Genomic DNA, 123,111 nt, shown 5'->3' with positions numbered 1-123,111 from the left:
GGAATGGCGAACTCGCGCTCCGCCGGGCTGTGCTCCGCCTCTGCCCACCAGCCCTGCTTCTAGGGAGGGGCAGCCTGCGGCCCACTTGCCCCGCGGTGGGTACGCCCTTGTGGGGGGGGGGCAGCTGGCTTCTAGAGTAGGGCAGCTGCCCTAACTTGCCCCGTGGTGGGTACGCCCTTGCTCCTGGTTCCAGGGTTTAAGGGCCAGAAGTATAAAGCAGCATCCTATGTTTCTGAGGAGAGGGAGAGGGAGGGGAGGGGATGAAGGAAGGAAGGAAGGAAGAAAGAAAGAAAGAAAAGAGGGAGTGGGAGGGAGAGAGGAAGGAAGGAAGGAAAGAGGGGAGAGAAAGAAGAGTAGTAAATAAGGAAGAGAATAAAGAAGGAAAGAAAAAGAAAGAGGGAGAGAAGACGGAAAGGGAGAAAGAAGGAAGGAAGTAGAGGGAAAGAAAGAATAAGAACGAGAGAGAGGAAGAAAGAAAGGGAAGGGGGGGCCGCCTTGATTCAGCGCCAGAAAAGAGCGCAAAGGGACCCAGGGGCAAAAAGCATTTCCCCGGCCCCAGCTGTTTGTCGGCGCTTTGTTGGCGCGGCGCTTCAGCAGCAAAGTCCCACTGCTGGGTCCCACTGGCTGGGGCGCTCGGCGGGCCATATGACGAGGTCTGGCGGGCCGGATTTGGCCCCCGGGCCTTGTGTTTGACACCCGTGGTCTAAGGTAAAAGGACTCCTGACCATTAGGTCCAGTCGTGACCAACTCTGGGGTTGCGGCGCTCATCTCATGTTATTGGCCGAGGGAGTCAGCATATAGCTTCCAGGTCATGTGGCCAGCATGACAAAGCCACTTCTGGCGAACCAGAGCAGCACACGAAAACGCCGTTTACCTTCCCGCTGTAGCTGTATCTATCTACTTTCACTTTGACGTGCTTTCGAACTGCTAGGTTGGCAGGAACTGGGACCGAGCAACGGGAGCTCACCCCATCACGGGGATTCAAACCGCTGACCTTCTGATCGGCAAACCCTAGGCTCTGTGGTTTAACCCACAGCGCCACCCACGTCCCTTGAGGATTATCTAGTCCAAACCAAATATGCAGCTGTCCCTTACTGGGTTTGAACTTGCAACCTTGGCGGTATGAGCACCACACTCTAACCAGCTGACCTATCCAGGCTGAGGTGTGTTTAGCCTGAAGAAGAGAAGACTGAGAGGTGATATGATAGCCATCTTCAAATATCTGAGGGGCTGTCACATGGAAGATGGAGCAAGCCTTTTTTCTGCTGCTCCAGAGTGTGGGAAGTGAACCAATGGATTCAAATGAAAAGAAAGGAGATTTTTAGCTACAATTAGGAGGAACTTTCTGACCATAAGAGCTATTTGACAGCGAAATGGACTCCCTCAGGACTCTCCTTCATAGGATGTTTTTAAACAGAGGTTGGGTGGCCATTTGATAGGGATGCTCTAGGTGTAATTCCTGCATTGCAGAGGGTTGGACTAGATGACCCTTGGGGTCCTTTCCACAGTACTATGATTCTATGGAAACATCTATAAGGCCACAGGCTTCCTGCTTCTGCCCTATGTCCAGAGTTGGCAGCCTGTGACATCCTGGCCATGGGCAGAAGGGGCTGCCACTCATCTCTTTCGCCAAAACCTCTCTTCTAAGCAATTAGGATCTCTGGGCAGAAATAGGGGTGGGGGAAAAACAGCAGCAGCCATAGATTCTGTTTGTAGAGAAGGCAGCCGAGATGCAGATGAAAGCTATTGATTTCACCAGGAGGAAGCAAAAAATGCTGAAGCTTCAGGGATCAACCTTCAGCAAACTGCATAAGCGTGCAGGATGTCACCGCCTCTAAATGAAGCTGAAAAACCTTGATTAATTAGTGGAGTCCTTGAAGAAAATTAACGAAGGCTGCCCAGTCTGCCGGTTAAGCAAAGGCATTTTTCAGCACTGCAGTACCCAAGGAAAGGGGCAAAAAATCAGACGAAGGGTTGAGTTGTGGTTGGGAGAGGTATATAATTCACCATTTTATGCAGGGACTCTTTTTGCTTCACATCTCAATAAACTTTGCACAAGCCCAGTATGGCAGGCTCATATCCTTACTACCAATAAAATGCCCATTGTTAATGGGCGGAACTCGTGTGAGGAAAGGGCTGGCTTGTTACAAGGTTCCAGGAGGTGCCATGAATCTCCCTGCCGAGGCCTACTGCACCCTTGCAAGGAAGGATTCCTACTGTTCATGTGTGCATTCCATTTTCACCCTGGCCTTCAACAGGCGAAAAGGTTTCCCCCCCCCTTTTGTGATCTAACTTATAATTCAGGGATGGGGGACGTTTCTGTCCCCCAGCCCTGCAGGCCAACTTTGACAAGTGGGCGGGACAACCCACCTGCCAAACACCCAGCATCATTATGACATCAGATGACTGACTGACAATTGGTCAACCTACCAAAGTCCCTTGTGCAACAGTTCCCAAGTGCCGAACATCCAGCTGGCTTGTCAGGCACTAGGGAACTGCAGCACAAGGGGCTTGGCCAAACCTGTGCTCCAGCGTAAGCCTGGCAAATCTGTCAACAAAGCTTTGGCTGCATGACCAAGTTCCCCGCACAAAACACAGTCACGCAGCCAATCCTTGCAGAAAGCAGTCTTGAACTCACTGCCTGCCAGCTGACCAGCCCTGCCTTTTGCAGGGAATGGCTGTGCAATGGAGTTCTCCATGCAGAACCTGGTCACACAGCTGGTCCGGCCTTGTCTATCCCTGCCCCACACCTGACATCATATACAGTGGGACCTTGACTTATGAATTTAATCCGTTCCGAATGCACACTCGTAGGTCGAAAACTTCGTAAGTCGAGTTTCCCATAGGAAAAGAAGTTTCCCATAGGAATGCATTGGAAACGAAAAAATTTGTAAGTCAAGGAAAATGCATCTAAAAACTCGTAAGTCGAGGAAACCGCATCTAGCCGCAAATGGGTTTTCTGTTTGGATGTCAGAAAAATTGTAAGCACACGGCTACTTTTTCCGCTCGTAAGTTGAAAACGTCGGGTGTCAAGGAGCTCGTAAGTTGAGGTCCCACTGTATGGCACTAGGTGGGCGTGGTCAGCAGACAGCAGCCTAATGCGGCAAACTGGCCACAGGTTCCCCATCTGTGGTTGGAATGCTTGCCTTAAAATACAAAACAAACGGGTCTCCCACTCCGAATCACAGCATCCTATTTTCTCCCTTACGCCTTCCAGTTTCCAAGATAGAGCAGCAAAACGACATTTGACGCTGCTGCCAATTAGCAAAGGCAATAATGGTTGCAATTTGTCGTTAATAATTTTCAACAAAATGCATTTGTTGTCCTCATTGCTACCATCGTAAAAAAAGTGTCGGTGCTCTGGAAACACCACAACCCTTCTTTATTACACAAACATTATTGTGACCAAATGTAAATAAATCAAAGGGTTTCAAGGTTGCAAAGCTTGCTTTGCTCTCGTCTGTGTCTTTCTTTATCCTTGGGCCCTAATGAGACTGTTTTTGCTAACGAGTTTGCACCAGTCCTGTTGATGTTAATGGCCTGCTCATTAGCAAGTGGAGATGCCTTTGAAAGGAAATGTGTAATATGCTTCAGGAGCTGCAGTGTCTGAAGTGCAGGAGGTCATCTCGAGAGCCCCCACTGTCACACCCACAAGGAGACCCCCAAAACACAGGCAGCTGTGTCAATCCATTCCTTATTGTGGTGGATATACCAAAGAGTCATTGGACAATGCACAGTTTTTTTAGAATCATCTGACAGTCATAGAATAAGAAGGTAGCAAAAGGTGTGGTACAACAGCAAAGATCATCCAGTATGGGACTTAAGGGTTAATTCTGTGGTTTATAAGGCAACTAACCAAAGGGCTGTGACAGTGGAGGTGTTGTTTGGCAAGCAGAATGGAATGATTCTCACTGAGGTAACACACACTCTGATTAGCTGAGTAGTTCTGAGGGAGTTTTCCTCTGTACTGTATAGTTGAATATCTCCCTGCTACCTGGAGTAAGAAAGTCAAAACCCCTTCGTTCTTTTCTCCTCAAATTATACATTTGTTTTTATTCAGATTCCTCAGTAAAGCGTTACCAGGATTTTTATTCTCTCTGAACTGTGCATTATTTAAGTGACTTTGCTAACAGTACAGTAAGTTGGTTCCCTTCGTCCCTGAACATTGCCAGTGCTGGCAGGGACTGTTGGGAGTTGTAGTCCAAGAGACCACAGATTTCTCCTCTCTGCTCTAACCACTACATCATATTGGCTCTTGTAGCAAGAGAACCCACAAACTAATGATGTTTAATTTTATAATAATAAGTTAATTTTTTTTAAAAAAAATAATTAGTATAAATGCATCAAATATAATTGATAATAATGGGTGGAATCCAATGTACTACTAAGTGAAAATTCTGTCTGTGAAAGGATTTATGCTTACCCCAAAGAAGGGTGGGCTAAAAAGGCCACAATCTGCTCCATGTACATCAGCAGAGGGCAGGCTATTGCAAAGAAGAGGGTTGCCACTGGATGCAGCAGAGCTTTCAGCAATGGGGTAGGGCTGCCAGGTCAGGAGCATCCAAGATGCTGAGATTTCAGGACCCAATTGTGAAACCTAGGGGCTGCCTCTGGTGATGATAATGAAGGGCAACCCTTGGTGAAGTTACGGGGGGCAGACCCTGGTGATGCCATTAAGCATGGCACAGGAAGCATGGACCACAGAGCATGCCATTCCATTTTTTTAAAAGCCAAAGTTTAACAAACGAGCAAATAGGTCATTGTTGGAAATTAAGATAGAAACCTTAGCTAAAGTGGGTGTTCCCACCTTTCAGTTGAAGTAAGGGGACCCGTTCCTTCTCACCTGCTTAGGGTGCCTAGGTAGTCAGTATTTAATCTAGCCTACTTGCTTATGGCCAGAAGGGTTTAAATGCTCCTACCATTTTACCAAGGTTACAAGCTGCATGCCTAATATTATTATTTTTTAAGGCACTTTTCTCAGCCACTTGGAGATTCAAGCCGTTCACCTGCCACCTGGAGGAGGTCAGACAAACCTGGAGATTCCAGGTCATCTCTGGAGGTCTGGAAACCTTGCTGTTCCAGCATCCTGTTCCCAGAGGGGCAAACTGGATGCCTGGGGGAAACACACAAGCAGGATTTGAGCACAAGAGCCCTCTCCCCTCCTGTGGTTTCCAGCAACTGGCGTTCAGAAGCATTGCTGCCTCCAACCGTGGAGGACAGAGAGTATAGCCATTGCGGCTAGTAGCCATTGATAGCCTTATCCTCCTTGAAATTGTCCAGTCCTCTTATAAAGCCATTCAAGTTGGTGGTTCTCACTGCCTCCTGTGGAAGTGAGTTCCATAGTTTAACAATCCACTACAATACTTTTTAAAATCTGTCTGGGGGGGGGGGTGGATCACACGTTTAGGTTGCAATCCTTAGTGTGTGATGAAGAAGGATGTCACAGGCATGCAGGACAGCAATCTCCCTCTTTGCAGCTGTGAGATGTTGGGACTGTCACTTTTCCATCTGCACAGCGAGTGTCAGAAGCGACAGAAGGCTGAAGGCCCTTGGATGACACAGAGTTGGCTGCATGTTGAGAATTGTCTCTCTCTTACACACTGTACGTGCGCAAAGGGGCCTATCTCTGAATTGTCCTGACACAATCTCTTTTCCACGTGCTGTGCCAAAAGCGTGGCTCCCCCCTTCTCCCCCCACCCCTTGCAAGCTTCCAGTATATTTAGCTGTGGTGGAAGCTTCTACCTTTCCTTATATAGCAGAGGCCAAAAGGATTTCTCACTCTCCTTATTAATAGGCGGAGCAGAGTTTTGAGGAACCTGCCAAAAATAGCAAGCAAACATTGTATGGTGTGGGGAGTGAGGGGAGGGGGTTGGGGTTGGGGAGAGCAAAGAGACAGAGAAAGGTATGTCCCAGTCTTGCTCTGCTTAAGCGAAGTGTTTTATCCATCCCAGAACACAGCCTTGAATGGGCCTTCAGATTTGAGTTGTGTGTTTAATATTTTGGACTCTGTGGAAGAAGAACAGCCGCCTTCAGCTCCCACATCGTGCTGTCTGTGGGGGGGCCGTGTAGCAAGGATAACAAACTCGAAGGTAGGAATCAGGATTTTGTAACTTCAGAAGCTATCTCCTTTCCGAAGGTAGTTATTTCCAGCATTTCCTTGCAGGTTAGGACACTTTCAAACTGCTGCTCTCTTTGGGGTGGGATTCAATCACATACCAGCAAATTTTGCACAACCAAAGTTGTTTGGGAGGTCTTATGCAATTAACCCACTTCCTCAAAAGATCACAGTTTTTTGCGTTAAGCAAAGTGAGCAGGAAATGCACAGGAAAGTGTATGTGAGGGTAATGCTTGCTTTGACAAGTCATATAAATTTACACAAATGCTTCAGGAGGAATGCTCAATAAATAGGCCATCCAGCACTTACTACTGCATTTTACAAATTGGGCAACTGAGGCTGCTACATAACATATACAGTATTTAAAACACACACAGAAAGAGAGCTATCAAGAATGCTGGGAAATGTGGTTTTTTAAGGGTTCTGGGAATTGCTGCTCAGTGAGGGATAAACTACAGGAGTCTTGGGGAGGGGCGCGTGCTTTAAAGGTGCTTTAAATGTATGGTGTGTTCACAGCCTGAGGCTGAGATATAGACAGCTTGACTGAGGCCACCCAGGGAGGCCATTGGTCACCAGCAGAGATTTGAAACCCACCTTGCTTTCCCAAGGTGAAGGACAAGATCTCCCCCACATGCAGAGACGTCTTTCTCATAGGGCCTAGTGGCTCGTTGCGCCAGGGCGCCGGCCTCTCAAGGGCGCCCCAGCGAGTGGGGGAGCTGCGCAGCTTTGCCGGCGGCCTCCCCTTTCCCTGCACGCCCGTCAAATGGTTGGTGGGGCGCAACGAGCCACTAAGCCCTATGGCTCCTCTGCTGCCACCGCCTCCTCTCCCTCAGCCGCTGGAATCCCCTCAGCCGCCACCCGCCAAGCGCTGTCGTCTGAGGGAGCGGCAGGAGCAGTGGTGGTGGGAGTGGCTCCTGAGGGGCCTCCTCTGGGTCACCAGTGCCCACTGCCCCACCACCACTTCTCGGGCACAGGTGGCGGTGTGGCAACCGCCTCCTGCTCCTCAGGCCGCTGGGCAGCAGCGAGAGCACCGGCAGTGGGCTGTCATTGTCAGGCAGCGGAGGAGGAGGAGGCGCCCCAGAGCCTCACAAGCAAGCGCGAGGTTCCGGCGGTCTGGCCAGCCATGCCGCGGCCACCACATCGGCAGCATCCTCTGTGGGCGGCGGCTCCCAGGGCTGTAAGGTGGTCCACAAGTTGGGCCCCGAGTTCTAAATTCTGGGAAAGGGAGGGGGAACCGGAGGGATATTTGCGCCACGGCACTGGATGTGCTTAAGACGGCCTGCCCACATGCACACAGTCCATGTGTACTTCCAGCTGAATATTATTCTGGCATTTGCAGCAGGGCAGATTTCTGTACCACACCCAATGTAGGGGGTGTGGCATGGCACATATCTCCAATGCCTCTCTGCTGCCTGAGGCTGTTGCTTCCTTCTCCCTAATGGTAGAACTGGGACTGACTCCAGCCAAGCTAGATAGTTACATGGGGTAAAAAGATGATTGGGGGGGGGGAGGAGAATGAGAAGCAGATAGTGGAGGGGGAGAAGGGGTGCTTCTCAACTTGACTGTGGTCCTTTTCTCTCACTGGCTTCTGTGATATGGGCAGTTCAATATTAATTTTAATAGGAAATAAATCACAGGTCTAGCTTATACTTTGGAAAGTTAGGAGACCATGAACAAGGATACCAAAACCCTCTAACTATGTTGGTCTGTTGACAACGGAAGAGTGCACCTTCAGGGTGAAGTCTAACAGCTGGAGAGTTACAGCGCCTGCTGTGGCTGTGTAGGAATGGAGAAAGTGGGGTGCAAAGAGTGCAGATACACACACTGGGGCTGCAATGTTCTCAAGTGCATTTTCCTGGGCGCAAGACATGCATGTGAGAATGTCAGTGTGGTATAGTGGTTAGAGTATCAGATTAGGACAAGGGGAATCTAGCTTCAGATCCCTGCTCACCTATGAAGCTGTGTTGAAGTAAGATTCAATTGGGGAAGGGCCACGTAGCCCAGTGGTAGGCCAACTTTGTACGCAGCTTTGTATGTAGATTGTAGAAGGTGTCAGGTTCAGGGCTGGGGGAGACCCCTGAGTGAAATCCTGGTGAGTATAGCAGATACTGAGCTAAGCAGGTGAATGGTCTGCCTTGGTAACTGCCCTGAACCCCTGGCCTACCTGGCAGCAAGTCAGTATGCCGAGTCCAAACTTCAAAGTCCGAGGGTTGATCCACACAAGCGAAATCCAAAGACTGAAGCTCAGGAAAAGAGGTTCAGGGGTGATCCATGTAGCCAAGTCCAAAGTCCTGCAGTCAGGATACAGTCCAGAGTCAAACCCAAAACACAGTCCCATGGAGGTCCAGGAGCACCCAAGTCCAGGTCCATCAACATGGGCAGTTGAGCAACCCCAGCACCTCAGCTCTGCTGCCCTTGTATACTTGGCCTGCTGACTGCAGCATCTGGCCTTGATGAGGCATGTGAGCCTCACCTGTTCCTCGCCTACTCCAGCTGAGGAATCACACCCCTTCTTTCAGAGCTAGTTTACTGGGCTGTGGGCTCTTGCCTGCCTTAGCCTCCTGGAGTTCCCCTCCTGCTGTTCTCTATGATATTGCAACTCTTGCTGCATCAAAACCAATCTGATTTTGCAACTCTTGCTGCATCAAAACCAATCAAGCCCCTCTCATGTTCTCAACCCTCCCTCAGTCCCCCAGGCAAACAAAAAGCCCAGGCTCCACCTCCCCACTAGAAACCCACTGATAGCATTGTTGTTGTTGTTTTAAATTTGTTGGTCATTTTATCTTGCCCAAGGCAACCCAAAGCAACTTAGAAAAAAAACAAAAACCCTCCTCTACACAGATACAGTAAAACCAAGGACCATAGCTGCCAAGTTATCCCTTTTTTTCAGGGATTTTCCATTATGCTGAATAGGCTTCCTCGCGAGAAAAGGGAAAACTTGGCAGCTATGCCAAGGACAGAGCATTAAAAACATCCCATCCACTTCTAAAAGTCCACAGACTGTTAAAGGCCAAATGCCTGGTTATAGAGGAAAGTTTGTTCCTGGCCCCTTATCCTCCAACTGAAGCACTATGGTTAGATTCTGTGGACTCTGTGAATAATTCAACTTATTGCTGTTGTATTTTTACTCTCAGGGAGCTGTGTTTGTGGCCTTTTCTGTCTTAGACGCCAAAACAACGCAACCAAACTTGGATACAAACTCTTTATTTATTTATGGCATTTACATACTGCTTAGTCATTAGCATTTATAAGTGATGTGAATAAAAATGAACCATATAAGAGAACAAAACAATAAAAAGGCATCATAAAACCAAACACTGACTGCCTTCAAATGCCTGCTGGAACAAGAAGGTCTTTGTCATGTGACTGAGATTAAACCGGCACCCTCCACAAGACCTCAGTGATCAGGCAGGGGGTATAAGGGATCGAGTGGTCCTTGAGATATCCTGAGCCTGAGTTGTTGAGGGCCTTGTAAATTAATGCACCTTGACTTAGGGTAGCCTTGATGGCTTTTTATTGTTTGTTTGAGAGGGAAGGCACTGCCACCTTCAGAACTTCACTGACTGTGAACAAAATGGCTGCCGTCCTCATCACAACATCTGCGTTTTCTTCTTGACAAAGTAGTGTAGCAGCTACCTTGTGGGAAGAAACTCTGCTTTCTCACATAACGGGGCAGCATGTTTTAGGGGTGGGAGGTGTGCCGTTAGGTTTTCTTAAAAGACGCATCGTTGCTATTTTCAAATATTAAAAATTTGGGACATTTCCCTTTGCTCGATGTTATTCAGGCCACAATAGCTATTTTTCTGGATTATCTTGACACAACCAGGACAGCTGGCAATTTTCTTTGAAAGGGCTGGGCACATGTTTGGGTCACTGCAGGGTTCAAAGAAATAATAATAATTCTGGCAGCTGAATGATGACAAGCTGGAATTCAGTAAGTGAAGTTTTCCCTATCACTGCACCTCCCTGCCAGGAATGGCTGCACCGGATGCATTTCTGTTTGTGGTGCAGCTGTTAAAGACACAGTTAGTCTGCCAGAAAATGAGACAATTTGTTGGAGATCTGGCTCATCCCCTCTTCCCCGGTAACCACTGCCTGCTGGCTCCACCACTATGACATTCCTTTCCCCTCCACCCATTCGCTGCCTTTTAAAATATTGTGTACATCAAAAGCATCACTGTAAATAAACAAAGAAGATGGTGTTTTCCATTTGTGTACAGTTAGACTCATCAGCCATACCCACCCACCTGTGTATTCAATAATATTAAATAATATGTTTATGGGAGGGGGGGTTATTGGGGTTTTTCTGTTTTAGTTATGTATTTTGAGTTCTCATTTTGTATTTTCCTCTTATGGACCACCCTGTGATCTTTGGATGGGGGGTGGTATACAAATTTAATATATTATTATTATTATTCCAACAATTACTGCTTAATGACATAGTTTCTAAGCGGTGTACAATAAGGCTACAAAAAGGCTACAACAGTGATAAGATCTGTTAAGATTAACCATAAAATTTAATTAAAATGCTTGCTGAAATAAGGTCTTCACCAAGTATGAGAAATGCAACAACGATGGGGGCTGAGTTCCACAGAAGACTGAATGCATGTTTGCAGCTGAGTGTTTGGGCCATGGGCTCTGTAATGGGAAAAGCAGCCCTAGGCCAAATTCTCCCTTCTATGTAACTTTGAAAGTCATAGGGCTCCTCTCAGGGTTCAGACCTGGCACCTGACCCGCACAAGTGCTTTGTACTTATCTTTGGCACCCAGGCAGCCTGGGGAGAGCAGCAGAGGCATGTTGTGTAGTGGGTAAGATCAGTTTAGCTTTGAGCTAGGCCAAATCAAGCCTCTGATCAAAACCGCCTCCCAAAGATTTGTTATATTGGTGCCACATGCTTCCGCAGGGCAGTTCCATATAGTGGATGAGGCCCATTTGATCTTCAGGGACACCAATTTGCATTAAAAAAAAAGTCCATGTGCTAATTCATGTGCATAGATGCAAATTTAGAGAGTAATTTAAAATGCAATATGACTCACTAGAGTGGGGAAACTGTTACCTGGTGACCTGTTGGCCTGCCCAGTCAGTGGTCCAGGTGCTGCTCACTGGTGATGGGCAACTTCGAAGGCCCCTCCTGCTTTTCCTTCCAGTGGTTCTTTTTTACTTTAAACTGGACTTGGGCCAGACACAGCTTTTCAAATACTGTAGACCAGTGGTCTTCAACCCCCGGGCCACGGACCGGTAGCGGTCCGTGGATCAATTGGTACCGGGCCGCCTAAGGATCATTAAATACAATTAAATTAAAATTATTAAATCAAAACAATCTAAATAAAATATAAACAATAAACGCCGCCCCCCCCTCAGCGGGCCACAGTAAAATTATCAAACGTTGACTGGTCCGCGGTGATGAAAAGGTTGGGGAGCACTGCTGTAGACGACTGCCCTCCATAAAACAAGGACACAAGGACCATAATTACCCTCACCATAAGCTTGAGAGGAAGGGTAAATCAAGAGATAGTTAGTGGGTCCACTAAACCCCTGCATGGCCTCCATGGCTGAATTAAAAATTGAACCCAGGATGCTGGACTAGGTGGGCCGCTGACTTGATCCAGCAGTAAGGCTCTTATGTTCCTCCTGAACTACAGACCTGCCCCAAGGAAAAGAATGAGGTTGCTACAATCAGCAGCTGAGCCCCTTAACAAGGTTTGGGCCCTGGCAGTTGCCCTGTTTTGTTGCCCTCTGTGGCCCTGGCCATGCCCAAAGCCTTGCTATCTACGTGTTAATACAGTAAAAGCTGCTTTTAACATTTCACTTAATGAGGCAAAATCCTTCCTACCTGCCTTGGGGGCCAAAAGGCAAGCAAGCTCTGGAGAGCTATTCACATATTAGCATGTGCTGGTGAAATCTGGAAAGCAGAGAGCCCCTCTCCGCAGTTTGCACGCCCATGACAATATTTGCGGGTTAATAAAGACACCAAGGATTTCATTAGCATAAGTCTACTCAAAGTTCCATTGGTTGACAGCTGGAAAGTGTGTGTGTGTGTGTGTGTGTGTGTGTGTGTGTGTGTGTGTGTGTGTACTTGCACAAGCATGCGGGAAAGAGGAGGTTGGTGGCCCTAATTATTATTTTGGTTTTGCTCTTTAAGTTGTGGGGCAGAAACTGAAGAGGGGACACCCACCCCCCTGCCAAGTGTACAGAAAGAAGCTCTTTTATGGATGAGGAGCGAGGCAGAGTAGGGGAGAGCCACCTCACCTCCTTTGCACCTGGAAACCCCTGCAAAGCTCAGCTTGCCTTCTGTGCCGCTTTTAAATCCCTCCCCTTCTTTGCAAGGAAGGAACTTCTCAAGCTGAACTGCGAGAGGGTTTGCTGCTGCTGCTGCCGCTGTTGCCGCTGCCGGCTTCCAGGGAACAGAATGCAGAAGGCGAGAGAGAGAGAGAGATGTGCAGGGAGTTTTTTTTTTCTGTGGCAAAGTCAAGAGGAGCATCAGAGCACCGGTGAAAGGGGGGAAGAAGAGAGAGAAAGAGATCTTGGCAGGCTGCGGGGCACCATCCCAAAGGCCCATGATGACCCCCCCACCGGAAAGGATGGGAAATCACCTCCAGGACTGTAAGTGATGCTGAAGCGGGAGAGGAGCAGAGGGAAAGAGATTGGGGAAAATTGCTGGGCACTGCAGAAGAGTTGGGCGTGTTTAACCTTCACCAGTACAGAGCTGGTGTTGCAAAGCTTGGGCACCCAGAGAGAGGCACCTTTTGGGGGTTCTTGCAAATGGAGGATGGGATGGGATGGGATGAGCTGGGGACCCCCCTCCTTTGACATTTTGGAAGCAGCACCATTTGACAGCTTTGCAAGGGTGTGTGTGTTTTGGGCAGGGGGGAGTTCCTCTGGGGAGGCTGGGGAAATCTCTCAAAGCCCTAGGTGGAAAAGAAGCGGCATCTGCTGAGAGCTGCAATTTTCTCCTTTCTGGGTGGTCCAGAGAACAGAGACCCTCTCTAGGGGATTTGGGAAGAATTAGGGTCAGCAGAGAGAGTTTGTCAGAATGCTGAGAAAAAGGGAGAGGGTGGTTAATAAAAAATAAAAAATCATCCTAGCAAGGTTGCCCCTTCTGCCCCCCCCCTCTGCAATGAGGTGCATGATCAAGTTTTGCAGAGGGAAAGTGTCACCAAGTAAAGCACACAGATCAGGTGTCCAGTCACATTCAGGTCTGTAACTTTTGGGGACTTATTGTGTCAAATTCAATTCGGAAAGCAGAATTCATAAGACATCTTAGTGGCTTTGAGGGCAGCACCATTCTCTCTTTCCCCATGCAGATGGGCTAGAAGAATTAACGACCCTCATTAAGCAGACTAATACAGTCCTGACCCCCATCAATGCTGCCCTAGCATCAGAAGTGCAGAATCTCCCAATCTTGGTCAAGTGTGTATATTAAGTTACTTCTGCAGCCCTAGGCCTAAAACCTTGGACAATTGGTAGAGGGGGGGGGGAGCTAGTCTTTTTATACGTGTCCAGTGACAGAAACTTGTAAAATGAGTAAGATAGATAGATAGATAGATCTCAAGAGTGCACTTAATGCGCTGCTGTGTTGTTTTAATTAGGGTGTACAAAAAGATGTAGATAAAGCCTAATATTTACTGTGGGATTCTCTCTCTTAATCCAAAAACGCAAATGGAATATTAGGCCTTGTAGTAGGGAGGCATTGTGTTGAACTGGGCTCCTGAACACTTCATGCTGGTTGCTAGACTTTAAATACTGTACATATATGTTTTTTTTTCTAGTCTGGTTTGACACTCGTGGGCAAAATGTAGATTCTCTGAAGCTGGAAGGGAAATGACAGAGGTCTGTTGAGTGGTTGAATGTTGGTGTCGCATTTTTGCTACTTTGACTCCAGTTGGAAAGATTATCTCTTTTGCTGGACCAGCTGTAATTGATCCAAGTGAAATTAATTTTGGTGGGTTTAAGCGGGCAGACAGGTTAGGGTTTTTTCACTTCCTAACTGGCGGAGCTTGTTGATTTAGAGTAGGGTGTGGATTTGAAGAAGTTCCAGACTTATTTTCTTGAAACCTCTCTGCTCCTTTTTTTTTTAATGTGTTCATCTGATAAAGTGGCTAATGCAGTCACTTTATAATGGGATCGATGGAGCTGGCAGAGGAGCAGGGCTGGCGGGTGGGGGTGGGGGGGACGAGTAGAAACAGGAACTGGGCCAAGCAATGGCAATGAGTAGTGAAACTTGGAACATCTCTGTTAAGTGAGTGGCTGCAGAAACCCAGGGTTGGAGCTGGAAGGAGATGGGATTAAAAAGCGAGAGACTTCCTTTTATAGCAAATGCTGGGCAGCAAACGGAGTGTGTGTGTGTGTGTGTTTCTCTTCATCCAATCTGCCTTTGGCAGGTTCCCCAAGAAACTTCATCAGTGCCTTGGCTTGGCTGGAATCCCTATTGCTTCACACGCGACTGAACCCCAGTCCCAACATTCTTCCGCCAGTTCCTGAGCCCGGCAGAATCAACAAAATGCCCCTTCTCACAAGCATCCCAAACAGGTTCTAGGCTGTCTGGGTGACCCTCACCCCCCCCACTCCCACTCCTCATTCTGCCTCATTCAAATGTATGAACTGCAGTGTCAACGTTGGGCAACAGGCAGTTTCGAAAGGGCAGACCTTGAAATGTGGCTGCGTGGGGCCTTTTCCTACGTGCGTCTTTCGTACATCTATGTCACTCGATTTCCCTGCAGTTCATTAGTGTATCCTTGATGACTGGCAGCTGAATGCATTATTAAGAGCTCTCTTGTTCTCCCAAATGATCAGGAGCTTGGGGCTAATATCTATATCTATCTACCTTCCTATCTACCTATCATCTATCTATGCTTTCGTACGCCATTTATTGTGCACTGAGTGTTGCTCATCCCTGCAAATTTGTCGCAGCGTCCACTTGGCATCGCTCTTGTCAAAATCCCATCCCACCCACTCCGTGTTTAACCCAGATTTATCATGATTTTTTTAAAAATAAATGAATCAGATTTTTTGAAGAAATGGTGAATCCAGTGTAAATGGAAAAATAATACAGGGCAACATTTTGATGAGGATGGTGTTTGTGTGGATGATGGTGCAGGGCTTGCAGGTATGGGGAGCAATGAATCCACCATAGATCGTGGCATGGAAGTGCCCTATCTAGTGCAACATAGATGTGCCTGGTACTTTACCAGGCACATAACAGCTCCCTGCCCATAAAATCAATTCTGGGGAGACGCGGAAGAGGAAGAGGGAACAGAGGCAGGGGTAAATGCAAACTGCTCTGTTTCAGATGAACTTATTTAGGCTTGCTTACAGGAGTGCAGGGGGCATTAGCCTTTTGGGAGCCTGTGAGCACATTTGCAAGGTGGAGAAACTGTCAGGGTAACACACACACACACACACACACACACAAATACATACATGCCACAACCTATTCTATTGACTACAGCAGACAGCTGCTTTCAAGGCTAATTTCAGCAAGGGGAGGGGATCCTTCAAGTGCCAGGGAAGATTTCGGCAGGTGCGTGGATGTCCGTGGGCACCAAGCTGGCAACCCCTGCAGTAGTATATGGGAAACTAGAGGGCTGTGCCACAGAATTCATGGAATAAGTGTCCTCTGAAGAGGGATTGTAAGTAAGTAAGTGGTAACCTCATGCAGTGTTCTGCACAGCAGTTCCACACATCTGGGCAGCAAGGAAGGATGATGTCTTTTGAAAGAGCAGGAGAGTTTTAGATGGCTGCAGGTGGTAGAGCTGGAGACATGAAAGTCATGAGCAGGGGTTTATCGCAGGGGTGGGGAACCTGGGACCCTCCAGATCAGGCATCCCCAAACTTCGGCCCTCCAGATGTTTTGGACTACAATTCCCATCTTCCCCGACCACTGGTCCTGCTAGCTAGGGATCATGGGAGTTGTAGCCCAAAACATCTGGAGGGCCGCAGTTTGGGGATGCCAGAGCCTGCTGCAGATGCTGTTAAACTCACAAGTCCCATCAGCCTCAGTCAGCATGGCCTATCAGGGATTATGGGAGTTGTGGTCCAGCAACAGCAGGAGGGCACTAGGTTCCTCATCCTTTGCTTATCAAATTAGAAGAGCAGAGAGATGAGAAGGAAGCATGGCCAAGGGCAGCAAAGTGAAGAAGGCAGCTGGGCTGGATCCAACAAGAACAGACAGGAAGGCAGTGGGGGGGGGATTTTTGAAGGTACTGCACATGGGGAAAGGTAAACGGTTTGGGCAGCTGAGAGCTGGATATAGGCTAGGGAACAAGGGTCTTCCAGGTCTTCATCCTGATTTGTTTGCAGAGAGAATAGATGGCGCTGCATCAAAGCAAGTGTTATTCCCAAACTTTCCAGTTATTCCCATCACTTTCCTTATTGCAAAAAGTCTGATCTTTTGGGGAAGCAGGATTGTTGCACAAGCCCTCCAAAACAACTATAATTGTGCAGCCTAAATTTCTCATTATGTGATTCCACCCAAATATAGTGACCCTCTGGATGAGCCCAAGGTGAGACAAGAGAAAAGCAGAAAGGATATGATTGCAGTAGTCTAGCTAAGACATGATTAGGGGGTTACATGTCTTCTATTTCTCTTGAAAAAAAGGACACTGGAGGCTTCGATTGTCTTTGTCATATCTGTTTTATTTACAAACATGCAAGCAAGTGAAAACTAAGAGACTCCTGCAGCAGGCAGGAAAACTACTGCTGATCCATCCTGCATCAGATTCCCAGAGAGAGCAGCTGCTCCCTCCCCACCAGCTACTTCCAACTAAGCTTGAGCACAAAATCTCCCAGCTCTCTGCCTGTCTCCATTTGCCTCCCAGTCCCAACTGAAAAATCTCAAAAACAGCCCCTGAGCTGAGCCCGAGTTCTTACTAGCTGAAGGGTTTCACCTTCCAAAGGCAGGGAGAAAGATTCACATCAGAAAGAAAACCACTCCAGGCTTGGAAACAAATCACCTGAGAGAGAACCTTCTCAAATAGCAAACCTACCCAAACCTTAAATTCATAGGACTGTAGAATTGTTGAAACCACAAGGGTCATATAGCCTAATCCCCTGCAATGCAGGAATCTTTTGCCCACCATGGGGCTTGAACTCACAACCCTGAAATTAGTTCCCCCACCAAATGAAGTGAGACTGGTAAGCAAGAGAGAGAGAGCACATTGCTTGGTGTTTCATTCACTGAACGTACATGTATGTGAAGCAAGTTTTTACGACTGACAGCTGTGCATGTGTAAACTGATTCCACTGAAGAGCCTTTGTGGCTAAGGTGTCATGGAAGTTCTGTCTGTGGGAATTGCAGTGGCCTGTTCACTCATGCAATCCATCATGTCAGGTTGCAACAACCAATTAGGAACATAGGAAGCTGCCTTCTACCATTGATCCACCTTGCTCAGAATTGTCTACACTGACTGGTAGCAGCTCTCCAGGGTTTCAGGAAGGAGTCTCTCCCCAGGCCTCCCAGGAGATGCTGGGGATTAAGCCCAGGACCTTCAGGTGCTCGACAAGTGAGCCACAACTCCTCCCCATGCACATGTGAACCAGTCTAGTGGCAAATGAGCAATCTGAATATACTGCCCTGGTAATGTACAAAGTGCTTTGAGGATGCTTCTGAGAGGACCTTTGTCCTATACCTGAACAGTCCCAAGCCATTCTTGGTCATGCAAGCACTTGCAATCATCCACAAAAGTCAGTGAAATGCAGCCAGAAGCACATTTTGTGATTTGAGACAGCATTGCAATTATTATGGGAACCGATACTGGCTGTATCTGTGCTTCCCCGGTTATAATCACCACCACCACTTGTAGCATCTACATTTTTCTAAGCTTGGTACGAAGCCAAGGAAACTGGGGTTGTCCAAGTAGCCTCCCAAAGTGAGCCCAAAATGGAAGAGTGGGTTGAAGCGGGAATCACAAGGCCTCAAGTTCCCTGAGATTTCTGAGAAGATCTAAAGAAAATAACAAAAAGAGAGGAGGCAATGGGACAGGAGAGAGGCGATAGGAAGGGTAAACTAGCCGAGCAATCTGTCTGGGAGCATCCCTTTGAGAGGGCACCCTAGTTGTGCAGCACTAAAACTGCTAGCACGTTTGCAAAACTAAACAGGGTCCAATATGGCTTCAAATTAGATGGGGAAATACATGTTGAGATTCCTGCATTGCAGGGGATTGGCTCTCAAGGTTCCGTCCAAGTGTACAATTCTATGATTCTATGAATGAAATGGTGCATTGGGGGCAAGGACATGAAGTTCCCAATGGTGGTTGATGAGTATTAGAGCTGGTAGGTTGCAAAGCAGGGAGGCCAACAGTAGGTGGAGCCAGAGCAAATGGTAGGCAGAGACAGGCAAAGCCAGTGACAGGCAGGGCCAACTCATTCTAGTTTTGTCCCCATCTTCATCCCTGTTGAATTCTACAGGTACTGTGGAGGAGGAAGTTGACAATCAGGGCCACGCCCTGGGCCAGGTGTAACCAGGCAGGTGGGGGCTGGTTGAAGGCAGACTGTGGTTGGTGGGCTCAAATAGGCCTTCCTCCAGTGAAAGGTTCCACCTAGAAGAGCAAGGTCAATAATCTGGATGGAGAGGGGCTGGTGGTATTTCAAAAGAAAGGCTGAGCACCAAGAGCAATTGCAGATAGGATACTTTTAAAGTTTCCCACCACAGTGCATTTGAGGGAATATTTGCAGGAGGAAGGTTAGTTCCATGTGCAAAATTGAATAGGGAGCCCATATCAAGGCTGTACTTGACCGTGTGCAAAAAGGGTTCGACGTGCAAAAGCGAAGTGGTCGATCCTAACCTCCTCAAGAACTGCAAATGACTGTTGATTAGTTCACCTGGAGGGACTGTGGGCGCTTGCAGACTGTCAGATTTTCAGGTGATTCAATCACATACTGACAGATTCACACCACACAATTAGAGTTGACGGGGAGGTATTGCTGGACAAACCCACTTCCCGCAGGGACTGGACTTTTTGCAGAAAGGAAAAGCACTAGAAAGTGTGGAATAATGTTAGTTTCCATCTGACCTCTCTGCAAACATCATCAGGATGAATGGCCAATGAACTGGTCACCTAGAAGTGCCCAGTGCTTATTTGTTCTTACCAGAAGCCACTGAATGACAGAGGCAGCACATGTCTGTGTTGGCTGTGTGCAGTTGAATCAGGTGCTGCATCAGGCACTTGCATCCCTCTGGGATCCTTGCTCCTCGCAGGCAACGAGGACAAGTTTAACTCCTGCTAGAGAGGGTAGCTAGTACACACCAAGGTTAGCTTTCCTCTGCTGCGCTTTGCACAGTCACTGGTAGAGCTAAGCTGAATGAGCCAGGGAGTTAAGGGGTCTGCCCTGAAGGACAGTGAGAAGCAGCATCGCTGCAACAAGACCCACACCTTTGAGCGAAGGTTGGCAGGTGGGTGGGATGATTTAGGATGTGTAAGGATAGCGGTGGAAGGACATGAGTGCTGCATCCTTCTCTTAACGAATGTATAGAATAGACTAGAGCAACCAAAATGGCCAAGGGGCTGAAGCATCTCTGTTATGGAGAAAGATTACAGTGTTAGGGACTGTTTAGTTGAGAGGGGAAAGGCAAATAATGGGAAGGGTGGTTAGGGATGGGGAGAAATCAATTCAGTTCACAAATTTACCTGATTTGCACTTTCTGAAACAACATGCAAACCAAGACAGCTATTCTTTGAAATTTGCACTTTTGCCAATGTTGCAATGCAGTTCCCCAGCTGAGTGCGGTGCATAAAAATGCACACGCCAGAGTAAAGTGTACATAAAAATGTGCATGTTAGTGCAAATAGCATACACAAATGCATTGTAGTAGGGAACACTGCTTTGCAAAAATATGTATAATAGGAAAGATTGCACGCAAACATGTATATTAAAGAGAAAGTAATGCCTAAACGCTGGGGAAATTTCTTGAGGACTTAAAAAAAAAATCACCAATGGATGTGAAAATGGTGAGAACTGAATTTAAGACCAGGAAAGCGAGAGTCTGATAGAAACCAAAATGGACTGGTTCCCCCATCCCAAGACATGACTGAGTTGTATAACAGTATGCACGGTATGGTGCAGAGAGAAGTTTTTCTCCCCCTCTCATAATACTGGAACCTGAGGTTATCCAATGATGCTTTAAAAGGGAATTAGACAAATTCACGACAGATCAGGCTGTGAATGGCTACTTGTCACAGTACGCCTCTGAGTACCAGTTGCTGGGGAGCATGAATGAGGGCATGCTCTTGGGCTCATGCCCTACTTGTGCGCTTCCCAGAGGCATCTGGTTGGCCACTGACAAAAGAGGATGCTGAACTAGATGGGCCTCTGGCCTGATCCTGCAGGGATCTTCTTATGCTCTTTCCCTATTGCTGTACCCCCTTGCAGCCTTTCCCCCTAAGCCAGGGACGAGGAACCTCAGGATCAGGGGCAAAATGTGGCCCTCCAGACCTCTCTGCCTGGCCCTCAGGTCACTGGCCTTGCTTGGAAACCCCCCCCCCCTTCAGTGTTTTTGCCTGGTCGGAAAGGATGCTTGCTTGGCTGGAGGAGAGCAAAGGGTGTGTGAGTGTTGTGTTGAAACTGTACAAAGATAACATTCACATTTGTTACTCTATGCACTGCTGGCATTTGGCCCTCGGAAGGTTGCCCAGAAGAGAATGTGTCCCTCAAAATGGGTCTCTCTTCCCCCCCCCTGCTCTAAGCCATTTCCTTCTCACCATTTCCTCTCCCCAAGACAAGCTTATTTCTGGGGGAGAGAGTTCAGCATTGTCTCCCATCTGACACTGCTCACCCCAATCCACTGCTGCACCGTTATGCAGAAGCAACCCCTTGTTTTAATGCAGCCTAATTCCTCAAGGGGAAAACTAGTCAGTGGAAGAAGTTTTTCTTCCCTGGCCCTGCATAAAAGGATGGCTGGCGGGGCCTTCACTACCATTGGGCAGAGTGAGGTGGCTGCCTCAGGTGAGAGTGCCAGGGCGTGTTGGCAAGGACAACAGGGCTGTGTGTGCCACATGGCTGGCCCTGCCCTTCCTAAGCTGGCCTGCTTCCCCCAGATGCAGTGGAAGATGTCGAAGGATGCCAGCGTTGAAGTGCAGCTCAGCTGCCGCCTCCCCACAGAGCCACCTTGGCCAAGAATTGCCAGCCTCTGCAAGGTCATGGGGCAAACTAGTTTTCCGATCCAAGCTGGCAAGGGTTCAGCAGATTTGTCAGCCTTCAGAGCAGAAAACCTCTGTTTAAAACCCTCCAAAGAAAGAGAGTCCAGCACTTTCTAAGGTAGCCTGTTCCACTGTCAAGCAGCTCTTACTGTCAGAAAGTTCTTCTTAATGTTTAGTTGCAATCTCCTTTCATTTTAATTTCAATCCATTGGTTTTGAGTCCTGCCCTCTGGAGCAGCAGCTTGCTCCATCTTCCAAGTGAGAGCCCTTGAGACTGCATGATTCTTTGCATCACCGTGTGCCTCAGAAGAGGGTTGCAGGGGAGGGGCATTTCTGTGGCCTGGGCAGACTTTTTAAACATCACCACTAAAGCTTTCTTCTTTGTCTTCTCCTTCAAGCAAAGAATCCGTGACCAGTTTGGGGCATGCATTCAAGTTATGTGTCATGCATATGAAACTAAAGGCATTTTGAGCATCAACCCCCTCACCACCAGTTATTTAAAACTGTAAAGCTTCCCTTACTTAACAATGGGTGCTTCCAGACAGTTGCTATTTTGCAGGTGGCCACTCTGGGCAGCTTATAGCACATATAAAAAATTGTAAAACATCAGACATGAAAGGTTTTCTGATACAGGACTGCCTTCAGATGTTTTCTAAAAGTCTGTTAGTTGTTTATTTCCTTGACATCTGGTGGGAAGGTGTTCCACAGGGTGAGAAGGCCCTCTGCCTAGTTCCCTGTAACCTCACTTCTTGCAGTGAGGGAAATGCCAGAAGACCCTCAGAGCTGGACCTCAGTGTCCTGGATGAACGATGGGGATGGAAATGCTCCTTCTGATATACTGGGCCGATACTGTTTAGGGCTTTAAAGGTCAGCACCAACACTTTGAATTATACTTGGAAACATACTGGAAGCCAATGTAGGCTTTCAGGACCGGTGTTATATGGTCTCTGTTGTGTATTGAGTCAAAGGATTTTATATCTGTATTATTATTGTCTGTATTTGCATTAGGATAAAGTAACTGCCTTTTGGTTCCAGAGGGTACAGCTACTATTGGTTCATTTAAGCTGCTGTATTTGGATCCTCTGTCTTATTGGTTTCCTCCAAAAGGCAGCACTGTGATTGCTTGATATTGTTCCCTCCAAAATGTATCCCTTCCTAGCTAGTTCCCTGTCCCTATAAATGTAGCTTTCCTCTCCTCAGTCTTCAGTCTTGTTCACTTTAATAAAGAGCTGTTACTAGAGAACTGTCTCCAGCATGTTTTGTCAAGAGAGCTGAAATCACAAACCCCACGTCACAACAACTGGCGACGAGGATGGGATCCAGAATGCTGAGGAGCGGTTAAACACAACCCTGCCTCAGAGTCCGGATTGCAGCTGAGAACAAGACTCACTGGCCAGCTGAGAAGACGACCCTGCCCGCTAGGACAATGGAGAGTCCAAGGGTATTGGAGCCCTTCCAGCCATCAGAGCCCCACACCTGGGAAGACTACGTCGAACGCTTCGAGTTCTTCGCAGTGGCTCAAGGGATCACCGATGCCAGCAAAAGAAGGGCCACATTCCTGAGCTACTGTGGGCCCGAGACCTTCAAGCTAGCCAAGGCATTACTTGCTCCAGCGAAGCTGAGTGAGACATCTCTCCAAGATATTCTTGCCTGCCTAACAAGCCACTTGGCGCCTACTGAGACCAAGATGGCCCGGCGGATGGAGTTCCATAAGAGGCAGCAGCATGCTGGGGAGTCTGTATCCACATTTCTGGCTGAACTCCGGAAGCTCGCTCAGCACTGCGGCTTCCAAAATCTGGAAGAGACTCTCCTGGATCGGTTTATTGGTGGTCTGAGCAGCAAGAAAGCCAGAAGACGCATCGTGGCTAAAGAAGAGGTTACCCTTGCTTCAGCCTTGAAAGAGGCCACCGCCACGGAGAATTATGAAAGAGAGGAGCCTGATGCCAGTCGCAAGGCCACTAAGCCACAGATAGAAGTTGTGCATGCCATGGACGAGCTAGAGGCTACTCCGAGCCAGAGCCCAGTCCGTGGGGTCGAGTCGGTGCGTCAGGCCTGCACAGTGCACAGAGATCGCCGAGGCAGTTGCCCAGGTTGTGGCGGAAACCATGAAAGGAAGAGTTGTCGTTTCAGGGATGCTATCTGCCGGACGTGCGGAAAGACGGGTCACATCGCCAGGGTCTGTAGATCGGCGGCGTCGGGAGCGACAGGAGCACCTAGACTGGAGCATCGCAGACCGCCCACAGCAACTCGTTTTCTAAAGGACTGCCACTACGTAACGGAGATCAACGGGAGGGCCGTGCAGTTTCCAGCGCAAGGCAAGGCACACGTCAAGGTGAAGATTGAGGGTCAGCAGTGCGACATGGAGGTGGACTCCGGATCCGCATTCACCATCGTGTCGGACCAGACCGCGAAGACATTCTTCCCCAGGGGTAAGTTGCCCCCTCTGGAGCCCTTTCCGGCAACCTTGCAGTCGTACTCAGCAGGCCGCATCCATGTTATGGGAATGTGTGCCGTGAGAGTACAGTTCCGGGACAAACAGGCTGTACTCAAACTGGTGATTGCGAAGGGCAGTCGCCCCAGTCTCCTGGGCACTGACTGGTTCCCTGCCCTGGGACTGAGTATCTCAGGGCTTAATTCAATCCAAACCTGCCCTGAGATGAGTGAGGTATTATGCAAGGAATTTGCTGGTCTCTTTAATGGAAAACTGGGTTGTTATAAAGGGCCCCCAGTTGACTTCGAGTTGGACCCCGGGGTGGCTCCAATCCGACTCAAACCAAGGCGAGTGCCATTTGCACTGCAACCCAAGATCGAGGCAGAGCTGGATAAATTGGTCAAGCAGGGAGTTCTCTCACCCGTGGACTCTGCTAAGTGGGAGACTCCAATCGTCACACCCCTTAAAGCAAATGGGGAAGTCAGGATATGTGCAGATTACAAATGTACTATCAATAAGGCACTCAGGGGAAACTCATACCCCATTCCAGTCGTATCACAGCTGTTGGCTAAACTGGCTGGGGGCAAGGTGTTCGCCAAAATTGACCTGGCACAAGCTTACCAACAGCTGCCAGTAACCCCACAATCAGCGGAAGCACAGACTATTGTCACACATAAAGGGGCGTTCAGAGTTAACAGATTACAGTTCGGAGTTTGTGTGGCCCCAGGGATTTTTCAAGGGCTCATGGAACGCCTGTTAAGAGGTCTGCCGGGGGTCTTGCCATTTTTTGATGATGTTTTGATTGCTGGAAAAGACCCACAGGAACTGGTTGCGCGTGTCCGTGCAGTGTTGCTCAAGTTCAAGGAGGTGGGGTTGCAACTGAAAAAAGAAAAATGCAGTTTTGGGGTGCCAACTGTGGATTTCTTGGGGTTTAAAATTGATGCATCAGGCATCCACCCCACAGATGCTAAGATTAAGGCCATCATCGAGGCACCACGACCACAGAACAAGACGGAGTTGCAGTCATTCCTGGGACTTATTAACTTTTATCATTCGTTCTTACCCCAGAAAGCTTCGGTAGCTGAACCATTACATAGACTATTGCAGAAAAAGAATGTGTGGCGATGGGGGCGGGAGCAGCAGAAGGCTTTTGACTCCTTGCGAGGAATGCTGAGTAGCAGGAGCGTCCTTGCTCATTATGATGAGTCAAAGCCGCTGGTCCTGGCATGTGATGCCTCTCAATACGGTCTGGGGGCTGTGCTGAGTCATAGGGAACCGGATGGGTCGGAAAAGCCCATCTCTTTCTATTCCCGTACGTTGTCGCCCACAGAGCGCAACTATGCTCAAATTGATAAAGAGGCACTGGCTATTGTGTCCGGAATCAAAAGGTTCTATGATTATTTGTACGGTCGCCATTTCTCCATTGAAACGGACCACAAACCACTGTTAGGGTTGTTCAACCCAAACAAACAAACGCCACAAATTCTCTCCCCCAGAATGTTGCGTTGGTCAATATTCCTGAATGGGTTCCAGTACACCTTGACCCATGTGCCGGGGAAACAGTTGTGCCATGCTGATGCGCTGAGTCGCTTGCCCCTTCCTGGCGGGAGCAATGAGGATCCTGCTCCGGCGGAGCATATTATGATGCTAGAAACACTTCCGGGGGCTCCTGTAACAGCTACGGATATAGCTGAGAAAACGAGGAAAGATGCTGTTCTCTCCCGTGTGCTCACTTGGGTGGGGAGGGGGTGGCCAGGTGGTCCGCATGAAGAAAAATTCAGGCCTTATGCGACAAGGCAGCACGAATTGTCCATGCATAAGGGTTGTCTCCTATGGGGAGATAGGGTGATAATCCCAGCACCACTGAGAAACAGGGTTCTTGAGACGCTTCACATGGGACACCCGGGAATGGTCAGGATGAAGTCGCTAGCCCGATGTTATGTGTGGTGGCCTGGAATGGACCAGAACATAGAACAATGGGTACGAACATGCAAGGCATGCCAAGAGGTGCGGCCAGAAGTGGCCAGAGCACCAGTCCACTGGTGGGAGCAGTCCAGGACTCCCTGGAGCCGGCTGCACATAGATTTTGCAGGGCCATTCCAAGGGAAGGTCTTTTTGGTTATCGTTGATGCATATTCCAAATGGTTAGAAGTGGCGATGGTCCCTAGCATGGCATCAGCTGCCGTAATCAAGGTGTTGAGGCAGCTGTTTGCTACCCACGGGTTACCTGAGACCATTGTATCAGATAATGGGGCAGCTTTTGTATCCCAAGAATTCAGGGCATTCTTGGCTGATAACTTTATAAGAGGGGTCACATCCGCGCCCTTTCACCCATCCTCCAATGGGCAGGCTGAGCGCATGGTAAGAACAGCCAAAGAATCCATTGCGCGCTTAATGGAGGGTAACTGGTCGGCTCGCATTGCGCGAATGTTATTTTTGCAGCATGCGACGCCGTGTACTGCGACGGGCAAGTCGCCAGCCGAGCTGCTCTTAGGTAGAAGACTGGTAACGGTGCTGGATTATGTCCACCCAGATAAAATGCCAAACCGTAATTCAAGAGCAACCCCCCAGGCTGAGACTGACACAACAAGGTATCTCGCCCCTGAAGATCTGGTCTGGGTGAGGAACTATTCACGAGGTCCGCGGTGGGTGGCCGGTGTGATCACCCGGGCTAGTGGACCTGTGTCCTATTATGTGACCTTGGAAAATGGGCAAGTTTGGAAGAGACATATAGATCAGCTGAGGCGCCGGGCGCTCAGCAGGGAGGAGTCAGATAATTCATCCCTGGCTAATGACGCACAGCTGCAAGACCAGAGTGAAAATGGTCCAGAGGTACAGTCACCAGGGGCTTCAGCAAATGAACCAGGGTCTGCTAGTCCTCATGATGACGAGGTACAGGTCGGGGACCCTGAGATGTCTGGGACTCCATCTGTTCCTGATGAAACCCCTATAGCAGCCCCTCCACCACAGGTAACACCCAATCCAGAACCTGCAACACCTGTTGTCAGGAGATCAGGTAGAAGTTGTAGGACCCCACAGTACCTGAGGGATTACGTCTGCTGTGCTCACTAGGGGGGGAGGGGTGTTGTGTATTGAGTCAAAGGATTTTATATCTGTATTATTATTGTCTGTATTTGCATTAGGATAAAGTAACTGCCTTTTGGTTCCAGAGGGTACAGCTACTATTGGTTCATTTAAGCTGCTGTATTTGGATCCTCTGTCTTATTGGTTTCCTCCAAAAGGCAGCACTGTGATTGCTTGATATTGTTCCCTCCAAAATGTATCCCTTCCTAGCTAGTTCCCTGTCCCTATAAATGTAGCTTTCCTCTCCTCAGTCTTCAGTCTTGTTCACTTTAATAAAGAGCTGTTACTAGAGAACTGTCTCCAGCATGTTTTGTCAAGAGAGCTGAAATCACAAACCCCACGTCACAACAGTCTCGGCGGTCACTCCCAGACACCAGTCTAACTGCTGCATTCTGGATTAGTTAATTAACTTTTATTAGTCCTCACCAGGCCCCGATGGTGGAGGTGGTTCCGTTAGATTGCGAACCACCTGAAAGAGTCTCCTGCTGCTGTTTTCTGCAGATGCAATAGAGGCAGTGAAGAAGGTCCTATTTGCTGTTGCTATCACCACTTGGTATGCTCGACGTTGAGCTCTAACCCATGTCTGGTCCTATTCAGAATGAATTTTCCGCCACCGGCACTCTAGCGATTGTTTCATTGCCTTCAGCTCTGGGGGAAACCATGCGGCTATCCGGGCTCCATGTAATTGGAGAGGGTGCTTCGGAGCCAGTCGATAGCCCTGGTTAATGCTGCATTCTAGTGGGCCACCAGGGAATCTGCTAAGAGGCCATCAACATGGGATAAAACACCCCCTACCGCTCTTTGGAAACCATTTGGATCCATTAAGTGGTGGGGTGGACGAGGTGCAAGAGCCCTGTCCTCTTTTATGTCTCACCAGCCTACTTCAGAAACAAGGTCTGCAGCTGGATGGGGAGTTTAGGGAAAGTGCATCTTCCAGGCCACTGCTCCTGGAAGTATCAGGTGGGCACACCTGAAACACAACAGTGCCTGTCTCCTGTCCTTAGGTGCTTCCCAGTGCATCCCCACTACAGTCATACCTCGGTTTAAGTACACTTCGGTTTGAGTACTTTCAGTTTAAGTTCTTCGTGGACCCGTCTGGAACGGATTAATCAATGGGAAAGTTCGCTTCAGGTTAAGTATGCTTCAGATTAAGTATGGACTTCCAGAACCAATTACACTCATACTTCGGGTTAAGTATGCTTCAGGTTGAGTACTCCGCGGACCATCTGGAACGGATTAATCCACTCTCCATTACTTTCAATGGGAAAGTTCGCTTCAGGTTAAGTACGCTTCAGGTTAAGTACAGACTTCCAGAACCAATTGTGTACTTAAACCGAGGTACCACTGTACTTCCTCCTTTCTACAGCCCAGTGAGTATAAGGAAAGTCCTGCCTGGATCAGGCCAAAGACTCTTAGTTGAGAAGAAAGGTGCCTAGGGCAATATGACACTTGAAGGACCACCACCTTGGATGGACAAGCTAGTCAAGGGCCAAGCACAGGATACCCAGTTCCATAGTTCCCAGTCTCTACAGGTGAGGCCACCTGGCCCATCACAAAAGAGAGGCATTCTACAGGTGCTCAGGAACACTTACTTCCCCTTTGGAAAAGGCAAGAAGGGTAGCAGTGGCAAGTCTTCTTCCTCATTATGCTCAAACTCAGTCCCTATTACATTTGCTCCTCTATCTTCCCCCAGCATAAGTCCTTCTCACAATGCTGCAACACCCTCCCTTTCTAGGTGGACCTAATGTATTCTGGAAGCAGAAGAGCATTTCACAACAGTGGCAGCAGGAAATGGGGATACAGGAAGCCACCTTAGACACCTTAGCCACCATCTAGCTCAGTATAGGGGACTTTCCCAGTCCTGCCTGCAGATTAGGAGGGGCAAGATGGAAGAAGAGGACAGGGCTCCTGCACCTTTAATAGTTATGAAGAAGGAATTTCAGCCAGTGTGGCTTTTCACATAAGGCACACCTGCTGAGATTCCTATTCTACAATTAAAGGTACATGAACACTGGCCTCTTCATCCATCCGACTACCCTACTGAAGGTGCCCGGGATTGAACCTGGGACCTTCTGCAGGCAAAGCATGCACTCTGCCACTGAGCTACAGCTCTCACTCCTACTCTTCCCTCTTATGTGTGTTCTAGCAACCTCATAGGCAGTGTTGCTCAGGAATTCTAAGAAACCAAAAAGCCTCATATAACCAACATGCTCAAGTCTAATTAATGCATGAAGGGGTTAATGCCATAGAGCAAGCTGTCTTTCCAGGCTTAACTCACCTTGGGAGGGGCTAGATAATCAAGGCTTGTTCCCCTCCAGTTGGCTTAAGAAGCTCAGCAATGTGAGGAGGTCTGAGCTGGTTGCTGCTCCTATACCAACAATTTAATCACTGCAACTAAGTCAAGTTTTACTGCCTGTGCAACTTTTTCTGAATGCTGTATGGAAAAGCACATGAATCCGACCTTTGGAGAGTTTGAAAGTAAGCTACAGTATTTTTAACTTACCAAACATGTGGCGTTTTCTATGCTGGGGAAGAGGGAAACTGTGGAAAGAACATGGAAGGGCATTTTTCAAGGTCTATATTTCCATGCTTTACTTTGCTGTGTATTTTGTGATTTAAAATCTCTGCTGGGGTTCCCTCACCAAAGAGTACTTGCCCCAAACCTGGATTTTTGCATGCACGAATTCTTATTTTAGACCTCTTTTATTTTTCCTTGCCACCAACAAAAACCAGAGGTTAAAACCAGTGTAATGGTTCAGTCCACCATATTGATTCAAAATGGCATCTACAGTGGTACCTCGGTTTAAGTACACAATTGGTTCCGGAAGTCTGTACTTAACCTGAAGCGTACTTAACCCGAAGTATGAGTGTATGTAATTGGTTCTGGAAGTCCGTACTTAACCTGAAGCGTACTTTCCCATTGAAAGTAATGGAAAGTGGATTAATCTGTTCCAGACGGGTCTGCAGAGTACTTAAACTGAAAGTACTCAAACCGAGGCGTACTTAAACCAAGGTATGACTGTAGTTTTATCCAAACATGCAAAAACCTGTTCCTTGATCTCAGGAGCTAGCATGCAAAATTTGGCTACAATATCTTAAAGAGGGGGGCCAAATGCACAGTGAACAGGTTTCCAAAATACATAGTGGTTAAAGCCCCACAGCAGTTGAATCAAGATCCAGTTGTCAGTATGAAGGATCGGGCTCATCCCAGTTCGTGTGTCCAGATTGCCAATGGAACTGGGGATGCTTGCTAGAGCTGAGTTCTCTCTTGCCTGGAGCAGCTTATTTGATAGTCCTGTAAACCTGCTGTGGTTCAGGAGAAGCCTTCAGCACCAGCCTTCAACCACAGAGACCTTGCTATGATTGCTTTCTGGATTTGCTTTGCCATTATTGGCCTAACCTCAATGGTGTCCCGCATCACCCCCCCCCCCAAGACCCTCAGCAATTAACATTCTCAGATGCAGCACCCCAAACATGCCTCCAAGACTGTATCTAGGACAGGGCTGACCTGGTGCAGCTGCCATGGGTCTTTGGTGGGTGTCCAGAAGTAGGCAAGGAAGAAAATCTGGTGCTTTTGACAATCTCTGAAAGGACCTGGCCAAACCTCATTAAATGCTGTGTAGGGAACAGGGACTTCCAGCCTTTCCTCTATGTTCTTCGTGGTGATGGCATTATCAGCCTCAGGATAACAACCTGAAGGCCTTTGGCTGCCTACACAATATACATTTAAAGCACATTCAAAACACATTTATCTCTCCTCCAAAATTTTGGGAACCATAGTCTACTAAAGGTGCTGTGAATTGTAGCTCCATGAGGGGGAAACTACCTTTCCTAGGATTCTGGGATTGGGTGTATGTGCTGTAAATGTCTTTTTTTTTTAATTATTTTTTTATTGATTTTACATAATAAGATTTTACATAATAACAAGACCATACACATACATAACATATTTTTCACATTCTCCTACCCCCCTCCCAGAGCTCTCTCCTCCCACAAGAGAACCCCCCGAGAGGAAGGCAATCAAATGTGGTTCATTTTATAGTTGGGTCTCTATCCACCTCCGCCCTTCCCCCCTGAACCTCCCTCTGCCACCAAGAGGTCCCAGGATGGCAAGGATAGGAACAGGCGAATATCCACCCAGCTGTTGTCTAACTTTGACATTCAAAAACGATAAGAAAAAATTAAAAATAAAATAAAAATAATGACAAAAAAACAGAAGAAAAAAAAACCCACAGCATATGATAAAAAAACAAAACAAAACACATAACATCAAAAATTCAAATCTTATCTAATTTCCTAAACATTGTCTATTGAGCTTCCCCAGACCCCCCCCCTTTGTTGATTTTCATTTGCCAACTCCATCTTTACAGTTTTCACTATTTACCAACCATTCTAATCTCATTTAATTTAAAATTGTCCATTTAGCCAATTAATCAAATTATCAATAATTTTTTTTATTTGTTTACTTATATATCTCCTTCCATTCCCCTCCTTCTCCCCACACCCCAGAACTCTCCCTGCCACTGAGAGCCTCCAGGGTACGGAAGATAGGAAGAGATGGCTCTTTTTCCAGCTGGTTCTCCCCCTCCCCCCCTCCCCCCCACTCCGGGAGTCCCTCTCTGCCACCAGGGAACCCCAGAACGGAGACGACCACGGGAGGAGGGTTAGAGAACCCCGCTATCCCATTATTCATTCTTCCCAGCTATACTAATAATCTCCTTTCAAATCTAAAAAGAAAAACGCACACATCTCTATTCTACTTTCCCTCCCTTGCCTAAATTTTCCTGCAAGAACTTTCATACTTTTATAAAATCTATATATCATTTTCTTATTCCATTTTAAATCTTATCTTCTAATTTTAGCCTATTCCCCCCCTGTTCACGGCACCTCCCTTCTCGGATCAGCAAATTCCATGGTCCATAAACCAGTTTCAAACCGTTTTAGCCAGCCTTTAAACAAGAAACCTTTTTCCATTTACCCCACTCCCTTTCTGCGAAATTTTACATATCCAAATTTTCCATTCCCTCGCTGTTGCCCCTTTATTGTTTGTATCATCCACTCAATGTAGGTAAACCTCTCCCACGGTCTTTGTTCCCTATGGGTATTCTGAAGTCCAGACATAATTTCTGCTCCCCCTTCCATGGGAGCGTCATTCCCCTGATTCACGTGCTCAAAAACTTTTTCCTCTTTCTTCTCATTGCAGACTTCCTCTTGATCCAAAATCTGACATGTTTCTCGCTTTCCTTCTGTTTCTTGTTTATTCTCTTGTTCCAACGTTTTTTGTCCCTTGTCCCCTTGAAGAAGTCGATTTGTTTCCTCTAATTGAGCAATCTGTTTATATGTTCCAATAGTAAGTTCCCATAAGAGTTTCAGAGTTTTTTCTTTAAATCCAACTGTGTAATCGTATGTTGACATTTTTGTACTCCTCTCAAGGACACAGTGCAATCCCAGAGCACAGGAAGTGTTAGCATTTTTCATTCGATCGCCATTTTTCCAAACTGGTTACAATGTATTCAGAAATTAAAATCCATTACTTGTTTCTAAATTGTAATCCAAGGGAGTTTTCGTAAGCAACTTTTACAGCTCAGTTTATCAACATTGTTTCAGAACTCCCTATTACACAAATCTTGCTGAATCCGTCAGGACCGCCGATTCCAGCGGTAGTAAGAGACTCTTCTCTCTTATTAAATCTCACACTCTCCCCTCTACCTTGTCACCAAGGGGGATTTCAGCACAGTTCTTGCAGATGCATAGATATAACAAATCCACAAATGACTTGGCAATAGGTATTTTCTTAACTGTTTCCACTTTCAATCAATATGGGGGAGATCGGCTTCCGTTTTTTAAATCTCCTCCCGCTCCAAATTTAAGTCCCCCCCCAAAAAATTTTTTAGCCTTCTTACTCACGGTAATCTATTTTTTGAATCCTTTTTCTTTGGAAGTATTCAGCGCTCTCCGCCTCCGGAACGGAGCTTCTCTTTGCGAAGGCAACAATGGTGCTCAAAATGGCCCCGCGACTACAACCCTCCTCGCTCTGGAGCTCTTATTAGAGCCTACCAGAGAGTTGGGGAGTCCGAATTGGGGCTCCGCTGAGACTTTTCGTCCCTATAACGCTCGATATAGGGCTCTATGGGGTGCAGCGTCGCCCCCGCTGCTTCCCCCCCCTCGCAAAGACGGGCTGCCTCGGAGATCGAGACAGACCCCACCGGACGGCGCTGGCGCTAAACCGGAAGCCTATGTGCTATAAATGTCTGGTGTGTAAGCAGTCTACAAAGAGGGAGGGCAAGATAGAGGTGTATTAAACTGTCCTTGGTGTGGAGAAAATGCACAAAAATAAGTTCTTCCTCACGATGGTCATTAGAAACTGGGACAATTCAATGAAACCAGATAAGAGGAGACTCAGAGAAAGCAGAGGCCTTCTTTACACAATACTGTACACAGTTGGCTTGCAGAAATCACTGACACACGAGCCACTGGTGGCTACCCAATTAGGTTACTTTAAAGGGGGATTAGATAGAGGAGAAGTCATGATGGTTATATGTTGGGATGATTGAGACTTTCATTTCCATACTTTTAAGAAAAACCAGAATGATTTGCAGTTCCTGGATCAGAATAGTTATCCTTCACAGAATGATTCAGATATGGGTCATAAGAGACTTATGAATGAAAGCGTGTGAAACTGATGTGAGTCAGAAACAGGTTGATCTGTCCATCCCTAGTTACTGAGAACCTCCATGATCAGAGGTCATACGCTATTGAAAGCTGCTAGAGAGTAATTGCTGGGGAGGACAATTGCCTTCATGTCCTGCTTCTGAGCTTTCCAGAAGAAACTGGTTGGCTGCTGTAAGGCTCAGGGTGTTATACTAGATACATAGTCCTCAGTGTTTCCACACCTAGGACCCATATTGAGCCCAAGCATGTATTTTGGGAACCCACTTCATAATATACTCGCTCGCTCGCTCTCTCCTCTCTCTATATATACAGTGGTACCTCGGTTTAAGTACACAATTGGTTCCGGAAGTCTGTCCTTAACCTGAAGCGTACTTAACCTGAAGTGAACTTTCCCATTGAAAGTAATGGAAAGTGGATTAATCCGTTCCAAACAGTCCGCGGAGGACTTAAATTGAAGCGTACTTAACCTGAAGCGAACTTTCCCATTGAAAGTAATGGAAAGTGGATTAATCCGTTCCAGATGGGTCCGTGGAGTACTTAAACTGAAAGTACTCAAACCGAAGCGTACTTAAACTGAGGTATGACTGTATATATATATATTGGGACCCAGGTGGCGCTGTGGTTAAACCACTGAGCCTAGGGCTTGTTGATCAGAAGGTTGGCGGTTCGAATCCCTGTGACGGGGTGAGCTCCCGTTGCTTGGTCCCAGCTCCTGCCAACCTAGCAGTTCGAAAGCACGTCAAAATGCAAGTAGATAAATAGGAACCGCTACAGCGGGAAGGTAAACGGCGTTTCCATGTGCTGCTCTGGTTTGCCAGAAGCGGCTTTGTCATGCTGGCCACATGACCTGAAAGCTATACGCCGGCTCCCTCGGCCAATAATGCGAGATGAGCGTGCAACCCCAGAGTCGGTCACGACTGGACCTAATGGTCAGGGGTCCCTTTACCTTTACCATATATATATATATATATATGGGTGGGTTTATGTCAAGATTATATATCGCTTAATCAAAATAATATCTCTAAGTAGTTTGCGTAAAAACTTTAAAAATATTAATTAAAATAGTAAAAACAGGTTTGATAGATGTAATAAAATGATCAAAATAATGAAAAATCAACAGATTTTAAATGCAAATATACACAATAACGTTACCTGTCAAAGTAGGCTTGCCTAAACACAAAAGGGTTTCAGCAGGCACCAAAAGCGAAGGGATCTGTCTAATTTCAATAGGCAGCGAGTTCCAGAGCATAGGTTTGATTAAATGTGCTGAACAAGCATTATGTGGCACTTGTAGAAGTGCCAGTTCCTGAAACTGCAGCAGTCAAGTGAGTAGATATGAGGTGAGGTGATTGTTCCCAAGCTATTAAGAGTTTTATATATTGATACCGGTAGTAACCCATTGAATCTAGCCTGGTAACAAATCAACAGCCAGTGCAGATTTCCGAGCAGGGGTGTAATATGCTGATAGGGTCTTACTCCTGTCACTGCTCATGCTTCAGCATTGTGCACTAACTGCAATTTCTGGACTGAGAGCAAAGGAGGCCCCACATAGAGTGCAATGCAGTTATGCTCCCCTGCTGCCGCCGCCCACCTTAGGTCAGGCTAAAACCCTGTAGTGGCTCTTCACCTGCCATGGGCCTAATCCAGCATGGGTGAGAGGTGTTGTGGCTAATGAGGGGGTGTTGCCTGGAAAGCACCCCAAGGGCCAAATAGACAGGAGTGAAGGGCCGTATTTGGCCCCTATGTCTGAGATCCCACACTCTCTTTTCCGGTTTGGATTCAAGAGCTAGAGGGGACTCATTTGGGCTGTTGTAGGGCTTATGCATACTTGTCTTAATCATTTCAAATCATTTCCAATCAGCCTTAATCATTTCCAAGCCAATACACAAACTGAAAAGCAGATATCCTTTGAAATTCACGCAGCTACAAATCCTGCAATGTTCTCCAATCCCCCCTATATATATATATATCAAAATGCATGTAAGTTAGTGAAAACAATGCAGGAATGCATTCCATCAGGGGAAATTGATTGCAGAAATGTGTGCAAAATTGCATAGAATAATTCATATATTGGGAGAAATGAACAGGAAAGTGCACAGGAATTTTTGTGTGATTAAAAAAAAAAGCAAACTGATGTGGGAATGGTGTGAACTGGACTTGAAATGGGAAAACCGAGGAACTGAAAAGAACCAAAACTGACAGATTGGTCTGCCCCTAGGTTCTGCACCCAAGGAACAAATCGCAGTGCAGGGAGGGGACTTTGACCCAGTTCCTGCTATGTTTGTGGGAGGGTTCATATGATCCCAGACGCAGAGGCAGTAGAGTAGGCCAGCATCTTAGGAATGCAGCCAACAACATCTCATAAAAATAATCTGACTGGGTCAAACCCACAGCCCTCTTATCCAACAACAAAGAGTCAGGCACCTTTGGAAAGCGCCAAAGCAGGGTACAGAAGGGAGGTTGTCCCCAGCGCCTGATACTCAGGGATAGCCCCCTTCTGTCCATGGAGGTTCTGCTTAGCTGCCAAGATAAAAGGCTTTTGAGAGATCTGCCTTCTGCAGATTTGTCTAAACCCAATCCAGCTTCCATTCTGGATTCTTTGGGACTTCTGAGTAATAAGTTTATTTCTACCTGCCAGAAGCAGTTTAGTCATGCCGGCCACATCACCCAGAAAGCTGTCTGCAGACAAATGCCGGCTCCCTCGGCCTGAAGGTAGACGTGAGTGCCGCACCCCTTGGTCGAATTCGACTGGACTTAACTGTCCAGGGGTCCTTTACCTTAAATGGGCAGTCAGGATCCCAGCCATCCAAAATCACAAAGTGGAAAAGTGATGAACTCTCAGCTCAACCCCCTTGAGAGTGTGAAGCTGGCAAGAGCACCTTCTCTGCAGGCAAGTGGGAGGATGGGGGCAGCTGTCTGGAGCTGCTGCAAAGCTAGACTCCAGAGCTCCTTTTGTGTTTGCTAGGTTTGGGCAAACCTAACTGGCACTTTCCGAAACAATATGCAAACCAAAACACTTCCTTGAGTTTTCCAGTGCAGTTCTCCAGCGAAGCAACGTGTCGTAAAATGCACATACTAGAGGGAAGTGTGTATTAAAATGCATACAAAAGTGCAAATAGCATACATATGGGGAAATTGCTTTGCAAAACTGTTTATAAAAGGCAAATCTGCAAATAAAAATGTGTATATTAAGAGAAAATTGCACTCATCCACATGCTTGAGATCAACCCTGATGTGCTAGCTTTCTCTGGTACATGGGAGAACAATACAAGCATCCCTCTCCACCACCTCTGCATTCTACCACTTTATGTGGCTGTGTGTAGATCAGGCCTGTCTCTCAGCCTCACCTACCTCACAGGGTTGTTGGGATGATAAAATTGGATGTCCCAAGAAGCTCATGAGTGGGGGCACAAATGTGAGGACCATCTCCTTTTGTTTGCATGCAGCATTTGGCATTCAGAGAGGCATACTGCCTTTGACAAGGAGGTTTTTTAAAGCCATCTTTGCCGATGGATGATGGTAGAACATCCCACGGAGGCTGGTCCCTTTGGGCGGACGGGGCACTGTGTCACCACCCTAGTCTACCCTAAGCCAGCCTCCACTTGCCTGCCTTCTTACTTACAAGCAGTCCAGAGAGTGGCCTTGGCTGCCAGCCCCTTAATCTCAGTGTTGCCCTTGTAGAACTCAGCAGGGAGTTGGCTCTGCCTGTCACTGGCTCTAGCTCCCCCTGCTGTTTGTCTCCTCACTTTACACCCTACCAGTCCCAACACCAACCAGCCACCACTGATAACATCTCCTCTACCGTATGTGCTGGGCTGGCGTAAGACATTTTGCTGCCTGAAGTTGCATCCAGACTGTGTCAGTATTTTGCAGGAGGGATTCAATTCTGATTCCTGGAGATGTAGCTTCATGCAATTAAAAGTGGATTAAAGCACTCTGGTGCAACAAATCTACTTAAAAATAAACAGCAGGCCTTTTGTGGTTAGGAAAGTCACAGGGAAGTGCATTATTTAAAAGTGTGGGATAGATGGTTGATTAACAGGAAGATGTATAAATGGTGCAGAAGCAAATCAGGATGAAATCAGGATAAATGCTTGTGGTTGTACAACTCCACAAGCAAATAAGAATGAATGGGCTCCTTTAGTAGGCAGGATGTGTTAGGCCACCTTTTAGGTGTGTGCATGTGTGTGTGTGTGTGTGTGTGTGTGTGTCTGTGTCTGTGTGTTTAATTTTGTATTGGTTTTATTTATTTACAGTATTTTATATTGCAAGTCACTCTGAGCTTACATTTTGGTTTTTTAAAAATAATAATGATAAAGACAGACACCGTGAAGTCTCTGCATAACCTTTGTGTGAGCAAATCAGGATGAATGCTCAATAGGTCATCTAGAGGCAAAATACAAGGTGGGGCCAGGGCCGGTGCGTCCATTAAGATGAACTAGGCAGTTGCCTAGGGCGCCAAAATGGAGGGGGCGCTGGTGTGTCTCCCTGCTCGCAAACACTCTCTCTGCTGCCGCCACCACTTTCGCTCCTGCTGCTGCTTGCTGCTGCAGAGGCGCTTCCCTGCAATGCCACACGACGGAGCCAGAAATCGGGGGGGGGGAGCTCAAACCAATCAATCGAAGCAGGCTGGAAGGCGGGGGAACCTGAGCGGGCGCGCGTCCAGTTGTTAGGCAGACGGGTTAAAAAAAAGGAAAGGAAAAAAGAGCGCACGGCCTTCAGGGTGGGGCGGGGCGGTGGAGGACACGCTCCACACTCCAGGCTCCTCCCCTCACATGCCTCCTTAGCCAATCGCTGAGCGGGAAGGTGGGGGGCGCCAGAAGGTGATCTCTCCTAGGGCGTAAAAAACTCTAGCACCGGTCCTTGGTGGGGCCCCTACATTCCACACACAGAAACCAACCAGATTGGCCCTCCAGCACTAGCAGCAGCACAGCATCTTCCACAGCGTCTGAGAGCCATAGGCTAGCTTTGGGGGCCAGGCTTGCATTTCCCACGCTGCTCTGTCCTCCCACAGCTTGCCACAACTTTCTACCTCCATGGCGTTGGATGCTTAAGGCAGCTGCCTCACTCTGCCCAACGAAAGGGCTGGCCATGCCCATGAGTTTCTCTGACCTCCACTAACAGGTTTTTCTTACTTTTCAGGGATCTTGCTGGGTTCCTCTGTGAGGCTCAAGACAGGAGATGAAGCTGCCCGCTCCCTCCTGAGCCTACATACTTCTTCATATGCCCATATGGAGTCGGCTGGCATTATGGAATGTTAAGAAGTATGTATCATTGGGATGGGATCCCTGCCTGGAATGACCTCTCCTCTTCAGCTCTCGGCACACAATTTTCAGGAGCAGGCAAAAAACACTGAATACTCCACACAGAGCAGCTGCTAGAGAAGGGAAAGGAGTGAGTGCTTGCCTGTATGCTTTTGTGCCCCTGGCGCTGGTAAAAAGGAACCAGATCGACTGGCAAATGGATTTGGTCCCCTTCAACCAGCTGTAGTGGTACATGCAACCTCTGGAACGCCTGTCTGGTTTACCCGTGACCCCAAGAACATACTTGTGTATGCCACCATCCCATGAAAAGGCAGAAACATGGCAGAGTTTGGGCTGCAGAATCAAGGTTTCCATGATTATTCTCTCTCTCTCTCTCTCTCTCTCTCTCTCTCTCTCTCTCTCTCTCTCTCTCTCTCTCCTGCTTCCTCACTCCTTTCATTTCCAGCAACGTGTTGTAAATAATAGCTTGGAAATACAGTATGGCAACATTTGCTGAAATATCAAAAGCCAGGAAACAGTTGCAGAAGGTGTTCAGATATTTATGTGTATTTAAAGAATTTTTATCCTCAAAATTAATAAATCCCAAGTGTCAATACAAACAAGATGGTTCTTTCCCATAGACTGAAGGGCTGTCCACACTTCTGCTTGCCCTGTGCCTAGAAAGCACAGGCCTGAGCAGTTTTGCTTTTGTCCTCCTCCTTTCCCCTGGAAAACCTGTTCTTTAGTGCTAAATTGAAGCAAACGTCAATCTGGAGAAAATCCAACTGATGTTTGCACCAATACAGTGGGTTATGCCGGGAGAAAGTGATGGGGTAAGTGGAAGTGTGGATGAACCCTGACAGTCTAAAATATATGGCACAAAAGGAAAAGAAACGGGGAGGGAGGAAATCAAGTCAAGAGGCAGGGGTTTCAGTAACCTGTAGAACTCTTTGCCCCTCCTGGGACTGGCAGAAGCAGAACGAATTGTGCAAAACAGTAAAAATTCTAAATAAATGGTTCAACACGAGTCCTGCTGGACCAGGCCAAAGGTCCATCTAGTTCAGTGTTTCCAGTGGTGGCCAGTAGAGCACAGAAACAGCAAACCCACCTCCCTGGCCACATTTTCCATTTCAGCAACATAATTAACTTGTGGAACTTACTAAGACATTATATGGAGTGTCCAGTGGCAATATGGAGTAGGGATTCCTGTACCATTCACATTTGTATAGAAGAGAGAATGTTGAAGGGGTATCTTTTCTCATCCTGCAGGTCTCTGGAATGACAAATAGCACTTGCCAAAATCTTTTTTTATACAAGACCATCACTGTATAGCTCTACCCTACATAGTTGGTCTCTAGAAGGCCCCACATCAGTCCGCAGCATTGCCAGATATAAAGGGATGTTGGGCACCAGAGCTTGGAAAGGGCTTCCTTGTGGGCCTTGGGGAGCAGTAGCTTATCAGAAGTAGACAGTGCTCCCCTGAATAAGCCAGCAGTGTGACTCAGAATAAGGCACAGAGATGTCCGCAGGTGTCTTCTGCTTCTGGTCACTGAGGCAACCTGAGGGAATCAAGGTTTTAAGTGCTCCTGAGCCTGGATACCTCAGGCTCCCTACTCTCGCATTCTGCAGTTAGGGAGATGACACTGAATTCAACCAGGGCTTGCTGGTCACATGCTGACTTTAGCATTATGGTCTGAGAAGCTGCAGGGTTCACTTTGTGGAATCAGGTGCCAAAGGATCAAGCGGAAGCAGGCTAGGGGACCCCCCACACACACTCATACTTAGTTGTGAACCACAGATCACTCAGTATATATGTGGTTCCCCATCTCTGCTCCCTCACACCCTGCTTCTGTGAGTTGATGGCAGTTGGATTCCTCATTTGTTTTTTAATTAATAGATCATAGTTAACCTGAGCTGGCCATTTCAATCCTTCAGAAATTTTATCCTCAAAAGATGTGATCGGCTTATTAGTGGACATTAAATCATATCTTCCGGCTATGCAAAACATCCCTTGCGTGAACATTAAATAACATGATGGATTTGGGCTCCCACCCCCTCCCTACCAGCCCATTGCTTTTGCTAACCATGCAAAGAGGCAAAGAGCTCTGCAGGAGGACATGGAAGCCCTGCCTGCTAGATCAGGAGGCAAGTGAAACAACATCCATGAAAAGCCTTAGAAACACATTGGGGGGGGCTCACTAAGAGAGAAATTTAGTTTTAAAAAGCTTTATTGCTTAAAGGGTTTACATGGGTGCCATAGAGCAATCCATTGCTGTAGGGAAGGCAAACAATCCACATTGCTTAAGCCAAGTGTGAACATGGTAAGATTCCTTTCCAGCCCCATCAGCCAGCAATATCAGTCTATACAGAGCATCTTCCAGACCAGGGAGTCTCACATAAGTGTCCCAACTCATGACCTTTCCCTCCTACACCATCAGTTGTTGATGCTGCCATCGGTCTGACCAAAAGGCTACAGCATTGTCAGAGGTTGCAGAAGGCAATGAGGAGGCTTTGGCACTAAAGGGCACCTGAAAGTGTTCCAAGACACAGATTTATTTGTTTTTACTAGCACTACTTTAGTTTTTCACTCTTGTACTCTTCCATTCAATCCTGTTAAATATTTATATCAAAGTTCTCACCCTTTGAAACAAATAATGGAAGTGTTTGTTTGGTGTAGCCTCCTTCTCCCCCCACCCCTTCAGCCACCACTATCCTGCACTCTTCAAGGTCACATTTTAGTTCTATTTCAAAGCAGCAAAATAAAAAAGGCACCAAAATCAAGCACTGCCTCTCTACCAAGGGACAATGCCATGTCTAAAATGCACCACAGGGGGTTGGACTAGATGACCTTTGGAGTCTCTTCCAAATCTACAATTCTGTAAGGCTCATGGGTAGCCAGCGAAGCATTCCGCCACACGTTGAACCTGAGCATATCTGTGAAGCTCAGGAGCTCCCACGTGGTATTCCAAAGTTGAGGAGCTGAATGATGCAATAGATTAAATCCTGGCCCTCATCATCCTTTTGTTTGCTCTTGAAATTATTACAACTTTTTCTACATTACGTCGCCTGTTGTTACCCTTCCTGGGTCCTGTGCTGCTCTATTAATGTCTTCCTGTGGCTCCAGGGCAATGAGATGAAAATTAATGCATGCAACTGACTGCTACACAGTATGGGGTTGACCAGCAACAACAGAGGAAGCTACACTCAAACAGTAGCATTCTATAAACTGCCAAAAAATTGAGCCCAGTGGTCTACCCCAGTGGCAGCTGGTGCCCACTAGATCTAGTGTGACTGCCAGGAAGTCTCAGTGGGGTGGTGAATGAGCAGTCACGGGGGTGTGGCCAAGTTGTTCTAGTTTTCTCCCCATCCTCCTCCCTACCGTGGACACTGGAGCACCATAATTTAACTTAAGTAAACTGAAAAGCATCTTTCTTTGATTCAGAAAGGATGCCTGTTGTTGCAGTTGCTTCTCTGTTGGGTGAAAATTTGTGTAGATCCCACCAGTTCTGGTTTTCTTCCTGTCCTCTCCCTTGGCGGGGTGTGGGGAGTTGGGCCTTAAACACTGCAATTTTATTAAAATTTAGCACTTAAATATCTTCTTACCATGTTTCAGAAGAGGACCCTACTGTCACAATTTCTAGTCATGCCAAATAAAAACTGTAAGTAATCTCCACTGAATCCCATGGGGATTGCTCCCTGATAAGTATGTACAGGATTGCAACCTGAATGGATATAAACAGGGGTCGGCAAACTTTTTCAGCAGGGGGCTGGTCCACTGTCCCTCAGACCTTGTGGGGGGGCAGACTATATTTTGAAAAACAATATGAATTAATTCCTATGCCCCACAAATAACCCAGAGATACATTTTAAATAAAAGGACACATTCTACTCATGTAAAAACATGCTGATTCCTGGACCGTCCAGAGGCCAGATTTAAAAGGCGATTGGGCCACATCCGGCCCCCAGGCCTTAGTTTGGGGACCCCTGGATATAAAAGTGCTACAGTACACAGGACTGTTAACATAGGACAACAGAAGTTACCAGACCTGTAGGAGAAGATGGTTCTCCTCTCTCAGCTTATTCACTTCTACATCTTTTTCCCCCAGATTGTGGAATAAGGTAGAGGAATATTAAACAGACTAGGACCTCGGAGACCTGGGTTAAAATCAGCCAGGAAACTCGCTGTGTGACCTTGAGCCACTCACTCAGCCAAACCTACCTCAAAGGTGAGGATAGCATGGGAGAAAGGAGAACCATGAGTGCCACCTCCAGAGCCTTTGAGGAAAGGTTGAATATAAACGTAATAATAATAAAAAAGGAATATCGTAATAGAAATAAACATCTCTCTCTAGCCTGCTTGCTCCCAGTTTTGAATCGGGGGAGGGGAGGCAAGTTTGGAATCATGAAAAAAGGCTTACCTAAAAAAAAGGGTTGGACAGTGTTCTCGAAGCTACGGACATGAGTTTGACCAAACTGCGGGAGGCAGTGGAAGACAGGAGTGCCTGGCGTGCTCTGGTCCATGGGGTCACGAAGAGTCGGACACGACTAAACGACTAAACAACAACAACAAAAGGGAGGGGAATAAGAATCTCCATCCCAATTTCCCTCATACCAGGGACTCAGGTAGACAGTCCAGGTGACTTACACACAACACTGCAGTTTTATTAAAATGTAGCACTTAAATATCTTGCAGAGGGACTCACCAGCCTGACATTCCTTGTGTCACAGCACCACCCTTATAACGAACGGCCAGGGAATGTACTGCAGTTCATAAAGATAGCTGGGCCAGATTTGAGAGACGGATGGAAATTAGTTGACTGTTTAACTATTGTTTCAGGCTTTGCTGCCAAAGGCCCAATTACACACAATGCATATTTACTGGCTGCCAAAGAGGTCAAAGGAGTGACTAGGCAAGGACTCTAGGAAACACAGAGGTTCCCCACTTGTGTTTTAGAGGCCCAGGGGCAAATCTATACAGGCTAAGGAAGGGGATGGGCTGAGCAACAGCAAGTAGGGTTGCTACCCTGTTTCCCCTATTTTAAGACGTAGTCATAAAATAAACCAAAGCAGGATTTTTAAAGCAAGGAATATAAGCCATACCCCGAAAATAAGACATAGTGATAGGCGCAGCAGCAATGCCAGCCGTGGCAGGAGGAGGAGGAAAAAAATAAGACATCCCCTGAAATTAAGCCGTAGTCTGGTTTTTTTTAAAGGAAAAATTAATATAAGACGGTGGCTTATTTTCGGAGAAACACGGTATCCTATTTCTAGCCCTGCTCCTATGCCTTTAACACCAGCGCTTTAATGCATTAAGAGAGCCATGGAGCATATGCAAAATGCAGTATTTCTCCTAATATTGCTGAATTGCCCTAGTCAGCCTTTGCATAATTATTTTTAAGAATAATATTTATATTCTTCCAAGAAGAGGCAGACAAGGAGGAAAGCAAGGCAGGAGAGGAAGGGTTGAAATAATTTTAGTCTAAAGCATGGGTTCCCACTCTTTGAAATCCAGTCCTGATTCCCACCCAGCAGCTATTCATCACTGAGTAAGCCCCACTGGACTCAATAGGACTTCTGAATAGGTTAGACTTTCACTGTAAAGCACCGTCACCCTTTGTTTACCACAACTAGGAATGGCACCCATGTCCCCCCACCCTCGTTTCTTTCTTCCTTTCAATAACAACAGGCCAGATCACCCCCATGAAGAAGAAGACAGGGAGCACGTGCCATTCATCTCCCCATTCCCATGACCTAAAAAAAGGGGGGGGCACATTTTAACACTAAAAAATAATTCAGGGCCCCAACCAAGGCAGGAACAGCAGAATGAAGAAGAGAAAGCCAGCATGTGTGGCCCCCTCAGGTAAGAAGCGGCACTGCACGTGCTCACAGCCTGCGTTGTGATTGGCTATAGGCGGCCATAGCCCCGGCTCCACATGCTTCCTTCCTCTCACATGCTAGGTGAATTCTCCTGCCTGGACTGACAGGAATGGAGGCGGTGGGAGGGGGGCAGGGGAGGCAAAAGGGGCACCTCAGAGGGATGAGCCACCCCAGCCAAAGGCTCAATGGCCACCTGCCTGTGCTCCTGCCTTCCTGTGTTTCGTTTCTGCCCTGGAGACTCTTGGCTAGGAGTTCAAAAGGGCAGGTTGGCTGGTTTCAGGTGCTGAAGAGAAACAAGTCTGGGGAGAGTGCAATTTCCAGCCCCTGGAAATGGAAATGGGAAGGCAGAATGAAGTTAAGGCCCAGCAGGAGAGCGGACACAGAAAACCTTCTACGGCAGGGTCCTGGGCACCCCGATGGACCAGCCTCCTCTGGAAGATAACGCCAATAAAAGTATTACATTTGAGGAGATTGCTTTGCAGAAATGTGTACATCAGGCAAATTGCAAACAAAAACGTGCTATTAAAACAACGTTGCACTCGAGTGCTGGTGAATTTTCGCCAGGTCTTTTTAAATGATTGCACAATGGTGCAGAAACATGAAGAAGTGACGTTAAGGCTGGAGAAACTGAGAAACCAAAGTTGACATATTTGCTCATCCCTAGGTGGAGCCAAAGCCAAAGGCAGGCAGAGACAGCTGAGTCTCGGTTGTTGTTGGGGGTTTTTTTGGTCCCTGTCCTCCCCCTGCTGAGTTTTACAAAGGGGGCTCTGAGGCCGAGGTGGAGCAGGAAGCTGACAGGCAGGGCCACCCCCTGGATAGGATGCAAGTCGGAAGGCAGCTAGGTTGCGGTTGGCTGGCTGAGGGCGGACTGAGCATGGTGGGGCGGATTTGCCTGTGGTGATGAACTCCCCATGTCACTGCTGTTGCTGCTCCCCTTGCCAACCTTACAAAGTACTGTACAGCCCCCCCCCCCCCCCGTAAAAAATTGCTGGTCAGCTGAGGCTCAACAGGCCTTTTCAAGCATTAAAAGGCTGCTTATGTCAAGTGATTGTGGTTCAGGCTTTGCTTGTTGGTTCCTCATACAACCTGGAGAAGAGAAGGTTAAGGGGTGATCTGATTGTTGTTGTTGTTTAGTCGTTTAGTCGTGTCCGACTCTTCGCGACCCCATGGACCATAGCACGCCAGGCACTCCTGTCTTCCACTGTTTTATTGTTTTTAAATGAAGTTAAATGCTTTAACTTTATCTTAAACTGGATCCTTTGAGAAAAAGGGGGGGATATAAATCTAATAAATAAATTAATAAGTAAATAATAATGCAAAGATGGGAAACCGGTGACCCTTGAGACATCGCTAGCATTTAGAATCCAAAGGGCGCTTTGCATGTGCTCAAAAGTGGAATAGAATAAATAAAAGTATATTTTTCCTTATTACATGTTCCAGGGCTGGGCCTTGACAATGAAAAGATGTTTCACATTCAAACTTAGCTTCACATCTTGGCCTTAAAGAGCTGGTGTTCACCCAAGCAACGCAGCTGCTGCGACCTCAAACAGACATGTCCAAATATAGAAGAGCTGCGGCTTCTAGCTTCCTTCCTCAGCTCTACTGAGCTGGCATTGTTGTGACATCTTTTTCTTTTCTTTTTTGGGGGGAGGGATGACTCCAAAGGTAGAGTCGCATCTGACACCCAAGAAATGGAGTACTGAAGCAGAGGAAGTTACAGGTAGGTAGCCGTGTTGGTCTGAGTAGAAGCAAAATAAAAAAAAATCATTCAGTAGCACCTTAAAGACCAACTAAGTTTTTATTTTGGTATGAGCTTTCGTGTGCATGCACACTTCTGTACTGTATTTTGAAGCAGAGGAAGTCACTGTATTTTAAGGAATACTGTTATGGGTTTGCAGGGGGCAAGGATCACCTAAAAATCCTGGATCCCGGATTCCCACCCACCCAATAATTTCTAAAGTTAGTAAATGCAGGCTGAATCAGTTTCTGTTTCTTGGTCATAATCACTTTATATTTATTTATGGCTTTCCCCACAAATACATTGTGTGCAAAGTGGCTCACCGAAAATTGACAACCACAGATAGCAAATCATATAATTGTAGAGCTGGAATGCACCCCAAGGGTCATCTAGTCCAACCCCCTGCAATGCAGGAATCACAGACAAATATCCCTTGACATATGGCCCTCCAGATGTTTTGGACTACAATTCCCATCTTCCCCGACCACTGGTCCTGTTAGCTAGGGATCATGGGAGTTGTAGGCCAAAACATCTGGAGGGCCGCAGTTTGGGGACGCCTGGTTTAGAAACCTCCAATGAAGGAATTCCTGGCCAGGAACTACCTGGGGAGAAGAACCATCATGCAGTAAGAGAGAAATCAATAGGCCACTGACACAGTTACCTTGTGCCAGCAGAGAAGTGTGAGCCCCTCCCATGCAGCGATGGTAAGCAGAGACAAAGGCCAGGTTTAGGATTTCAGTGTTGGATTATGTAAAATGGGAGTGGGAATGTTGCCAGGACAACAGGGAGCATGATGTCACCACAGGAGGAGTGCCCTTTTAAACTAAGGATTTTCCCCCCCTACAAGTGCTGCTGGGAAGAAGGAGGAGGAAGTGAGCAGAACTCCATGTGGGGGACTGAAGGGTAGCAGCGCAGCTGGCTGATTTGGATAACATGCTAAGCTAGTTCATGCCCTAGTGTGAATGTGTGGCCGAATGTATAGCCACTTCGCTTCTGTTGCGCAGCCTTGATCTTAATCTGTGGGGTGTGGTTTAGCAGCTCTCTCAGATAAACCACGAGCTATAAAAAGAGATAAGGATTTAAATTCAGTTCCTGTTTAAATCCATATTTATTAAATTTGCACTTTTCGAAACAATACAAGCACCAAAAGACAGCCATGTTGCAAAATTTGCACTTAGCCAAATTTTGCAAGGGAGTTCTCTAAGCTAGTTATATTTACAAGAATGCATATTATCATCATCCGTATTAATACACAACTTTTAAATATACAATTCCTTACAAGCAAACAAATGAGTGAAATCAATATGATTAAGTGCAATACCTCTCGATACCTGTTTGTTCAATTAGCTTTCCACCCTGCTTTCTTCACTAGGCACTCAAGGTGGGTAACACCAGGACATTTCAATACAATAGAAGACAACTGTCAGAAGCCAGCAAAAGCACAATTCAAATATTAAACAGAGCAGTAAATACACCCCCATAAAAAGACGACAGTGGTCAATCAACCATCCTAGCAGGTAGAAGGCCTGTTTAAACAAGGTCTTCACTTCCCAGGGTGTGCTTCTGCAAGGAGAGAGTAAAAAACTTGGGCACAGTCATGGGAAAAGCCCACTGGCCCATTCCTGCCAAGTGCAGGATGCAGAGAATCATGGATTTTTGGCTTTTAGAGCAGTCAGGACTACTTTAAGTAATGGACCAGGTGTGCTATGTGAGAGTTCTCATTGGACTCCAATTCCCACCATCCCTGACCTCTGGACCTGAGAGGTTGGTGGAAGTTGGAATTCAATGCCATCTGAGTGGCCAAAGGTTCCCCACCCTGTGTGAAAGGGACAACAAGCCCTATCTGTCCTTGCATCTGATCACCTGCTGAGTTGCTTTGAGACAACCTATTTATTGAACGCTCATCCTGATATGTTGGCACAGAGTTTGCAGAGAGGTTAGGCGGTGTCTTCTGCTTATTCAGCATTCATTCTGATTCACCTGCAGGGAAACATCTTGCCAAGTAATTGTCTGGAAGCACTCATAGAATGGGGTTCAGGATGCAGAGCTTCATTCAGGCCAGCAGAGGGCACCTCAGACTGTGTGTTGCCTAACAAGGACCTTTTCAACAGAGAGAGAGAGAGAGATGGAACAGGCTGGGTGAAAAGACTTTGGAGAAAGAAGCAGATTCTCCAACGGGGAGTAGTAGATAGGGGTGGGGGAGAAATTCAGTGAAGTTTCCATTTTTAGCCAAATTCATAAAATTCACACTTTCTGAAACAACCAGTGTTTAAAATTGTAAATGCATATAGCAGGGGGAAATGTGCCTTAAAATGAATTATGCTAGCATTTGTCTGTCTCAGGAGATAATGGAGGATTGTGCCTTTAGGGGTGAGGTCAAGCTGTTGGATGGTTGCAGCGCCTGCTGTGGCTGTAGAGACTGATGCAGGAGAAACATGTTTTGTTGCAGCTGGGGCAGATGAAGGCATCCAGATGTGCTGCTGCAGATGCACCATGGCGTTTCTTCTCTCTGTGCTTCTCCCTGCGGTGATTCCTCCTCTGGCCACTGCCATGCATAAATGAATTGACTGCCTCCAGGCACTGTGGTCGCCTGCAGGAAGAAACACCACGGACAGAATAATTGCCACACACAGGAAGAACAAAGATATAGTTTGGGTTCCTCACTTGTAGTTTTATAAGTCATTTCATGTGTCAACCTGGATAGAAGTTATTAATATTGCAGTTGTTGTATAAGGGATTGTTATTTATTATGATCAATAAACTTGTTTTCTGGAAGCGCCCCAAATCCCTGCTTGCTTGCTTACTTCCTTATGATTCTGCCCCAAGAGTCCGTTATTACAGTGTGCATTAAAATATATGGGCACCATCTCAGAGCTTTGTTCAGGCTTTGCCTCTAGACTGTTAAGACAAGAATTGCTTCCAGAGAATGTATTTGTTGAGCATTCATAGGAACAATGGAAGCTGCCTTCGACCTGCATATCTATCTCTGTATTATCTACACCAGAGGCAGTGAACCTCAGGTCCAGAGGTCAAACGTGCCTCTTTCAGGCATCCCTTTTTGGCTCTCAGGACTCTCTGTAGACCACCCTTTGCCAGCCTAGTGCACTCCTGATGTTGTGGACTACAATTCCCATCAGTCCCAGCCAGCAAAAAGTAAGTGGGGAGAGTGGACCTGTGAGGCATGCATCAAACAGCAGCTCCCTTTCAAAATTCCCCATGGTCCAACCAGTTGGTTGCGAAGGAGGTGCATGCGAGACAAAAAGGAGGAGGTTTAACCTGCTTGCTTGTTCTCTCTAACCATATGTGCCTGCAGAGCCAGAGATGTGGTATGAGAGAAGCACACATGCAGTGCCCCATCTTGCGCAGGTGTGCAAAAATCTGCTTCCATGTTCATTGCACACATGGCTGGATTAAGGCAGCAGTCTACTAAGCTGTCCTTTTAGACTGCCTTGTGGTGATACTTATAATTATGATCTTTGTGAAGTTACTTAGTGGAAAGTGATCCAACACGGGTCATCTGTTTTCATTCTGGCAGTGCACTGTGTCCTGGGCAGCCCTATTGCCTGGTGGATAAAGGTGGCCCTTTACAATCCTCTTATGTCTGAGAGTCATCGTAGCAGCTGGGAAAGGGCCCTTGAGAGGCCATTACTGGCAAAGGACCTCCTAAGCACCACCGGTTGCCCAAGTGTCCTCAGCAAGTGAGTGTTCCCAAACAATATTGATGAAAGGACCGTAGCTCAGTGGCAGAGCATTTGCTTTGCAAGCAGAAAGTCCCCAGATCTATCCCTGATGTATCCAGGTACAGATGGGAAGAGACTTGCCTGTAACTCTGGCAAGTTGCTGCCAGCCAGTGTAGACAATGCTCAGTATAAGGCACCTTGCCAAAAATGTATTAAGAGATTATAGAATTGTAGAGTTGGAAAGGACCACAAGCATCATCTACTCCAAATCCGTGCAATGCATGAATCTCAACACGTGGTCCCCCATCCAGTTTGAAACTTCCTGTTCTGCTCTTGATAAGAGGCACTGTGTTTTGTGGTCACCCCAGTTTTGCCACTGACCCTTCCACATGGCATTTGGGAATTGGGAAGGAGCGGTGCCACCTGGGCAGGGCTTTGGGGCAAACATCCAGGACCTCTCTGAGCAGAATGAACAAGAGTTCCCCCACCCACCAAACCAAGGCAGCAGGTCTGGCTTGCTCCACGGTGAAGTAAAGCACATGACAACTGGATGTGGTGGCAGAAAAAGAGGAGAGGAGAGGATATGGGCTTCCATAACATTTGAATGTGTTGTTAACTTATATACTGTATATTCCTGCGTATAAGACTACTTTTTAACCCAGGAAAATATTCTCAAAAGTCGGGGGTCGTCTTATACGCCCAGTCGTCTTATACGTTGGAATATACGGTGTGTGTGTATATAGATATGGATGCAAGGCTGGAAAACATAAACGTTGTTTAAATCAAAATGCAGCACATCACACCATAGTGGGGAAGACACTGGCCTACAGGTGAACTGTGTGTGCATCTTCTCATTCTGCTGCCCAGGTGCCAACAAGTTATGGATCTTCAAGGGCCCTCCTGCTCTCCCTTCTTAGAATCTTTATCTTTGAACCAAACTTGGACCAGGAAGGCTTTCAAGTAGAGGACTCCTTCAAATTGAGCACTGTCCTCTGTAATGCAGAACACAGGGACACCCTGTACTGCTATCTAAACAGCAGCCACCCCCAAACTCTAAAATTTCCTAATTGCACCCCTGCAGGGGGGCATGCATGTGTAAAACTGCTACCTGCTTCTCAGTTCACATACATTTGCCACCCCACAATCCCAGATGCTGCATTTTTGGGGGGTCAGGCTGTGGTCCATGTGCTTCTCTCCCTCCGGCTCTGAGCAGGGTCCAGAGAGCAAACCAATTTTCACAGCCTGTCCGAGGAGCCTCATTCCCTTGGAAGCAGGGTTAAGCGCTGATGGGAGCAATTGAACAAGCAGCCGTGTAACCTTTGGAATGCCAGGTTGTGAAGCGTCTCAGAGATAAGGGATGACAACACAACAAAAGATCACGTGACTGGAGAGAAAGGGCAGGTTGTGTCACATCTGCACCATGCAGTTAAAGGGAATTTAAATCACATATCTTCCCCCCAAGAATCCTGGGAACTGTAGCTCCCCCTACCAAGCTACAATTCCCAGCACCCTTAACAAACTAGTTTCCTGGATTCTTTGGTCATGTGCTTTAAATGTACACTGAGTGTGCTTTAAATGCATGGTGTGGCAAAGGGAACAAGAGGGAGAAGCAGAGGGAAAATGAGCAAATGAACGAGAGAGAAAATGAGAAGGGAAAGAAGAGAGGGGGAACAAGAGAGTAAATGAGAGACGGAACAAGGAGAGAGAGAGAGAGAGAGCGTAAATGAGAGAAAGAGAAGATTGTACCCAGGTTCACGTATATTCTGTTTTGAGGCTCTTCCCATAAAGTATCTTAGGCCTGCACAGTTCCAGCTGAGTCGGATATGAATATGGTATTCTTGTTCCCTTTATTTCTGGATACATAGAGTTATGAAGCCTTCCACAGCACATTCTGCTGAGTGACACCACTAGGAGCCAAAATGACAGAGCAGATGGTGAAATCAGATGGTGTGATATAACCCTTGCTTCTGAACTCAGAGCTCAGTTTGAATCCCCCAAGTAAAAAACACAAAAATACCACCTCACTGCAGGTAGAAAACTAGCACAAGAGGAAGAGGGCTGGGCTAGAAGATTGTCTTCCTTGATGTTCTAGCTTTCTCCTTGCCTTGTTGTTTTAATGTGGGGGAATAATACCTTTGCTCCATGCTCCCTCGTCTTCAGTCAAATGTGGAAGCTGAGCTGTTTTGAGGTTGTGCTGCATTATGCAGTCATTCAGGTGGGGAGGTTCTGTGCTTCATCCTCTGAAAGGACTCTGAGGAGGGTGCAAAGCCTGATCTATATGTGCCACTTTCTCAATATCACAACCAAGTGTTGGCAAGAGAATAATCCAGGCCTCCTCCTAGCAGATAAGCCGATACTGTATGTCATCCCAGTCTTCCCCAGCCATTACTGGGAAGGCTTTGGTTCAGGGACTTATCTCCATCTATCCTGCTTTAAGATCAAAGACAGCACTGCAGGGAATAACTTGGTATTAATTGGTATTACCAAACATGCTAGTACTGTAATAAGAATAAGAATAATTTCATTATTTATACCCCATCCATCCGGCAGGGTTTCCCCAGCCAGTCTGGGCGGCTTACAGCACATAAAAAAGGGCAAAACATTAGACATTAAAGATTTCCCGATACAGGGTTGCCATCAGATGTCTTCTAAAAGTCAGGTAGTTATTTATTACCCTGACATCTGATGGGAGGGCGTTCCACAGGACGGATGCCACTACCGAGAAGGCCCTCTGCCTGGTTCCCTGTAACCTCACTTCTCGCAGTGAGGTAACTGCCAGAAGGCCCTCAGCGCTGGACCTCAGTGTCCGGGCAGAATGATGGGGGTGGAGACACTCCTTTAGGTATACTGGGCCGAGACTGTTTAGGGCTTTAAAGGTCAGCACCAACACTTTGAATTGTGCTCTGAAACATACTGGGAGCCAATGTAGACTGTCACCAGTCTAGCTGCCGCATTCTGGATTAGTTAATTAACATTTATTTCCTCACTGTGCTTTCCCAAGCAAGATTATCTCTAAGGGAAAACTTTAAATTGCTGAAGGAGTTACATCAAAGGAAAGGACATTCACAAGAACGGCTTTATTAGGCTGGGTCAACTTGTGCAACAGAATGTGGTAGGAGAGTGGAATGTGCCACTTCAGACTACCAGCGGGGGATGCGCATTACCAGTCTCTTTTTTCCCCCACCCACTAATTACTTTATTATCCATAATTACATCAATACATCGAAGACATATCATCCTTATTTCACATAAATCGATTTTGTCAAAACAAAAGTCCAACAAAAGAATATGAGTCTTCCTACAATGCTTCTGGTACATAAACTTGACTTCCCATCCTTTCTATTCCCCCCCACTCTAATAAACCTATTGCCTCAGCTTATCAATATATTAATAATAAAATAATAATATTCATGTGTGTGTATATATATCTATTTTTCCCCTTTAGCCTAGATTATTCACAGAGATTACTCAAAGGCTGCAACCGAGTTCAGGTTGCAACACTTATTCTTTAAGGGGAGCTCCCATTGCTCGGTCCCAGCTCCTGCCAACCTTGTGGCAGTGGTGGCATACAGAAAGACTTTTCTTATCTTCCTGACAATATCTGGACCTGTTATACCCAATAAAAATGTTTCTGGTTTGTTTTAGGAAGGTTATATTTAGCATTGTTTTGAGCTCTATGTATATATCATTCCAAAAGGTTTTAATCTTTTTGCATAGCCACCACATGTGGAACAGAGTTCCACCCGGCTCTCCACATCTCCAGCATGTATTTGGTACACTTTTATACATTTTGGAGTGTTTACAGGGGGTTAAATACCGTCTATACAGTATAGCATCTTTTGGAGATTCTCCCTTAACGTAGAACATGTTGTAAATTTCCAATTAACTTTCCAAAGGTGTTCCCATTGACTCATCTCTATGTTGTGGCCGAGGTCTTACGCTCATTTTATCATTGCTGATTTAACCTCCTCCTCGACGAGGAGTCACTACGTTTTAGAAAGGATTTTGGTCCAGAGTTTACTAGATTGGATTCAAAATTGGAAATCTCCGTCACAAATCCTTTTTAAAAGTTTCAAATAATTGATAAGATTGAAACCAGTCCAACACCTGATCTTTTATTTCTAAAAAGTTTTTAACTTTGAGCTGGTTTTCTTCTTCTTTTAATAATGATTTGTAAACTGGCCAGTTTCCACTTGTGTTCTTCCAAGGCACTTTTGGCTCAAGAAGGTCCTTATATTTTTCCCAGACCAGGTAGAGGGATTTTCTGGTTCAGAAAGTTCCTATGAACTCTGACCTTCCCATAACCCAGGTAAGCATGCCAGCCGTACGTGTTATTATACCCTTCCAAGTCCAACAGTTCTGGGTTTTTGAGTGTGTTCCACTCCTTTAGCCAGGTGAGACAGGCCGCCTCATAATACAGACCTAAATCTGGCAGGGAAAAGCCTCCTCTATCCTTAATATCAATTAAGATTTGGTGTTTAATTTGGGGTCTTTTCCTGTGCCAGATGAATTTTTATATACGTTGTTGCCATTCCTTGAGGGGGTCTGCCCCACCCAGAATTGGAATTGATTGGAATAAAAATAATAATTTGGGAAGCACACTCATTTTTATAATCAAGATCCTTCCTGAAAAGAATACATTTAGCCTGCTCCAAATGTCGAGGTTTTTAAAAATCTCTTCCCAGGCTGTCAGGTTATTGTCCTGAAACAGATTGATATTCTTTGGAGAAATCCAGGTGCCCAGGTATTTTGCTTTATTGCAGATTTTCAACCCAAATATTTCCTCTAAATCTTTCCTTTCTTGAATTGGTACATTTTTGGTCAATAATTTCGCCTTTGACGTGTTCAATTAAAAACCTGCCACCTTACCAAAGTTTTCTATTATCCTAATAATGCTTCAGGGGCACAACGAAGTCCTCTTGTTGCCTCCTGCGCAACACACGCAAGGAGGCTAGGGGGTGAAACCTTGCCCTGGGCACTGGCAACACACACTATGCTACTGTGTTGGTCTACATGTTGGTCTCACCAGGGAAAGGGCTACCAGTACATTAAATATTTCTTTCTGTTGCAATAGCCTTTTTCAGGCTGAGAATTTTTCTACTTGAGGAAACTTTCAAACTGATTGCTGCCTGCAGTCTAAAGCATCACAGTTCCGATGTTTACCAGCTCTTTCTGTGCAACATGTAGGCTTATTATTTTATTAATTATACAAAATTCACTCCCTCCCTCAGGGCCTTGAAAAACCTAAGCTTTTACAATTCTTTGTAAAATTGCCAGCTTCTTGGCAATGAACCTTGGCAAAACCTGAGCTGCCTGGAACATACTGTTACATGCCACCTCCAATTTTCACAGCAGTGCGAGATTTCAGGGGTTCAAGGTGTGCTTACCCAGGGACAGTGTTTCCTTTTGAAATGAGGCACAGCGGAGACTGTGGTGTCTTTATGATATATGGTTTATTTACACATATATACAACCGGAGCCTACAATGGAGGGATTCACAGCATAAACACCCCAAGAGGTTCTGGGCTTCTCCCATAGCTAAGACAGCCTTGGACTTAAGCCAACCCCAACCATTGCTCTCAAATGTTGCTCTCTGACTCTCCAGCCACTGCTTACTAATTCGGTTGCATAGCTCCTAACTCCAATCCTAAAACCTAACCTAAAACACTAGCATTGTCTTTTAAACTAATTCTCAATTAAGTGAGGCAGTCCACTCATTTCCAGGTGAGATCTGCCCTTGATATTTTATGTTGCTTTATTGGCTCATCCCCAGGCTACCACATGAAAGGAACTTAGCATGACTTAATTAGTTTTTTTTTAATTCTTATTGATTTCCCAGGATTAAAGTGGCACTGGACATACAGCTTAATACACATGGGTCTTGATTAGATTCTAACACGTGAGAGTCTGACACACAGTTTTAACACATAAGCCTTAATTACATTCTAACACTAGACTGATCTGGGATTCAGGGTGTCTTGTACCCACCAACTGATATCAATAGTTTGTACCTATTACAAATTTAGCATGAATGTTCCATTACCTTGCATTTGAGCCCACCATCACCTTTTATTAAGCCCCATCTGCACGACACGTTTAAAGCTTCACCAGACTTTAAACAGTCGTGGCTTCTTCCAACGAATCCTGGAAACTACAGTTTTTTAAGGGTGAGCTGTGGTTGCAAGAGTTCCCTGGGAAGAGGGACCCACTGTTAAACTACTCTGTACTATACTATAGCTCTGTGAGTCATGGGCGTACCCAGCATGGGGCAGGGGGGCATCTGCCCCCCCTAGAAGGCCAAACCGTGGGCGCGACTAGGGAAGCAAATACCCGGCGCAGGCGCCCCGCTTGTTGACACGGGGGGGGGGGAGGAAACGCTGCTGGTGCCACGGCTCCTCGGCGGCGGCTCCTCCTCTCAGCCTGCCCTGCCTACATTTGCACCAATCCCCACCCACTAAAGCCTTCGCGCCTCCCAATGGAAAGCCCTGCCGGGTGGCAACCTCTCCTGCCTAAGAGTTCTGCTGGGCTGGCAAGCGAAGGAGACGTGGCTCCCTGTATTGGTTGCAGCCGCTGCCGTGCTCTGCCTCCCGGTAGGCTGCACTGCAATCGTCGGCACAGCGACCTGGGAATCGCCCCCTTCCCCCCCTCCGCACCCCCACCTACCCCCCGAGTTAGGAGTTGCTACTGAGACTCCTCCTGGGCTGGGAGAGGAAGTGCACCGACAGGAGCCAGTTCAGCCTCGGCGGGCAAAAGCAGCAGAAACCCGCAAAGGAGGGGCGGGGGGCGGCGCCTGAAGGCGGCGCCCGCAGCTGCTGCAAGGAAGCTGCGGGGGGGGGGGTTTGCGCCGGATTGCCAGCGGCAGGAGTAGCCCAGCGGCAGCGACCCTTCCTCGCTGCCCCCCCACCCCAGGCAATAGGAAAGGAGCCGCCTTGGGGGGCGGCACAGCTCTCCGCTCCCCCTGCGTGCATTGCCCTCTCCGGGCATTGGCTGCTGTTTCCTTCTTTACAATGCGCCCCCCAACAGCCGCTCTCCCTCACTGCCCCTGCCAAGAGAGGGGCGTTGAGGGTGGGGGAGCTGCTGTCGCCGCCATAGGGTCGCAGCTGGGGGGGCTCGCTCGCTGGCCTGCGCTGCGCCACCCCACCTTTCCCATCTTTTGCTCCCTCGCGATGGGGAGGCGGCGGTGGCAGCTTCTTCTTCTTCGTTGAGGGTCTCAGCTTGGCGGGGGGTCCCCGGTATCTTCCCAGGCCTCCCAGACCTCTGAGCCCCTTCCCCATCCCAGATATATAGGGTGGGAACTGGCAAGGCTTCGGGGGGACCCGGAGGAGGGAAAGCGGAGCCCAAAGGGGTTTTTCAGGGGGGTGGTTAGGCCGTAAATGGATGGGAGCGGTGTCTTCAGAGCAGGGGAATTTCGTGTGAGAGAGTTTAGGGGGTTCATTTAGCGGCTGCAGCCGCCACCGCAGTGTTGTCGGACCCGCTGGCCCTGCAGCCCCACCCACATTCCCACTTTGTGGCCCCTCCCCTCCCGTGCCTTGGCCCCGCCCCTGAATGACCATGGCTCCCCCCCCCCTAGTTTTGATCCTGGGTACGCCCCTGCTGTGAGTGAAGCAGTGGTTCTTAATAACTCTCGGCACCCTTAACAAACTACAGTTCCCAGGATTCTTTGGAGAAAGTTATGACTGTGTAAAGTGGTTACAGGTAGGTAGCCGTGTGGGTCTGATGTAGTCGAAACAAAAAATAAAAAAAATCCTTCCAGTAGCACCTTAGATACCAACTAAGTTTGTCAACTAAGTTTTACATAATAGGATTAACACCCCACTTTACACTTTGTGTAAAGTGGTATTATACTACTTTACCTTCAGTGCAGATGGGGGCCTTAGTCTTTCGAAAGCTATCTCTTATGCAAGCAGGGTACTAGTTTGGCCCTTGAGTGGGGTGTGTGAGAGAGAGGGGGGGAGAGAGAGGGAGACAGAGAGACTCTGTCTCTCTTGGCTGGGGACTTAACTACACAACATGACTATCCAAGCTCTGGTTTTTGAAGGGTTTTCAATCAAGGCTCCCAGGGACACTTTGCAAACATTTGCCATGGGAGCACCCAGAGTTATAATGACCACAAGTCCTTTGCACATAGTGCTTGACAGGTTTAAAAGGTTGAGTAAACATTGGTTCTCTCAATAGGATGGAAGCCAGCTGTGCCCTAGAAGAGAGGCCAGGTGTTCCAGCACACCCTGGTCCTCTTCACCACCCTCTCCTGCCTTTTGAGAGCACCTGTCTTTCATTGGCTCCTAGGAAGTCAGAACACAATCCTGATAGATGATTGGCTGGCTCAAGTATGCAGACATTCTTGGCCACCCACGGGCCTGTGTTGGCAGCAACAAAGGAAGAACAATGTGGTTCCTTCCAACTAGCCTCTGCTATGAAGCTCAGTGTCAAGGCAGCCAGGACAGGCAAATCCTGGACAAGCTGGTGGAGAGTTGGGGGAACTGATTGCGGTCACCCCACGCCATACATTTAAAGCACTCTTGTACAACTTCAAACGTTTGTTAAGGGTGCAGAGAGTTGCTGGGAGACCCATGCAAAGAGCTACAATTTCTAGCACTCTTAACAAACAGCAGGAATCCCAGGAATCTTTGGGGGGAGCTATGGCTGTTAAAGTGATATAAGAGTGCTTTAAGTAGTGCAGCTGTAACCTTAGAGAGCCAATAGTGGTTGAAGTGTTGGACAAAGAGCACCTGGGAGACCAGGGTTCAGTGCCAGATTAAGACCTTTAGAGGCCCTAAGCACTAAAAAGATTATGGTGCCCCTCATGTGTAATTCAAACAAACAAACAAACCAGACCCTCCAAGTGTCCCTATTTTCCAGGGACGTCCCTGATTTAGAGAAGCCATCCCGGTTTCTGATTTGATCCCAGACTGTCCCGCTTTTCCTTAGGACGTCTCTATTATCATAGGAGACATGTTGGAGGGTATGAAATACTAAAATGCAAAATAACATGCTGTTTTACAAAACAGCACGAAACTTAGAGCAGGGCCAGTGAAGGGTCTGGAGTGAGTCACAAGCACCAGAGAGTGGCACCTGTCAGAGGGGGGGGTCACATTTAGCTTCTGGACTTGTGGTTCTCCACCCCCACAAATAGCTTATTATTGCATGTGAACAAGGTCAGTGACTGGCCTCAGATAGATCACTCAAAGAGCCTCCTGCTGAATTAAAGCAGGGGTCTCACCAGTCCTAGTCTAACCTATTCTAACCACTACACCTACTTAGGCTGGGTATATGTTATACTGTACCTTTAAACAGTGGTGTAGCGTGGGGAGACCACAGGGGCAGTTGCCCCAGGTGCAAAAATTCTTAGGGGCGCAACCCATAGTATACCACTGGACCACAGCAATCCAGAAGGTGCCATGAGAATGGGAGGGAGGTGGCTCATTTTCAGGGCCCAGCAATGTGAGGAACGCTTGTTCCCCAAAGCAGGCTTTCCCAGGGATAATGGCAGGACAAAAAAGCAACCACCACCAAACCTCTTGAACCTGTAACTTGAAATCATGGGACAAACCTAAGTGTGGATGCTGTTACCTTCGATGCCATTAATGCAACTGGAAGGGTACCAAAAATATGGAAGGATGCTATTATATTTCCTATATATAAAAAAGGCTCCCCAGATGATCTGGAGAATTACAGGAATATTAGCCTATTGTCAATAATTGGAAAGATATACGCACGTTTTCTGTTGAGTAGACTTACTCAATGGGCTGAAGAAAAGAAACTGATAGGCCCTGAGCAAGCAGGATTCAGACCGAACCAGTCAACAACGGACCATGTTTTAGTTTTGCACCATCTAGCCCGAACCAAGGCCAACTCTGTGCGGCTTTTATCGACCTTAAGGCTGCATTTGACAGCATCCCCAGGAGGTTACTCTGGGAAAAGTTGGTTCGATGGGGAATTGACAGAAGACTTCTGTGGCTAATAACTCAGCTGCATGAGGGGTCAGCTGCTAGGGTGAGAATAACCCCAGCCGGCGATCTCACAAACTCTGTGCCCATCAACAGAGGAGTCCGTCAAGGTTGTATCCTAGCTCCTTTTCTTTTCAATTTATTTATTAGTGACATGAGGATACCATTGGCTGAATCTCAGACAACCATTCATGCCCCCCGTCTTGCAAACTATCGATGCCCATTACTACTCTATGCTGATGATGCAGTAATTTTGTCCTTTTCAAGAATTGGCCTTAGGAGAGCACTTAAAATATTTGTTTCATACTGTAAAACCAATTCCCTTACTATAAATCAATCTAAATCAAAAGTACTAATTTTCTCAAAAAATCAAAAATCCTATAAGTGGCAATTAGATGGAAAACCTATTGAACAGGTTTATAAATTTCAATATTTGGGAGTTTTTCTCCAATACAATCTGGGTTGGAAGGCGCATATTGCATATATTTCAAATAAGGCTAAAGCCCTTTCTTTTGCGCTTTTGTGCCTTTTCTTTTCCGATGGGTCTCTTCATGTGCCATCTGCCCTGAAGGTATTTAAAGCCAAAGTGATCACGACACTGGCATATGCTGTCCCTTTATGGGGGACCGCAGTAAATTTTATGCCCTTGGAGGTAATTCAAAACCAATTCCTAAGACGGCTGTTAAAACTCCCTCAGTGCGTTAGCAATGTGGCTATTCGCTTAGAATTAAAAACTACATCTTTAGAAAATACTCTTTGGAGGCGCAGCCTTTGCTATTGGTTGTCCTTATGGCATAGGCTCCCGAATCTGTACCTGATTCAATGTCTTTGGAGGGATGATTTTCCCAGCCCATGGGCAAGAGAGATCCATTCTAAAGTAGTGACCTATGGATTGTCCCCATCAGAACTATTAAAACTGGACCTAGCCACGGCTAAAAGAACTCTCATTCAAAAACTTGAGGAGATTGACCTCCAACAAAACACCATTCTGGGTAGTGGCACTTGCTCACCACTAAATCTTGGCATAGTGCCTTCCCAGCAGATACCATCTTATTTGACTTCCTTGTCTGTAGCGGTCCACAGATACGCCTTTATTAAGGCAAGATTTAATGCCTTTCCTTCTAATGTTATGAACAATAGATTTTCCAAAGGTCAGATTTCAGCTGTGTGTGTATGTGATAATAGATCTATTGAATCCTTACAACATATACTATTTTGCTGTCCACTGTATTCAGTTTCTTGGACCAGATTTTTGTCCCCTTTATTATTGGAAACCTCGGGTGACTCCTTGGAAACACAGGTAACACATTTACTGCAAGATTCTGATCTGAGTAGGTCCCTTTTTTTTGCCAGGTTTCTGATTACAGTCTCAGCTTATAAGAGAAAAAATGGATTACTTTATGATTATTGATTTCGCTTAAATAATACTGATTTATAGTGATAATCTGATATTTTAAGTGCTGTATTGCTCTTATTTTAATGGAATTTAGAAATTTATGATTTTAGATATGTATTTTAATTTTTTAGTTTTATTTTGTCATATTTGCTTTGTTGTACAATGTATATTGGTATTGAATATGGGCCTATGGCCATAATAAACTATCTATCTATCTAAGTGTGGATGGGCCCTAAGACTCATTTGCTGAGCTCTTTTCTGACAACCTCCTTCATCAGAAGTGAGGAACCAGAAAAGGCTTCACCAGAATATTGTGCAGACGGAGGAGTTGATGCAACATGTCGTTGAATGTGATAATGTATGGTGGATTTATACTGCAGTGAGGGACCATCCTCACATCTTTAGTAGTTGTTCTGCAATACTTTCCCAATATTGCCGCATTAAGCACAATTTTTTTAAAAAAACAAAAACAACCAGAACATTTGTAATATAAAAAGTTACAGGATTTCAGCAGGAAACAGTGGGACATGTGCTGGTTGGAAACAAAGCTGAATGTCCAACCTGAAAACATTTGCCTGCACAAACAGTATGGAAAGCAGGATCACTTTTATCTGCCTCAATACCATCATGAGCACAAATCATCATGAAGGCACGATAAGAAGGGTGCCTGGAGGGACCCGGGCTATTCACTTGCCACCTCATCTGTAGTGAATTAGAATTGGCTTCAAAGGATTCTTCCGCAGGCCAGGAAACCTCTGTGAACTGCTTGACAACCAGGCCATTCCTCAGGCTTAACATGGTCATTTGTGGATAAGTAATGTTTGTGGACTTATTTGCAAGGTTTTGCTGTAATTTCCCCTGTCGCGATATTTCTCTGCAATTGCTGGACAGCCAGGTGGGAAAATACAGCAGGACCCGGGCACCTTTAATAGTTGTGTAGAAGAGGGGATTTCAGCAAGTGTGGCTTGCGTGACAAGCTTTATTAAGGGTGCAAGAGTCCTGTTCTGTTGTGGGGCAGCAGATTGCTTTTCCTTTGCCCCCAAGACAAGCCTTTGGGGCAAGGCTTCAGGTCAACATTTGCATGAGGTTTCTAGGCAGAGATGCACATGTCAGCAGTTCTCTTGTTACACATTTAGGCCGAGGTTTGAAGTAGCATTGAGGAGCCTGCCTATTCTGGATCATAGCACTATGGTTTAGTCACGATCCAACTGTGCAGATCCATTGGACGCAAATCACAGAAAGACGTGGATGCTGTATCTGCAGAGCCATAACTCACTTTTCACAGAGGTTGCCAAAAGTTCCCCGTGGCCTTTGGAATGCAGTTTGACAACATGGATGGACTTTGAAGTCCTGGTTCGATACAGCTCTCTCACACAGCAGCCCCTGTCCATTCATCTATTTTTTTTATAAAAAAAAATTAAACAAACTTTATTTAGAATTATTTAGACATTACACTCACAAACATACTAAAAAGAGAATATAAACATACAAAACAACCAAAATATAAATAATATGAAACTGAAAGAGAAAAAAAGAAGAAAAAGATTACCAAAGACAAAAAACATAAACAGAACAATATTAATAATATATCCAAATAATAATTATAACAAAACTATCAGTGGACTGATAGTTCTGTCCATTCATCTATCATCCTTGTTGTGTAATGGGTATTCAGTAATTTCAGCCCAGTGCAGATAAGAAGCTGGAGGCGAGGATCTGGTACAACATCTATTTACTTCAAAGAAGAGGTAAGAGCCAGAACACAGGAATGGGGGAAAACTGGGGCTTATATAATAACAGAGGACTAGCAGGGAAAAGATACATTTTGGCAGGAACCAATGGCACGGATTCCCTCTCGCGGAAACCAATCCGGCAGAGGATCCAAATCCTGCACCCTGAACCAGCATATAATAGACGTTCCCGCTGGATTTTGTACATTCAAACAAACTCTGTAATACAATACAATAAATTCTATATTATAATACATGCTTGGCTGTGCTATTGCTTTAATACACAACACCCCTGACCACACTTTGTTCTGCCACCACCATTCTTTACTCTCTGCTGCATAACTGAGGAGTCTGGTTTCATTTGTGAGACATCCTGGCTCCCCATCCGAGACCCCAAGGGAACCTGCATATCAGATGTCTCACAAATGAAAACAGATTCTTCTGCTTTCTTGTAACACACCTAGGCTCCCACAAAGGGCTGTTGCCCTCCCACTATTAAACTTTCTGTGAGATAGGTTAATTGAGGAAAATGTGACTGTCTTTCAGCAGGGGTGGGAAACCTTTATCAACTCAATGGCCATATTGCCTTCAATGCAACCTTCGGAGGGCCGCATAGCAGTGGTGGGAGGAGCCAGAGGCAAACCTGGGCAGAGCCATGAATGTACCAGTAAAATTTATCTTTCTACCCCTCTATCCTCCATCCAGGCAGGCAAGTGGCATTTCTACCCCTCTATCCTCCATCCAGGCAGGCAAGTGGCATTGTCAAGAACTCATTCCAACCAGGCAAAAACACTCCAGGAGGAAGATGAAGAGCAGTGCCCGTGAGGTGTGTGGCCTGGGGAGAGTTCCACGGGCCAGATAGGAAGGCCTAAGCTCCTGGGCCTAAGGTTCCCCACACCTTCCTTTCAGGCTAACCAGCAAGGTCAACTCCAGGTTTGAGGGAGACTTTGTCAAATTGCTCCCTGATGGCCCGCATCCTCAGTCAGGGGGCTCTGAGGGGACATACCTGGCTGTGATGGAAGTGCTCCAATCGGCCTTGGGAGGCCAGGTCTCAGCACCCTTTTCATTTCCTGCATTAGGAAACCTTGGTAGATGTTTTCTTTGCCCCCTTTTAAACTAACAGCTCTCATGATTTCAGAGAAAGCTCTGAAACCAGCTCTCATGATTTCAGAGAAAGCTCTGAAAATAAGTTGGCCATTCTTCTGCTAAAGGTTTAGGAAGGCAAAGATCTTTAAACTCTTTTTTTTTAATAAAAAAAAGTCTTCTCGCAGCCCGGATCCCACCCCTTGGTCTTGCAATCCTGTTCTTTGCATTCTATCCCAGTCAAATAGAGCACAATGTTAGATTCTACCCACCCACCCAAAGGAAGGGGGAAATTTGCAATCTGAAATGCAGTTAGGGTTGGGGAAAGCATTTATTTGCTTAATTCACACTTCCTGAAACAATACAAGAACTGACATGCAACCATCCTTCAAAATCTGCACCTTCTCCAAATCTTGCCATGCAGCTCTCCAACCTGAATATGCATACAAAAATGGATATAGTGTGTGAAATGTGTGGGGGGGAACCCATATATTTATGACAACAATGTACAACAATCCATTCTATTTGCTGCAATTGCTTGCAAAAAATGTGTGTACAGCATTAGGCAAAAATGAACAAGAAAATGCACATTATAATTACAGACCTTTTAAAATAAAAAAAATCACAAACTCATGCAGCAATGGTGTGTATTTAAAGCTTGTGGGGGGTGGGGGAAGAAACAGAGAAACTAAAGTGGGCGATTCATCGATCCCTAATACACTTTCAGAAAATGTAAGGATTCCACAGTGAAACTGCCAAAAAGTCCTGTGGCATCTTAAAGACTAACAATTATATTGTGAAATAAGCTCTTGTCCATGTATGCATTCTTCTCGTGGCATCAGCCATCCTATGCACAATATTTGAACGTCTGCAATATCACTACTACAGTAGTTATATTTCCATCCTGTATCACGGAATACTTCTATTTGCAGCTCCCCACACTAAAACCTGAAGCCCAGCTGGGAAGAAAGGTGGGATAGAAAAATATCAAATAAACAAATAAGCTTGCTGAGAGGAAATTGTGATGGTGGGGGGAGGGAGGGATGTCTCTCAGATAACACAGCATAACCGCACACCCCACCCTCACTTCCCATCAGCCAAAATCCACAACCTGGTGTGCGATTATTTAATCTTATCAGAGCTGACTGTTCTGACCTGACCTGGCGCAGAAAACAAACAGATTATGTCCAACCTGGCAGGATTACTAGGAATTCAGGAGGTGAACCTGGAAGCCTGAAGAGAAGGAAGCCCAGTGGGCTCTTACCTGACACCTTGGAAGCAAACATCTAACAGTTAGGAAGAGAAAGGGCCTCAGAGTCCTCCTTCTTTTGGAGAAACTCACTGCACAGTTTGAGGGAATATGTATACAAACTCCACCTTCCTCAAAGTGATGTACTGTATATAGTTCTCCCCCCCCCATTTTATCCTCAAAACAACCCTGAGAGGTAGGTCGCATTGAGAGACAACGGGTTATATCCCATGTGAGTCATACTCAGAATGGGCCCATTGGAATTAATGGACGCGACTAAGGCCCCCAGCTGCACTATATATTTAAAGCAGTATCATACTACTTTAGACAGGCATGGCTTCCCCCAAAGAATCCTGGGAAGTGTAGTTTGTTAAGGGTGCTGAGTGCTGTTAGGAGGCCTCTGTTTCCCCTCACAGAGCTACAATTCTGAGTGGTTTAACAGTCCCCCCCCTCCAATTTTATTTAAAATTTTCAGGTTTATACATTTCAATAATTTTACAGTCATTTTAACATTTCAAAACTTGACTTCCTACCCCTTCTTTCTACGATTCCTTAAATTTATTTTTAATACCTTCTGCATATCCAAATTAACTTACTTTGTTCATTTATTCATGTACTTTAAATATATACTCATATGAAACTGCAGGTTATTATTATTACTATTTTAAAATTGTATTTATTAATTTTTTCAACTTAAGATTACAGATCATCACATCATCACATCACATCATATCATCAAAAAACTGGAAAAAGAAAATTCCAGGAAAAAAAGAAGAAGAAAAAATACAATCAAAAAGGAAAGATAAAAAAAGAAAAAAAAGAAAAAAGAAAAAACACTCTCATTTTAATAACATTGTCATAACTTCGACTTCCCCATTCCTCCCTTCCCGAGTCTGATTATATCCCATCTTAGCAATTTTCATAATTAAACACTTCCAAATCTAACAATTTAAATCTTAAAATAATAACTTAATTATAATCCTTTTATCCAAATTCATGAACCATTTATTCCCTCTAATTACTCCCTTTGGCCTATTAATTTTCACTAACAATATTCTTCCTTATCCATTCTAACAATTCTAATACATCGCTTCAGCCTAATTTAATTTCTAAATCCCCCCTCCTTCTCCCGGATGACATTTCCCTGGATATCCCGACCAGCTCCTTTATACTTTCCAATTTCCAACCATTTAATCCGTCCTTTAGTTACAATACCTTAAAGTAATCAACACACTCCGTCTCTTGACCACTCCAGCTTCTCCCCCTCTCTCCAACAGCCCTTCTGCCAACCCCACTCCAGTTCTTCCTTTTTCTTGTCCCCCCATTTAGCATGTCCTTCGCCTGGTTCTTGCCTCCCTTCTCTCACTAGGGAGATTCGAATCCAGGCCACATCTTTGTTAATTGTCACAGCTTGGTTATTTTTACCAAGAGCCTGCCCTCCCTCTCTCACTGGGAGAAGCGGTTCCTGGGCTTCCCTGCAGGTTATTACTATAATCCTGTCAATGTTTTTATCTGTTTACAACTTATCTGTAAATATTTAATAAACCATTTCCATTTTTATATAAAAAGTTTGTTATCCTCTTATTTTTCCGGTACGTTTCGCCCATTTCTGCGTATTCCGTAAGTTTTTGTACCCAATCTTCCTTTGCTGGGACTACTACTTCTTTCCATTTTGGGGCAAGTAACATTCTTGGCACTGTAGTAGCATACATGAATACGTTTCTGTACAGTTTGGGTAGTTCTGTCCCTATAATTCCCCAAGAGTGGTTTAACAGTCAGTCCTTCTTCCAAGGGAACTGTGGATAACCAGTCTCAGCCCCCACCTGCCTGTCTTCTTACTTGCAACCTGTGTGGTATAGATGGTTAGTGTGTTGGACTAGGACCTGGGAGGCCGGTGTTCAAATCTTCATTCAGTCATGAAGCTCACCTTGGGCTTCAGTCACTGCCTGTCAGCCTAACCTGGTAGAGTCTTGGTAGACCACAAACTTGACATGAGTCAGCAGTGTGATGCAGCAGCTAAAAAAGCCAATGCAATTCTGGGCTGCATCAATAGGAGTATAGCATCTAGATCAAGGGAAGTAATAGTACCACTGTATTCTGCTCTGGTCAGACCTCACCTGGAGTACTGTGTCCAGTTCTGGGCACCACAGTTCAAGAAGGATACTGATGAGCTGGAACGTGTCCAGAAGAGGGCAACCAAAATGGTCAAAGGCCTGGAAACGATGCCTTATGAGGAACGGCTTAGGGAGCTGGGTATGTTTAGCCTGGAGAAGAGAAGGTTAAGGGGTGATATGATAACCATGTTCAAATATATAAAAGGATGTCATATAGAGGAGGGAGAAAGGTTGTTTTCTGCTGCTCCAGAGAAGCGGACATGGAGCAACGGATTCAAACTACAAGAAAGAAAATTCCACCTAAACATTAGGAAGAACTTCCTGACAGTAAGAGCTGTTCGGCAGTGGAATTTGCTGCCAAGGAGTGTGGTGGAGTCTCCTTCTTTGGAGGTCTTTAAGCAGAGGCTTGACAACCATCTGTCAGGAATGCTTTGATGGTGTTTCCTGCTTGGCAGGGGGTTGGACTGGATGGCCCTTGTGGTCTCTTCCAACTCTATGATTCTATGATTCTAACCTGCCTCACAGGGTTGTTGTGGGGATTAAATGAGGAGGAGGGAAACCATGTATGCCACCTCGAACTCCTTGGAAAAAAGGTGGGATAGAAATGCAATATATAGAACTAGATAAATAAATAACCAGTCTGGGGCACTGGCTATTAATTTATTCCTCTGTAGTCTCTCAGTATTGCCTCTGTTGAACTCAGAGGAGGGTGGGGGCAAAACTTTGAATTAGTTGGCTGTCCTTGGTTCTGCCTCCACCACCTCTTGGTCGCTCTGCCTTCTGCCCTACCAGTCCCAATGGCCATCAGTTACCATTGCTCAGTGTGCCCTGGAAGTGAATCCATTGGACTGCAGATTTTGAAATTGACCATTGAGCCAATCTGGGTCAATGATGGATTAGATCAGTTGAGCCTGGTTTGGAATCTGAGTAAGGTGAATTCTTCCTCCATCCCTAGTTGCATTGAATAATAACTTCATCTAGAGCCACTGAATAAATTGGAAATGATCCCAGGGAAGAGAGCAACAAACCCTCCCTATTCCAGATATTGTTCATATTAAATAGTGGGTAGACGACACAGCGATTCTTCAAGAAGCTCTTCATTCGGAAGCCAGAACAGAACAGAACTGCATTGCCGAGCTGGCCTGCTTTATAGAGGCTGGCTCAAACAATGTATCAAACATAATTCAAAGTCCCCCCCTAAAGTTCCCTCCTAAAACAACTGTCAAGGACCTGAGGGAAAACTATATACACTAATACATAACAGTTCATTTCACATCTGGTTTTGCCTGGGAGACCTGAGGCAGCCACTCACCTTTTCCCTGGGTTTTTCAGGCCGCACAACACAGGAATGCTAAGACTATCGACAATTTCCACCAAGCAAGACCCCAAGAGGCTTCTTGCCTCATCGTCAGGAAAACGCTCTGCAACCGACACTTTAAATAGGCCACGGGGAATCCTCCCAGGCCAGCACACTCCACATATCCTGTTTTCCCCACCCCGGGCCTTCTTTTCACTGTTTCCAAAATCCTTCTGCCTGCCCACATTCCCATTCACACACAGTCTTCCTTGAAGGGCTGTGGATATAGATCTCCTGCCTGCCTTCACTCACAGTGTCTCACACACAGTGCTGTCTTTTTTCTGCTTTCAGGCTAGGCCAGCGTCCTCAGCTTTCATGCAGAGGCCAAGGAAAGACCAAGTTTGCCAGATTGAAACCCCAAAGAGGAGCTGGAGAGTCAAGGCTGTTGCCCCACACTTCTGGATTTTGCATGCCCCCAGTCTGTCTCTACTGTGGCAGGAGGGATTCAAGTGCATAACGGAAATGTATTTTATTTATTTAGAAATAAATAAACTGGTTGTCCGGCAGAGTGCTTATGTCAGGGGTGGGGAACCTGCAGGCCAGAAGCCTAATTAGACCTCTCAGGTCTCCTCATTTGGCCATTTTGGCCAAACCATGCCCACCTGCCAATCACCTAACATCATATATTGCATCAGGTGTGGGCAGGTTAAAAGGCAGCTAGGCTGGGCTAAAAGGGCTTCTGAAGTGCTGCCAATCAACTGATCAGCAGTACTTCAGCAGCACTGCTTACTGGGCTTCTGAAGCACCAACCATCAGCTGATTGTCGGGGCTGTGATGAAGGAGGGGCACCCAGAATAAGCCTCTCACACCCTCTTCATTGCCCAACTGCAACACAACAGCCCTGCAGTGTTTCTAGTGGGTCTTACTCTCCAGTATTTGTTGCCCCCACCGTCACACTTATTCCTGAGGCCCCGAAGGCAGGGGAACTGGGATGCACTAAATAAATTATTATTCAAGCTTCCATTATGCGTTACACAGAGTGTAAAGGCAGCCCAACCACTTTCTGGGCCTCTCCCAGACTTCAGAAGAGCGTGCTGGTAATTTACAATTCCAGTCCTAAATCTTCAGTAGCAGGCATTTCAAGCATCTAGGCCAGGCATCCCCAAACTGCGGCCCTCCAGATGTTTTGGCCTACAACTCCCATGATCCCTAGCTAACAGGACCAGTGGTCAGGGAAGATGGGAATTGTAGTCCAAAACATCTGGAGGGCCAAAGTTTGGGGATGCCTGATCTAGGCACATGGGGATTTCTAAAACCCTGAGGTTTGGACAAATTAAGAAACTTTATTGGGAATAAAAAGTAGGAGGAAAGCAGGCAGAAGGTTGAAACAGAATACAAAATAAACCACCGTATGGTCGCTCTAAAACTGGACTAATCCTAGCCTAGAGTAGTTGTTCTTCACTGAAAGTTTGATGTTGAAAAAGAACCTGGATCCCTTTTGCGGGAAAGGGAACTTGGATCTCTGGTGGTAGAAAAGCGAACCCTGGATCCCAGGGGGAAACAGATGCAAGGGCAGCTCAACTTTTAAAAGCTTTTCTCCCCACTCATGGGAGGAGTGACCCTGGTTCTTCCTGACCAATAAGCAGTCAGAGTTAATTGCTCAGGTCCTTCATGGCCTCTTAAGTACTGTACCCTTTTTTGCATTGAAAGGGAATTGCAGGAGGTACATGACAAACTGGCTTAGAGGTAAGGCAGATCAGGGCCTTTCTTCACAGGGGCTTCACATACCCTGACATCACTGTGATGTCAGCTGATGGACAGGTGTGCGGTCCTACCCACCACATCAAATTTGGCATACAGGGGTAGGGCGTATAAGGTAGGGCTGGTTCACAAGCCCTCAAGTTATGTGAGGGTTCCCAGGAGCACGCACTTGCTTTCACAAAAGCCCGCTGCACAAAGAACCACTGCACAAAGATGTGTAACATGCTAGGAAAGTTCAAGCTAGATCTCACCAAGGCAAGCAAGTCTTCTATATGCAGGGATCTTTTTTTCCACGTGGGAGAATTCAGACCTGCTATTTACCCTTGTGTAGTTTGGAGTAAACCTGTCAGACTGTGTGTGTTTGTGGGGGGCAGGGCGGGGAGACAACTGATTGTGTAACTTGGTCCCTGTGGATGCTATCTTTGAAGGCTTAAGCATAAACTGAAGGTCCCCCATTGCCTTTGTTTTCTTCTGCTGCGCTGTATTTGCAAAACTTTGTTGGGCCTTAACATAATGCACTTTGACCCATAAACTGAATTGCAAGAGAGAAAAGCTCTTTCAAACAGGTCTTATCCTGAGTATCATTAATGCTGTTTAAGAAATATCAGTAAAGTAAAAGCACAAGAGCTTGATAAGACCCAGAAGTGTGTGTTGTGTGTGTGTGAAATTAGTAAGCCTCATCAGTGGAGCATGCCAAATCATAGAATTGTAGAGTTGGAAGGGACCCTGAGGGTCATCTAGTCCAACCAATGACAGAATGTTATGTGGTTCTGATTCATAATGTTCATGTTCAGACATTCAGACACTGGTGTGTGGCACAGGCAGGAAGTATCTGACACACAGAGAGAGACCCTTTCCACCCACGAATATTTCAGTTAGAGACACTTTTTTCTCTCTGCAACAGCAGGATACTGCACTCTGAGGAGCTTGCCAACATTTCAGAAGCAAAAATAGGGACATGATTGTAACATCTTAATTTCCACACCAAGCTCTCTCCTGCTTTCTCTCCCTCCCTCCCTCTCTCCCACACTCACACATACACTATTACACATGTAGTTTGTAAGGGTGCTGGGAGTTGTAGCTCTGTGAAGGGTGAACTAGAGTTTCCTAGATTGTCCTACAAGTGTTAATGAAAAGTTCAGAAATTTACTTCAGCAGCTGTAGTGTGTGAAATTGAATGTTTGTGTATCGGACAGTACTTTTGGGATCATTCACAGGAGATGTTGCAGCTGTTATCTGCTCCTAGACCCTGCTGAAGGGGCAGAACCCTGAAAAACTCTAGGTATTCTCCCTAAAACTATTTAACAAGGCATCCTCGTCAGGCAAAAACAGACATCGATTTTACCAGCTACTTAGCAGAAAATAGGGTAAATAAGGACAGTTGGCGTATATGGTAGAAAGACACCTCTAGTGTAACAATTTGCCAAAGGGTCGCTGTATTGCTCTTTGAAGGAAAATCAGGAAAGAGTTTTGTGACATCTTAAAGACTGACAAATTTATTATGGCAAAGAAGAAGAAGAAGAAGAAGAAGAAGAAGAAGAAGAAGAAGAAGAAGAAGAAGAAGAAGAAGAAGAAGAAGAAGAAGAAGAAGAAGAAGAAGAGAGTTTGGATTTGATATCCCGCTTTATCACTACCCAAAGGAGTCTCAAAGCGGCTAACATTCTCCTTTCCCTTCCTCCCCCACAACAAACACTCTGTGAGGTGAGTGGGGCTGAGAGACTTCAGAGAAGTGTGACTAGCCCAAGGTCACCCAGCAGATGCATGTGGAAGAGCGGAGACACGAACCCTGTTCCCCAGATTACGAGTCTACTGCTCTTAACCACTAACCCACACTGGCTCTCTGCACCCTGAGGAGCTTGCCATAGGCTTTCATAGACCACAGCCCATTAGACGTGTGAAGTGCAATCTTCAAATGAAAAGCAAATATACACGTGAAATGCAAAAAAAGTGGAAATTACCCAAAAGCAAAAAAGTTACATGAAGTTGTTGTGGTGAGGAAAGTAACTCAAGAGTGCTGGCTAGAGAGATGGTGGGGCTGTGGAGTGGGTGTGTGTGTGTCAGTGGGTGGCATCTTGAATAGGGAACAAAAGATGTGACAAGGAAGTACGGAGGGTGAGGAAGACCTGCAGCCTGCTCTGGAGGGCTGTGTAGTGGGGTGGGGTGGGGCTCTAGCCCTTTCTGGTGCCTGTTTACTAACAAGTAAAGCACCCACTGAATCACACAGCCTTCGCATACCCTCCAACATTCCTCAGGTTAATAGGTATGTCCCTATTTTCATCTGAGGAATGTTGGAGGGTATGTGTTCAAGACCTGAATGTGTGCCACCATATTTCTCACATGTGAGCCTCCACCTGTGTCTATGCCCAAGCACAAGTTTTCCCACCTCAGTGAGTACTGTGCTGCAGAGTTGAGGCAGTTATTTTTAGGCGCACAATAGTGGAGGGTGTGTAAGGTTTCGTGGGTACTGCTGACAGTAGCAAATGGGGCAATTCAAATCTTTCAAATGGAGCAAGAGGCAGCTGATCTTGTTCCACTGGTTTACATCAGATTTTGAAATGGGTGGAAACAAGCAAGGGGTGTGCAGGGGGTGTCAAGCATGCTTGTATGTATATTTCAGAACCTTTTTTAAATGTAAAAGCTGTACATTTCTTGGGGTGGGGTGGGGGAATTCTGAGCTCCCCCTCCCCTTGAGCATTTCTGCAGTGAGCCTTTTTTTGCATACACTTTCCAGCAGACTGTCTTCACTTTGGCCTCCATCATTCCCCAGAGGTTCCTCCAACGCCAGGAGAGGAGGACGTGCTGTGCTGGGGGCACCAGTGTGGGGGCACCAACTTTGTGCCCCCTCAGAAACCCACACCTGGGTCCTTGGCCCCTCTGGCACTCCCGATGCCACACCCCTGGAGGAACCCTCAAACAAAGGGAAAAACACAGCTCTCCAAGCCCTTCTGTCTAGCCCTCGAGACTCTCCCAAGGTCCCAAAACTCTCATTCACATTTTCAAATTCTTCTGATCCTCCTCAGATCCTCCTCAGTTTTGTTGTTACCAGGCCGTTCAACAGAAACGCTTACTAGATACCTTCTAGCAGATTTTAACCCAGTGCACGAAGAATGTAGCTAAATTCTGTTACTACGCGTCAAGACTAAGACACGCCGTGACATCAATAACAATGATAAAGCCGCCTATTAATTCTCAGCGGACAACAGTTAAAGGGAACTATCCCTCATTAAATTTTAACCCATTTTTAATTTAAAATAGGATTATGAAACAGTATTGTTCAAAGATCATACTCAAGAACTATCCATTTTATGTATTATTGGTTTTCTTTTTTCTTTTTTTGCTGGTCTATGACCGTAATAAAGATATTATTTATATTTATTTGTTGTTGTTGTTGCTGCTGCTGCTGCTGTTGGGTTTTATTTTATTTTTAGCAAACCTGAACAATCACCCCAGGGGGGAAACTTCAGTTGAGACAGGAAATGGTGAGTTGTGATTACAACACGTTTTGGAGTCCCCAAATGTGCCGTTCACCATGATTTCATCACAAATCTACTTACTTAAATGTGGATATATGATTCACTTATAGGGTGTATTGAGTCATTGTCCCCCCCCCCTTTAGCTCAGCAGAATTATGACATCCAAATACTATGCCGTTTCCTCCAAGTTAACACAACTGTTCTCCGTTTGATCTGTATGCTGTTAAAATTGCTCCTAATATATTTCCATGCGTTGGATGTATTGGACAGTTGTCCCAGACATTGCTGAGCTAAGCTGTCACCTTTCTGCCTAGTAAGCTGCAAGATGTCAAGGGCCAACCAACGTGAGCTGGAGTGAACTGACCATAGAGCACACCTCAGTGCCCCCTGAGGAACATGAATTCTCCTGACATCCACGAAAGGCAAAAAACAGAGAGAGCAATTTGACAAAGAGCAGAAGATAGGGACCATCCCTATTGAATATTGAATATTGAATAGGAATTTGCTCCACTGTTGGGAGAGGTCACTGGTGTGTTCCTTTTATTTCTGATGTCCAGGCTTACTTGGGGGTACATTGGCTGCTTTCATTGGAGCTATGACAGGGCTGTTGGTGGAAAAGGGCGCTGTCATCATGATGCAGGAGCCAAACTGGGCTTGGGCGCTTCCCCCAGGGTCCTGGGGGTGGCCCTTTTTGTTGGCACTTGTGGAATGGCATGAAGCATTTGTAGGAGCTCTCAAAGGCACTGGGTAGCACTTTTTAAAAAAGAAAACATTACTTGGAGATCACAATCGGGAGTGAGGGGGACGGGGAGAATGGCAGTGCAGATTTTGGCTTCCTACAGCAAAATGTATAGACCCAGCACTGGTGCCATTTGATACCTGAGTCCTACTAATCATATTTACCGTTTTCAAATGCCACTGCAATCTTTCTCAACGCTTTATGATGGACAGCCACGCTGGGTGTTTGGTTTCCACCTCTGGCCAGAAGCTTCACGTGCCAGAACCTTTGGACCTACTGCAGGTGGTCTGAGCAGAGCAGAGGTTGCATCGCTGTGGCTATTAATGTTTCCAATTCCCGCAGAAGGAAAGAAACAGCAGTGCTCTCTGATAAAAACACACACAGGTCTTTGATCTCAGGTGCTATTACAAACAAGCCCTAGTCCAACATTTCCTAAGATAAAAACGGGACCACTCACTTGTACACATCTTCACCTTTATCAAGCATCAGGACAAAGGGCAGACAACTGTTTTGATGGCAGAAAAGACAGACAGGATAAGAGACGGGACTGATTGCCCCTTTGATGGGCATCAAACTATGCACTACATCACCCTTGGTTCTCCAAACAATGTCCACCTGGGGGTGCAAATACTTATCACAGCAAGTGCATGAGGAAACCCCGACAGTAACTTCTTTCATTTTGTTTTTATCCAACCCTGCTTCCAATATACTCAGGGCCTCTTGCTTTATCCTCACTATAAGCCTGTGTGGTAGATGAGGGAGGTGTCTGTTTCTGGGTTACCCAGTTACATAGCTGTCAAGTTCTCCCTTTTTAAAAGGGAAATTCACTTATGCTGAATAGGCTTCCTTGCGAGAAAAGGGAAAACTTGACAGCTATGCCCAGTTAGCATCATTTGAACCTGGGTCTTTGGAGTCAAGATCTGGTAACGTAATCTGAGGGGAACATTGGCTCTCTGGGCCAAATTCAGCCCCCCCCCCAGGGCAGCCTGTCTGGTCCTTGGGGCACTCCCTAGGCCACACCCTCTCAGTCTCACCAGCCCACAGCCCTCCCAGGCCTTCTGACTGCCCACCTCCTTGAATTGTGTCTTGAACTGTGACAATGCCTCCTGCTCACTTGGAGGGAGGACTGGTAGGCTTCTGATTTCTACGTACATGGCTGGCAAGTCACTGCAAAGGTAAGAACATCAGACTCTCTGCTCCTTGTGCCTCTGGCTCCACCCACCCAACCCCCTGGCCTGTAGACCCTGGAAGGTAGTACCCCAACAAGGAATGCAGTCCTAAGGCTGAGAAGGATTCCCTGGCTCTGCTCCGACTGACTTTCAATTACGGCAAAGTGACTTCTGCAGAGGAGTAGAAAATCAGACCAGAGGAAGGACCATATGCAGCTTTTGCCTCTTCATGCCTCTGCTCTAAATTGCCCTCCACACACACACACACACACACAAAACCCTGTTTTTCCATAAAACAGCCATCTAGCAAGTTACATGAAACACAGAGATGGGCCTTGAATTCATGGCTTAGGCAGGGGTGAAGAACCTCAGGCCCAGGGGTCAAACACAGTCTTCCCTGTCTTGCCTGCAGGACTCTCCTGAGCCACACTCCCTGCTACCTTCCTTCAGAGTTTTTGCCTGGCTGGAATGTGTCCTTGAACTCTGATAATATTTCTTGCTTGCCTGGTTCGAGATAATTGCATAGTGAGTTTGGACATCTGATTACTGTGAGCAAGGCTATTAAGTATATCACAATCCCACAGACATTATGAACAGGAGCAACCCTAACCTGAGATAATTGCATTGTGTGTTTGGACATCTGATTACTGCGAATGAGATTATTATGTGATTGTGTACACCAGGGGTAGTTAACCCCTTGGGCCCAAGGGCCACCTTCACAGTTGAACCTTCCAGGGGTCACATGCCAGTAGTGGGTGTGGTCGCTACCCTTTCTCTCTCATGTGCACAAATACACAGCTCCCCCCCCCCAAATAATTCATGCAAATGATCAGTCTGATAAGCAGGGAGAGAGGGGGAGAATTGCATCCTCACCAAGAGCTGGGCAAGGCAGTCCATTCATCTCAATGCCATCTCTACTTTAATCTAGACTTTTAAGAGAAGGGCACTAAAAAGGAGATTGGATGGAGACAGATCACACCACACACCACACACATGGAGTCTGCCATCCCAAGTACTGGTTGTTTCACATTGCTTCATGCTAGCCCTGAAGTTTGTCAGGTGAGCTAGACCTGCGCAATCTGCCAGCGATCAGGAGGTGTTGTAGGTGTGTTGCAGAACTGTGTAATGACGTGTGATCACAAGTGATAGTAAAGGTTGTGGAGCAGGTTAAGTTTGTGTTACCTATGTAGTGTGCCGGAGGGCAGGCATGTACATTTTGGGGGAAATGACAGGATGCTGAGAGCCATTAACCCATAACAGTGTTACAGGTCAGGCAAAGTGACAGGACGATTTTTCACCACCGACACCACCTTCGTGCCTTTTGATTTCTCAGTACCTACAGGATGCATCTTCACTATCAGGGGCTAGAAGATGATGATTTCAGTGGGCACTTCTCCGAATTTAGCAATAGGGTCCTCCAGCCACGTAAAGTGTGCATAAAAGTACATATCTTAGTGAAACGAAATTGCATTGTTTTAGGCAACATTAATTTGCAAGAGTGTTTATATTATAAGAAATTTGCGCTAAAATGCTGACAAATTTCCATGTGAACTTTTTCTATTAAAACATTTGCAAACGGTGATCTCTGGGCTGGAAAAGTTTTGTTCTGCTGTCAAATGTCTGCATAAATAAGAATGTTTTCAAATTTATCCTTAAAGTTAATAATGATGGAGACAGGCACTAGGGAGGGCGTTCCACAACTGGGGAACTACCACTGAAAAGGCCCTGTCATGGGTCAGCACCAGCCAGGCAGCTGATGGGAGAGGTCTGTGACTTAAGGGTGATCAGGGCCCATGCTCTGTCTGCTGTCAAGGTGGATGTGCAACTTCAAAGCCCTTCCTTCTCTACCTTCTTGGGGTTCTTTATCTCTAAACTGAGCTTAGAGCAGACAGAGGGTTGTCCTCTTCAGGACATCTGGCTACCCTGAACACCTCCCAGCAATCTTGGGACCTGAAACAAGGTTGCGCAGCTCTTACAGAAACAAAGGCTTACTGTCCGCCAGAGGAATTTCCTCTCTACATTGTTCCTGTCAGCTGATCTTGAGAATCCAGTCATCCTTCCTTGGAAGAGTTATGGATGCTATGATTGGCCTATAAAACCTCAGCTGTTCCTCCTCTCCTTAGCATTAGCTAGCCTGATGCTAGCTTCCTCTAAAATTACTGGCAAGAGTCAACACACTTTGAGGGAGATATATCTTAGGTTAATAAGCCCTGTGATTAAAGCAGTGGTTTTGAAATGGAGAAATCGATCACTAGGGAGCTTTGCCTGACTCCAGTATTATATATAAAAAGTGTGCAAATATTTAAAAAGATGATTAGATGTTCCCCCATTTCCCCCCCCCTCTGTGGGTGGATAAATTGGTTGGGTTGAGGGATTTTTTGAGCAGATAGCAGGGAAAGAGTTAAGCAACTTACCGTTTTTCTGTCTTCTGTCTTCTTACTATAGGTACTATATCTATAGTACTATAGCACCCCTATATCTTACTAGGGTACTATATCTGCTCCTAATTTCATTCTTCCCTCCTGTCAGTTGCTTTTAGTTTTAAAGTGTTTAGTGCAGGCATCCCCAAACTTTGGCCCTCCAGATGTTTTGGACTACAATTCCAATCTCCCCTGACCACTAGTCCTGTTAGCTAGGGATCATGGGAGCTGTAGGCCAAAACATCTGGAGGGCCACAGTTTGGGGATGCCTGGTTTAGTGTATCAGATTAGGACTTGAGTTCCAATCCCCACCAGGCCATGAAGCTCACTTGGGTGACCTCAGCTCAGTCTGGACCTACCTCAAAGGGTTGTTGTGAGGATAATATGAACGGGAAAGAACCTAGAGCTTTGTGAAAGCAAGGTGCATCCTGTTTTGCCTCAGCCTGCCTCATGCGCAGGCTGGCCCTGTATAAATGTAGTAATAATGCAATAAATAAAAGCTCACAGAATTACGTAAGGCTTAAGTATAAAAATGGGGTGGTTATGTTACCTGGACATTAAGTAGTAATCTACATGGAAACCTGTGTGTGTGTCTGCGCATGTGTAGGCGTTTTCCTTTAAAATAAATATTTGCCATAAATGTACTGTTATTTCCTGCATTGACAAAACTGACCACAGCTTATGTAATTCTAAAGCATTTCCTTATCAACTCTCACCATGCATGATGTCTGAAGTCATCATCTGGTGACCAGGAAATAAGAGGAAGAGTCCACATCGCAAAGGAAGAGAATAGTGATTTAAATCTACGCACATTCCTTCTCCATCCTTCCATCGACTGCTCTAGCAATAAATCCAGGTTTCTGCACTGAAAGTCTTCTCTCAAAGAGACCGGCCTTTATAACGTCGTTTTGCCGAGACTGTGAGTGACTTTTGTGTGGAGGAACGTTTAGATCAATCTTACGGCAGATGGAATCAATCTGGTCAGCTGATGGAACATCTGCTAAATGAGGAAAAGAGGTTTGGTGCTAGGTGACAGCAATGCCCAATGGCAACTCACCCCCCTCCCCCCATAAAGGACTTGATATGACCAAATGCTAGAAATAATTTCCCCTCTAAGCCCAGACAGGTGCAAGGAGCAGATAAATGGGATCAACAGGTTCCCAAGGGCTCATGCGCAAAGATAACCTAGAGTCATTTTCTTCCCAAGATGTCCTCTGTTGAATTCCAGCACTCTGTTCCAGCTGTCAGAGATATTCGAGAACAAGGAGTTCTCATGCTCAGCTAGCTTTTGTTCAGAGTGTTACATTTTTGTAGATGAAGAAAATGCTTGGATAAGTGCACTGGTCCAAAGTACAAAGAAGATGTATATGTCACAGGAGTGGCAGCAGTAAATCAGATGTGCACCCGTAAGTCATCAACATCAGATGGATGCACATTCAGGTAGGTATCGTAATGCACATTCCTATCAGCATTTGGATGGAGATGTGGCTGAATTAATTCATTAGTTAATATTTAAATTTATTAGCCTTTTCTTTACCACTGGAACTCGAAGTATACAATATTTTTAGCAACAAACAAAGATATATAGTTACGGAAAGCAGCAAAACCCCCCCCCCCCACAAATCTATATTAAAATACCCCACCTTTTTCTTGAAGAAGGAATGTTTTTGCCAGGTGCCTAAAGATATGTAATGAAGGTACCAGGCGAGCCTCCCTGGGGCGAGCACTCCACAAGCAGGGAGCCACCACTGAAAAGGCCCGTTCTTGTGTTGCCACCCACCAGACTTCCCATGGAGGGGGCCTCAGATGACAATTGCTGGTTCATATCGAGCTCCTGAGCTTCATGAGTCTTTAAAAGCTACAGTTTGAATTGGACCTGGATTTATTTATTCGTTATACATTTCAGTCCTTCTGCTCAAATGGAATTCAAGGAAGCGAACATGTGGTTCCCAGGGGGTCTTGACTTTCTTAGTTCAGGCCTTTTTCAGGGCAGAGGGACAGTTAACCAAACATATTTGGTGTGGGAGAGAAACCCTCAAAACTGCACAGCCAATCAGACCAAATGCCAGTCTGCCTAGTTGCTAAGCAACACCTCCACTCATCTCCCTCTTGGCTACTTGATTTTAACACTAACAGAATGAACCCCTTCCAACAGGAATTAGTTAGCTCCCTATGTTCCCAGGCTATTGTGTAGTGAATGCATCATGTTTGAAGCAGCCTTGATGCTCTCAACAATAGGGAAGATGTTTAGCGTAAACACACACATTGTATACACATAACACAGTAGTAAGATGGTCAGGCCTAACCACCTGTGCCACGATGACTGGGTGGGTGGGGGAAGGGAAGCAAACTTCTGTCAAGTTTTTAGTAGATTACTGTGTTTTATTGATTACTGTGTTTTATTTTTCTGTTGGAAGCCGCCCAGAGTGGGTGGGGTATAAATAAATTATTATTATTATTATTATTATTATTATTATTATTATTATAGAACACCTTCCTTTGAAATTCTCCTTTGGAGCTGCTACAAATTTTTGTAGCCCATAAGATCTGAAAGGGACCAGGCTAAGAAGGGCTGCCATGAAAGCATCCAAAGGCCACACCCCTGACTCCTCCCAATTTTAACCATTAGGCCCTGCTGCCCTAATGGAGCCAGCACAAACAGTGGCTCCACACACAAACACACCTCACTTCACCTTATAACCCAGGGGTGCCAACTTACCCTCAAGATTGTGGGTGCCCGTCGCTGCAACGCGGACGTGTGATGTCACATACCTGCACATAGTTATATATCACATACAGGCGTGCGCGTGTGATGTTGCATGTCTGTGTTGCTGCAGCTAGCAGCAGCGGCAGCTCCTCTTCCTCCCCCTCTCCACAGCCACCAAGGCACCCTTTTCCACAGGCTCGGACTTGGAGGCAGAGAGACTCTGCCTCCACATCTGAGCCCCTCCCCCCCAAAAGGGTGCCTCTTTGACTGGCTGAGGAGGGTGGAGCTGAACTGCTTCTCTCTCAGGGGCAGCACCGCTTATAGCACCGCTGCAACTTTATAGTCAATTATATTTATTGTGGGTGCCCAAGCACCCACTGCCGCCTGGAGTTGGCTCCTATGTCATAATCAGTGCACTAGAAACAAAGTCTATTTTCAAAGGGCCTAAAGAAGATGCGGTTGATGAGTCCAGTTGATGGGGAGTTGTGGTCCAGCAATGTCTGCAGCCCTGATGTTGGGAAAGATTGAGGGCATAAGGAGAAGGGGACAACAGAGGATGAGATGGTTGGACAGTGTTCTCGAAGCTACCAACATGAGTCTGACCAAACTGCGGGAGGCGCAAGACAGGAGTGCCTGGCGCGCTATGGTCCATGGGGTCACGAAGAGTCGGACACGACTAAACGACTAAACAACAACAACAACAATGTCTGCAGCCCCACAACTGCAGCCCCATTCCAGGCCTATATAAATGAATATTTGGGGGTGGGGAGGATACGAATGAGACGTGCCTCTTTTCTTTATTTCAGGAAGCAGTTTGCACCTCCCAAATTTGGGAAGTGCTAGTGTAAGCGATCTGGTAAAGCCTGACGCTTTTAGCAGCAGTGGATACGGATGGGATTAGATCAGTTTAAGAATAATGTCTCAGGGACTTCGGAAAGCCGTGATCACAATGTAAAAACGGCAGGCAGGTGGAGGGGCTAAAATTAGGATCCGCGATTGTCTGCTTCGGCGAGGAGGAGGCAAGGCAGAAGGCTATGGGTAAATTGGGGGGTGTTTGCACCGGCGCAGCCGCTGATTGGCTCTCGCGTTATATTGGGTGGCGCCTCCAATTATGGGTACAGGAGCAAAAGCGGATCAGGGCTGGTGGGTGTGCGCTGGGCAGCTGCCAGCCCACACCCACCAGCCCTGGGGCGAGGGGAGAGGGCGGGTCTCATGTGTAAGAGGGCGGGGCCTCCGCTAGCAGCGTGCGACTGAAATTCAATCTGCTTCGAGCCGTTCATTCATTCACTCACTTTTGGGCGGCTTCGAGCGGGATCTTCGCCTTGGGAAAAGCGAAAGGAAACGCCACGCCGCTCTGTTCTTGCGAGCGCGCTTATCTGGCCATCTAATACTGTACGTCGTGCTGCTTTGTCGACGGGGTACTTTCACCTGCGAAAAGGCAAAGCGAAGAGCGACCAATCGAGCAACAAGGAGACGAAAAAAGCGAAGGAAGCAAGCAACGAAGGAAAGAAAAGACCAGTGAAGGGGATCGGGGCAGGGTTTGGGGTTGGTTTTTTTCTTTTTTTGCCAAATGGCCAAAGGAGAAGGAGCGGAGAGCGTTGCAACTGCGGGTCTTTTGCAGCAAAGTATCTTGAAGCAAGAGGAACTGATACGTCCCAAGGTACGTAAGGAAAAATGTGTGAGAGGGGGAGTCCTCTTTGGGAGGTTGGGCCGGGGGTGGGGTGGGAGTTTAGAAATCCCCAAGGGATTTGAAGCCGCGATCATCGCACGCTGGGGAGGAGGGGAGTTCCATCGGGCATTACTCTCGAGGAGGCATGGCTAGGAAGTCCGGGGCTGCCACGTCCACGTGAGTGGATCCGGATGGCCTTTGTGAGTTTCTTCTGCTTCTTCAAAGGGCCGTGCATTGTGTGTGCAAGAGAGAGGTTTTGGAGCAGAAACCGGACTCTCGATCCTGCGATTGCCCTAACGCCGGGATGAGGATCGTGGCTTCAAAGCGATGTGGCATATCCGAATCCCGTCGGGATTGGGGCGTGGGGGGGGGTGACGGGAGGACTCCTTGTAAGGTTTATCCGTCCAGATGAGAGGAGGGGAACGGCTTTGTCAAGGCTGGATTTTCTCGGGAGGCGCCTCAGCGCGCGAGCGCAGCTGGAGTGGAGGGCCGGGCCCATTACTCCGGGCTGAGCTCTGTGCGCGGGACGCAGCGCGGTCTCTCACCGCCTCTTGCGCGAGGGGTGCATTGGATCCCCCTGCGCTCCTTGCCTTTCTTCCCAGACAACCTCCGTATGGTAGTAAATGGGCTCTAAAGGCCTCCGAGCCGTTCAAGTTCATTCATTAGAGACAAGGGCAAACTTTCCTTAAAGGCGCCGCGTTCCCTTTACTCTCGATGGGTGGGGGTCGCTGTTTTAACTTCCTGGCAACTAGAAAATCAGACTGGTTCCCGCTTTGTCATATGCATATACACAGCGGAGTGGGAGGTCCAGGTGGAAGTAAAGAGGATGGGGAGCATAAAGTAATTGATTTATGGGGTGTCTGTACTAATGCAAAAACTTAATACATTTGTTTTTGTAAGCTAAACTCTATGTCTAGTTTTTAACTCTAAAGTTTAGAGTCTAAACTTTGGAGGAAATGGCTATGTTCCTTCTCCCCCACTGTCAGAGGCAATGTTCTTCTGAACACTGAGAATCACAAGTGGGGGGAGTTTTGCTGCTGGACTAAATGGGCCACTGACATGATCCAGAAGGACTATTCTTGAGTTCTAACCATGACTTCCAAGATGGGATTTTGACCTGTTGGCTTCCTCTTATGACTCTTGAAAACTCTGGAGAATCTGGGGCAGAGGTGTGATGAAGCTGGTCAAAAGAAGCTGGGCATTAAATAAAAACTGCCAGTGCTGGTAGTAGATAGTATTGATCCTTATTCCAGGACTCGAAAGGGTATCGTTGAACAGTTTGCAGTATGTTGAATGGGTGCAAAATGTATGTGGAAATTTCACCTACCCAAGAAGGTTCTTGTGTGAATGAATGAAGTAAGGAGTGTAATTTAAGGGGTTTGGAACTGCACATGAGTTAGGATTAGAGACAATGACTTTCAGTGAACCTTGGGTTAAAAGCAGAGAAACACAATATTTCTTGAATGGGACCAGCCGGCTGTATAAAGCAGGGGTGCTATTTTGCAGTGTGTGTTTCCCCCCCTATAAGGGGGAAAGGTCCACTCATTCAAGCTTGAATTGCAAAAAGTCAATATGCTACAAGAGCATGTGTGGTTGCTTCAGAGTTAGCAATGTTATCACTCAACATAGGTCAGAGTTATTAAAAAGGGTGGTGGGATTTTTGCCTTTGGCATGCACGCTTCATACCCATTTTAATTGTTTGGTGCATAGTGTAAAAGTGCTCCTGAGGAGCAATCCTACGGAGCCTGCCACACAGCTGATGGTGGGGGCAAAAGCATCCCTCACCCCATGAAATGCTTTGCAGGCTTCTTCCAGTCTTAGTTGCAACATCCCTACTGAAGAGTTTGACTCCTTGCAGCAGAAAGGAAAGGCGAGAAGCACAGAGGTGCCTTGCTCAAGGTTGCCTGTTGTTGAATTAGTATCAGGATTGGCTTCTGGTAGTGGAAAGCCCAGACCTCACTCCTTGCAAAGGCTTTGGAGACTCATTGTTACAGCAGCCCCTTGTGCTGTGCTGCATGGGGTAGCTCAGAACTTCCCGCAGGGCGCTGTTGATGGAGCCCGCCTCCTGGGGAAAGTGTACACCAGTGCCACTGAAGTACGTGTCTCTTTCAGGGCCTCTCCCTTTCCAATTGCCAATTCCGGGGCTTGGGGGGGCGGGGAGCTGCCCCAGCTGTTCTCCCTGTGAATGCAGCTGTGCCGTTAAACTTGGCAGCTGGATTGCTTTGCAGAATTAGGCTTGTGTTAGTCCACTGGCTCCATTTAAAGCAGTTGGCTTTGCTGCTTTCTAGAGAAGTTTGCTTGTTATCTGTAAGTCAATCCCCCTTTGTTAATCTTCTAGATTAAATTCAGTCCAGTGGATCCAGGGAGCTGTGCACATTGTTCTTCTTTTCTGCTTCCGAGTTTCCTGTATAGATAGATGGAGCAGTTGCATTGCCAGGCAGCCACGTGGAGCTTATGCTGAATAATCTTACTGAAAGAGTAAGGCAGGAAATGTGTGTTTGTGTCTTCCCTGCCCACCAATTCAAATCTCACTTCTGCCATAGATTCAGTAGGTAGGCTTTTGTGGGTTGCCCTCTGTATCTCAGCTGTGCCTCCACCTGAAAAATGGTGTTAGTAATACTGGCCTGCTTTATGGGGCTGCTCTGAAGCTTTTCTGGGGGAGCCAATGACTTTTCAGTGCTCTGAAGTAAGCAGAGGTAACTTGTGTTGTTGGACTCCAGTTCACATCAGCCCCGGCCAGTGATGAGGAATGGTGAGAGTTCAGCAACATCTGGAGGGCCACAGTTTCCCCATCCCAGCTGTACAGTGCAGTGTAGTGATTAAAAACAATTGCGGTGCAAACCTATACATATCTACTCAGAAGTATATGGAGATCAATGGGGCTTACTCTAATGGAAGGAAATGCATTTCAGGAGTGCAGCCTTAAAAAGAGCACCACCGCCAGGAAATGAGGACTTGGATCACAGGTGGTACTGTACTTAAGATGGAAACATTGTGGTGCTTCTCTCCAGAAAAGGCTAAATACTATATATTTGTGGTGGGAGTCCTGGTTTAGACAGCCAGCACCTGCAGAGTGTGTCGTCATGAGAGCCAGTGTGGTGTAGTGATTAAGAGCGGTAGACTCCTAAGTCCGCTCCTCCACATGCAGCTGCTGGGTGACCTTGGGCTAGTCACACTTCTCTGAAGTCTCTCAGCCCCACTCACCTCAGAGTGTTTGTTGTGGGGGAGGAGGGGAAAGGAGATGGTTAGCCGCTTTGAGACTCCTTTGGGTAGTGATTAAGCGGGATATCAAATCCAAACTACTACTCCTTCTTCTTCATCAGATGCTTCATGGAGAAGGAAACCCATTTTATGTGGGGTTTAAAAAAATATCTTTAAGCACTTCATGTAACTGGTTAGAGTACTATTGCGTTATCTGACCACAGACTGAACTGTAGCAGGTACATGATATTCAGAAGATTTAAGGCTGCACACCTATCCCAAACTCCATAGGAGTGAACCCCACTGAACTCAATGCATCTTCCTTCTGAGTAGATATTGTGTGTGTGCATGATTAACTGTAAGACCCTGATTCTTGAGAAAGGAGCAAACAAGATGGATCTCTTTGGATTGTACCTTTAAAGCTGCGTACACACTATGCATTCAAAGCTCATTCTTTTTCTCAAGGAATTCTGGGTACTGCATTTCACTAAGGGTTGCTGGGGATGATAACACTGCAAGGGGTAAACCACTGTGCCCAGGATTCTTTGAAGGAAAGAATGTGATTTGTGTGCTTTAAAGGTAATCATGTGTACAGTGGTACCTCGAGTTACAAACGCCTCAGGTTGCAAACTCCGCTAACCTGGAAGAGTTACCTCAAGTTGAGAACTTCTGTACACAGCCTTACTTGGGACTGCTGCTGCTGCTGATTGGGTGTGGGGTAGGGTTATTCAGTCTTCCCAAAGGCTCGGGGTAGCATAACTGGTCTGGTCTGCATAAAAACCCTGTGAGGTAGGCTCAGTCTGAAAGAATGTGACTGACCAAAGTTCACCAGGTAGTCTTCCAAGTCCACTGCTCTACCTTTGGGGAGGGCTGCTGCATAGAGAGAGCACCATACAAAAGGTTCCAGGTAATCCCAAGTATCGCCTGGTAGGGCTGGCAAAGACTCCCCTCTGAAGCCCTGGAGAGCCACTGGCAGTTGGGAAGTTTAGCTGTGGCTCCCCAGATGTTGCCGGGTTTCAGTCACCCCAACATTAAGAGAACAAGGTATAGGCTAGCAGGGGGGAAGCAGTGGTCATGGAATCATAGAACTGGAAGGGACCCCGAGAGTCATCTAGTCCAAAGCCCCTGCAATGCAGGAATTTCAACATGCATCCCCCCCCCATCCAATTTGAAATCATACCAGACCCTGCTTAGCTTTGCAAATGTGCTAGCATTTTAATGAATGGTGATGATGATGATATTGCTGCACCACTGGGAAATTGGTCGGTTCTGAAATTGTTACCTGTTTCAGAAGTAGGCTTGTCATGGCCATAGTTTTGTATGCCGTGATTAGCTTTTTAAAAGTACGGTAAATATTCTGCAGCCTGTAAAAGACATATAAAATAAACATTTCACCCCACCCCCTGAATAGACAGGGAACAAAAAGACAGGGAAAGTTTTACTTGGTTTGCAGGAAATTAGTGTTGTGGTGTGGAATGCATTGCCACGCACGAGCAAGCAACACACCCACTCTGGGCAACTTCTGTTGTCCGTCCTTGATGCTTCTCCATTGTTCATTTGAGGCAGAGCTGTTTGCAAACATTGAGTGAGCAATGTAAATCTTTGCTTGTACCGGTAAGAGTGGGGAGTAGTAAAGCTGTCTACTCAAATATGCCTTGAGCTAATACAACCAGATATGACAAGTTGCTTGGAAGTCATTCAAGGCTGATTAATGCAAGAAAGTGATTTAAAAAAACCAACAACCTCAACTAGTTGCAAAGTTGTTAGGTTGCCATGCTGTTCCCACAAGAAGCTGAATATGCCCAGGAATGATTTGCATGTGTTTTATGCAGGCAGCGTTTGAAAATAACCTTTTAAGTTGGACTCAACTCTCTGAATGCACTCTCAAGATTGATCTGTGTGGATTAGTTGTGTGTTTAAGCTCACTCGCCTGTTACATGGAACACAGGTACACATTGTCTCTACACATGTACAAGCGATTGTGTGAAAAACAATATGCTTGCTGATTTGTATAGCTAAATTGCTATGAATGCATAATAATAACAACTCTGGGCACACACTAAAAACTTCTCTACAGACCATATACTCATTGAACATTACAGCTGGATAACTGCGCTGGTGTGCAACTCAACTATTTGTGTACACAGTTTGTACACTTGTTGAATGTTGGCACCCTATTTGTGGCGCTACTGGGCTAGATGAATCAGTGGTGTAGCTTGCTATCCTTCACCCCCCAAAGAATTAGAATAAATGTTACAGAAATCGCTTGCCTTTTTAAATTGGTGGATTCATGAGGAAGAAAGGCAGTTTCTCTGGGTACTTGGGACACATTCTTCTGGGCATATCAGATGTTTGGTATGATGGTGGCTAATTTAGTACGTCCTGTCCTCTATTTTCCAGAGAGAAAGCAAAGGAAAGCTATCGATATGCAACAAAGTGTGTTATGCCATTGGCGGAGCGCCCTACCAGATCACTGGCTGCGCCTTGGGCTTCTTTCTGCAGATTTACCTGTTGGATGTGGCTCAGGTAAGTCTGACCTGCTTGTATGTCTGCTTTTTGAGGGGTGGCCCAAACATGATGGAATGCAGCATTCCACTGAATAACCTGCAAATTAAAACAAAAACTTGGCATTTCAGGAGAAGGGTTTTCGCTATGCCTGACAGGCCCTTGCATGAAGACTGCCTTTGGATATACTGTAGCTAACGATATAGCATAAGAGAGCGGTTGAGTTCTACTGTTGGAGGAATGCCCATAGCTCAGTGGTGGAGCATCTGCATTGTATGCAGAAAGTGGCAGGTTCAATCCCTGGCAGGTAGGGCTGGAAAATACTTCCTGTCTGAATACCCTGGGGAGCCACTGCCCGTCAGAATAGACAATATTGAGCTAGATGGATCTATGTCCTGACTCAGTATAAGGCAGCTTTCTGTATTCCTGTGTAAATTATGTTGTTCGCAGGAGTAGCATCTCATGATGGACGTTTCTCTTCCAAGGAAAATGTGCCCTGCTAGCCACCTGGGCCCTCCAGTTTTTGATGCCTGCCTTGAAGGGTTTTTCCAAGCTCCTGACAGGCTGCAATTTTGGAGCTGCTGGTCTTTGTGTTATGGTGTCATTTCTCCCTGCCTGCTGGGCTTATGTAATGTGTGGCAGGTCACAAGTTGTTCAAGCTTAGTGGGGGCAGACAAAGACCACCTGAGATGACAAAGAACAGGCATCCCCAAACTCCGGCCCTCCAGATGTTTTGGCCTACAACTCCCATGATCCCTAGCTAACAGGACCAGTGGTTGGGGAAGATGGGAATTGTAGTCCAAAACATCTGGAGGGGCAAAGTTTGGGGATGCCTGACAAAGAAAAATGGTGCACTTGGAAAGCATAACTGATGGAACCTCATCTTGTACTCGCGTGCTTCCACACCTTCAGTCTTAAACTGCTCGACCTGAATTGGCTCTCTTCCTCTCCCGCATAGCTGGACCCTTTCTATGCATCCATCATCCTTTTTGTGGGCCGCGCATGGGATGCCATTACTGATCCACTGGTGGGTTTCTTCATCAGTAAGACGACATGGAGTCGCTTGGGACGCCTGATGCCCTGGTAAGCTGGTTTTTGCCGAAATTTGGGATTTGTACAGCTAGTCAGTGCATAGTGCTTGTCCCTATGTTGAGAAGCACATGCATTTGTGAATGGAGAGGGGGGGTCTGTCTCGGGGCAGATCTTTCATAATATGGCTCCCCACATGAAGCCAAAATTTGGCAATCTTCTCAATTCTGCGCCCCCTTGGCTTAGTCTCCTGTGTAGGGGAAACTCCTGAGGCAAGCAAGAGGCATTGTTTGAGATGAGGACAAATGACCCTAAATCAGCGGCAGGGAGGAAAGGACCCCACCAGCTGCAGGAATAGAAGTTTTTGGATTAACTCTCTGCAGTCTGGATTCAGACCGTTCTTCCTAGGCTGGAAAAATGGCCTTTTCCTTCTTAGCCTCCCCTGCAAAATGAATGAGCCGTATGTAGTTGTAGCTATGTTATTCTGTCTGATAACGAGGAAAAGAGAGGGCAGACATTTGATTTATGTCCAACAAAGGATTTAACAATGTTTTATTAAGCACTCCCCCCCCCAGAACAAGGTTGAATGGACTTTATTTAAATTATCTTTGGACTAAACCAGGAGTGTAAGGGAGAAATTCAGAGTAAGAAGATGAACGGCTGCTAATTAATTCTGGCAAGAGTTTGCATTTGTGAACAGGCTTTGATATTTTTAACTGCGTGCTGAGGAAGAACCCCAGAGTGGAATTTTAATGGCAGAGATTGGTCATTCTAGTCTCCTGTGTAGGGGAAACTCATGAGGCAAGCAAGAGGCCATCTCCCAGCACAAGGACACATTGCAATGCAGGGGCAGTGAGGGGTGTGGTGAATGTCCTGAGGGCCAGATAGCCAAGTCTGGAGGGCTACATGTGACTCCCAGGCCAGAGGTTCCCCACCCTGGTATAGGTGAAAACTGGGTAACGGATCCTTTTAATAATACTGTCATCACTGATAGTCAGAGGTTCCCTGTCAGGTAGGGTTGCAGCTCTTCCTGGAGATAGAACCTGGGACCTTTCAGCATGCAAGTTTAAAGGCTCTACCTTCAAACTACAGCTTTTCCCATCTAGTACTGGAGAGTGTAAATGACTGGAAAGCTTTTGGTGCCTGGGCAAACAGCAGCCTTTCCCCCCTTGAAGACTAGGAAAGTGCTGCCACCTCTTTCCTAACAGGCCTACGTCTCCACAATACTCCTCACACATTGGGTGCAGAAGAATCTGGAAGGCAGTATATTACCCTAATATTTCCTGTTTTCAGTACTTGGAGAAATTAGGGAAGAGAGAGGCTGTCTGAAAGTAGATGTCTGAAAGGTGGAAATGTGTTTAAATTAGCACTTGCAGTGGGGCCAGAAACCATTGTGGCTATTCAGATTCCTATGGATAGTGGAACTTCTTGATAAATTGAAGTTGCTGCAAAATAAAAAAAAGGGCTGACTAGCACCCTGGGATTTATAAGGAAAAGCATCCTAGGAGACAGCTGCTTGTGTCTGAACTCTCCCAATCCTCTTTCAGCTGATAGTCAGCAATAGCTAGTTATGGCTGAGGTATAGTGGCAGCCTCTGAATCTGGGAAGCATTTGCTTCTGTTACTAGGATTGCATTGCTCACTGGCTGAAGAGCCTAACGGTGGATAACATATAAAAAAGGGTTGGGCGGGGAGGAACTGCCCAGGGAGAAATTAGATATGCCTTTCCTTGGTAGGGCATGATTATACTCTCCACCCCACCCTTTGGGGTTCTTAAATTTGCTGGTGCAACTTGGTGCTTTTTGTTTTGCTTCTGTTGGCCTTAAAGCCAGGCCCAAAATATCCCTCCCCCACTGCCCTTGCCTTTGCTGAGGTTCCAGGACTGGAATAAAGGGCGGGTGTCTGCCCAGCCAGCATGCAATGATGCTATTTGGGTTCAGTCCAGGCAGGCCAGTCAGAAGCCAGAAAAAACTCCTGTTGGCGTCTAACATAGACTGGAGGGGCCTACAACAAAATGTTGCTGTGTGGAATGTTGTTGTTCAGGGTACCTGTCAGTGAACTGTGCCCCCTTTCATGTAATTCCATTTCATTCCCATCTCCTATCCCCTTCGCCTCCTCATTTTCTGGGTCAGCTTTCTGCTCAGTGCTTATTGGGTTTTTCTCCGGGTTGTCCTTGTGGTGGTTGTTTTGGTACTTCTGTAGGCCTTAGGGTCCTTACGTCTATTCCCACCCCCCACTCCCCGAAGTATGCCATCTGTGGTGAGGGTGTACTTCTGTTTTTGCTGTATAGGGATTGGCTATTGAAGAAGCAGTTAGCCATTTATATACTTTATAGCAGCGATGGAATACAGTCGGAAGTCGAACAGAATCCGTTCCGGAAGTCCGTTCGACTTCCAAATCACAGCTTCTGATTGGCTGCAGGAAGCTCCTGCAGCCAATTGGAAGCCACGGAAGCCCCATTGGATGTCCGGGTTCCGAAAGAACGTTCGAAAACTGAAACACTCACTTCTGGTTTTCGATCATTCGGGAGCCGGAACGTTTGTCTCCCAAGGCGTTTGGGAGCTGAGGTACGACTGTAATGGGATTTATACCCCAACATCCCCTGGAGCGCCCAGGCTCCCCGTGTTTGCTGTTTATAATATAGATCCTCATTGGCTTTTTATGATATGCTGGCCAGGATGTCAGCAGGAAGTGGGTGGGGGCTAATTAAATTTGTTGGGAGTAGTGGACTAGTTTATTCTTGGGAAGCAAATGAAATTCTGCAGTTAGGAGAGTGGCTCAGCCAGATACCTTGTTGGCGCTAGTATATATGACTCACAAAGACAGAAGGTTGCCAGTAGTGTCTGGAATGTGTTAAGAATATGCAGAAACAAATGTGACTTCATCTTCACCTGTACATGATCTCATGGAAATCTTTTGTAAGTGGGTTCATTGCAGAACAGAAAGCCTTCCCTAGCAGTGACATTGAGCGTCTCTAGGCCATTGTCAAGCTAGAACTGATTCTTTTAAACCTATTTTAGTAATAACTTGCCTGGCAGTTTATTGCAGCTGAGATATTGCTGGGGACAAAGGGCAAGGCTTCCTATAGTTGAGTTGAAGTTTGTGTGAGTGTGCTTAATTAGCTTCCATAGCACCAGTGCTTCTCCCTCACTTTTGCATCTCGGATGGCGAGTTGCAAATATTGAAAGTCCAGAATAGCAACATGTCAGAGAGCAGTTAAGTTTAGTGATTTCTGATGCGGTAAGTGGGCTGATCAGATGGCTTATGAGGTCGTGTCCTTATCAGCCTGAGTCGGCTTGCTCCTCTCTAAAATTGGCTTCCTCTTCATTGCACGTCTCTCCTGTCAGGCTTACAAGGAACAGGGCTCACTCCTGCGATGCAATCCTGTGCACATCTGCTTAGAAGTAGGTCCCACGGTCTTTGATGGGGCTTAGCATATGAAGGCTTGTAGCCTAATTCTAATATTGCCCACAACATCTTTAGCGTGTTCTCTGCAGTGGCTTTGGGGAGTCTTCCCTCTCCAAGAAGTAGCCACAAGGAGAAACACAGGTGTGTGTGGGGGGTGGTGGTTCTGGAACACACACTCAATTTGCAGACAATGACTGATTCCATGCACCCTACAAGGTTCCCCAGTATCATTTGCAGGGGTTCTGTGATTGAGGACTTCTCTGTACAAGCGGTAAACCAAGAACAGGCCTGGGTTACAGCTTATTGGTTTGTCTGGCCCCAGTTTGGTTCTGGTAGCAGCGGAAGAAGCACTGTGGCTGCGATCTTTGCTTGGGAAACTTGCTCATTTGTGCTAAGCTGTGGTTTAGCATAGCATTTCATGCAAACTGAGCCAGGGTTTTACTGCTCAATAATAATACAGTACAGTACAGTACAGTACAGTACTGGGTGGCTGGGCGGTGTTGTTGCTTGTTACTATGTTATGCATCTTTGTGTTTTTACATTGTAAACTGCCCTGTGCTCCTAGGATGAAGGTTGGTATAGAAATTTAATCTTAATAATGATAAATAAATAGAACAATAATAATACAGTGAAAAGTTTGCTTTTAAACACTTCAACATAGAAGTGAGACTTACTTTTGAAAAATTGCTCTTTTTTTATAAAAAAAATAGTATCTCCTTCCTCCCCCCCTGCCCCCACCTCACACTTTCCATTCTGATTTGAAGCAGAGCTGAAAATCAAACGCTTTCCCCTTTCCCCAAGAGCAATGTGTGTGGAAGGAAGCTATTTCACACATGGCAGAGGAAACGGTTAAAGCCGGTGGGCGGGGAAGGAGAAGAGATTGCAGTGGAACACACCATCGGAGCTCAGCCAATGGAGAGCCAGGGTGTGTGCCTGTCTAGCCTGTTTCATATATCTCTGCAGATCGGGGGTTACTAGAAGTCAAACTGCTGGGAGACTCTGTCACTCTTATAATGGGTTGAAGAGGAGGAAACGGATGAAGCTGGCCGCCGGGTCTTGAACTCTGTAGCAGTCATTCTTGCTTAAAAGGTTCTTTACACGGGGATCTCCACAAGGGCATCCCCACTGTAGGGTGTGAACACTCCCCCACTTTCCGCACCATCAAGCTATGTAGAGTTTATGGGGATTTTTTTTAAGCCCAGGAGCAAGATGAAGGCTATGCAAATACTGAGTATCTAGAAGCAGTTCAGAATACCAGGACGCTTGTGACTGTGTTAGCTTCCTACACACGTCACCTTTCCTTTCCGCGTCATGGGAATTGGCATGCTGTGGGGCAAACGGCCCATGAGTCATATTAAAATAATTTCTCTCTCTCTCTTCCGTCTGCCTGCCTTGCTCTCCTCCCTTGCCAGATGGAGAAAAGTAGTCTTGCACACACCCTGGGGGATAAATTTAATTTTCGGCCACATGGCTGCAGCCCCCAAAAGAGAAATCAGATTCCTAAGAATTCTACCAGGATTGCCCATGGCCATGCATTTTTTTATTATTCCAACATAAAATGCGCACAGACACCTTTTTTAAAAAAGAGAAACTAATTCAGACTAGCTCTCCACAATAGCTATCGGTCACATGGCATCACAATGACATCAAGTGCAAAGAGCTTTGAAGTGCTAAAGTTGGGACTTCAAAGCCCCTTTCAAGGCACTGCTAAAACTTGTTTTCCCAGGGGTTTCCATTCAAATACATCCCTGAATCAGGAAGGGGTTTGTATGGAATCTTGCTCATTTTGGCTATACTGTACTGCTATGTTCCTACATGAGAAACATTCATGAACAGCCAGCACAGGATTTATCCTCCCCCTCCTGCCCATCAGATAACTGAAGTCAGTTGAAGAATGGGTGGGTGTTTTCTGGGGGAAGTTGCCTCTCAGACCAACTCAGACCCCCTGGAGGGCCAAGGTTGGCCTACAAGCTGAGGGTTTTGAGAATGCAGAAAATCCAAATGACAGTACACGCATTTCTAGTGTGTACATTCCACAGAGAAGTCCTACACAAAGGCTTATTGAACTGAATGAGAACTGCACCTAGAGATCAGGACAATGTGTTCTTGCAAGGGTCCTCTTCATTTTAATGAGGCCTATGCAAGAGCACATTCCCATTATAGGTTGTGTCTTCTAGATCTCTCTTGGCAACCTTGAGTTTAGTTATCAAAGGGTGTGTACATGTGTGTAACCTGCTGCCACTTTCGATTTTTGCCTCTGTGTGTTAGCTAGCAGGTGAAAGGCAAGAATGAGCCAGCCAGTCCTCCCCCAACCCCACCTGGATTGAGCATCCACTCTTCTCATGTTAGCCTGTTTTAGTGTTGAGGGGGGAGTTTTGCTTGGTTGGATCCCTACTCTCCATGCTTATTAGATTGGAAGAGCTGGGAAAAGTTGACGAGCATTAGGCCAACTTCACTTAGGAGGAATATGGTTCTTCCTCCCCTGTCGGAGGCACTGTGCCTCTGAATACCAGTTGCTGAAAACCACAGCAGAGGAGAGGGGTTGTTGTGCTTGGGTCTGGCTTGCTTGCTTCCTGCAGACAACTGGCAAGCCATTGTGAGAATGGGGGGCTCAGTTACTGGCTTGATCTAGCCGGCTTTTCTTACGTTCACCAGGTCCTTTCCTGTAAAAGGATTTAGCAATTTCTCTCCTAGGGAATAAATGGATGTTTTCCTCTTTGCCTCTTCACCCCAATTCCCGCCCTCCGTCTCTATGTACTCCTCTGTCCTGTTGATAACGTATCCTTGCTACAGAGAACATACAGCAACGCATTCTGGTTTCCTGGAGGACCAGAGGCGTTGAATGATAAAGAACTAGGTTTCCAGTTAAGGACAAAAACTGTAGCCCAAGTTGCCTACGTTGCAGGATACGCCACTGCTTTCCAGCATGCATTTTTCCCCCCTGGGTTTTTATTTGTTCTGGGGTGTATGCAGATCTTTAGCTTATCTGGGGGAGGAATTCTGAGCATTGCCATTTTTCCTTCCGTGCAACGCGTATCTTGTGGAAATAAACCCACCTGAGTGACTAGCTTGCAGAAATATTTGGCCTGCCAAGCCACACTTATTTGCTGTTTTCTGTGGCTTAAAATAGGCTGGCCGCCTACACCTAATTCTTTGTCATTGGATGGCCAAGTGGCTGTTTAAAGGTCTGTCTTATCATGTGGTCCTGCATGGAAAGTAGATACGCAAAGAAAGCCAGTTCAGTTCTCTTTTCTGAGCGAGGGAGGTAGTGAATTCCTCTCTTTGGGTGGAGAAGGTGGCACTTTAGTTCCTTGGTTTAGCTTTCCTCGCTTCACACGCACAGCATGTAGACTTCCCCTGCCTCCCTCCCAGTCCTGCAAAATGCTTAGCTCCTCCTGGAGTAGACGGACCTTCTTGCCAAATCTCTGCTTTGTTGCTCACAACAGGTTCTAAAGCTCAGCAGGCCTGCTCCTGCTGCCTCATTGAGGGAGACTGTGTGGTCAAAGCCCCACTGCACAAAACCTTACTCAGCTCTTTATGCTCTCTGGAACTTTGCCTCTTCTCTCTCTCTCTCTCTCTCTCTCTCTCTCTCTCTCTCTCTCTCTCTCCTACCCACCCAATCCCGCCCAAGCACTGACAAGCCTGAAATTATAAGCTTGTAGGACTGGAAGCTGAATCTGAAGGCCATCTAATCCCTTGGAGCTGAACCAAAGGTTCTGACCATGAGGCGGGGCTCACAGGGATACACACCGCAGCCATACAGTGAAGAGAATAACAATTATACTTGGTTTGTTTCCAGTTGTCTAAGCGCTTCCCAAGGATTGTGTCAGTATTTGCTTCCTAAAAGTAGGCCAGTATAATTATCCTTTATGATTCAGGTCAGGGACTTGGATCTGGTGACTTTTCCAAGGCGGCCTAGTAAGTTCAAGACTGACATCAGCTTTAACTCCTCTGTGGTAATGAGAACTGCTGTGGTCCAGTCCCCAGCAGTCATTGAAAGGAACTAGGGTTGCCAGACTCAATAGAGGACAGGACTTCTGTGCCTTTAATTGCCCTGCTCTCTTTTGAGTCTGGAAACCTTAAAGAAAAACCAGCAGGCCCTTGGCTTGGAAATTAAACAAAGGGTCTGCTGGTTTCTCTTTAAGGTTTCCAGACTCAAAAGAGAGCAGGGCAATTAAAGGCACAGAAGTCTCGTCCTCTATTGAATCTGGCAACCCTAAAAGGAACAGGAAGGTGAAAAGCCTGTTAGGCCAAGGACAATAGAACTTCTGCAGAGGTGGTCAATGGACTATGTCCCTTGCATTTAAAACTAGACTAATTTGTATGAAATTACACCTTTTCTCTTCCTTTTCCTCTCTCCAAACCCCAAACTATATCAAGTTTTTTTCATCTTGCTTTAATTTTCAACAGGATTATATTCTCCACTCCTTTTGCTGTGATCTCCTACTTCCTGATATGGTTTGTGCCCGACATCTCTCAAGGCCAAGTGATGTGGTATCTCTTCTTCTACTGCATCTTCCAGACCCTCGTGACAGTGAGTCTCTCATCTTCTGGTGCACAGCCTACGTTTTGCTTTTGAGCTAGGGTTGGAAACTTCCAGCCCACAGGCCAGATTTGGCCCAGAAGGCCATTCTCCCCCAAACCTGTACCTCATTTACCTCACAACCGACATCATATATGTGATGTGACCAGATCAGCTGCAGAATCGAGTTCCCTGTGGGGCAGGGGAATTGGCCTCCCAATCTGGCTCGCGATGACCCCCGCCACCCGCTCTTATGGCGTGCAGCGCAGCAGCGCGCTTCCAGATTGGAAAAAAGTGCCAAAAATCGTTTGTGTGCATGCGTATGGGCCTCTCCCGACCCAGAAGAGGTCATTTCCGGTGTACTTCCGGGTCGGGGGAAGCCCATACGCATGCGCACAAACGATTTTCGGCGATTTTTCCGACCTGGAAGCGTGCCACCGCGCCAGTAAGTGTGTGTGCGCATGCGCACGGGGGCGCACTCCCCCGCCCTCCGGCCCGCTGCGCACACACTCCCTGTCCTCCAGCCTGCTGCGCAATCGGCGCGGCGGGCACTGGCCCAAAGCCAGGTAAGTCTGGGGACCCCTGCTGTGGGGCAACTTGATCGTATATCGTCGATGCCTACAGAAAGCGGCTTTGCCAGTTCTCTGCTTGGTGCTTTGCGGAACGTAGGTCTGGCAGAGCCCTTGCAATGTACTCCCCAAGTGCAAGAGTTCCTTGGTATATCACCAAACCATGATGTTTGGCTGGTGATACACCGCAATGTTGAAAAGCCGATATCGCCCAGCCCCAATCTTAAATAATAAAACTGAACAAGTGTGCACTGTATGAAGGTGTGTGTCTGTTGGTCTTGTTTGCCTCTAAGCAGCAGGTCCGTGAGCCATTGGCTGCCTGTCTGCAGCGACTGCACCACAGAGAAGGTTGAGGGGTGTGTGCTTCAGAGACCAAATATGCTACTGGCCCCTGGCACACTGGGGAGGGGATGCCAGCCCACCACATCAGATAGTTTGAGAAGTGCTGTTGTAAAACTTTCTGTAAATGGGAATAGTCTAGTACCATTGAGAAGGATTTAAGGCCCTTTCTAGCTAGGCATGTGCTTGCCACATGTTGTTGTGCCTCTTGGTCTGGTTTTCATATTTAAATGCCTGAGGAGGAGGAGGAGGGGTTCCTGCTTGCCACAAGACAGGATCCTGGTAGATCTAGACAGTTTTGGGCAGTTTTTGAGTTATGCTCTATTTTTGCAGGTTGAGCGTTCTCCAAAGTTACCCTATCTTATTTTGAGGGCTTGGCCTGTCCAGTAGGGAGTTAATCCTCTTCAGGTTGGGAAACTCAGCACACGTCAGCCCCCAAAGCCTTGCTTAACTATTCTTCTACATCACCCCATCCCCACCGCACCCTCCTAAAATAGCATCCGCTTTGCATTCGTTTCTCCTTTTGTATATTGTAATTGCAGGTTGGACAAGGGGATTGTGGCCTCACTTCCTTATTTGTTTGTTCTCCTCTGCAGTGTTTCCATGTTCCGTACTCGGCCCTCACCATGTTCATTAGCCGGGAGCAGAGTGAGAGAGATTCTGCCACTGCCTACCGTAAGAACCGCCACTTCCTTGAATGTTGAAATCCTTTTGCTCCATTCATTTGAGAGTCTGTCTACTTTTTCCCCCCACCGCCTGCCCTCTTGCTCCAACTAATCTGTGTTTTAATTGTGAATTGGTGGGACTTCGGCATGAAATTTGCTCATATGCCCTGCTCAGTTGCATGTGGAGGCTTGAAATTTTGGGTGTGTGCGGCTGGCTGCTATGACTGGAGGTCTATACATTTGCTGATGATTGAGCGTCATCGTTGCGTGCAGTAAGGTGTGCATTTGAGCGGAAGCAACTTGCTGAAAAGGGGTGAGACTTTTCAGGCTATTCCTGTCCACTTCTGAGTGTTTACTTAAGACAGGAAGAACACACCTTTGCAAAGCTAGTGCTCAGTGCCTAGTGGTTGTGGATGAATTGTGCAGGACAGTTTGGAAAACACAGGGCAGGAGCACTTCGTTGCTGCTGCATTCAAAAGATTTTTTTTCCCCAATGAAAATTGGACATTAAGATTCCCGGGATGTCCTACACTTCTGCTCTCTTCCAAGTTTCAGGAAGTTCAGCACTGTTAAGTTCCTTGGAATGGATGCAAATCAGCCTTATTACAAATATATATATTTGCATTGATCTGGGGTTGTTCTGCACATTAGTCAGTAGGGTTGCCAGACTCAATTGAGGACAGGACTTCTGTGCCTTTAATTGCCCTGCTCTCTTTTGAGTCTGGAAACCTTAAAGAGAAATCAGCAGACCCTTTGTTTAATTTCCAAGCAAAGGGTCTGCTGGTTTCTCTTTAAGGTTTCCAGACTCGAAAGAGAGCAGGGCAATTAAAGGCACAGAAGTCCCGTCCTCTATTGAGTCCGGCAACCCTATTAGTCAGAACAGCCCCAGATCAATAGAGCTCTGGGGCAATAGAACTCTGGCTGTGCCATTTAGAAATGTAGGGAGGACATTGAGGAGGGAATTCACATACTTCACTTGCAATCTTCCCATATGTAGTAAAGTAGGCCACTCAATTTTTCACATGGGGGAGCATTAAAAATTAAATTCTTTGTTCCCACTACAGTAGTACTGTCCAGATTTTACATCGTAACATGTAGAAGAGTTATTTTCAACAATTTTAATATTTAGACCAGAGACCAAAATGTAACCTCACTCGAGGATCTTTTGAGCAACTACAAGATAAGGGTGATGCTCAGAGGCAGTTCACATTCCTCATGGATCCAATTTTCCTTCTACATTCTAAAGGAATTCTATCTATTGATTAGGAAATGAGGGGCCGGATTCTGTTCATATTTATTTACTTTATTTATTTATTTATTGACCATATTTGTATCCTGCATTTCTTCCAAACTCAAGACATAATACTTAATTCTTCTCTATTTTATCATCACAACAACGCTGTGAGGTAGGTTAGGTTAGACTGAGCAATGGTAACTGGCCCAAGTTTGTCTGGTGAACTTCGTGTCAAAGTGGCGATTTGAACCTGAGTCCTCTTGGTCCAAACATCTACACCCCATCGGGTATTTGGGAATATCCATTTTAAGTAGATGCTTACTTGGAAATAGCTTCCCAGGAAACTGTCAGGAGATGACTGAATACCTTTTGCAAAATAGGCTCAGTTGCTAAGTGGGTTAAACCAGAAATGGGCTTGTTTAGCCAACTTGTGATGGTTAAACTTGTTGGGTAAACTAGGTTCTCATATGCCATTTCTGGTAAAGACTGGATCAACAGTACACTTATTAGCCTAACCACAGCTTGTGCATCCCTTTCCTGCAGGCATGACGGTGGAAGTGCTTGGGACAGTGCTGGGAACAGCCATCCAAGGGCAAATTGTGGGCAAAGTGGGCACACCTTGCATTCCAGACCCGCTCTTGTTGAACATTGGCAATACTTCTTCAGTGGCCATGGAAGAGGTCAACATCACCCATGACACTGGCTCACTCACGGACACGGTACAGATCCCTTTTGAGCATTCCTTAATTCTACTTGGTTGGGATAATATAATAAGGGGTTTAGTGGAAGCTCATGGCTGCGGAGCTGGGCTAGAGAGAGAACTCTTCCTCCTCCTGCTTCTTCGTCAAGAAGACTGTCTAGTAGCCAGGCTGAATACGCACTGATGCTCCAGGTTCAGGGGAGATAGCATACCTCCAAATGCCAACTGCTAGGCAGAAGTAAAAGGAGAGAGAGCTCTTGGCTCCATGTCTTACCTCCATGTCTTATTTTGTTCCCCAGAGACATATATTTGGCTACTGTGTGGAACAGGAAGATGGACTACAAAAGAGATGGGGAATTTGCATCACTCCAGCTTGTTGAACTTCATTTCCCATCAGCCCCAACCAACACGCTTACTCAGTGATGGTGGTTGGTGGGAGTTGCAGTCCAGTAACATCTGAAGGGCCACAGGTTTCCCCATCCTTGGACTAGATGAACCTTTGGGTTCTTGCGTTCTTATGCTATCATCCCAGGTTTCTTTTGCCCTGATTAAATTGAACTTTTCCATAGAACCATTCTTAACTGGAGGTGCAGCAATCAAACCCGATGCTGTTTCTTGATGCTTTAATACCACCCCCCCATTGAATTCCAGGTCAGTTATATGAAAGGAAAGCTACACTTTCATCTCAGCCTGTTCATAGTGCTAATTTAATGCTCAATGTGCTTTAGGCAAAGAGCAGAATACAAATGTAATACCCTGTTTCTCCTATTTTAAGACGTAGTCATAAAATAAGCCATAGCAGGATTTTTAAGCATTCAAGGAATATAAGCCATACCCCAAACATAAGACCTAGTGATAGGCACAACAGCAATACCGGCCGTGGCAGGAGGAGGAGGAAAAATATAAGACATCCCCTGAAAATAAGCCATAGTGGGTTTTTTTGAGGAAAAATAAATATAAGACGGTGTCTTATTTTCGGAGAAACATGGTAAAAGCTGTTGGCTTTTCCTGGAATGGTGACTTTTGTTTTACTCCATTGTCAGGCAAGCATATGATGGCCTGTTTTGCACGTCACACCATGCCAAACCAAGGCTCAGCAAGAGCATAGAGACTTCAAGCGAACCACAAGCTGTAACCAAGGCTTGCCCTATTGTTTACAGCTTAAGTTTGGTTTGGAAGCACTGACTAAACCATAAGCCCGGGCTTATAGAAATGTGCCAAGCTCAGCACAGCACAACTGCAGAGCAGTCAGGGAGAAGCAAAGCTGCCACAATCTCTTCTCCTGATGCCCATGCATTTGTGCCTAGCCATGCTGGGGGGAAAAGTCCATATGAAGCATCACCTCTCATCTGGATGTGTCATCTTTCTGTCTCCCCACCCCACCCCAACCTTGTTTCCTATCCTTGTACAGAGAAATGCCTACATGATCGCAGCTGGTGTCATCGGTGGGATATATATTCTTTGTGCTATCGTCTTATCTGTGGGTGTTCGAGAAAGACGAGGTGAGCAAGGAGGATAGCTTAAGTGATCTCTGCAAAGTGGGTGGAGTGGATGGGCTCCAAAAGGAAAAGGCCAGGCATAATCTGCCAAGAAATCAACTTGCTCGTGACAAAGATGGATGCAAGTTGAGCAGTGCAGAATTCATACTTGATACCAAAGGAGTCCATCGAAACCTGCCTTTTACTTCATCTAGCTGAGTATTATTATTACAGTGGTACCTCGGGTTACAAACGCTTCAGGTTACAGACTCCGCTAACCCGGAAGTAGTACCTCGGGTTAAGAACTTACTTTAGGATGAGAACAGAAATCGCGGCGCAGCGGCAGTGGGAGGCTAAAGTGGTGCCTCAGGTTAAGAACAGTTTCAGGTTAAGAACGGACCTCCGGAATGAATTAAGTTCTTAACCAGAGGTACCACTGTAGCAGTATTATTATTATCTGCTTAACATCGTAGTGTCTACTCTGACTTGTCAGCAGTGCTACATTGTTTTTGGTGGGGTGTTTTTCCCCAGCCCAACCTGGAGATGCCAGGGATTGAACCTGCGACCTGTTGAATGCAAACTGTGTGCTCTGACACTGAGCTTGGTCCCCCTCCCATTACTTACATAGACCTATTTTAAATCTGCAACAACCAAACCATGGTTTGGCTTTCAAAAGCATATTTCCACTCACATGCATTCCTCTTCTGTTCCACCCACCTCATACTTCCAATTCATATAATTTTTTTCTGGTTTGAGAGAACTAGGATTATCCATGAAACATTCTGTGCACTCCTAATGTGCTATATAAGCATCTGATCTCTTTTTTCCCCCGCTAGAAAAAGGAGACATGCTTTCTGCCTTTCCTTCCCATTGGACATGTAATCAGGCTGGTTTGATAGTTGCAAAATAATCTACTCCTTGCCTCTTGGGGATGGATGTCCGTATTGTGCCTCTTTGTACATGGGCCAATCCCTTTTAATACATGGGCTGACTTCCAGAGAGCAAATGACACACAGGGCAAGAATTTCCATTGCAAGAATTTCCCGTTGCATAAACCAAGCGTCACCTACGTAACTCCAGCTCCTTGTGGAAAAGCCCCTGACTTCTGCTGGTTGAAACCAGCCATTGAGGAGAGAAGCTGGCCCTTGTGATCTTTGTTCTGCATTCTCAAAGGCCTCCTTGTCACTCAAGTTCCTCTTGAGGTTTTTAATCCACTCAGCCTCAAGGTGTGCTGGAGGCCACATTTGCAGGGGGCTTATCAAAAGAATCACCCACAGCTATAAAATATTGTCCCTCTTCTTGGATAACTAGGCCTATCATCACCCAAACACTCCACATTCGAGAAATGATAATTAGCCAGCTTTGAAGGGGAAGTCCTGCCAGAGTCTTGCAATCCATCTGTCAACAGTCCTAAACTTAAGATGAAGAGGAGGTTTTACTGACAAGGAGATTTCCCTGATAGGTTTGCTTGCTTGCTTTTTCTTTCCCCTTGCCCCCCAACATGATGTAGTAGAGTCCTGGACAAATTGTAAAATATACTTGTTAGCCTAAATACAGTTGTACCTTGGTTTTCGAACAGCTTAGTTGTCAAACGTTTTGGCTTCCGAACACCGCAAGTGACTGTTCCAGTTTGCAAACTATTTTTGGAAGCCAAACGTCCAAATTCCTGTAGCCAATCAGAAGCCGTGCTTTGGTTTCCGAATGTTTTGGAAGTCAAACGGACTTCTGAAACAGATTCCGTTGAACTTCCAAGGTATGACTGTAGTGAGCTTATAGGAACTGGGAAGGATTTGCTCACTGCAGGAAATAAATTCTCTCTATATGCCTTTGCAAATTAATTACCGTTCTCTGCAGTACTGTGAGATACCTATCACTTCCATTGCTTGATCTTTTGGCCTTGCTACATAACTTACTTTTTTTCTAATCCACGTACATGGCATTCTGAGGGCTGCCCCTTCTTGCTTTCTCTCTCTCTCTCTCGCTAAAATGCAGCAACACATAAGGTACAATTCCACAGTAGTGTGGATATACGGTAGGATCTGATAGTGGGGGGGGGGGTGTCAGTGTTTAGCTCTTATGAGATGACAGCCACTAGCCCTTATACAGCAATGATAGTGGGAAGCATGTTAGGGAGGTGGCTGAGCAATTTTTTTCTCGGCTTAGCCTTGGGCTCCTTGCTCCTCATAGCCAGATCCTAAAACCAGGAGCAAAATGATGAAATGACACAAAACAAGATAAATAATGAAGGCTTTGTAAGGCATTTATTCACAGCATTTTATTTTGCATTCAAATTTATTTATGGTGTTTATGTACCGCCCAACTAACTAACCAAGTCCTCTAGGCAATTCACTAAATCAAATAGGAATCAAAGAATCAAAACAAAATTTGCAGCAGCACAATATTAGCATGAAAGCAGCATAAGGCTCCTCTGATAGGAAATAACTTGACCTAGTCTGCTTCTGTTTTGCTCCCTGCAGAGTCTTCCGATCTCCAGCCAGAAGAGCCAGTTTCCTTCTTCCAAAGCTTGAAGCTGGTGATGAACTATGGCCCTTACGTCAAGCTGATCGCTGGCTTACTCTTTACCTCTCTGGCCTTTATGGTAAGGAAACCATCTTTTACATGCACACACTGTTACTACCCAGCTTTCAGAGGTGGGGTCCTTTCTCTCCTCACACTGAGGTGAGGTCTGTCTGTTTGAGGCCTCCCCACCCCACCTTGGTGACCTTCTCTCCTTGAGAAGAACAGAAGTTCCCAGGTGAGCACAGAATTTCCATTTCCCCGAGTGCTTAGAACATTGTTGTTTCCTTGATGGGAAAATCCTAATCCCGAAATCCACCACAACACCTAGCCAGGTGGCTCTTGGGATTTGCATCGGTGAGCCCTGTGTGGAATTTGCTTGTTCCTATGTCAGGGGCTGCCTTGACCACCTCTATTTAAGATGATGATTTTATATGATGTCTCCAGGCAGCTGGCTGGCTGGTTTAATTAATTAATATACTGCCCTTCATCCAAAGATCACAGGCTGGTTTATTTCATTGCAGCCTTCAGACTTACTGTTTTTCTTCCCTTGCCATGTGGATTCTTTCCAGGCTGGCAAAATAAAATGCAAGTCTTACAGTATTTGTCAACTTTGCTGGGACCCTATGTTGGGATTGGTAGCTAAGAAGTCAGACATATAGCTCTGTTGCCTAGTACAGGCCATAACACAGAGAGTCAAGTGCTGTTTTAGACAGAATAGATTGGTTCAGGAGTATTCTTGTTAAAAAGGGAATAAGTTATAATAACCATAATCTGCCGGTTTTACGACAAGTGTTGTTGGAACTCTTTCCAGAAATGGAGACAAAACACCCACAAAATCAGAGTTAAGAATGAAACCTGGTGCATTTAGTTAAATAATACCCTGGTTGCCTTTTGGAAACCTGAGTTGGTAATAGGAATGCCACAAATCATTAAATTTGATCAGACACCCACAGATACAGTATATTCCTGCGTATAAGACTACTTTTTAACCCAGGAAAATCTTCTCAAAAGTCGGGGGTCATCTTATACGCTGGGTCGTATTTCTTATACGGCGAGTATATCTCAAACTCTATAGTTTGGAAAAGTTGGGGGTCGTCTTATACGCCCAGTCGTCTTGTACGCCGGAATATACGGGTAAGTATGTTCTGTGTCCTAGTGTGTCTCCTGTTTCCTTGAAAGCAAGTGTGGTGTTAGAAGCCAGATTGCAAAAGAATATTTTAGTTCCCATTGAGTTTATGGCACTTTTCTGACTAGATTTGGGGAAGGACCATTCAGCTCTCTTTCTATCAGTAATACAAGATAGCGTCCTAAACTGAGCAAATGACAAGGTAAATTAGTTTGAAACAGGCAGCTGCTATAAGGCAGAACCCAGGGCAAGATGTCTACAACTAGAATGTTAATACATACTAAGGCCTCATATTAAGGACTAAGGTTTAACAAAAAGAGTGCTATGAAATGGGCTGCCCTCAAAAGGAGGAGCAGAGGAAAACAGCTGGGCTTAATGAATGAACTCGGACCTAGATCTATTTCTGGATTATAGACGCATTGGTATAGAAGCAATCACCGGACAAGGCTGAAGAACTTTACCAGAGGGTGTCTATGGGTCCTTAATACCAGATTCTTGCTAAAGAGGCAAACTTCTTAACTTTTTCTGGAATCTGCCCTAGTAGCAACAAGCTGTAACAGCAGCAATGCTGAACTAGCTCCTTGGCTGAATACTTCTCATTTAGCTTTTTTTTTTTTGCTTCCAGCTCAATTGTGAATAGTGACTTTTCTTCTCTGGCCTTGGGGAATCTGCTGAATTCTTCCACTTTTGTTAGCCGTCCTTCCCCTTGACTGTGGCAGTCATCCAGTAGCCTTCTCGTCTTTTTCTCTCTCTCTACACACACACACACACACACACACACACACACCACACTGCTCCAAGTTCCAATACAGAGGTTTATTTTTACATGCCTCTGTTTCTGGAGTTACCGTATTGGTCTGAATATAGGCTGTACTCCCCTGTGTCGCCCCCCCCCCATAAAAATCTGGTTTGTATAAACCTCAGCACACTCTTGGATAGAGGAGCTGTTATTTAAGATATCTTTAGGGCCAGTGTTAGAAACTCAGATATATAATTCTAATTACCAAATGCCACCTTAAACTTAGGTTACGGTCACAACAATAGAATGTCTAGTAGCCCCCCCCCCCACACACACACGATGAAGGTTGTTCTTTCATTTCTATACAGCTTTATATTTTAAAGAACAAATCTCAACGCAGTTTACAACACATTAAAAATAAAAAAAATAAAACAATCCAGGGTAAAACTAATTCATACTTCAAGGGAAATATTTCAGATCCTTCTCTAAGTGACATTTTGCTTTCCCTAGTTGCTGACCTAGTATCCAGAGATCTCTGTGTGGCCGCAATTGAACCCATGCCAGTTGCAAAATGCACCGGGCTAATTTATAGCACTGTTTAGGGACAGCCTATAATTGGGGGTGACTTATATCCATACCAATATGGTATGTTCAGGAGCTCTCTCTCCACCTGTCCCATACGTGCACTCAACATTGCAGCTGAACCTCCACCCCTTATGGGATGTTGGCAAGTCAGTGAGGTATAGTGGTTAGAGGGTTAGACTAAGACTGGGGAGACCCAGGTTCACATCCCCGCTTGGCCTTGAAGCTCACTGAACAGCCCCCCCCTCTCTCTCCTACCTCACTGGGTAATTGTGAGAATAGATTGTATAAGGGGGAAAGAGCTAGGTATGCTCCTGTGAGCTCCAGAGAGGAAAGACAGGATAAAGAAGTTACTTCAGGCAGAAGTCAAGAACCTCCCTTCCTTTCTAATGAGATTTAATGAGAGTTCCTGGGATCTCTTCCCTTAATGTCAGCTGTTCCACTTCTTTTCAGCTGCTGGAAGGCAACTTTGCTTTGTTCTGTACGTACACCTTGGGCTTACGCAATGAGTTCCAGAACATTCTCCTGGCCATCATGGTATGTATATGGCAGTCAGCATGACTACTACTCACATTTCTCTCTTGCTCTTTATCTGTTGCAAAGGGGAGCTCTATGGAGGGGGGGGGGAGACCCACAAATGGAGATTTGGTGGTGGTCCAAAATTCAGCTCTATCAAGAACCTGCTAAGTAGTTTTGGGGAATCCATTTCATCTTGACCTCTGCCCTCATTCTGTTCAGGTTAATGCAGAACAGTTGCTTTTTACAAGCTTTTAACATTGTTCTCCTGTCCCCTGTCCCCACCGGCAACTTCCTTAGTAGTCATGTAAATGGCTGTACCAGCGTAGTTTCATGGCAGAGGGAAGGCCCACATTTCCAGCTAGAATCCAAGTGGCAGCAGTTGACCTCCAGGTAATCAGTTTTTGCAGTCAGGAGGATACAGCAGCACAGAAATGAGGGTCTGTAGCTGTCCAGTGCGATGAGGGAGAGGACTCTCACAAATTGAATTCTTTTTAATTTTATTTATTACATTTAACAACGTTTATATACTGCTCTGTTGTAACAAAGCCTCTACTGTTGTAACAAAGCCTCTAAAGTGGTTTACCGGAAAAATTAAAATGATCAATAAATAGATGAAAACATTTAAAGCATTTAGAAAACAATTAGAATCAATAGTAAACTAAAAAGAGATTAAAACAGTGGTGTGTCTGGATAGACTTGCGTAAACAAAAATGTTTTAAGAAGGTGCCAAAAAGAGTACAGCAGAGGCAGTGAATTCCACACTTAAAAAAAACACTATTTCATACATGTGCAGAATGAACATTGTGTGACATCCTATGTGTGGATGTCCCAGGTTATTTTGTAAATCCTCATGCACGCCAATCTGTGTTGGGGAAAGCTGTAGCTTTCCAAGCTGACGAGAACTAATGGTAGAAGGAGTCTAAAATCTTATTGAGGGCTGTAGGTTCCCCATTATTTTACTTAGCTAATACTCGCTTTGAGTGTTGGAAGGTAAAGGATGCTAAGTTTTGAAAATGCTGCTCTCCTTCCGAGCAGAAGTAACTGGACAGTTGTACTCTGACTATCCAGCTCTGTATCTGTTTAAGGCATCTTGGGGAAATGTTGAAGAGCTTTGATTTGGTATGCCCAGCAGCAACTGAAAACCAGTTGCTGGAACTGCAAACCAATAAGTAATTGAGGCGCATCCGGCAGTGAACTGGTCTTGAGCTGCGAGGGTACAAAGAGTCTAAGGAGTATGTGGAAGTTGGAGAACTGAGCTGCACACTCCTTGGAGAGCCACCATAGAAGCATTTAAGCTGCCTGACAATTGTGCAGGAGTTGGAGGAAGCTAAAGGATGGGCAACCTTAGGGAAGGGAAGGGCAGTCCCTTTACATGGTTCCTGGAACAGTGTGTTCTTTGTTAGGCATTTGAAGGAGGCCATGAAAAGGGACAGAGAATAAAAGCCATGTGAGCCTTTTGTCCCAACCCGGCCATTTTTTTTACCCTTAATCATGAGAAAAAAGGAGCCTTGAGTGTTTATCGGAGAGAGGCACTGAATGAAAGGAATGGAGCCGATTTGTCTGGGAAAGCCTTTCCAGGCTGATGGATGTGGGGAGGAGGGGGTGGGGTGGGGAGCAGGCAGTGGGGGGGCATTGTGTTGTGCCAGGCTAGAAAGTAAGTGAACTGAGGGGAGAGGGAAGAACCCCCTTCCTATCTACGCCTTTAGGAAACACAGGGACTTGAAAGTAATTCAGGCAGTAATAGTGCGATGGGCGAAGAGGCCCTGTTCTGCTTCTCCAAGCTCACAAAGGAGTCAAACTGTGGCCTGATGCAGACACTGTAGCATAGTAAAGCCCCACCAATAACTTGCTGTCTTCCTCTTCCTTCTCCTGTGTGTCACATTTACAAAAAGGTTTGATTGCACTGGTTGCAGACAACTGTACTGCCACATACATTCATCGGATGGTGTGATAAAAAGAAAATTCCTTTGCAACCTGGCAGCGTGGTACTGACTACCATGCAATGGTGTTGCAATTAGCTCATTGTCGGGGATGAAGGGGCTCTGTCATCTTTCTCTGTGAAGCAGCCTCAGGATAGGCCAAATCCTGAGCACAGTCTGGCTTTCTGTTTACCTCCTCCACGCCCCCTGCCAATGGTTTGTTTTCTCGTGGCTACAAAAAGCTAAAGACTTGGGGCAGGTAAAATGGCAGCTTTTTTTGATCTGGTACCAGATCCAGTGATTCACTCTTAAGCCATCCTAGAAATGCAAAACACACAAAAGGAAATGGTGTATTTTGAAGGTGCCATTGTTTTCCATATAAAGTAATTCTGCACATTAATGGTATAGAGGAGGTGCCATGCCTTGGACTATACCACTTCAAACAGGAGGACAGGAGATGATTGATAGATATTCACCACATTGCTAAAAAAACAAGGGAGTTTCTTTTATTTTAAAATGACACATTCAGGAATGTGCATTACTGAGGCCTTATGCATATTATACATTTAAGACACTATTGCACCACTTTAAACCATAATGGATTTCCCCAAATAATCTTATAGGTGCAGGGAGTTGTTAAACTCTGGGAGGGGAATGAGTCTTATTCCTCCCACAGAGTTCCCAGAGCGGTTTAACAAGCAATCCCTCTTCCCAGGGGACTTTGGGAATTGTAGCTCTGGGAGGGGAATAAGAGTCTCTTAACAATTCTCAGCACCTATAAGAAACTACATTTCTCAGGATTCTGTGGGGTGGGGGTGGAACCATTTAAAGTAAACTATTTAAAGTGGTGTGATACTGCTTTAAATGCATAATACAGATGGAGCCTGATAATGCTAATTTCCCACATGCTCAGATTCATTCTCCCCCACCGTCAGGGGGGAGCATTCAGAATGGCAGCCGCCACTATTCCATATTTCAGAGACCACATTCTGCAGAACAGTTCCTAAAGGAAATTGCTGGTTTTGAAGTTAAGCAGGGGCAGCGTATGTAGCACACCCACCTGGAGCCGAACAGGATGAATTGGATGTTTTGGAGAGGTTGGAGATGAATGCTAGAGAAGTGGGTGGGGGAAACCTGATCCATTTCCATTCAAAGAGCCATTACAAACCCTGCATGGAATGCTGAGTGTGTGTCCGGGCTCTTGTGGGAGAATAACATGAACAGGGCTCTGGACTATTTGGAGAAGAGCTCTGAATATTTTGGAGAGGAGGGAGGCTATGGTAAGAAAGGGCCTTGTGGTATCTGAATAGCAGATGGTGACTCTCAGTGCCGTGTGTGTGTGGCCTCTATAAGGCAGTCCTGAAAAGTATGGTGTTTGTTTTTATGTTTTCAAAAAGCTGCCGCTTAATCAGTGTGTGGTCTCCTGCAGTTTTAATGTGTTAATTTGACTTAGCTAGCATATTCATTCCTAGTCTTTTCTCCCCACCCAAATGATGTGGCCTGAGCATTTGCAGCAAATTCATAGTATGCTTATCTAGTGAGAGTTTAGGCCACCCACTTTTTATTTTTAAGGACCCCGTGGCCAAGTCAAATTTGAGGAAGAAAGTAAAAACTAATGCCGTATCTTATTTTAGAGCCATGCAAGTTCATAAAATAGTGTGTGTTCCTAAACCTGGGAGGGAGTGTTCATGGGCTCCAGCCCAATGACCTGCAGCACTACCCCATGCTCCCCGCCCCATATGCCCCTTGCCTAGTGAGATCACACACAGCTGTCTTACAGAACAGCCTTTGCCAGCGTAGTGCCTTCCAGATGTTTTGGAGCACAAATCCCATAGAATGAGAGGAGTTGTAATCCAAAGCATCTGAAGGGTGCCAGGCTGGCAAAGGCTGTTACGTAATCATTCCACAAAACCTACCTTTTTCCATTAAGCCTTTGGCTTAAACCCTTTAATCCTTTTGACTGTAACCAAACCCAAGTGCTGTCCTGGGAAAGGGAGGAGAACATGGACTTAAGTCACTTTTTTTTTTGCTTATGTTCAGGGTCTACTGATGGAGCTGTATTATATACAGGTGAAACTTGGAAAATTAGAATATCGTCAAAGTGCATTTATTTCAGTAATGCAACTTATTATTTTTTATTCTTTAAAATTTTACAAATGCTTTCTTTTGGAAATTCCACAGTAATAAAACAAAGTTACAATAATACAAAAATAAACATCACTATTACATTTCATTAATTACATTCCATTTGTAATTGAGCCGCCTAACGACAAATAATTACAATTACAACAAATAAAGGCTTGACATATCTTGCTTTGCACGCCATGCATTTATCTCGTATATTGGTTACACCCTTTAAGTTGCATTACTGAAATAAGTGCACTTTTCGATGATATTCTAGTTTTCAGAGTTTCACCTGTAATTATAATTTGCAGTGCCATCTCCCTATGGTGTTTTGGGACAGTGCTGCTGAGAGAGGATGGATGAGGGGCTGTGCTTGTCCTCAGTAGGATATTCAAGCTTCCCTTAGTTCTAGTCACATGCTAGCCCCTCATTGCATGTCCCTTAGAGAGGGGTGTGGAGCATGTTCGGTCGTCCTCATGGCCAGCTCTCTTGGCCAGACTCCATCCAGTTCACGCCCCCTTTGCAGAATCAAAAGTTACGCCAATCCCTGTTAAGTAACAGTCTGGAGGACGCTGCCACCCTTCAATTCTCCTCTCCTCTTTCCCCTTTCTGACTGCAAAGGAACGTAGGGGCATGTTCTTGACATGCCACCAACAAATTCCTGCCCTGTCCTAAAAGGGGAAAGGGCAGAGACGCTGCCCTGAGAGAGGAACTTTCATGAGGAAAAGGAGCTTGACCCTGGCTGAGTCCTTGTGGGAAACTCAGTGCTTTATAAGCCTTGAGGAGTTCTGGCACTATTGCTATAGAACGCAGAAATAAAGAAAATCATCAAACCATCAAATCTAGCATGCGGGCGGGCCACTTTATCTAAATTATAAATTGTTATAACAAGGCTGTTATTGGACTTTAACGGAAAACTAATAAACAGTTATTATAAAAAAGGAAGGGAATTCCAGGCGTAAGGGGGCAGTGAAGGAGACTGGACATGATTGTTTGAGAACAGGAGGCTATGGTGGGACAGCTGGGGATAGAATTGGCATTTGTGCTGGCTATGAAAGAAGCCAAGGAGCTGGTGCAGCCATTTGTAAATGGGCATCATGTAACTTGAGCATGTTTTTTCCCCTGCCATTATGCGACTGCCTAAAAAAAAAATCTCCCATGATCATAACCTGCCCTGGGGTGGGTCCTTAGCTATGGTTGCTGTCAGAAGCATTTCCCCTTCTTTCTGTGCATGCTTATGAACTAACTGTGGATTCCATATGCATGATTGAGTTTGGAATCGGGGGTTTAAGTCCAGGTTAATCAATGCCACATCCAAGCGTGTGAACTTGCATACAAAGTACCCGAGGCTCCCGCAGAGCTCCTTTGGAGAGGCTGTTGCAAAGACTGACTCTGGCTGACTCGAGTAACAACTCTTCCTCCCGTCCCCTTCTTGTTGCTCTCTTGCAGCTCTCTGCCACTCTTACCATCCCCTTTTGGCAGTGGTTCCTCACTCGCTTTGGGAAGAAAACGGCTGTCTACATTGGAATCTCGGTGAGTGAAAAATCTCCAAGGGGAAGCACAAAACCGACTTGAGGTTTTGTGCCTGTTGCCAAGCCATGCAGGGAAACGTAGCGCACAGAGCAGGTCTTTGCACTTGGCGCTGCTAAGCCTACAAGAGCGAGGAAACGACGTGGCCCAAGTGGTCTGCCAAGCAGCTTCTAAATGAGCTGGTCTAGATCTCAATAAAACGATTAAGTCCAAGAACTAAACATGCCATGGAATTATGGGTAAACACTGGGCCTCTTCTACGGTTTTCTCTAGAGGCCTGTTAGTGGTGCAGTGTTAGCGCTGTGTGTTTTCCTCTCTGAGATGGCTGTTTTGCAGCAGATCTAAGGCCTATGGACAGTACAGGACTTGGGGCCTCATGTGGCCCTTTCCCCTCCAGAACAAGGCTGTTCCAATGTGGAAAGGCCTTGTTATGAGGAAATAGACGTGTGCTTGATGCCTACTGACATAGTGTTGGCCTATACCTGCTACTTTCTTCCTGTAAGTTACTAAGTCTATTAACAGGGCTGGGCTACATTGCAATTGGCCTACAAATCAAGAAATGCAGTCTTCTCACATCTTTCGTGGTGATTATGTTCTGAGGATGGCGTGGATACCCACAAATCCATATAGACATACCACTTCCTTGGAACTTCAGTCTTACTTTCCTGAACCAGCACACCACATGAGTCTTAAAAACGAGCAGAGAGCTTTTAAGCGCTCTGCCTTGCTTACCAGACGCTAGGGGGCTTTCCAAGATCTTTCGAGACCCTCCCAGAGCCCGAGAAAGAGCCTCCCAGAGCCTGGTAACTGCACCAGGAGAACTCTGTGCAAAAAGAACTTTTAAGCTCACCAGTTTTTGTGCATTTAATTTGTTCAGTTTTAACCGGTTGGCCACCAACCGTGTAAAGCTGAAATTGCATAAACACGTGTAAGTTGTGAGGTGACTCTGTTAATATTAGCCCACCTTGTTCCTTAAAATTAATAATATATATTGCATGTATTGCAGGTATATAAATGAATATTTGTATACTGTTTTCAAGGTGCAAACAATTAAAGCCTAAACTACCATGTTTTTTTTTTAAAAAAATAAATCTTTATCCACTATGTTTTGAGCCAGTGAAAACCTTCGAATGATTATCTTTTTGACCATTTTCTCTCTTGATTCCACAGTCTGCAACTCCTTTCCTCCTCTTGATCATAGTCATGGAAAGTAACCTTATTATCACTTATATAGTGGCTGTTGCAGCAGGAATCAGTGTCGCTGCTGCTTTTCTTTTACCCTGGTAAGTGTGTGTGTGTGAGTGTGTGTGTTTAGTAAACATAGTACTGTGTTTTCAGTGCTGAAAGCAGATTATGCTTACACACACACACACTCAATAACTCCTATGTTATGTTGAAACTCCCAACTCTGTGTTGAAATGTGAGTGGCAAATAATGGGTTTTTTCTGGTTATCATTGAGTGAAAAGGTGTGATTTGTAATTTAGGGTTGCCATATTTCAGACAGTGACAAATGTTGAGCTTTTTTTTTCAAAATCTTGAAACAAATTAATTTTTTGACCTATTTTTTAAGGAAATTCCCCTCCCCCCCCAAATCCACTTCCAACATGCGGTTGCCATACGTCCAGGTTTTCCCGGACATTTTTGCAATTTTTAGAAATTCTTCCCAGGCGCTATTTTCGGCAGCTGAATCCTGGGTATGTCCGGGAGAACTTGGGTGTATGGCAGCCCTATGTACCTGGACATCTTACTCATTTGTTGTAACCTCCAGTTTGGAAGCTGAGGACAATTGGGGAGAATGAAATGGAAGTGACTGGTTTGCTTCTCTCTCCATTTAGGTCCATGTTGCCAGATGTCATTGATGACTTCAACCTGCAGCACCCAGACTCCACTGGCCATGAAGCGATTTTCTTCTCCTTCTACGTCTTCTTCATCAAGTTTGCATCTGGGGTGTCTCTGGGGATCTCCACACTCAGTTTAGAGTAAGTCTGCCTGCCTGCCTGCCTGCCTCTCTTTCTCCCCTCTCCCTTTTTAGATTTGGTGGTATCTATAGCAGAACGCCATCATTTGAAGCATTATTTTTACCCTGCTCTTCAGCCAAAAAGGCTTCCAGGGTGGCTTTGTTTGAATAAAAGCAAAACCAATCCCTGCCCTTACAATCAAAAAAGATACGATGCAAGAGGAAATGGGGAAGGAGAAGAAGACTATCAAATGCCAACACCTTTTCTTTAAAATTGCGTGGTAGTTTTCATCATGATGGCTGGAATGGGGACATTTTAGGGAGAGGAGGATCCTGATGGATCTACTGGAGAGCTAGTGAGATCCAGTGACTAGAATGTATCACCTGGGAGCCCTGGAATACCCGGGCTTGAAACTCTTGTGTCACCATTAATGTCACATACCTGTGTGCTGCATTAGGCAATTTGATCTGTCTTAGTTGCAGTCCGCCTTCTCTAAAATGGAGACTTAACACACTAGATTGTTCAAAGACGTTACGGGGGCTGTAGCAGGAGTGTATGTTGTTAAAAAGAATGTTAAAATTCTGTGCCCAGGCAGCCCAAGAAAAGAGTAATGAAACCTGTTTTGTGTGTTGGTTTGTTTGTTGCAATTTGAGCCAATTTGCATAATTTATTATTTTGTTTAATTTATTCTGGTTTTGTTAACCTGGCGGTGTGGTAAGGAGCGACGCTGGGCTACTGGACACTTTACTCGGTCATCATAACGGTTCTTTTCTTGGTGTGTAGCTTTGCTGGTTACAAGACCCGAGGGTGCTCCCAGCCAGAGGAGGTGAACTTGACATTGAAGATACTGGTGTCAGCTGCTCCGGTGGCTTTGATCATCCTTGGCCTGCTCCTTTTCAAGCTGTACCCTATTGATGAGGAGAGGCGACGGAAAAACAAGAAAGCCCTGCAGGATTTAAGGTGAGACCCCAGATGGCCACTTGGGGTGGGGCAGGGGGGAGTGCACCTATAACTTGGCAAAGATGAGCAACTATCAGACTGGGACTTTTCTCATGGGGTGGGCTATCACCCCCTAGCCAGTACCGGTAGTTGCAGGAGAACATTCACTTGCAGGGATGCTGTTGGCCCAGGAGTGATTGCCACAGATGCTATGCCTCCTTGCACCCTTCTGAACAAAAATGCTCACTGTAGTTTCATGGGTTGAGCATGGGAGGGGCAACAGAGAAGGATGGCTTGCAAAGTATCTGGAATCCTGTGTCTGTGTGAAGCTGCAGTTAAGGGGAGAGTGTGATCTCATGCTCCATCCAGAATCAGGAAAAAATCCCCCCCACCCGTGGAAGACACCACTCTTTCAAAATTCCCCGTGTGTGGCAACAGGTTCAAATCCTGCAAGGACAGGTGGCTCTTTCTCCAGATAACCCTTTTTGTTTATTGCCAAAACTTAAAATAGAGCAGGCATTTATGGCCCTGGGACAAATGGGTGTCTAGTTTCTCTGATGCAGCACTCCATGGCAGGGTGTAGAGAGCTAAATATAAAATGCTGAGTGATCCTAAATGTTGGCCCTTTATGCACAAATCACTGTTTGGCTTCCTGATAGTTCTGTGTCATCTTCACTTGCTGGGATTCCTGACTGTTTAGAGTTGCCTCGGGTACCTTTTTTGCTCCAAGATTAGTGGTGGCACATAACTGCCTGATAGTTCAGAAGTAGGGGTAGCTCTAGTTCAAGGATAGGCAACTGGTGACCTGTGAGTCGCAGTGGCCCACCAACCAGACTGTTTCTCTCCTTTTCTGAGCCCTTTCCAATACTGTGAACCTCTTTCATTCCCCAGAGGGAGGGACATTTGTCACATAAGCAGCAGGCTGTGCACTCTCTGGAAGAGGGCACTAGGGGAGTCATGAGCTGCATCTTAACAAGCAACCTGCATCTTCATTATGGGACAGATTAAAGGTCACCTTTTAGGCAATAGCGGAGGGTCTGCTGAAGCAGTAGCAGTCCCTGCTGCTTCCCAGGAGGTAGAGGAGGAGGGACAAGGCAGGAGCAAGGTCAGCATAGTGCAAACACACAGGAGCACTGGATTGGGTACTGATCTCACCTTGCCTGGTACACACCAAACCTTTAAAGCACCCCCAAAAAGAATCCTGGGAACTGTGGTTTACTCCTCACAAAAGTATAACTAGTATAATTTCCAGCAACATTAATAAACTACATTTCCCAGGATTCCTGGGATAGGATGTGTGCTTTAAATGTATGGTGTGTACACAGCTTAAGGACACTTTTGCTGCCTTAAGAGACACTTTTGCCTCTGGCAGCAACACCTAATCCCTGTTTGGAAAGTTAGGAATTCATTGTAGTGTGCTATGGCAATTGTTCCATCAGCGGAAGCATGTTAGCTTACCAGAGGGAACAATCTCCCCTCATGCACTGTTCTGGGTTTCCCCCCTACACAACTCAAGCTTGGGAGAATGGGGGAAAGCCCTATTGCACTAGCAGAAGTCCTGCGTGGGCTTCCACTAGCAGCTGCATTCTGTGTGCCTACTGCAAACCTGTTTGTTTGTTTTCGTGTGGGTGTGCATGCTTATCATATATTTTTCTTTTTTTACTTCTCCAGAGATGAAGAAAACAACAGTAGCACTGAGTCAGACTCCACAGAGCTGGCCAGCATTGTTTGACCTCGGCTTGCCTTGGTTTGCTGTTTACACACTGGGATCCTTTGAAGGTGGGGAGGGGCTGCCACGGGGCCATCTGCTGTGCAGGAGGGATGCTGACTTACTTCCTTGAGGGAGTGCTCTATGACGTCCTTCCAGACTTCTCTGGAGAGCAAACACTGGTCCATGCTATGGCTTACGTGGAATTGAAGGAGCACCAACTGCATGTGCATGCAGGGCAATGTGCAGTACTGCAGGAACAGACCTCTTGATGGAATAAGTGCACCACAATCGTTATTTATTTTTACATTTATTTTATGCAAAACACCTTTTGAGCAGTCACTTTCTTTGGGTGTGCTTCGTGCTGCCTCTAATCTGCCTGATACCAATGGCATCAAGTGTGGTAAAGAAAATTGCAGTACTGTACTGTTAAGGGTCCCCCCGCCCGCCTTTTTTAAAATTTTATCTTGCCACAGACCCAGATGGTGCTTGTTGGTGTATGTTACACCATTGGCATGACCTTGCCAAACACAACCTCGTACTGTTCTCAACTGTAAATAAGACACAACTAATGTTGAAGCATCTTTTGCTGGTGCTATTTATGTACATGTGTATTTGTATATACAGAGAGCCTAATTAATAAAAATAACTTAATTATTTTGTAAATATAAAACTGCTATGTTTACCTATTTGTATATATCTGTACAGAAAGAAGACAATGGAACTATTAATATTAATTTACATTAAAATGCAGACATGTCACCTGTACTTGTTATGTCTTTCCCCAAAGAACAACTGAAACTGAACAAATTGTTATTTAACTATTATAACTTTGGGTAATTTGATTGAATCTTTTGTTCTGGTTGCCCCAAGTTCCACTGTTGCAGAAAACAAGACATCATTGACCAAGGGTGCCTTTAGGCAAATCTAAGATTATAAGGGGGGGGGAATATAGTTGTTTGCCAGATGTCAACATCTGCTTTGAAGCTTCAGGTTCAAACTTTCCCTCAGCACCCCCAGAGTTTCCCAAGAGAAGAACTAAAATATTGCAGCAAGGAGCTGGGTCAAGGGACATGGAGAGGTTTTTGTATTTCCTCAACCCCCCCCCCATCCCAGTCAGTCTCCATCCCTGAGGGACCAATCACTGGCGACACTACTAGGCTTTCGGGTTTAAAGATGATGATCCAGAAGAAGAGAAAGCAGGGACTTTGGAGGTGTGCATCAGCAGCAGTGGGTACCTGGACAGAAGACTGAGCTGGGAAATGGGATCACCTGTTTGCCATTTTATTCCTATTTAAATGACAGTAAATATTTATACACTTGGATGATGGGCTTGAGGGCATCCTGAGCAAGTTTGCAGATGACACCAAATTGGGAGGGGTGGCTAATACCCCAGAGGACAGGATCACACTTCAAAATGACCTTAACAGATTAGACAACTGGGCCAAAGCAAACAAGATGAATTTTAACAAGGAGAAATGTAAAGTACTACACTTGGGCAAAAAAAAATGAAAGGCACAAATACAGGATGGGTGACACCTGGCTTGAGAGCAGTACATGTGAAAAGGACCTAGGAGTCTTGGTAGACCACAGACTTGACATGAGTCAGCAGTGTGATGCAGCAGCTAAAAAAGCCAATGCAATTCTGGGCTGCATCAATAGGAGTATAGCATCTAGATCTAGGGAAGTAATAGTACCACTGTATTCTGCTCTGGTCAGACCTCACCTGGAGTACTGTGTCCAGTTCTTGGCACCACAGTTCAAGAAGGATACTGACAAGCTGGAACGTGTCTAGAAGAGGGCAACCAAAATGGTCAAAAGCCTGGAAACGATGCCTTATGAGGAATGGCTTAGGGAGCTGGGTATGTTTAGCCTGGAGAAGCGAAGGTTAAGGGGTGATATGATAGCCATGTTCAAATATATAAAAGGATGTCATATAGAGGAGGGAGAAATGTTGTTTTCTGCTGCTCCAGAGAAGTGGACACGGAGCAATGGATTCAAACTACAAGAAAGAAGATTCCACCTAAACATTAGGAAGAACTTCCTGGCAGTAAGAGCTGTTCGGCAGTGGAATTTGCTACCAAGGAGTGTGGTGGAGTCTCCTTCTTTGGAGGTCTTTAAGCAGAGGCTTGACAGGCATATGTCAAGAATGCTTTGATGGTGTTTCCTGCTTGGCAGGGGGTTGGATTGGATAGCCCTTGTGGTCTCTTCCAATTCTAAGATTTACACATACTGTATAAAGTTTGCACGTGCACATTTGTGTCCTTTTTGGGGGGACAGGGTGTCTCCACTCTAACTTCCAGCAAAGCTACAATTTCTATTGAACCTGGGCTATCAAGTCCAGTTCTGGTATAGGGACTGGCTGAATCTCCTGAATCTCTAGGTAGGGCAGGGAATGTCTCCTGTCTGAAAGCCTAGAAAGCTGCTTCCTTATGAACTGAGCAATTTGCACATGAGCCTACAATTCTTGCACGTGACCCTGACATCCATTTTAGGGTCTTTTGAGCTGGATGTGTCCTAAAACTGGCACTTTAAAGATTTATGGAGTAAAAATAATACATACAAAAATTACCAATTAATCAAACAAGTAAAAGGGAATGAGCATCTTTATTTAAAATATGTGAAACAGAAGTGAAGTGGCATAGGCTTTCATAGTTTTAAAGGAATTAACATTCAAGTGACCAACATAGAAACATGTAAACTTAGTAAGGGACTGAGAAGGGCAGAGGAGGAAAGAAACTAGGAGATGGGGGCTGGGGGAATTGGCTGGAGGTAGTATCACAAGGAAAGTGGATGCTGACTTGGGCCATTTTAGATAAAGAAGAGGAGGTTTTTAGAGGAAGCAGGGAGTTTTGGTAGTGATTTTGCGGGGAGTTGGGGAAGTTTTTAAGGCAAGAATCAAACACAAGCAGTCAGAAGACTTGGCTAAAGGAGGCCCTTTAAGTGGAAGTACCTGAGACCGTCTGTATGCAGAGCAAGTCCTCTACCACTGAACAATGGTCCCTTATTATCCATGTAGAAGTAAACTGACTATAAGACTGAGCAGCAGCCCACCTCCTTCTGCCGGCCTCCAGTCGCTTGCTTTGGAGTACTGGAATGTCTTAATCCAACCCCCCATTAATGTGCTGGTGTGTTCACTTAACCCTTTGACTCTCTCTCAGCGCAGGCCTTCAGGACTCCAACAAAGCTCCTATTCTTCGAGATGCTCGTAAAATACACACACACGCACACACACCCCAATGCCATTACAGCTCTGGTTGCTGAGATTCCAAGCTGTGCCCTAGCTAGAAACGGGAGGGAGGCTGGGAAGAAATCCCATGAACCTGACCTTGCCCTGACACAAGGCACTTCTACAACCCTTATCCAAACTAAACGAAGGACTGATTGGATCCTGTGGAACAGCCTCTGGAGGCAGATTAGATTTATCACCCCTGTTTTTATGGTTACTGAAGGGGTGAAGGTCAGGTCCTTTTCTTTGGACTGCAAAGCAGGAAGTTTGGGCTGTGGTTTTGAAATGAAGGCAAGTCATTTGTTAAGCGCCTGTTAAGAACTGGGGGGGGGGAGTCTCTGAGAAGGATGAGATGGGACAGTTGATGTCATTAAGAAACAGAGGGGGAGAGAGCCTTGCTCTTTCTCACAGCCTGAATGAGAGCTAGCCTGTGCATATTCTACGCTTTTTTAAAAAATAAAATCCTAATGAGTCAACACCTTGCACCAAATCATTTAGCTGGCATCTCTGGGCAGTTGCTAAGGCTCCAGTGCCCATTGTGCGGGTTCATGGCCAGCCCCTGACCCACAAAGATGGAGAAGGAGGAACAGCAGCTGCTGCAGGCTCATCTCCGGGGTCAGTGGTGAGGACTGGACCTCCTCCAGTGGGTCCTTGGCACCACACCCCCTTCTCCCCATCCATCCAGCTGAACTTGATTTCTAGATATTTGGATAAGTTCTCCAATTGAACTTGGATTCTAGATATATATTTTTCCAGTTGAAGTTGAATTCTGGAAATCTGTCCTCACAAGACAGTGGGGAAAGCTCTAAAGGCTGAATCCTTAGCCCCATTTTCTGGCAGCCTTGAGGCAACATTTCCCATGGCCCAAAAGTTCAGAAGGGTAACATTAGCCTCAGCAGAGCACAATTCTTGGAGGTGGATGGGAAGGGTGCACAGATGATGACTCATGCGCTGTTTGAATGTTGAACAAAGCGAAGGGGCTGGAATGAGGAGTGGGTTAAAAGCGACAAAAGGGATTATCCCTCAGATGGAAATGCTCGACTGGCCTCCAGATAAAAGAGTGAGAAGTAGCCCTGGCTGGGCCAAAAGGAACAGGGCAAAGCCATTGGCCTATGCTAATCAAGGAGCTGAGGCAAATCCTTCAAGACTGGGGTACCTCAGGCAAGACGAGTTGACAGGCCAGGGGGCCATTGTGTGGGGTTGTGGGTGGTTCTTTTGCAACTGAAAGTGGCCTTGTTTTGCAGCCAAGGATGATATAAGCACCTCAGGACTTTTTTCTCTCTCTCTTTTTCTGGTAGGAAAACTGGGGGTCTCTTCATCCATTAGGAGTGAGCTGATTGATGGCAGCAGATGCCGATGGCTGGCAAGCCAGAGAAGGGGAAGCAAGAGAAGGGCTAATTTCTCAAAAGAAAGGCAAGTTGAAGTCAGGGAGCTGCTCTGAGAAGGGCTCCTGGCATGGGAAAAGAATCAAAAGGGAACTCCCTCCACACCCAGTTGAGCGGCTGGGCGGAACGAGGGGACAAAGGCGGCGATGGAGATGCCTTGTTGAATAGGCCAAGGCAAGCCAGGGGTCTCAGAAAATAAATGCAAAGGCCTAAAATGAGCCACGACCTCTCCCCACCCCCCTTCCCAAGGAAGGAAGGAAAGCAGTAAATGGCCCCAGTCAAGCAGAGCTAAACAGGATAATCTGGGTTGGGGGAAGCAGGCTAGGAAGCAAATGCATGATGAAAACATACAGTAATTGGAGGCATGCATGGAAGTGATTGCTCAGGCACACCAATCATCTTGTTTTGCCAATTATTTACAAGTTGGGAGTGGATCATGCTCTCTCACACACTTTG

General features: G+C 46.1%; 2 protein-coding genes and 1 long non-coding RNA gene across 7 annotated transcripts; 2 read left to right on the top strand and 1 right to left on the bottom strand.

Annotated features, from left to right (window-relative positions):
- The first annotated feature begins 5,882 nt into the window (after positions 1-5,882).
- LOC132592363 (uncharacterized protein K02A2.6-like) lies at positions 5,883-28,599 on the top strand. Its single transcript, XM_060276457.1, has 3 exons — positions 5,883-6,089; positions 12,443-26,536; positions 28,499-28,599. Exons 2-3 carry the CDS (start codon positions 22,675-22,677, stop codon positions 28,597-28,599), a joined length of 3,963 nt encoding a protein of 1,320 aa, XP_060132440.1. The 5' UTR covers positions 5,883-6,089; positions 12,443-22,674.
- Positions 28,600-47,389: 18,790 nt separating this feature from the next.
- LOC118087900 (uncharacterized) lies at positions 47,390-81,271 on the bottom strand. Of its 4 annotated transcripts, XR_009557747.1 has the most exons (4): positions 81,071-81,271; positions 79,068-79,351; positions 62,593-62,711; positions 47,390-48,883 (listed from the first exon to the last, which is right to left on the bottom strand). It is a non-coding gene; the product is annotated as an uncharacterized LOC118087900 (long non-coding RNA). The 4 variants fall into 4 exon arrangements; XR_004692875.2 differs by lacking the exon at positions 47,390-48,883 and having other exon boundaries at positions 57,541-62,711; XR_004692876.2 differs by lacking the exon at positions 47,390-48,883 and having other exon boundaries at positions 57,541-62,711; positions 79,068-79,348.
- Positions 81,272-82,314: 1,043 nt separating this feature from the next.
- On the top strand, positions 82,315-118,714 carry MFSD2A (MFSD2 lysolipid transporter A, lysophospholipid). Of its 2 annotated transcripts, none has more exons than XM_035119051.2 (14): positions 82,315-82,718; positions 88,329-88,454; positions 89,392-89,516; positions 97,280-97,403; positions 98,896-98,974; positions 100,742-100,917; positions 102,310-102,400; positions 104,854-104,975; positions 107,797-107,880; positions 113,355-113,438; positions 114,606-114,718; positions 115,272-115,415; positions 116,178-116,354; positions 118,005-118,714. In XM_035119051.2, exons 1-14 carry the CDS (start codon positions 82,629-82,631, stop codon positions 118,063-118,065), a joined length of 1,596 nt encoding a protein of 531 aa, XP_034974942.2. In that variant the 5' UTR covers positions 82,315-82,628; the 3' UTR covers positions 118,066-118,714. The 2 variants fall into 2 exon arrangements, with proteins under 2 accessions (XP_034974942.2, XP_060131796.1); XM_060275813.1 differs by lacking the exon at positions 82,315-82,718 and adding an exon at positions 82,820-82,927.
- The last annotated feature ends 4,397 nt before the right edge of the window (positions 118,715-123,111 follow it).

This window comes from Zootoca vivipara, chromosome 6 (genome assembly GCF_963506605.1).
Source record: "Zootoca vivipara chromosome 6, rZooViv1.1, whole genome shotgun sequence".
In the NCBI taxonomy this organism is placed as follows: domain Eukaryota; kingdom Metazoa; phylum Chordata; class Lepidosauria; order Squamata; family Lacertidae; genus Zootoca; species Zootoca vivipara.
This window is presented reverse-complemented; position numbering and strand designations above follow the sequence as displayed.

Coding starts and splice junctions, on each gene's coding strand:
- LOC132592363 (XM_060276457.1), top strand. CDS start 22,675: ATGGAGAGTCCAAGGGTATTGGAGCCCTTCCAGCCATCAGAGCCCCAC. Junction 26,537..28,498: donor GTCACCAGGGGCTTCAGCAA/ATGAACCAGGGT, acceptor CTCCCTTTCTAG/GTGGACCTAATGTATTCTGG.
- MFSD2A (XM_035119051.2), top strand. CDS start 82,629: ATGGCCAAAGGAGAAGGAGCGGAGAGCGTTGCAACTGCGGGTCTTTTG. Junction 98,975..100,741: donor AGATTCTGCCACTGCCTACC/GTAAGAACCGCC, acceptor CCTTTCCTGCAG/GCATGACGGTGGAAGTGCTT. Junction 116,355..118,004: donor AAAGCCCTGCAGGATTTAAG/GTGAGACCCCAG, acceptor TTACTTCTCCAG/AGATGAAGAAAACAACAGTA.